This window comes from Pristiophorus japonicus, chromosome 13 (assembly GCF_044704955.1).
Source record: "Pristiophorus japonicus isolate sPriJap1 chromosome 13, sPriJap1.hap1, whole genome shotgun sequence".
NCBI lineage: Eukaryota > Metazoa > Chordata > Chondrichthyes > Pristiophoridae > Pristiophorus > Pristiophorus japonicus.
Window position 1 is genome coordinate 185,112,537 of NC_091989.1, and position 144,179 is coordinate 185,256,715.

The 144,179-nt window shown below is 49.6% G+C and overlaps 1 non-coding gene across 1 annotated transcript; it reads right to left on the reverse strand.

Annotated features, from left to right (window-relative positions):
* Positions 1-20,236: 20,236 nt before the first annotated feature.
* On the reverse strand, positions 20,237-20,309 carry trnat-ugu (transfer RNA threonine (anticodon UGU)). The gene has a single exon. It is a non-coding gene; the product is annotated as a tRNA-Thr (tRNA).
* Positions 20,310-144,179: the final 123,870 nt, after the last annotated feature.

The following is a 144,179-nucleotide window of genomic DNA, read 5'->3' on the forward strand; positions in this document are numbered from 1 at the left end:
CAGGTGTGGCCTCACCAATGCCCTGTACAACTGTAGCAACACCTCCCTGCCCCTGTACTCAAATCCCCTTGCTATGAAGGCCAACATGCCATTTGCTTTCTTAACCGCCTGCTGCACCTGCATGCCAACCTTCAATGACTGATGTACCATGACACCCAGGTCTCTTTGCACCTCCCCTTTTCCTAATCTGTCACCATTCAGATAATAGTCTGTCTCTCTGTTTTTACCACCAAAGTGGATAACCTCACATTTATCCACATTATACTTCATCTGCCATGCATTTGCCCACTCACCTAACCTATCCAAGTCGCTCTGCAGCCTCACAGCATCCTCCTTGCAGCTCACACTGCCACCCAACTTAGTGTCATCCGCAAATTTGGAGATACTACATTTAATCCCCTCATCTAAATCATTAATGTACAGTGTAAACAGCTGGGGCCCCAGCACAGAACCTTGCGGTACCCCACTAGTCACTGCCTGCCATTCTGAAAAGTACCCATTTACTCCTACTCTTTGCTTCCTGTCTGACAACCAGTTCTCAATCCATGTCAGTACACTACCCCCAATCCCATGTGCTCTAACTTTGCACATCAATCTCTTGTGTGGGACCTTGTCGAACGCCTTCTGAAAGTCCAAATATACCACATCAACTGGTTCTCCCTTGTCCACTCTACTGGAAACATCCTCAAAAAATTCCAGAAGATTTGTCAAGCATGATTTCCCTTTCACAAATCCATGCTGACTTGGACCTATCATGTCACCTCTTTCCAAATGCACTGCTATGACATCCTTAATAATTGATTCCATCATTTTACCCACTACCGATGTCAGGCTGACCGGTCTATAATTCCCTGTTTTCTCTTTCCCTCCTTTTTTAAAAAGTGGGGTTACATTGGCTACCCTCCACTCTATAGGAACTGATCCAGAGTCAATGGAATGTTGGAAAATGACTGTCAATGCATCCACTATTTCCAAGGCCACCTCCTTAAGTACTCTGGGATGCAGTCCATCAGGCCCTCGGGATTTATCGGCCTTCAATCCCATCAATTTCCCCAACACAATTTCCCGACTAATAAGGATTTCCCTCAGTTCCTCCTCCTTACTAGACCCCCTGACCCCTTTTATAACCGGAAGGTTGTTTGTGTCCTCCTTCGTGAATACCGAACCAAAGTACTTGTTCAATTGGTCCGCCATTTCTTTGTTCCCCGTTATGACTTCCCCTGATTCTGACTGCAGGGGACCTACGTTTGTCTTTACTAACCTTTTTCTCTTTACATATCTATAGAAAGTTTTGCAATCCGTCTTAATGTTCCCTGCAAGCTTCTTCTCATACTCCATTTTCCCTGCCCTAATCAAACCCTTTGTCCTCCTCTGCTGAGTTCTAAATTTCTCCCAGTCCCCAGGTTCGCTGCTATTTCTGGCCAATTTGTATGCCACTTCCTTGGCTTTAATACTATCCCTGATTTCCCTTGATAGCCACGGTTGAGCCACCTTCCCTTTTTTATTTTTATGCCAGACAGGAATGTACAATTGTTGTACTTCATCCATGCGGTCTCTAAATGTCTGCCATTGCCCATCCACAGTCAACCCCTTAAGTATCATTCGCCAATCCATCCCAGCCAATTCACGCCTCATACCTTCAAAGTTAGCCTTCTTTAAGTTCTGGACCATGGTCTCTGAATTAACTGTTTCATTCTCCATCCTAATGCAGAATTCCACCATATTATGGTCACTCTTCCCCAAGGGGCCTCGCACAACGAGATTGCTAATTAATCCTCTCTCATTACACAACACCCAGTCTAAGATGGCCTCCCCCCTAGTTGGTTCCTCGACATATTGGTCTAAAAAACCATCCCTTATACACTCCAGGAAATCCTCCTCCACCGTATTGCATCCAGTTTGGTTAGCCCAATCTATGTGCATATTAAAGTCACCTATTATAACTGCTGCACCTTTATTGCATGCACCCCTAATTCCTGTTTGATGCCCTCCCGAACATCACTACTCATTCCCTCTCATTCTTCTAAACTCCAATGAGTACAGGCCCAACCTGCTCAACCTTTCTTCATAAGACAACCCCTTCACCTCAAGAATCAACCGAGTGAACCTTCTCTGAACTGCCTCCAATGCAAGTATATCCCTCATTAATGAAGGAGACCAAACTGTACGCAGTTCCATGAAAGGGATCCGACGGAACAAGAGTCACCAACTATGATTGGGCATATTCCCGGAGGTTTCATCACATGACCTCCAACCGCATCACCCGGTCAAACAGCCCCTTTTTCCCCGTCTCCGATATTTTTATAACTGAAGCGTTCGAAGAAAATGTTTTTTTAAATCACGCTGATTTTTCTCTCCTGGATTAATTTGCTCCCAACAGTGTCCTGGAGGTTAATCTTTAATTGTTGGAGACTCCAGGACAATCCTGTTGGGTTGGTAACACTTAAATGGAATGCAACAACAACAACTTGTATTGATGTAGCACCTTTGCCATAGTGAAACGTCCCAAGGCACTTCACAGGAGTATTATGAAGTAATAAATTTGACCCCGAGCCACACAAGTAGAAATTAGTGCATAGCCACCAATGGTTGAGCGATTATAATCAGGGATGCTCAAGAGAGCAAAATGGGATCAATGTAGACATCTCGGGGGGTTGTGGGGCTGGAAGAGATTACAGAGATAGGGAGAGGCGAGGGCCATGGAGGGATTTGAAAACAAGGATGAGAATTTTGAATTCGAGGCGTTGTTTAACCGGAAGCCAATAGAGGGCAGCGAGCACAGGGGCGATGGGTGAGTGGAACTTGGTGTAAGTTATGACACAGAGCAGCGAGTACAGGGGGTGATGGGTGAGCGGGACTTGCTTCGAGTTAGGACACAGGGCAGCAAGCACAGGGGGTGATGGGTGAGCGGGACTTGGTGCGAGTTAGTTCAGCGAGCACAGGGAGCGATGGGTGAGCAGAACTTGCTGCGAGTTAGGACACAGGGCAGCGAGCACAGGGGGTGATGGGTGAGCGGGACTTGCTGCGAGTTAGGACACAGGGCAGCAAGCACAGGGGGTGATGGGTGAGCGGGACTTGCTGCGAGTTAGGACACAGGGCAGCGAGCACTGGGGGTGATGGGTGAGCAGGACTTGCTGCAAGTTAGGACACAGGGCAGCGAGCACAGGAGGTGATTGGTGAGTGGGACTTGGTGCGAGTTAGTTCAGCGAGCACAGGGGGCGATGGGTGAGCGGGACTTGCTGCGAGTTAGGACACAGGGCAGCAAGCACAGGGGGTGATGGGTGAGCGGGACTTGCTGCGAGTTAGGACACAGGGCAGCGAGCACAGGGGGTGATGGGTGAGCGGGACTTGCTGCGAGTTAGGACACAGGGCAGCAAGCACAGGGGGTGATGGGTGAGCGGGACTTGGTGCGAGTTAGTTCAGCGAGCACAGGGAGCGATGGGTGAGCAGAACTTGCTGCGAGTTAGGACACAGGGCAGCGAGCACTGGGGGTGATGGGTGAGCAGGACTTGCTGCAAGTTAGGGCACAGGGCAGCGAGCACAGGGGGTGATTGGTGAGTGGGACTTGGTGCGAGTTAGTTCAGCGAGCACAGGGGGCGATGGGTGAGCGGGACTTGGTGCGAGTTAGGACACAGGTTGCCGAAATCAAAGCCAACTTGAATGAGCTTTATTTTGGCATTTTCAGTACGGGCTGAAGGTAATGCTCACTCTGCATCAGTTGGTGCAGCGAGTATGTTGGGTGCCCTGGTTTGCAATGGCACAAGGACAGAAAATACAGTGTGAATCGTTGCCCCTGACCCCGGAGAGTCGCTCCTGGCCTTGACTAGGTGTGGGATCAGCCGACAGGACTCCCAGCTCAGTCACCTTCGGGAGCGAAACTGCAACAGCAGCGTTCGTGCTGTGCTTTCCCTTCGCAACGGCACTGGAGGTCTGCTGTAAACTCACCCTGAACATGACTGAACACCAAGAGCGAGGACAAATGAGGTTTCTCAACCAACATCACGAACAAAAACAGATGATCTGGTCATTTTCACATTGCTGTTCGTGGGACCTTGCAGTGTACAAAGTGGCTCCCATGTTTCCTGCATTTTAAGAGTGACTATACTTCAAAAAGTGCTTCATTCGTTGTAAAGCGCTTTGCGACATCTTGAGGTCATGAAAGGCACTGTATAAATGCAAGCTTTTTTCTATCTTTCACTCACTCTTTCATTCTTTCTCTGATATTTTTTCTTTCTTTCTTTCTGTTAAATTGGCTGAGAAATTGACCTTTGGCGCCGTTTTCTACCAAACAAAATGCAATTTAGGTCACAATTCCAAAAGTGGATGGGAACATCGAGACTTGGGACAATACAGGAGCCTGATGTTTAAAATGTACGATTTAATAACAAGATCGACGTAGAAATGTTAAATCAGGTAAGGTCGTGTGGAGGAAAAAAAAAGCGAAGGTAAAGTAACAGAGAGAGATTGGGAAAGGTAGAATGGGACACACACGGTAAGAGCCAAAGCCAAAAGATTAATACTCATATTTAGAAGTGTTTATTAGCTGAAAAATAGGTTTATTATTCAAGTAATAAAGCTATTCCCGATGATTGATTTGATTTATTACTGTAATATTAGTATCTGTTTCAGTGTCACATGCAGGAGTGACATACCAAATGGTTCAGGCTTTTCTCTGGAGGTCCTGAGAGTCAATGAATAATGAGTAAGCATCATGTAAGATTTTAAAAACCTTTTACCTCTCTCTATTTATCTATATATTTAGCGTTAATTTAATTCTCTTGTCCATTTACAGACACAAAATCTAATTTTAATTAAAAATTGCAATACATCACTGAATACATTCATTCTCTCTCCAACAAATCCCAATCGGTCACCACTTTCCAGCAACTCCTTAATTGTCTTTTTTTTTAATTTCTTTATGATGGATTGCTAGTGCGTTTACTGAATGGCCTGATGCATTTCCATTTCGGACGCGCTGCTTTAATTTATCTGCTCCCGCTTCACATTTCATTTAGGAACCTTTCCCAGCCAGCTTTAGGTGAAAGCTTAAAGGAACTGACTCGATGGCCCTCAGTTATAATCAACGTGCGATTTAAGCTGCGTGGCCGTGCGGGGCTGTGCAGGTCCCGTGCAGTCAGTGAGCCAGCTTTCAAATAGAAAAAACGCACATGTGCGGAATTTCGAACGGCCTGAGCAGCCCATTAAAGGGACCACGCAGCCCAAAAGAACATTAGAGGGAACATTGGCTGTAACACTCCCTCTGTGTTGCACATCACACCCTCAGTATAAGGCTCTCAGTTATCACACGCTCTCTCTCTATCACACACTTTCCCTTCAGTTTCCACCTATCTATGGGCCCACATTTCCCCAGGAGTTGCACCGTTTTTTTTGGTGCAACTTGATTTTTCTGGTGTATCTTTTTAGTTGCAAATATGGCCATTTAATTTGCGCCAGTGTAAGTGAGTTAGTTAGGTTTTTTGTTTGGTCAGTTTTTATTTTCAAAAGGGGGCGTTCCCAGCCACTTACACCATTTATGACAATTTGGCCAGAAAAAAGTTGTACTGAACTAACTTATGGCAGCGTATGTGTCCACTTTTGGCCGCACAGAAAGACCTTACTTACAGTTAAGGAATTGCCGCAAGTAACTACATTTAAAGCAGCACCAAGCACCAAATAAAGCACAAAAAGTAATAAACAATTAATTAACAAATAAAATAGAAGGGACCCTGCCCTTAAAGCACCAAGACCAAAGTAATAAGCAATCAATAAATAACAAATAAAAAAGTAGAAGGAACCCTGCACCTAAAGCACCAAAATCAATCAGTAAATAACAAATAAAAGATAGAAGTCCTACCTTAGGGAACGCAGTGGGCCGCCGATGAGGGAGCCCATTCGGCCAGGGCTCGGGACGGCGTGCTTCGGGCCCCTCCCACACAGCCTGCAACACGCGTTTGCCGAAACGGCCTGCCAGGAGTTACTGCACATGCGCGCAGACTCTAGCGTGCATATGCAGGGGTCACGGCACTGTTTTCAACGCCGGGACCTAGCTCCACCCTCCCCCTCGCTTTCTCCTGCACCAGGTCAGCTCCACCGACAGCCATGATCGCACGGGTTTTTTCGGGCGCTGCTTCTGAGGTAAAATGTTGGCGGGGAGCTCGGAGGTGCGCCGAATAAACCGGAGGGCCAAATTTGGGCCCAATATCTTATGAATAAATCTTGGAATTGTAATATATGCACCTGTGAGTATGCTCACAGGTTTGTAGCACTGTTGCCAATATTTGAAGGGGCTGCTCCTCAAATTCTGGTTGCACTTCAGTCCCACGCTCCTGATCTTTGGGCACCCTGTGCGGAGGGGAGCGGGTCGGTCCGAGGGCCTCCTCATAGGACTGCTCCTGGGCACGGCCAAGGGGGCCATCAGCCAGTCCAGCCAGCAGGCGGTCGAGGGGGTCGTTCAGCCCGACTGCCTGCCTCTCTTCCGCAGTTACATCCGAGCCAGGGTGTCCGTGGAGATGGAGCACGCGGTGTCCACAGGTACGCTCGCGGCTTTCCGCAAGAGGTGGGCGCCGGAGGGACTGGAGTGCATTGTCACCCCCGGCAACCAAATTTTGATTTGATCTGTTAGTGTCTAAAAGTTTAATTTGTCTATGTTTGTCGGTTTTAGTGCCCCCCCCGCCCTTTAGCCAGGGGGTACTTGTATAATTTGTGTTTTTGTGTCCTCAAAAAAAACAATGGGGCACTTGAAAAGTTTTTGGAGTGTGCCCTCCCCTTTAATTAGGGGGCACTTGATTAAAGAGCACAACTAAAATAGTTGTAGAGCTGTTGCTGTCTGGAGGAGGCGGGGCTTCTCAATCGTATGCTGACCTTAGGAAGTGAAAATCTAGTTTTGCCACAAATTTTCATGAAATTAACTTTTATTTTAGTTACTAATTCTAATTATTTTGTGAATTATTAGATGTGGACCTTGATCTCTAATGAGTAGATGAAATTGCGTATCAGTGTGGTAGCAGCAATAGGGAACCAGCGGTGTTTCAGTCCTTTGTTTATCCAGCAACTCGGTAACTGACCCCATTGTAAATTCCTGGCCCCGACTTCCACATGTGAACGCAAGAAACGCGCTTTGAGATAAAACTTCTGTAATTCTTTTCTATTCAAAGAAAAGTTTAACTGGGAGAAAAACACTGAATGGGAAATGTTATGTATGTAAACCTGTAATTACCATGTCTGACCACCAGAGGGCTTATTCCCCTGGAGTCCCAAGGGATCTCACAATCCCTTGGGAGCACCTGTATATAAGGAGGCCTCACAGGTTGGAGAGGCACTCTGAGATCTGCAATAAAAGGCTAAGGTCACACTTTGAGCTTGCAGTACCCAGTCTGACTCTTTATCCAAGACATAACAGGAAACAAATGCAAACATGCAGGCTGCTGGAACCAGCTCAGGGTTGGAAACACATCATTTAACTAACAGTTGATCAGAGTTTTCTGAGCCCGAGGTTGACACCTGTCACTCAAATGTTGATTCCAGAGGCTTATGAGGAAATGTTGAGTAGGTTGGGCCTCTACTCATTGGAATTCAGAAGAATGAACATAAGAACATAAGAATTAGGAACAGGAGTAGCCATCTAGCCCCTCGAGCCTGCTCCACCATTCAACAAGATCATGGCTGATCTGGCCATGGACTCAGCTCCACTTACCTGCCCGCTCCCCATAACCCTTAATTCCCTTATTGGTTAAAATCTATCTATCTGTGATTTGAATACATTCAATGAGCTAGCCTCAACTGCTTCCTTGGGCAGAGAATTCCACAGATTCACAACTCTCTGGGAGAAGAAATTCCTTCTCAACTCGGTTTTAAATTGGCTCCCCCGTATTTTGAGGCTGTGCCCCCTAGTTCTAGTCTCCAGTGGAAACAACCTCTCTGCCTCTATCTTGTCTATCCCTTTCATTATTTTAAATGTTTCTATAAGATCACCCCTCATCCTTCTGAACTCCAACGAGTAAAGACCCAGTCTACTCAATCTATCATCATAAGGTAACCCCCTCATCTCCGGAATCAGCCTAGTGAATCGTTTCTGTACCCCCTCCAAAGCAAGTATATCCTTCCTTAAGTAAGGTGACCAAAACTGCATGCAGTACTCCAGGTGCGGCCTCACCAATACCCTGTACAATTGCAGCAGGACCTCCCTGCTTTTGTACTCCATCCCTCTCGCAATGAAGGCCAACATTCCATTCGCCTTCCTGATTACCTGCTGCACCTGCAAACTAACTTTTTTGGATTCATGCACAAGGACCCCCAGGTCCCTCTGCATCGCAGCATGAGAGGTGATTTTATCGAAACCTATAAGATTATGAGGGGGCTTGACAAGGTGGATGCAGAGAGGATGTTTCCACTGACGGGGGAGACTAGAACTAGGGGCATAATCTTAGAATAAAGGGCGACTGAGAAGAGGAGGAATTAAAACTGAGATGAGGAGGAATTTCTTCTCTCAGAGAGTTGTACATCTGTGGAATTCGCTGCCTCAGAGAAGCTGGGACATTGAATAAATTTAAGACAGAGATAGACAGTTTCTTAACCGATAAGGGGTTAAGGGGTTATGTGGAGCGGGCAGGGGAGTGGACTTGAGTCCGTGATTGGATCAGCCATGATTGTATTAAATGGCCAAGCAGGCTCGAGGGGCCGTAAGGCCTACTCCTGCTCTTATTTGTTCTGTTCTTATGTTCTTATATAAATGTGCTTGTTCCAGTTAGAATTTTAAAATTCTCATCCTTGTTTTCAAATCTGTCATCTCCCCCGCCCTCTCTCTGTGATCTTCTCCAAACCTCCGAGATCTCTGCGCTCCTCCAATTCTGACCTCTTGCACACCCCTGATTGTAATCGCTCCACCATCGGCGGCCGTGCCTTCAGCTACCTGGGCCCTAAGCTCTAGAATTCCCTTCTTAAACCTCCTGCCTCTCTAACTATCTCTCCTCCTTTAAAACTCTCCTCAAAACCTACTTCTTTGACCAAGTTCCTGACCTAATTATCTCCTTATATGGCTCGGTGTCAAATTTTGTTTGATAACGCTCCCGTGACGCACCTTGGGATATTTTACTGCATTAAAGGCACTATATAAATGCAGCTTGCAGTTGCTGATCAAATTCTTCATTCAGATCCAGTTTGTCAGAGTTTGTTTTCAAGAGCAGAGTGTGGGGGTGGGTGAATAACTTGCACAGGGTAATTTTCCCCTCCTATCCCCTTCATTCCCCCACCCAACCCACAAAGGGACTGACTCACATGCTAGTATAGTTCCATTGGCACCAGTAGTCCTCGGGTATCTCATCAAATATCTGGTCGTCTCTCACCGGGCTCCACCAGGAAGCTCGGACATGCCACGGGACAATGCTGGTATTTTGGGTCGATCAAGGTTGAGGAATTTGGCCGATGAAACAATTCCAGCTGTGTCCTGCTAACCAATCATCACTTCTAGAATGTTCTAACAAGTGAGCGGGCATAAGTGGCAGCTGTGGTTCAGTGGGTAGCACATGCGCCTCCGAGTCAGAAGGTTGTGGGTTCAAGTCCCACTCCAAAGACTTGAGCACAAAAATCTAGGCTGACACTCCCAGTGCAGTGCTGAGGGAGTGCTGCACTGTTGGAGGTGCCATCTTTCAGATGAGACGTTAAACCAAGGTCCCGTCTGCCCTCTCAGGTGAATGTAAAAGATCCCATGGCATTATTTCAAAGAAGAACAGGAAAGTTATCCCCGGTGTCCTGGTCAATATTTATCCCTCAACCAACATAGTTGAAAAAGCAGATTATAGCAAATAGGTGCAGGAGTAGGCCATTCGGCCCTTCGAGCCTGCACTACCATTCAATATGATCATAGCTGATCATGCAACTTCAGTACCCCATTCCTGCTTTCTCTCCATACCCCTCAATCCCTTTAGCCGTAAGGGCCACATCTAACTCCCTTTTGAATGTATCTAACGAACTGGCCTCAACAACTTTCTGTGGTAGAGAATTCCACAGGTTCACAATTCTCCGAGCGAAGAAGTTTCTCCTCACCTCAGTCCTAAATGGCTTACCCCTTATCGTTAGTCAGTGACCCTGGTTCTGGACTTCCCCAACATCGGGAACATTCTTCCTGCATCTAACCTGTCCAATCCCGTCAGAATTTTATATGTTTCTATGAGATCCCCTCTCATTCGTCGATATGCGGGAGTGTGCTGTGCGCAAATTGGCCGCCGCGTTTAGCTATTTTGCGACCACGACTACCCTTCAAAAGGACTTCATTGGCTGCAAGGCACTTTGCGACGTGCTGAGGTGGTTATAGATATACAAAACCTTTCTCTGCACAGGTGATTGACATGAATAATGCTTTAGTCGGGCGTTCCTCTGGCATGTTAATTGATGCTTTGTTTTGGATTGATTCTGAACTTTTATTGAACGTAGTTTCATTGGGACAAGTTTCCACATGATTCGCCCCTGATTTTTAGGAGCAACTGGTGGAGAACGGACTATCTTAGAAATCGCAATTCTCCACATTTTTTTTTCTGCAGTTCTAGTCAGGCAGAACAGTTCTACTTTGGAACAGAATTTTTTCTTCAAAAGGGGGCGTGTCCGGCCACTGACGCCTGATTTCAAAGTTTCCACAGTGAAAACGTACTCCAAACTAAGTTAGAATGGAGCAAGTGAAGATTTTTGTAGAACTGAAAAAAACCTGTTCTACACATTAAAAAATCAGACGCAGGTTACAAATTAGATGTCCAGAACGAGGTGGGGGGTAGGGGGGGGGGGAAGGGAAGTCATTAAATTCTACAATAAATCCTTATTTATACTTCTACAAATATTATACAAATAAATCCAACCTGAATAAACATTTATAAGCAAAGAAAAGATTAAATAAACCATCTTCCTACCTGTGTGAAAGTGCTTCAGGCAGGGAGAATGCTGCAGTCAGCCTGAGGCGCCCGTTCTTCCCGCGGGGGGGAAGGAGACGCCCGTTCTTCCCACGGGGGGGGGGAAGGAGGCACCCGTTCTTCCCGCGGTGTGGGGTGGGGGGAGGCACCCGTTCTTCCCGCGGGGGGGGGGGGGGGGGGAGGAGACAGTGAGAAGGCTGCAGTGAGATGTGCTGATGGCAATGTGCTTTTATTAAAAAAATGTTCAAAAATTAAACAGCTACAAAGAACTACAAAAATGGCCGAGTGCCAATGTTTTTTTTTCACACTGAGCATGCGCGAACGCTCCAACGCGCACGCACAGCGTTGCCGGCAGGAAAAAAACTAATTTAAATGACACCCGCCCCCTCCCACTTATAAAATCGGTGCGAGTGTAGGCTCCGCCCCCCTGGGCACCGCGCCAGGCAGACAAGGAGCTGCAGAACGCTCCAGAATCGCAAGTTTTTTTTTAGGCGCGAAAAACGGGCGCCCAGCTCGGAGGGGCGCCCGTTTTTTATCGTGTGGAAACTTGGGCCCATTGTGTCTGCCCACAAAAGAATCAGTGATTGAATCTAACAGATGCCTGTAAACTGTCAGGACACATCCTGCTTAACTCTGTTATTATATGTCACAGATTCCATCCTGCTGAGTAAACTTGAGTCACGTTAAACAAGTGTGGATGTCAAAGGTTGTAAATTGTTCAGCTAACAACAGATCCAATTTTAATGTTCATGTACCACGCACGGCAGGCCAATGTGGGTTGAGCCAAGTGTCAGAGATTTTACACTTCGCGCCCTCCCTTTCTCTGTAACCTTCCCCAGTCAGATAAATGTGAGGGATTCTATTTTGTTGCGAAGACTAGGGAGGTCACTTATTACATGGACAGTGCGAGTCTAGGTGAGGTCGAGGAACAAAGGGATCTCGGAGTACAAATACTCAAATCACTAAAAGTTGCGACACAGGTTAGCAAGGCCATAAAAAAAGCAAACCAAGAACTAGGGTTTATTTGTAGAGGTAAAGAATTGAAAAGTAGGGAAGTTTTGCAAAACCTGTATCGAACCTTGGTTAGACCACACTTACATAAGAATTAGGAACAGGAATAGGCCATCTAGCCCCTCGAGCCTGCTCCGCCATTCAATAAGATCATGGCTGATCTGGCCGTGGACTCAGCTCCACTTACCCACCCGCTCCCCATAACCCTTAATTCCCTTATTGGTTAAAAATCTATCTATCTGTGATTTGAATACATTCAATGAGCTAGCCTCAACCGCTTCCTTGGGCAGAGAATTCCACAGATTCACAACCCTCTGGGAGAAGAAATTCCTTCTCAACTCGGTTTTAAATTGTCTCCCCCGTATTTTGAGGCTGTGCCCCCTAGTTCTAGTCTCCCCGACCAGTGGAAACAACCTCTCTGTCTCTATCTTGTCTATCCCTTTCATTATTTTAAATGTTTCTATAAGCTCACCCCTCATCCTTCTGAACTCCAATGAGTAAAGACCCAGTCTACTCAATCTATCATCATAAGGTAACCCCCTCATCTCCGGAATCAGCCTAGTGAATCGTCTCTGTACCCCCTCCAAAGCTAGTATATCCTTCCTTAAGTAAGGTGACCAAAACTGCACGCAGTACTCCAGGTGCGGCCTCACCAATACCCTATACAGTTGCAGCAGGACCTCCCTGCTTTTGTACTCCATCCCTCTCGCAATGAAGGCCAACATTCCATTCGCCTTCCTGATTAGCTGCTGCACCTGGGCCAATTGTGGAGCAGTGGAGGCGTGGCCTAAACAGTTGGAGCTGTGAGCAGTGAGAGAAGGAGCTGCTGCTTTTGCTCCTGGCTGGGCCTGTGAATCAGCCCAGGAAGAGAAGGAAGGAAGGAAGGGGCTTCACCACCAACTTTCACCCAGAGGGAAAGGAGGAAAAAGCAGAAAACTTGAACAACTTCACCATTTCTACAAAGAGTTGGAGAGAGGGGGAAAGACCAACAACAACATCCAGTGTGGAAGGAGGGAGACTCTACCATTCTACAGGTGGGTGTATTGGTGCAGTCCCTAAAAGACTTTGCTGTATCGGTGGGGGGAGGAAAGAAGACCAGTCGGGGGCCGGAACATCGCGGGGGGTGTGTGTGTGTGTGGAAGTGTGTGTGGGGGCCTTGCTTACAACTAGGCCCCACACACCTTTGAAGCACCCCTCCCCCATTGCCTAGCCTGGGCTAGCTGGAGCTACCAGGCTGAAGAAACAATTAATCCACCCTAATTAACATCGTTGGGAGTGTGTGCCTGTATGGCTCCAGCTGCACCAGGTGAAGACATCTTCTCCCCTCACCCGAAGACCACCCCAAAGACTATTTTTGTTTGCCATCTGGGGATTGCACCCACCCACAGCTGCGAGGGGAGACCTGCCCTCGCAGTTTCCCCCCTTTACACCCCCCTCCCCACCCCCCTCTCTCTTTCTCTCTTACTCTCTGTCTCTCCCCTCTCTCTCTCTGAGAGCCCTTTTCCTCCCAAATTGATTGGAAAAATATAAAACAATTAAGACAACTGAGCAGAGGGAGCAAGGCCCCTCCCCAATTGTCAACTAGAGGAGAGGTGTGCCTCGTTAAGAGCTCCTCTGCTCAGTCTATTAAACGAGGCCATTTAAAGACCATTAAGGCCTGTGACTTTGGGGTGGGTGTAGCCCTTAAAGGGACCCCGTGATGGCGACCCCATCTACGCCGGTGGCAGGGCCAGCTAGGACTTATGCGCAGGCGGCATCCACATCCACGGCACCTCCTGCGCCACCCGCTGCCCTGCCACCATTCAGACTTATAACTACGAAACATGGGGTCAAGAGCTACACTCACCCCACAATGAGCATTGAGGAGTGCGTGCGGGCGATGGCTGGGGTAGTCAGCCCCTCGGCCATTGTCGCAGCCTCCAAGATGTCTGGGAAGGCCGTGTTCTTCCTGGGGTCGGAGCGGGCGGTGTCCCTGGCCCTTGAAAAGGGGCTCACGGTGGGCGGGACGTTCCTGCCGGTGGACCCTCTCGAGGCCACCGCGCAGAGGGTCATTCTATCAAACGTCCCGCCCTTTGTTCCCGCTGAGCTCCTCCTCCCTCACCTACACCAACTGGGGGAGATAAGGTCGGGGATCAACCCCATATCGCTTGGCCTCAGGGAGAACAGCCTGCGCCACGTGTTCTCCTTCCGCCGCCAGCTCTTTGTCCGGCTGGCGCGGGAGGACACGACGGAGGGATCATTTAATGTGGTGCACGAGGGGACTGCCTACCGCGTCTTCTGGACGTCGGACGGCGTGCGGTGCCATGCCTGCAGAGAGGTGGGGCACGTTCGCAAGAACTGCCCCGCCTCCAAAGCCGCCAAACCACCGAGGGCGGACAAGGCTGGCGCCGCCGCCACCCCTCCCCCTAGTTGCGTCCGCGTGCCGGGAGCTGTGGGTGCGCGGGCATCGTCGGGGGCCTTTGTTTTCATGGCCTCCAGCGGGGGGGAGGGAGAGCGTCCGACCGGAAAGAAGGCACAGAAGAAGGCGAAACACCTAGAGGCGGGTCCCCTCAGTGCGCCAGACAAGCTGTTCACCGCGCTCGGCCCAACCCCGTCACCGGCGAGCGCGGGGTGCCCTGAGCCCGTGCCCGAGCCCTTGACTAATACCGCAGAGGGGTTCGGGCGTGGGCAAGATAAGAAAAAGGGGGGAGTGGAGCGGGAGGCCTCGGCAGACATGGAGGTCTCCCTGCCTCCGCGCACCCCCAGGAAAAAAAGGAGGCGCCGCTCCAATGAGGCGGGGGGGGAACAACATCCCTCCGCGGAGGAGTCGGTGCCCGCCGCTTGTCCCGCGTCCCCCACCAGCGCCCCCAAACTGCGCCATAGGCACGAGGAATCTGTCCCCGGGGAGGGTGAGGCAGTCGAGGCTGCCCAGCCGCTGCCTCCCGGGGATGGCGTGAAAGACCTGCCTGTCGTGGGGGGCGTGGGGCCAGCGGAAGAATGCGTAGCCGCCGGGTCGAGCGTCCCGGGGACTGAGGCGGGCGGGGCCGAAAAGGCCGAACCTGAGCCCGCCCAGCCAATACCCAACTTCCCCCGGGAGTCGCTCGACTCGGCAGAAATACAAAGTATTAGCACTTTTAATGAATCTGTACACGCTGGGCCGGGGGGTGGCGGCGGGGAGGGGGAGGAACACCCACCCTCGCCCCCTACTTTGGAGCTGGAGCGCTTGGAGGGCCTGGGGATTTTCTATGGCCGGGTCTCTCCTTGTTCCCCGGTTCCTGGGGTGGAGGAGGAACCTCTTCCGCTGTCGCTTCCCGACCCAGCACCAATTCTAAAAGAGCCCAGTGGGGACTCCTCTGCCGACGATCCTGGGGGTGGGATCGGGGCAGAGCCAGGGTCGGATGGAGCGGCCGGGCCATTTGCCATACCTCGTGCGGTCGACGGGCCAGCTGCTAGCAGCGACCTCCCGGAGGAGGACGGGGACTCGGTGGAGGACGCGGGTGAAGATCTCGAGTCCATCGCCAGTGAGGCGGTGGATCTCCTCGTGCCCGCCGCTGAGTTCCCCCTCATTCCTGCAAAGGAACTCCGGGACTTTTTGGCCCAGAGCCAGGGTCGCCGCAACCGAGCCCATCTGGCCCGGGAAAGATGGTCCGAGCCGGGGCTGCTCATCGCGTCCGTCCGCGCCGCCGCTAAAACCATGGCCGCGGGCGGACCCTTATCAAGGGCGCAAGGCCTTGAGCTGCGCCGGCTCAAAAAGTTCCTCGCTGGGCTGCTGAAGGAGTGGAGGTCAACAAACGACTCCACTCCTCCCCCACAATAGGTTAGGTAGAGATTGCACTATGCTTTTGCCATGAAGATAACCATAGCCAGCCTCAACATCAACGGCGGCAGAGAGGCACGTCGTAGATTTGACAATTTTTCACTCCTGCGGGAGGGGAAATATGTGGTGTGCTTCCTGCAAGAAACCCACACCATTCCGGGAGACGAAGCCACGTGGCTCCTGGAATGGCAAGGAGAGGTCCACATGAGCCACCTCACCGCCACTTCTAGTGGGGTGGCCAGCTTGCTGGGCCCGCATTTTCAGCCGAAGATCTTGGGGGAGGAGCCCGTGCCAGGCCGCTTGCTGCACGTAATGGTTCACCTGGGGGACGTGCCGCTCCATCTCGTGAACGTGTACGCCCCTCAGCCCGGCCCGCAGCAGGCGCGTTTCTTCGAAGAAGTGTCCGCTCTTCTTGGCTCCATCGACGTCGGCGACTGCATTGTCCTCGGGGGGGATTTTAACTGCACCCTCGAGGCGAGGGACCGCTCCGGTGCCCCGCAGAGCATGACGGCGATGGAGAAGTTGAGGGACCTGGTCGGGTCCTTCGACTTGGTGGACGTCTGGCGAAATCTCCACCCCGACTCCAGCGCCTTTACTTGGGTGAGGCCTGGAGTAGGATGGTCCAGAGTCGACCGCCTTTACGTGTCTCGGGCGTACGTTTCCTGCGTCCCGGCGGCCTCCATGCGGCCGGTGCCGTGTTCGGACCACCACCTGGTGTGGGCGGAGCTCGCTTCGCTCCGCGCGAGGACGGGGTCCGGGTACTGGCACTTTAACAACCGGCTGCTGGAGGACGTGCGGTTCCAGGACTCGTTCCGTCGATTCTGGTCCGACTGGAGAAGGAAGCAGGGGGGCTTCCCCTCCTTGAGGCTATGGTGGGACGTGGGCAAGGCTCACGTCCGCGTCTTCTGTCAAGAGTACGCGAGGGGGTCGACCAAGAGGCGGGCAGCCGGAGTCGGGCGCCTAGAAAAAGAGGTGCTCGACCTGGAATCCCGTCTCGGTCAAGTCGTCCAGGACCCGGCCCTGCGGACGGTGTACGAAGCGAAGAAGGCCGCGCTGAAGGACCTGCAGCTCATCGGGTCCCGAGGCGCGTTCGTGAGGTCGCGGATCCGGTTCCTGCGGGATCTGGACCGCGGCTCCCCCTTCTTCTACTTGCTGGAAAAAAGGCAGAGTGTCCGTAAGCAGCTCTTGACGCTGCTGGCCGACGACGGCTCTCTCGTCTCGGATCCGGAGGGCGTCAACAGGGCCCGTGAATATTACGGGGCTCTGTTCTCTCCGGATCCGTCCAGCGAGGAAGCGCATAGAGTTTTGTGGGAGGACCTGCCGAAAGTCAGCCCGGAGGGCGGTGAAAATCTGGAAGCTCCGCTAAGCCTGGCGGAGCTGACCGGTGCCCTCGACCGGCTCTCGAGGGGAAAATCCCCGGGGCTGGACGGGCTGACCGTGGAGTTCCACAGGGCATTCTGGGACGTCCTGGGGGCCGACTACGCGCGGATCCTGGGGGAAAGTCTGGCGACCGGGGAGATGCCCCTCTCTTGGCGCAGGGCAGTCATCGTCCTGCTGCCTAAGAAGGGCGATCTCTGCCTCCTTAAGAACTGGCGCCCGGTCTCCCTCCTCAGCACGGACTACAAAATCTTCGCCAGAGCGATGTCTGCTCGCCTTGGTGCCGTGCTGGACCACATGATCCACCCCGACCAGTCCTACACGGTCCCGGGCCGGACAATCCACGACAACATCCATCTGGTCCGGGACCTCATCCATCATTCCCAGGAGGCTGGTCTGTCGGTGGATCACGACTATCTGCTCGGAACTCTGCGCGCTTTCGGGTTCGGGACGCACTTCGTCGCCCGGATCCGACTTTTGTACGCCGCCGCGGAGTGTCTGATTAAGGTTAACGGGTCCTTGACGGCGCCCCTTCGCTTTAGGAGAGGGGTGCGCCAGGGATGCCCCATGTCCGGCCAGTTATATGCCATCTGCGTGGAGCCTTTCCTGCGCCTCCTGCGGACGAGGTTGACGGGACTGGCTCTGCAAGGGCCGGGCATGGAGGTCGTCCTCTCGGCTTACGCCGATGACGTGCTCCTCACGGTAGAGGATCCCGCTGACCTGCGGAGGATGCGTGAGTGCCAGAAGATTTACTCGGCCGTATCCTCCGCCAGGATCAACTGGGAGAAATGTTCCGGACTCCTGGTGGGTCAGTGGCAGGTGGACTCCCTGCCGGAGGAGCTCAGGCCTTTTGCCTGGAGCACGACCCATCTCCTCTATCTGGGAGTCTACCTTAGCCCCGACGAGGGAGCCTGGCCGGCGAACTGGCAGGAGCTGGAGGCCAAGGTCGCCGCTCGCCTAGGGCACTGGACAGGACTGCTCCAAGTGCTGTCCTACAGGGGTCGAGCGCTCGTCATAAACCAGCTGGTGGCCGCAATGTTGTGGTACCGGCTGGTCACTTTGACCACTCCCCCTGCGTTTGTCGCCAAGATACAGAAGAAGCTGGTGGACTTCTTCTGGAACAACAGGAAGCACTGGGTCTCTGCCGCGGTCTTGAGTCTCCCGCTTGAGGAAGGCGGTCAGTCGTTGGTGTGCGTCAGCGCCCAGCTCGCGACTTTCCGTCTTCAGACCCTGCAGAGATACCTTTACGTCGAGCCCCCTCCTAGGTGGTGTGCTCTGGCGACGTATTTCTTCCGCCAGCAGCGCGACCTCAATTACGACACGCAGCTCCTGTTTGTGAACTTGGAGGGTGTCAGGACTGCCCTCCAGGAGCTGCCTGTCTTTTACAAGGAACTCATCAGGGTCTGGAACAAAGTCTCCACCAAGCGCAGCTCTCCGCCGGCTGGAGTGGCGGCTGTCCTGCAGGAGCCGCTGCTCGGGAATCCGTACCTCCACGACCGAGGTTTTATGTGGCGGTCGGAAGAGAGGGCTGTGGCTGGTGAGGTGACCAGGGTCAGGGACCTGCTCGATGGCGGAGGAGCGGGCTGGATGGCGCCAGGCACGCTGGCGCGGCGCCTAAATTCAGCCAACGTCCGCCGCGCGGCCGAAGCCATCGAGTCGCTAAAAACAGCTTTGGGCCCTGACTCTGTTAGGTGCATCGAGGAGGCTCAAGCATGTGGGGAGATCCCGTCCGAACTGACCCCCGTCCGGACGGAATTCCTCATCGGCGCCAAACCCCGGAACCTCCCTCGGGAGCCAGCGCCTCACAACTTGAGCCGCCTCGGGGAAATCCCCTCCGTGCCTTTCAGTTCCGCGCGGAGGGGTTTCCTGTACGGGCTGCTCCTGCACACTCTCAACTTTGCCATCCTCGCCGGCCGTCCGGACACGCCATGGCGTACCATCTTGCCGTCCGGAGGAGGCGGGGGTCCCCGATGGAGGGCACTCTATGCGGGAGTCCTCCCATTATTCATCAGGGACTTGGCCTGGAGGATGGTGCACGGAGCAGTGCCGTGCAACAAATTTTTAAGCCGGTTCACGGACTCCCAGGCCGCCTGCAATTTCTGCGGTCTGGAAGAGTCCGTGTTCCATGTTTTTATGGAATGCACGAGGTTGCAGCCCCTGTTTTATTATTTAAAGGGGCTGCTCCTGAAATTCTGGCTGCACTTCAGTCCCACTCTCCTGATCTTTGGGCACCCTGTGCGGAAGGGAGCGGGTAGGTCCGAGGGCCTCCTCGTAGGACTGCTCCTGGGCATGGCCAAGGGTGCCATCAGCCGGTCCAGGCAGCGGGCGGTCGAGGGGGTCGTTCAACCTGACTGCCTGCCTCTCTTCCGCGCGTACATCTGCGCCAGGGTGTCCTTGGAGATGGAGCACGCGGTGTCCACCGGTACGCTCGCGGCCTTCCGCGAGAGGTGGGCACCGGAGGGACTGGAGTGCATCATCACGCCCGGCAACCAAATTTTAATTTGATTTTATGTTTTAAAGTTTAATTTGTTTTAATTGCCGGTGTTTTTAGTGTCCCCCTCCCCTTTTATAAAGGGCACTGGAGGAAAAAATTTGATTTTAGTGCCCAAAAAAAAAACAAAAGAAAAAAGAAAAACACAAAAAAAAAAACCACAAAAAAAAAAATGGCCTTGTAAATGTCTGGTGTGTCATGGTTTAATGTTTATGTTTTTTCAGGTAAACTCCAAAAGAGTTTCATGCACAAGGACCCCCAGGTCTGTCTGTACCTCAGCATGTTGTAATTTCTCCCCATTCAAATAATATTCCCTTTTTCTGTTTTTTTTCCCCAAGGTGGATAACCTCACACTTTCCGACATTGTATTCCATCTGCCAAACCTTAGCCCAAACCTTAACCTATCCAAATCTCTTTGCAGCCTCTCTGTGTCCTCTGCACAACCCGCTTTTACACTAATCTTAGTGTCATCTGCAAATTTTGCAGACACTCTGTCCCTCTTCCAGGTCATCTATGTATATTGTAAACAGTTGTGGTCCCAGCACCGATCCCTGTGGCACACACTAACCACCGATTTCCACCCCGAAAAGGACCCATTTATCCTGACTCTCTGCTTTCTGTTCGCCAGCCAATTCTCTATCCAAATATACAGAGCTAATTTTGAGTAGGCCCCAGTGAGATTTGAACTCACGAGCTCTGGTTTACAAGACGAGTGCTCTACCCCCTGAGCTATGGAGCCACCTGCATTTGAAGTACTGCGTACAGTTCTGGTCACCATATTATAAAAAGGCACTGGAGAAGGTGCAGAGAGGATTTACAAGGATGATACCAGAAATGCGAGGGTATACATATCAGGAAAGGATGAACAGGCTGGGTCTCTTTTCTCTTGAAAAAAAAAGGCTGAGGGATGACCTGGTAGAGGTCTTTAAAATTATAAAAAGGTTTTGAGAGAGTAGGTACAGAGAGAGTGTTTCCTCTTGTGAGGAAGAGCATAACTAGAGGCCATCAATATAAAATAGTCATCAAGAAATCATATAAGGAATTCAGAAGAAACCTTTTTACCTGGAGAGTGGTGAGAATGTGGAACTTGCTGACACAGGGAGTGATTGAAGCGAATAGTATCGATGCATTTAAGGGGAGGCTAGACAAATATATGAGGGAGAAGGGAATAGAGGGTTATGCTGATAGAGTTAGATAAGGAAAGAGGGGAGGAGGCTCGAGTGGAGCATAAACGCCTGGTTGGGCCGAATGGCCTGTTTCTGTGCTGCATATCCTGTGTAATCCTCCTCCAACTCTGGCCTCTTGTATGTCCCCCACTCCCTTCACCCCACCATCGGTGTCCACGCCTTCAGCCACCTGGGCCCTAAGCTCTGGGAATCCCTCCCTGAACCTCTCTGCCACTCTCTCCTCCTTCAACACGCTTCTCAAAACCCCCATCTTTGCCCAAGTGTTTGGCCACCTGTCCCAATGTCTCCTTCTTTGGCTGGGTGTCAAATTATTATAGCAACCATTAAAGGCGCTATATAAATGCAAGATGTTGCTGTTGTGCCTATTGTAACAGGCTGGGCCACTGTCTGTGTGTGAATAGGATGGACCGAAGTCAGCACTATTGATACATCGTCGGCAAAGGCTTCAGTTTCTTCACATTATATTAGCCTTTCTCCAATTCCATGACACAACACGTGTATTCGGTGATTCGTTTACAGAGATCTACACATAATGGGGGAGAAATTCGGTGGGATACCACTCCTCGCGAGGGCGGGAGCAGGGACGAGCACCGCCATTCGTGCCACTCGGCAAATTCAGTGTGCCGGTACAGGCGGCGCTGAGGAGTATTGCCCGGGAGCGTGCCGTTATCGACACGGAGGCAATATTCGGTTTGCGCTGTACCCGTAGCGCCCCCTAGTGACACCACCAGAGAAAGCTGGTCTGCAGAGCTGTCCCGGGGAGTTGCAGGAGGGAAAGACTGCAGGAGGGAAGTGTGAGCGATATTTCTTTTTGTTTTGCGATTTAACTTTATTTGGGGTGAGTAATGTATCCGGAATGTTTTTTGTGTTTTTTGTTCCGATTCTTTTTTTTGCAGCGAGGCCTCTCTCAGGGCGCTAAGAAGCCGGCTCTTTAGCACGGGATATTCGGTTACTCACCCGGCCTAGCGCTCCGGGAGAGGTGAACACCTCTCTCTTAGCGCTCCGCCCCACTGTCAGGGCGCAAACACTGAATTTTGTGGCTCCCGTCGCTAAACATTTTCGGCGCTAAATTTAGCGCTCGCCCTACATTAGCGCCTCAGGAACCCGCCGACCGAATTTCCAGCTCAAAGTGCCTGATGCAACTTGTCATCTTTTTGAATAATCTATGTCGTCTTTTAAATTGAAGAAACCAGAAATCAAAAGCTGGAGGTGGGTAATGGACTGATATGTATGCGTGGGTCATGGAAAGAGTTTCCTTCAACTTCTTGTTCCATCATTTCTTTGTGGTTAATTTCTATATCAATTTTTGTTTCTATCGACTTTTATAGCATCAGCTGTGGTTCACTGGGCAGCACTCTCGCCTCTCAGTCAGAAGGTTGTGGGTTCAAATACCACTCCAGGGACTTGAGCACAAAAATCTAAACTGACACTCCCAGTGCAGTACTGAGGGAGTGCCGCACTGTCGGAGGGGCAGTACTGAGGGAGCGCCGCACTGCCGGAGGGGCGGTACTGAGGGAGTCCTGTACTGTCGGAGGGGCGGTACTGAGGGAGCGCTGTACTGTCGGAGGGGCGGTACTGAAGGAGTGCTGCACTGTCGGAGGGGCAGTACTGAGGGAGTGCTGCACTGTCGGAGGGGCAGTACTGAGGGGGTGCTGCACTGTCGGAGGGGCAGTACTGAGGGAGTCCTGTACTGTCGGAGGGGCGGTACTGAGGGAGTGCTGTACTGTCGGAGGGGCAGTACTGAGGGAGCGCTGTACTGTCGGAGGGGCGGTACTGAAGGAGTGCTGCACTGTCGGAGGGGCAGTACTGAGGGAGTGTCGGAGGGGCAGTACTGAGGGAGTGCTGCACTGTCGGAGGGGCAGTACTGAGGGGGTGCTGCACTGTCGGAGGGGCAGTACTGAGGGAGTCCTGTACTGTCGGGAGAGCGCTGTACTGTCGGAGGGGCAGTACTGAGGGAGTGCTGCAATGTCGGAGGGGCAGTACTGAGGGCCATAAAAGGAGCGGCGTGCAGGCCACTGCAAGATATAGCGCGAGCTGGTGCAGGAGGGTGATGGCTGTGAAGAGGGACATCATCAAGTTGCAGGTCGGTGATTGGAGCGTGGGCAGATACAGCAGGAGCGGCAAGGTCAGGGCGAAGAATCGTCGAGAGACTGTACAGGGATGTGATTGGGGTCCAGGAGATATGTGTGCACTAGGTCCATGCAGCAGAGCTGGTCTCCAGTCGTCTTGGATAACCCTTGCCACTGGATCAAGACCTGGCTCTGTCAACCTGAGTGGTGGCTGGGTGTAACGGCCACCACATGTTAAAAAAATCCACGCGCAGGCATCTTCCACCCTTCAGGATGTAGTTCGGGTCCTTCATTAAAACACCTGTGAACTCATCCTTTTTTTGGCGTGGAAACAAGTCATCCTTGTTTCGAGGGACCGCCTAAGATGACTGAGGGAGTGCTGCACTGTTGGAGGGGCAATACTGAGGGAGTGCTGCACTGTCGGAGGGGCAGTACTGAGGGAGCGCCGCACTGTCGGAGGGGCAGTGCTGAGGGAGTGCCGCACTGTCGGAGGGTCAGTACTCAGGGAGTGCTGCATTGTCGGAGGGGCAGTACTGAGGGAGTGCTGCACTGTCGGAGGGGCAGTGCTGAGGGAGCGCCGCACTGTCGGAGGGGCAGTAGTGAGGGAGCGCCTCACTGTCGGAGGGGCAGTATTGAGGGAGTGCCGCACTGTCGGAGGGGCAGTACTGAGGGAGTGCCGCACTGTCGGAGGGGCAGTACTGAGGGAGCGCCGCACTGTCGGAGGTGCAGTACTGAGGGAGTGCCGCACTGTCGGAGGTGCAGTACTGAGGGAATGCCGCACTGTCGGAGGTGCAGTACTGAGGGAGTGCCGCACTGTCGGAGGGGCAGTGCTGAGGGAGCGCCGCACTGTCGGAGGTGCAGTGCTGAGGGAATGCCGCACTGTCGGAGGTGCAGTACTGAGGGAGTGCCGCACTGTCGGAGGTGCAGTACTGAGGGAGTGCCGCACTGTCGGAGGGGCAGTGCTGAGGGAGCGCCGCACTGTCGGAGGGGCAGTACTGAGGGAGTGCCGCACTGTCGGAGGTGCTGTTTTTCAGATGAGACGTTATACCGATGCCCCCTCTGATCTCTCTGGTGGATGTAAATGATCTCCTGACACCATTTAAATCAGAACAAGGGAGTTATCCACGGTGTCCTCGCCAATATTTATACCTCAATCAACATAACCAAAACAGATTATTTGGTCATTATCAGATTACTGTTTGTGGGAGCTTGCTGTGCTCAAAGTGGCTGTGGTGTTTCCCACATCACAACAGTGACTACACTCCATAAGTACTTTGTTGCCTTGAGGTATAGTGGCTTGAGACGCCTGGTGGTCATGGAAGGCGCTATATAAATGCAAGTCAGTCTCTTTACACTCTAACCCTGTGCAGGTCGGGCCGTTCTCATTTATAAACACATTGCAAAGCAACCATTAACGGTCCAACTAACCTTTGGCCTTTGATGCCATGTTCTCAGATTCCTTCGGGGCTCCAGCAGTTTCCTTTGTAACGTTCTCTCCGTATTATACAGAGGATATAGAGGCACTGGAGAAGTTGCAATAACGATTAGCAAGGATGATATCAAAACTTAGCGACTTGGGAAAGGGTTTCCAGACTGCGGCTCATTGCTCTAGAAAAGAGAAGGTTGAGGGATGACCTCATAGAACCCTTTAAAATTATCAAGGAGTTCAACTATTTCAGTTGTGAACTTTAAACAAATGCCCCCTGCATGGGGGGTCACACTCCAAAATAATTCTTTTTCCAGTGCCCCTTTTTTTTGAGGGCACCAATACACAAATTATACAAGTGCCCCCTCGTTAAAAGTGGGGTGGGGGGGGGGGGGGCACTAAAATCAGCAAATTAAACAAATTAAACTTTGAACTTAAATGATCAAATTCAAATTTGGTTGCCGGGGGTGATGATGCACTCCAGTCCCTCCGGCGCCCACTTCTCGCGGAAGGCCGCGAGCGTACCGGTGGACACCGCGTGCTCCATCTCCAGGGACACCCTGGCTCGGATGTCGGCGCGGAAGAGAGGCAGGCAGTCGGGCTGAACGACCCCCTCGACCGCCCGCTGCCTGGACCGGCTGATGGCCCCCCTTGGCCGTGCCCAGGAGCAGTCCTACGAAGAGGCCCTCGGACCTGCCCGCTCCCCTCCGCACAGGGTGCCCAAAGACCAGGAGTGTGGGACTGAAGTGCAGCCAGAATTTAAGGAGCAGCCCCTTCCAATAATGGAACAGGGGCTGCAGCCTCACGCATTCGATAAAAACATGGAACATGGACTCTTCCGGACCGCAGAAATTGCAGGCGGCCTGGGAGCCCGTGAACTGACTTAAAAACTTAGTGCATCAAGGGGTTCAATAGGGTAGACATAGAGCAGATGTTTCCACTTGTGGGGGCTCCAAAACTAGGGGTCACTAATAAATCCATTAAGGAATTCAGGGGAAACTTCTTTACCCAGAGAGTGGCGAGAATGCGGAACTCGCTGCCACAGGGAGTGGTTGAAGCAAACAGCATAGATGCATTTTAAGGGAAGCTAGATAAACACATGACGGAGAAGGGAATAGAAGGTTATTTGATGTGCTTGGATGAAATCGCGTGGGAAGAGGCTGTTGTGGAACAGAATCACTGGCAATAAGATCACGGCCGATCTGTATCTTAACTCCTTCTACCAGCCTTGAATCCGTAACCCTGAATACCCTTGCCTAACAAAAAGATATCAATCTCAGCATTGAACCCCGGCCTCAACAGCTTTCTGGTGGAGAGAGTTCCAGATTGTCACTACCCTTTGTGTGAACAAGTGTCCTCCCTGAAGGCTTAGCTCTAATGTTAAGGTTACGCCCACTTGTTCTGGATTCCCCCAGCAGAGGAAACCGTTTCTCTTCATCCACCCTATCAACCCCTTTAGTCCAAGCCCAGTCTGCTGAAGCTTTCAAACTCTCTATTCCAGAGGACTGTGGATGCTCAGTTGATGAATATATTCAAGACTGAGATCGATAGATTTTTGGGGTGAGAAATTGGGTGCATTTTCACCTCCTGGTAACCCCCCCCGCACCAGCCCTTCGGGCTCTAACCCGGGGGTCTTTGTGACCAGGCCAGGCGTTGACGTCTCCTGCCATTTTGGGCGGGAGTTTAGCCCCGGAGTTACGGCGTTGCGCCCTGATCTCCTGCGCCCGGCGATCGTGACATCATCGCCGCGCGCATCGCCCCGTTAGCGTCCCAGACACGAAATTGACTTCCGCCTCCTGCAGCAGTGCCGGGCGGAACCACCAGCAGGTCACTACTGGGGGGTGATGGTTACAGGCCAGGTGCCCGAGGTAAGTAAAAAAAAACTTACCTTATTTGTTGGTTTTTTATTTCCGTGGGTTCCTGTCCGCAATCGGTCAGCCCGGCACTCTGCTTGGTGGTCCAGGCTGATCGTGTGCATTCACCGCTCCCTCGGTGGTCCCGGCAGGTTCCTGTCATATTGCAGAGCCTGATTTAGCGCTCCACTTGCTTCTTGGAGCGCAAACGGTGAATGTTTTTAAAGTTTGAAATAGTTAGCACCTGGCAGTAACTTTTCAAACTTTCAAAAGTGAGAACCCCAAACTTTCAAAAGTACTTCATTGGCTGTAAAGCATGGTGAGGCATCCTGAGGTTGTGAAAGTCGCTATATAAATGCAATAGGGGGTACGGTAGCATAGTGGTTATGTTACTAGACCAATAATCCAGAGGCCTGGACTGATGATCTGGAGACATGTGTTCAAATCCAACCATGGCACTTATTTAATTCAATTCATTAAATAAATCTGGAATAAAAAGCTAGTATCAATAATGGTGACCATTATTACCGGATTATTGTAAAAACCCAACTGGTTCACTAACATCCTTTCGGGAAGGAAATCTGCCGTCCTTACCCGACCTGGGCCTATATGTGACTCCAGACCCACAGCAATGTGGTTGACTCTTAACTGCCCTCTGAAATGGCCCAGCGAGACACTCAGTTGTAGAACGTGACTCACCACCACCTTCTCAGGGGCAATTATTGATGGGCAATAAATGCTGGCCATGTCATCGACCCAGTTGATGTGGTATATTTGGACTTTCAGAAGGCTTTCGACAAGGTCCCGCACAAGAGATTAATGTGCTGACGTGGATTGAGAACTGGTTGTCAGACAGGAAGCAAAGAGTAGGAGTAAATGGGTACTTTTCAGAATGGCAGGCAGTGACTAGTGGGGTACCGCAAGGTTCTGTGCTGGGGCCCCAGCTGCTTACATTGTACATTAATGATTTGGACGAGGGGATTAAATGTAGTATCTCCAAATTTGCGGATGACACTAAGTTGGGTGGCAGTGTGAGCTGCGAGGAGGATGCTATGAGGCTGCAGAGTGACTTGGATAGGTTAGGTGAGTGGGCAAATGCATGGCAGATGAAGTATAATGTGGATAAATGTGAGGTTATCCACTTTGGTGGTAAAAACAGAGAGACAGACTATTATCTGAATGATGACAGATGAGGAAAAGGGGAGGTGCAACGAGATCTGGGTGTCATGGTACATCAGTCATTGAAGGTTGGCATGCAGGTACAGCAGGCGGTTAAGAAAGCAAATGGCATGTTGGCCTTCATAGCGAGTGGATTTGAGTACAGGGGCAGGGAGGTGTTACTACAGTTGTACAGGACCTTGGTGAGGCCACACCTGGAGTATTGTGTACAGTTTTGGTCTCCTAACTTGAGGAAGGACATTCTTGCTATTGAGGGAGTGCAGCGAAGGTTCACCAGACTGATTCCCGGGATGGCGGGACTGACAAATCAAGAACGATTGGATCAACTGGGCTTGTATTCACTGGAGTTCAGAAGAATGAGAGGGGATCTCATAGAAACGTTTAAAATTCTGACGGGTTTAGACAGGATAGATGCAGGAAGAATGTTCCCAATGTTGGGGAAGTCCAGAACCAAGGGTCACAGTCTAAGGATAAGGGATAAGCCATTTAGGACCGAGATGAGGAGAAACTTCTTCACCCAGAGAGTGGTGAACCTGTGGAATTCTCTACCACAGAAAGTAGTTGAGGCCAATTCACTAAATATATTCAAAAAGGAGTTAGATATAGTCCTTACTACTAGGGGAATCAAGGGTTATGGTGAGAAAGCAGGAATGGGGTACTGAAGTTGCATGTTCAGCCATGAACTCATTGAATGGCGGTGCAGGCTAGAAGGGCCGAATGGCCTACTCCTGCACCTATTTTCTATGTTTCTATGTTTCTATGACCCCCACATCCCGTGAATGAATAAATAAAAAGATAAAGTAATTTCTGTCAAGCCTTTCTCTTAAGTGCTAATTTAATACTGTAACTTAAGTAACTGGATCGATCCAGTCGGCATCAGTTGGTCAGTCTTTTTGTCATATTGTCAACTGTTGTTAATCGCTACTGTGAGAGCCTTGGGATGTTAAAGGTACTATATAAACACAAGTTGTTATCTGCAGGTACAATTGGTAAGCTCACAGGCATGCTGCTTTATTGTAGAATTATATTCAACCTCAATAAATCGATTCCTTTATTATTCAGACTTGTATTTCAATGGATCTTGAAACAAGTTCGACATAAGAATAATGTGGGTCTAATGTACTCATTAACAGCTGAGTCGTGCTTTGCACTCTAGGCTTATTCTCTACAATTATTTTTCCAGAATTATTTTTTTAAAAGGTTGGAGAAAAGCAATGTCAGAACGAGATGTTTGCGTCAACCCTCGCGTGGGTTAGTTTATTATTCAGATTCATGCTCTAACTGTCCCTCAATCACAAGTAGCTGAGAGATCATATTACTCGCAAAAATTGTTGCGGAAAAACTGTTCTTGTGCAACCGTGGTCTTACTCGCGTTCGCTCGACAACAAAGTAGAGGGGAGTCGAGGGTGACCAAGTAGACTGGCCACTAATTATGGAAAATCTGCATCGTACAAAATCCTGTAAAAGGAAACAAAAAAAACGATGAACAAACATCAAATGCAAGATTCGGATGAACAATACTCCTCAATCCGGTTCTGGCCATAACCCAAACCCTCGGCACAACAACAACTGGTTCAGGAAGAGCTTTCGGAACCCTGACTAGAATTCGAGCACCTGAGAACTTGTCCCACCAGACTGCCACGAGATGGCACTAAAACGCTGTTGGGAGCTCTAGCGCCAGCTGGTGGCAGTCCCAGCACAGCACGCCATATCCGTCTTGCCGGTAGCGCCGCCGCTAAAGCCGATCACCGGGGAAATCGCAATCACCGAGATCATGGCATCAGTGAGTGTGCGCCGCTCACTTGACGCCCTTCATTTTGGCCATTGAACTTACTGGAGAAAACAACAACAGGCTGAGCTGGCACGCAGCAGCAGGAAGCCGGCTCCAGCAACGTTATTTAAAGGGAGCATCACCAATCACTCGCACCTGACAGGGTTTTGAAGTTTGAATGGCCGTGTGCTACTTCCTGCAAATGCAAGAGTTTTCTTTAGTTATTTAAAGGATCTTTAATATCAGTGAGTGTTCTGGAAAGTACAAAACTCCATAATTATTTTTGAAATGCTCCAACCATACAACACTTGCTGAAGGTCTTGGGGGCTGTACTGGCAGACGAACTCACTCTCCAGGATCTACGGCGGAGGGGACGGAGAGCATGGGGGCAGTAGGAGAGTCCCCCTTACCCCCAGGATTTATGGCGGAGGGAGCAGAGGCAGTGAGAAAGACGGGAACATGTGTGCAGAGGGAGGAGGAAGGCAATCAGGGCGAGGTCTGGAGATTGGGACCGGCGAGGTTCAGAGATCTGGACCGGTGGGGTCGGGAGGTCGGAAGCAGAGAGGAGAGGATGGACGAGGCATGGAGGAGCAGAGAGGCTGGAGCCCAGAGGTGAAACAGCGTGGACAAGACCAAGGAAGGCACAGCACGGGCTCATAGCGAGGCTGTGAGGTCGTGAGGTTAACATTGCGGACTATGAATTCCCCATAAGAGAGAGGTCCTGTGGGAAAGAGGACAGTAGGAGTATGTTGGAGTTTGTGTGTTTGTATTGGCACATGCGGCGAAGCCTGGTCTCCAGTCCTCTTGAATCCCCTTGCCACTGGACTAAGACCTTGCTCCGTCAAGCCCGTGTGGTGGCTGGTGTGCAACGGCCACCCACGTTAAAATAATTTATGAACAGGCATCTTCCACCATTTAAAATGAGTTCATCAGTCACCTGAGTATAAATTTTTAGTGTGGAAACAAGTCATCCTCAACCCCGAGGGACTGCCTATGATGGTGATTATGCTCCTAGGGCCTTCCGTCATCACTTCTCCCACCTCCAATTAAGCGAGGAGCAGTGTCTTACAAGGCTTTGGTTCATCGAGGAGGTGGTCACAGAAGGTGCCGAGGGACCTGGGGGTCCTTGTGCATGAATCCCAAAAAGTTAGTTTGCAGGTGCAGCAGGTAATCAGGAAGGCGAATGGAATGTTGGCCTTCATTGCGAGAGGGATGGAGTACAAAAGCAGGGAGGTCCTGCTGCAACTGTACAGGTTATTGGTGAGGCCGCACCTGGAGTACTGCGATTAGTTTTGGTCACCTTACTTAAGGAAGGATATACTAGCTTTGGAGGGGGTACAGAGACGATTCACTCAGCTGATTCCGGAGTTGAGGGGGTTACCTTATGATGATAGATTGAGTAGACTGGGTCTTTACTCGTTGGAGTTCAGACGGGTGAGGGGTGATCTTATAGAAATATTTAAAATAATGACGGAAAGACAAGATAGAGGCAGAGAAGTGGTTTACATTGGTCGGTGTGGAAAGTATTTTTATCTAAGCTGATACCATACGGTATTTGTGTGCCTTTTGATTAAAATGGAGTCCTGGCCCTTCCAGAACTTTCTGCATTTTAGCAGTCAGCTTGCATAAACAGCTAAACCTGCTGTTAGATGGCTGATGGCCATCAGACAAGTCATGCTGAGACAAGTAACCCCCCATGGTGCTCTCCTATTGTCTACACTACAGGAGTTCCATGTCACCCCACCCTTATCTTCTAGCCATTATCTCTTTCCGAGACCTCATCCATTTGATGCAAACAGATAAACTGACCAGGAAATTGGAACAATCCTGACACAATACAAGACAGGTGATAGCCCATTACCTATGACTCATGGAGTAATGGCCGTTTGGCTTCCTGATTACCCTGACAAAAGGAAATATCTGTAAACCATGTCAGGACCAGGATATAGTAATTAACTCTTTATCTGTATTCACTGACTGTGAGACAGAGCAATACACAGGGAGAGGCCAGAACTTTGGTTTTACTGTATAAATCTTGTTAAACTGAACCATTTCGGAGGTGTTCACTTAGACCTTGACTGAGTGTGACCTACCCCTTGCGAGCAAGTAAATTAAAAAGGAAACTTCTACCGGAGCTGTAAGTGTCGGAGTCATTCTTTTCGGAGGTCGAGATTTCGACAGTTATTGGAGGTTCCACCGAGATGCATACTCTCTGTTCTGTGAGTGAAACAGATACAGGCATAGTGCCTCTCCAGTGAAAGGCTTCGGTGGCCAAACAAGGTGAGCCTTTGCTCACAAGAGGTTTCTTCACTGTTGAATCGCATATGTAATCTGTTGTCCACAGCGGAGGTACTGCATCTACAAGACTCGGCATTTAAAAGTTAAAGTTATTTTTTATAACCATTCCTTTCTCAGCTCGCCAGCAGAAGAGAACAGGTTCTGGAAAAAACCTCGAGACAGCCCGGGGAAGGTTTCAGTAGGTAAGGGAGCGCTAGTCGATCGAAAAGGGTTCCAGGTTCTTATGTGATAAGATTTTTATTGTTTTTAATTCGGAAGGGGTTCTTATGTGATAAGACTATTAAAAAAAAGAAAAAAGAAAGCGCTAATCGATCGAAGGTTCTTATGTGATAAGATTTTTATTGTTTTTAATTCTGAAGGGGTTCTTATGTGATAAGACTATAAAAAAAAAGGAGCGCAATCGATCAAAGAGTTTGGGTACGGAACCTTAAGTTTTGTCAGTTTTTATTAGGATAAGTTAAGGACTCGGTCTGTAGTGGCGTACAACGCAGACTGAGAATTTGTTTAGAGGTTATGATTTGTGTACTCATGGGAATATTGTTTGTTGTCCTTGTATTACTGTTGGGTGCAATACCTTTGTGAGTCATTGCCATTAGAGAAACGGGTAGAGTCACTAGGGAAAGTTGTGATTCGAAAAAAAAATACACAAGGATTGATTAGGAAAAGAAACAGTAACTGATTGATCAACTACGATTGGTTCGTACCAACATATCTCACACACCCAGACTGAGCCCGAATTAAGAGCCTTTTCAGGCCACGTAACGGCCAGGAGAAGTGGGCGTAGAGAACTCGGTTGGCCGAAAGGATTGTGAGATCAGAAACTGTGGAAAAATCTTAAATCATCCAGAATGGGGGCTGGAGCAAGTAAACCACCCCAAAAGGCACACCAGCCCATTTTATGCTCCAGAATTGTGGTCAGTCTTCAATTGACCACCTAAGAGAATGGGTAAAATGGACTAAGGGTGAAAACAGGCCATTTCCACCCGATGGTTCATTCAATTTAGAGAGAATAACCTGTCTAGAAGAATGCCTTATAGACAGAGACCCAGGTAGAAGAGGGAAAAAAAAAGTGAATTGGTCAGCGTTTGGAGATTCGAAAAGGGAAGCTGAGGAACGACACGAGAAGAGCCTAAGAGTTAGCAAGCAGTGTACTAGAGGGAGAAAGCAGGGGGATGAACGGGTAGAGCAGGTGAATCGCCCTCGACATAACAAACACCCATCCGTTATGGTTGCTAAAGAGACAAAGGCACACTCACCAAGTGCCCCTAAGGGTTGGGATAAGGATGAGGATGAGGACTGGGATGAGGATTGGACTCCCTACAGCCATCGACCACCGCAGTATGTTCCATCCCCGGGGGGTGCTCCAGGCCAAGGAGGAGACGATCCTCAGGCTGGAGTACAGGGAAACGGGGTAACACCCGCTCCCAACAATACAGGTGCGGCTGCAGGAAATATAAGTCAGTCACAAGGGAATCAATACCGTGACGGCCCTGCAGGGGGCACACGAAGTCATACCCGTGGACCAGAGCCCGTTGCCCTGGAGCCATCATCATCTGCATACCCAGTAAGACTTTTTCCCAGTCCACTCTCTGGGGGGGCTCCGGTCCCTATTTATCGACCATGGTCACCAAGTGAGTTAAGAATAATTGTGGAAGGATTGGCAGACCCCAAAACCAATATTGAAAAGGCCATAGACCAGTTAAAAGTAATCATCTTGTGCCACGAACCCAGTATATTAGATGGTCAAATCTTACTGAAAGCCTGGTTAAAGGACACAAAATTTGCCGAACTTGAGATAAAATTCAAAGATTTTAAAACCCATCGAGAGGCTCTGGATGCAGATCCCAGCACGAAGCCAGGAGAGGGGTTCTGGGGAAGATGTTGGGAAGCCTTACATTCGGTGTTCCCGAGGAAAACGAATTGGTCCAAAATTATGGAAACTACACAAAGAAAGGAGGAGGATGTTAAGGATTATGTAGAAAGAGTGCGAGAGATCATGAACCAATGTTCAGGCATGAAAATGGAGGAGGTAGAAGCTCCTATGATCAGCGCCGTGGTAAACGGGCTACAACCCGAACTCAGAGATCCCTTTAAACTAGTTTGTCTTGGATGGCGACAGGAATCGCTATCCAAGGTTGTATCTATGTTAAAGGACATACAAGAGCGAAATAGAGAATCTAGAAGCAAGGTCACCATGTTTGTAGGACAAGCAGCTCCAATAACACCCACCCCGGTGACACCGTCCTACGCCCCCCCCACAGGGTAGAGGAAGAGGGCAAGCCAGAGGAGGATATTACAGGGGAAGAGGGAGAGGAGGTGCAGGGCAGGAACAATATGATACCTGTCACAATTGTGGACAGATTGGACACTGGGCTAGAACTTGCCAGGCAAAACAGCAACAACCAAATCATGATTGGACTCAACAGGCAGGTAATAGAGCACACCCTCCCCCTTCAGAACCCAATCCGTATGCGACCCAAGTCCAGGTACATGCTAGACCTCAGACTAATTTCTCTGTGCAAGATCCATTTGGATCACAGAATCAAAAGCAATTCGGCCAACCACCAAATTGCCCGTATAATGATCAATGACGCCCAATCCCAGACCCGAGTGCGGCGAACAAACAGCTACCCATCATTTCGTTAAATGCCATAGGAGAACCTGAAGTAAAAATACGAATACAAGGAAAGGATGTCCCATTCCTAGTGGATACTGGTGCCACCTATTCGGTCCTTTCAAGGGAGGATACGAGGGGAATTCCCACTTCCACTAATCAAACCTCAGTGATTGGACTATCTGGACACGCACAGCAAATGTTTTTCTCCAACCCTATCAATGTACAATTAGAGGATTACGAAGATAGTCATTCATTCCTATTGTCTAAGGAGGTTCCAGTGAATCTGTGTGGACGTGACCTGTTATGTAAAATGAATGCCACGATCCTCTGTTCCCCAGCTGGTCTGGAGGTTCGAGTCCCCAAAGATAAATGTGGCGCATATCCACTACTTCAACCCACAACTCCCATATTGTATGCCTGGGAAAATTTGGACCCCACACTAAGCAAAACCCTATCCTATTTGGTTGGTTCATATTGGTGTGTAACAAGGTTAATCACAGACTACCTCAAATCTCAAACCTTGGGCAAGTGGTACGAAACATTACACTGCACAGCATACTGTGACAAAACGGGATCAGACGCAACAGCACAAATCTTTTATCAACCATTCCTGCACCAGAAACATCAATTGATGATCGAAAAAATCTTTATCGGACCCGAAGGGATAGCGGCAGGGGTTGAATTATCCTCCCACAGTCAGAGCTTGTTTAGGGTTAAAGGGAGCGTTCCACACTGCACCCTTGCGGTTGCAGGCACACATAAACCCCAGGATTTAGGACGAATGGTTAAAAGAATGCAAGGATCCCCAGTACAAGAGGAATGGCACACACGTAATGGAACTTTGGGGCAACATGAAAGGGGGGGAGGCTATTCTGTCAAGTTGAATGGGAAAATATACTTCGATGCTGTCTTAGAAGAAAGGATGCTCTCAGCCACTAGCTTCCCAGTACGACAAAGCACAGCAGAGCTTCTTGCTAAAGTTCCAGAACAACTATGGTCTACACACGCTAATGAAGTAGGAAGGATGCTCACCGCACAACCCTATAAGGTAGCGATCAATTCAACCGCCCCGCTCCCCAAGAAGCCTCAATACCCCTTGTCCCCAGCCGCAGAACAAGGTATTGAGCCAGTCATTAAGTCCCTGCTGGCCCAGGGAGTAATCGTTCCAACTAGAAGTCCATGTAACACACCGATCTTTCCGGTGCAGAAGCCCAATAGTGACAAATGGAGATTTGTCCAAGACCTACGAGCCGTGAATCATTCGGTATTCCCAACTTATCCAGTGGTACCCAACCCTGCAATTATACTTGCCAGTATTCCGGCATCATCAACATATTACACAGTAGTTGATCTGTGTTCAGCATTTTTCTCAATACCCATTCACCCAGAGTCCCAATTCCTGTTTGCCTTCACGTATAAAGGACGCCAATATACGTGGACAAGACTCCCGCAGGGATTTACCGAGAGCCCTACCATATTCTCACAATGCCTAAAGAGGGACCTGGAAGGTGTAATTTTACCAGCAGGTTCTACACTTGTGCAGTATGTTGACGACTTATTGCTAGCCTCACCCTCCAAATTGGCCTGCGAAACGGACTCCCTTGTGTTATTAAAAGCTCTGGCCTCGAAAGGACACAAGGTGTCAAAGGCAAAGTTACAATTTGTCTCAGAAAAGGTTCGGTATCTAGGGCACGAATTGGTCAGAGATACGAGACAATTGACACAAGACCGAGTAAAAGCAATCTGCTCTGCCCCACTACCAGTAACCAAGAGAGAAATGAAACACCTCCTCGGCATGACAGGATACTGCCGGCAATGGGTTATGAGTTATTCCGAGATTGTTAGACCACTGTTAGACATGTCCATGCCCGCACTACCAGAGAAGTTGATTTGGAATGAGGTATCCCGGAATGCTTTTCAGAACCTTAAACAGTCCCTCACTTCAGCACCCGCCTTGGGATTACCAGATTACACTAAGCTATTCAACTTATTTGTGCATCACAAGTCGGGTTTTGCACAATCTGTTTTGACTCAGTTACATGGGGACAGACAGCGACCGGTAGCGTATTTCAGTACCCAACTAGACCCAGTGGCACGCGGACTACCAGGATGTCTTCCTTCGTTGGCAGCAGCTTATTATGCTATGCAACAGGCTCAGACAATAACTCTAAATCATCAGACCATTTTGTATATCCCACACTCTGTCGAGATTTTACTTACTAAATGTGCCACCCAACACCTAACCTCCGCAAGAACCACTAAATACGAGGTCGAACTGTTATCAAATCCGAACCTTATCATCAAAAGATGTACTACCTTAAATCCAGCCACTCTACTCCCCACGGAAGACGACGGCGAACCCCATTCATGTGAAATGGTAACCGAATTAGTGACTAAACCACGTATCAATTTAACGGATGTACCAATGTGTAACCCTGATCTAGTGTACTATGTTGACGGATCAGCCTTACGAAATGATAGGGGCCAACCTAGAGCGGCTTATGCAATTGTAACTCAGTTTAATGTTGTTGAAACAGCCTCTCTTCCAGACTCCTTTTCAGCCCAACAAGCCGAATTGTTTGCGTTAACTCGAGCCTGTATTCTCGCTGAAGGACACACAGTTAATATCTACACTGACTCCAGGTATGCTTTTGGGGTATCACATGACTATGGACAAATTTGGAAGATTCGCGGGTACCTGACTTCTTCAGGAACCCCTATCAAAAATGCAGAACAAGTGGAAAATCTCCTGCGAGCCATTCAATGCCCTTTGAAACTTGCCATTATCAAATGCCAAGCACACACAGGCCAGTCGAATGAGGTGGCACTTGGGAATGCCAGAGCTGATAATGCAGCTAAGTCAGCAGCTCTGTCGAAAGGGGGGATGCAGGTGTCATTGTTCCCACTAAGGAAAAATAATTGCTCAGACCCGCCACCCACTATTAATGACGTGCTGGCCTTTCAGACACAGGCCAGTACGGAGGAGGTGGTGACCTGGACGAAGGATCAACGTTATAAAAATCCAGAAGGAATATGGGTTCACCATGACGGCCGCGTGGTGGCCCCTAGATCCTTACTTCCATGGATTGCCCGATGTGTTCATACATTCACACATGCAGGCAAAGGGGGATTGGCAGATTATATTTTGGCAACTTGGTATGCACCAGGTATTTCGGCAATTGCAAAACAAATCTGTGAAAATTGTGTTACCTGTCAGACAATGAATCCGGGTAAGACGGAAAAAGTAGAATCTGCCTCCCACCCAAATCCAGTCGGGCCTTTTGTACATTTACAAATGGATTTTATTGAATTACCTATGTGTATGGGATTCAAGTATGTATTAGTTATTGTAGATGTGTTCTCTCGATGGATTGAAGCCTTTCCATGTAAAAAGGCCGATGCCACTACTGTTGCTAAATGTTTGTTAAAATAAATTGTACCGCGCTTCGGAATCCCTGCTAAGCTTTCCAGTGATAACGGGTCACATTTCACGGGAACTGTTATAAGAGAAATGTGTAAAGCTTTACAGATTAATCAACGTTTTCATTGCAGTTATCATCCACAATCAGCTGGACTTGTTGAAAGATATAATGGAATGCTTAAAAATAAGCTGGCAAAACTATGCAATGACACTGGACTGAAATGGACAGAACTGCTGCCCTTAGCTTTGATGGTAATGCGATCTGCAACCAACAGAACAACAGGCCTGTCACCGCATGAGATAGTTATGGGACGTCCCCAACGACTACCTTTTACAGCACCATTTACTGCAAAACAGATGGACATCCACAAAATGGAGGAAAATATGTTGAATTATTGTATTGCACTAACCAAATGTATTTCCAGCTTTCATTCACAGGTAAAGGAAGCCCAAGTCAAGCCAGCGGAAGGGAAGTGTCATAACCTGGAGCCAGGGGAATTCGTTTACATCAAGATTTTTAAAAGGAAAAGCAGTCTACAGCCAAGATTCGAAGGACCATACCAGGTCTTGCTGGCGACCAATACTGCAATCAAGGTAAAGGAAAGACCAACATGGATCCACGCATCCCATTGCAAACGGGCACCCGACCAGGAGGAAGGGACGAAGGAATCAGAGGAACAGAAAAAGGAAGACTGAATAAGGAACTGTATGGACTATGGGGACTGATGGTGCTGGGCTTGACAGGGTTTTACTTCACATTATTGATTACACCAGGGGTACAGACCCGCCACCGAAGGGAATTGCACGTAAACGTATTTATGGCACTGAGTCATAGGTATGCTCAAGAAAGAAACTTGTCGAGTTGTTGGATATGTTCCCATGTACCTGTCCACTCCAGGGGGGGTATTCCCCTGAGATCTGTCCCCTTTAACGAATCAGAAATGGTAGAATGGTTGACAGTGCAAAACAGGACAAAACTAACTAAGGGGCCAGAAACGAAGGAGCAAACAGAATGGAGGTCGGCAGAGTATAAACTTACAGCCTTCCAGGGATGGTACCAGCCCAATTATGATAATAACCATCAGCCTCCCTTCCTAAGCATTACTCCCAGAATAGGAAATCCTGAAGGTATAATATGCCTAGTGAGTAATGAGACTAAAGGACCAGAAATGGGACGCAGCAAGTGTTCCCAAATGATTAAATGGCAAGCCACAACTAATCCCACTGAGAGAAAGATAGCAACCGTTGGCTGGACAACGGTCCATAACAAAGCCCCAGGTAAAGGGTGGGAAGGTGAGACCACTCGAGTAGGGACAGTGCGAAAGGACCAGGAGCTGACGTCCTATAATTGCACCTACTTTATTTGTGGCCATAAAGCCTACCCATGGTTACCAGCCAACTGGACTGTTACTTAGGATATGTGGTACCCCTTATCAGATCAGTAAGGACTCTAAGGGAGGCCTATGGAAGCCACAGATTTAAATGGGATTTGACGTGGCTAAACGGAATATTCAAGGTAATGGTGCCACCCTATGGAATAGCATCGACCGAATGGCAGTTACGGGAACTGGCTAACTTAGTAGAATCAGTAGCCAACGCAACTTCCCAAGCCTTTGAAGGGATAAATGACGAAATGGTAGCTATTCGAACAGTGGCTCTCCAAAATCGTATGGCCTTAGATTATCTCCTAGCCAAGGAGGGAGGAACATGCGCATTAATAGGTGAAGAATGCTGTACGTATATCCCAGATAAATCAGAAGATATCGGCAGTCTAGCTGAAAACATCAGGAAAAAGGTAATAGAGTATAAACAGACAGTTGGCCAGGACGGTATCACCTTGTGGGGTTGGGCATCAGGATGGTTGGGAGCCCTGGGGAAATCTGTGGTACAGGGTTTGATCATATTCCTGCTGATAGTCTTCACCCTGTATCTATTATTTGTCGTCATTAAGTGTTGCTGTGCCAGGGTGGGAGAAACTATGTTACCTACCGAGACCACGGCTAGAGTTATGGTAGCAACAACTGCTGAAGGCTCTTGTGTGGAAATGGAAATGGAGAGACTGTACAAGATCAGAATGAATTGAGTTGTCCTTGTGAAGGACAAAATGGGGGAATGTGGAAAGTATTTTTATCTAAGCTGATACCATACGGTATTTGTGTGCCTTTTGATTAAAATGGAGTCCTGGCCCTTCCAGAACTTTCTGCATTTTAGCAGTCAGCTTGCATAAACAGCTAAACCTGCTGTTAGATGGCTGATGGCCATCAGACAGCTAGGAGACAAGTCATGCTGAGACAAGTAACCCCCCATGGTGCTCTCCTATTGTCTACACTACAGGAGTTCCATGTCACCTCACCCTTATCTTCTAGCCATTATCTCTTTCCAAGACCTCATCCATTTGATGCAAACAGATAAACTGACCAGGAAATTGAAACAATCCTGACACAATACAAGACAGGTGATAGCCCATTACCTATGACTCATGGAGTAATGGCCGTTTGGCTTTCTGATAACCCTGACAAAAGGAAATATCTGGATACCATGTCAGGACCAGGATATAGTAATTAACTCTTTATCTGTATTCACTGACTGTGAGACAGAGCAATACACAGGGAGAGGCCAGAACTTTGGTTTTACTGTATAAATATCTTGTTAAACTGAACCATTTCGGAGGTGTTCACTTAGCCCTTGACTGAGTGTGACCTACCCCTTGCGAGCAAGTAAATTAAAAAGGAAACTTCTACCGGAGCTGTAAGTGTCGGAGTCATTCTTTTCGGAGGTCGAGATTTCGACATCAGGGAGACTAGAACTAGGGGGCACAGCATCAAAATACGGGGGAGCCAATTTAAAACTGAGTTGAGAAGGAATTTCTTCTCCCAGAGGGTTGTGAATCTTTGGAATTCTCTGCCCAAGGAAGCAGTTGAGGCTAGTTCATTGAACGTATTCAAGTCACAGATAGATAGATTTTTAACCAATAAGGGAATTAAGGGTTACGGGGAGCGGGCGGGTAAGTGGAGCTGAGTCCACGGCCAGATCAGCCATGATCTTGTTGAATGGCGGAGCAGGCTCGAGGGGCTAGATGGCCTACTCCTGTTCCTAATTCTTATGTTCTTATGTCTCGGAGTGGTTGCAGGGCATTCTGAAAAGGGAGGATGAACAGCCAGTGTCGTTGTGCATATAGGTACCAACAATATAGCTAAAAAACAGGATGAGGACCTACAATACCAATTTAGGGAGCTAGGTGTTAAATTAAAAAGTAGGACCTCAAAAGTAATAATCTCAGGATTGCTACCAGTGCCACGTGTTAGTCAGAGTAGGAATTGCAGGATAGCTCAGATGAATTGAGGAGTAGTGCAGAGGGGAGGGATTCAAATTCCTGGGACATTGGAACCGGTTCTGGGGGGAGGTGGGACCAGTACAAACCGGACGGTCTGCACCTCTTGCAGGACCGGAACCAATGTCCTAGGGGGAGTGTTTGCTCGTGCTGTTGGGGAGGAGTTAAACTAATATGGCAGGGGGATGGGAACCCTTGCAGGGAGATAGAGGGAAGTAGAATGGGGGCAGAAGCAAAAGATAGAAAGAAGAAAAGTAAAAGTGGAGGGCAGCAAAAAGCAAAAAGGGCCACATTACAGCAAAATTCTAAAGGGGCAAAGTGTGTAAAAAGACAAGCCTGCAGGCTCTGTGCCTCAATGCGAGGAGTATTCGGAATAAGGTGGACGAATTAACTGCGCAGATCGCAGTTAACGGGTATGATAGGATTGGCATCACGGAGACATGGCTCCAGGGTGACCAAGGCTGGGAACTCAACATCCAGGGGTATTCAACATTTAGGAAGGATAGACAGAAAGGAAAAGGAGGCGGGGTGGCATTGCTGGTTAAAGAGGAAATTAATGCAACAGTAAGGAAGGACATTAGCTTGGATGATGTGGAATCGGTATGGGTGGAACTACGGAATACCAAGGGGCAGAAAATGCTAGTGGGAGTTGTGTACATACCACCAAACAGTAGTAATAAGGTTGGGGACAGCATCAAACAAGAAATTAGGGATGCATGTAATAAAGGTACAGCAGTTATCATGGGTGACTTTAATCTACATGTTGATTGGGCTAACCAAACTGGTAGCAATGCGGTGGAGGAGGATTTCCTGGAGTGTTTTCGGGATGGTTTTCTTGACCAATATGTCGAGGAACCAACTAAGGAGCTGGCCACCCTAGGCTGGGTGATGTGTAATGAGAAAGGACGAATTAGCAATCTTGTTGTGCAGACCCCTTGGGGAAGAGTGACCACAACATGGTAGAATTCTTTATTCAGATGGAGAGTGACACAGTTAATTCAGAAACTAGGGTCCTGAACTTAAGGAAAGGTAACTCCGATGGTTTAAGGCGTGAATTGGCTAGGATAGACTTGCAAATGATACTTAAAGGCTTGACAGTGGATAGGCAATGGCAAACAATTAAAGATCACATGGATGAACTTCGGCAATTGTACATCCCTATCTGGAGTAAAAATAAAATGGGGAAGGTGGCTCAACTGTGGCTAACAAGGGAAATTAAGGATAGTGTTAAATCCAAGGAAAAGGCATATAAATTGGCCAGAAAAAGCAGCAAACCTGAGGACAGGGGGAAATTTAGAATTCAGCAGAGGAGGACAAGGTGTTTAATTAAGAGGGGGAAAATAGAGTACGAGAAGAAGCTAGCAGGGAACATAAAAACTGACTGCAAAAGCTTCTATAGATATGTGAAGAGAAAAAGATTAGTGATGACAAACGTAGGTCCCTTGCAGTCGGATTCAGGTGAATTTATAATGGGGAACAAAGAAATGGCAGACCAATTGAACAAATACTTTGGTTCTGTCTTCACGAAGGAAGACATAAATAACCTTCCGGAAGTACTAGGGGACTGAGGGTCTAGTGAGAAGGAGGAACTGAAGGATATCTTTATTCGGTGGGAAATTGTGTTAGCGAAATTGATGAGATTGAAGGCCGATAAATCCCCGGGGCCTGATAGTCTGCATCCCAGAGTACTTAAGGAAGTGGCCCTAGAAATAATGGATGCATTCATGATCATTTTCCAACAGTCTATCGACTCTGGATCAGTTCCTATGGACTGGAGGGTAGCTAATATAACACCACTTTTTAAAAAGGGAGGGAGAGAGAAATCGGTAATTGTAGACTGGTTCGCCTGACATCAGTAATGGGGAAAATATTGGAATCAATTATTAAGGATGAAATAGCAGCGCATTTGGAAAGCAGTGACAGGATCGGTCCAAGTCAGCATGGATTTATGAAGGGGAAATCATGCTTGACAAATCTTCTGGAATTTTTTGAGGATGTAACTAGTCGTGGACAAGGGAGAACCAGTGGATGTGGTGTATTTGAACTTTCAAAAGGCTTTTGCCAAGATCGCACACAAGAGATTAGTGTGCAAAATCAAAGCACATGTTATTGGGGGTAATGTACTGACGCGGATAGTACGCCATGATCTTATTGAATTGTGGTGCAGGCTCGAAGGGCCTACTCCAGCACCTATTTTCTATGTTTCTATCTCGCCATCTATCGCTGCATCCGGGAGGTTCCTGAAGCTCTCTACAGCAGGAGAAGCAATGTCACTGACTTCGCGATCACCAGAGAGCACGTGGCTTTGCCAGGAAAGCGGGATTCCCCACGGTGCAGGGCACCATTGACTGCACCCACATGGCTTTGCGGGCACCGCATCACACTCCTGAGGTCTTCTGTAACCGCAAAGTCTACCGCTCACTGAATGTGCATTTGGTGTGCGACCGCACACCGCGAATCCTCGATGGCAATGCTGGCTATCCGAGCAGCAGCCATGATGCCAGCAGTCGTCCAGCCACCATGTCAAGCTCGATGGTGGCTGCTCAGAGGCAAGGCCTATCGGCTCTCCACCTGTCTCATGACCCATCTCCACAACCCCAGCATTCGTGCTCAGCGCCCATATAATCAGAGCCACGCTGCCACCAGGAAGATCATCGAGCAGACCATTGGCCTGCTGAAACAACGGTTCCGCTGGCTTGGCCACTCGGGAGGAGCCCGCCAGGACTCGGCTGAGCGGGTGTCCCGTTTCATAGTGGGCTGCTGCCTGCTCCACAACTTGGCCATCATAAGGGCATGGCCCTTGCCACCAGGGACTGCCCATCCACTTCAGGAGGACGACGAGGGAGAGGTAGATGAAAAAAGAAAGACTTGCATTTATATAGCACCTTTCACGACCACCAGATGTCTCAAAGCCCTTTTCAGCCAATGAAGTACTTTTGGAGTGCAGTCACTGTTGTAATGTGGGAAACGCGGCAGCCAATTTAAGCACAGCAAGCTCCCACAAACGGCAACGTGATAATGACCAGATAATCTGTATTTGTTATGGTGAGTGAGGATATATATTGGCCCCAGGACACTGGGGATAACTCCCCTTGCTCTTCTTGGAAATGGTGCCATGGGACCTTTTACATCCACCTGAGAGAGCAGACGGGGCCTCGGTTTAACATCTCATCTGAAAAACAGCACCTCCGGCAGTGCAGCACTCCCTTGGTACTGCACTGGAACATCAGCCTAAATGTATGTGCTCAAGCCCCTCGAGTGGTTTCTGAACCCACAACCTTTTGACTCAGAGACGAGGGTGCTGCCCACTGAGCCACAGCTGACATCGATGAGGAGGACGAGGAGGAGGAGGAGGAACAGGAGGGAGGGCGGAGGCAGCACGAAGGCTGTCTGTGACCGGCCCAGGCGACTCGGATCCGCAGGAATGAAAGCCCAGATCCTCGCAGCTGACTGCCTGAGAGCAGTCTGAGCTCCCGTGCAGCAGTAAGACGTTGGGAAGCCGGGACATCGCTCACCATATACGCCATCACGTTTGGGTCACCACGGTCTGTCTGGGAGTCGAGCACCAGTTCCAGACTTACACCCCCATAATACCATCGCTGCCTCACACCGTATCACAGCGTCCTCCTGGGTGCAAAGCTGGAATGAGAGAGACCGCAAACTATTCCAAACACAATGACTAAATGTATTTATCCACATACCACACATATCGCACGGATTCTATTCACTAATCACCCTTGTGCAATCTCTGAGCGGGTGAAATTCTGTGGGTTGGTGCCACTCGTTAGTGCCCCAGACGGGTGCTAAGCGGGCACTAAGCACCTCCCGCCCTCCCGCCGGGCTCTCAGTGCCCGCCGCCAAATTCAGCGAAGGTTTAGCGGCGGCGCTGACAGTTTGCGCTGCGTTGGCTCGCCACGCCCCCCCTCAGTGATGTCACCGAGTGTGCAACGCCCCCCCCCCCCCGTATCGCCGCGGCCGTGAACGTCGCTCTTTCGCCTGCCGCAGGGTCCGGGACTGAGGCCAGCGGGGGAAGCAGTCCGTCCAGCGACGGTCCCGGGGCCGATACCGTCCGCAGTGCACGGTCAATGCTGACATTTAATGTTTAAAACTTCCGTTTATTTGTGGCAGCAGTGGGGGAGTGTAGCTGCAGGTGACTGACATTTTCCACAAGATTGTTTTTTTTTTCCATCTTTGGGCCAAAGAATTGAGCCGGCCTCCTGCGCTGTCGCTCCGTCAGGACCCGAAGAGGGGTGCGGAACACTTCCCTTCGTGCTCCTCTCCCCTCGGGGCAATATAACTGAATGTCCTACGTTGAGGTGGTAGACATCGGCCAGTGCTAAAGTTAGGGACCAGGCAGGGTCACCGCCTCAATGACATATGAAGAAAGACTGGATCGACTAGGCTTATATTCACTGGAATTTAGAAGGATGAGAGGGGATCTCATAGAAACATATAAAATTGTGACGGGACTGGACAGGTTAGATGCAGGAAGAATGTTCCCGATGTTGGGGAAGTCCAGAACCAGGGGACACAGTCTAAGGATAAGGGGCAAGCCATTTAGGACCGAGATGAGGAAAGACTTCTTCACCCAGAGAATTGTGAACCTGTGGAATTCTCTACCACAGAAAGTTGTTGAGGCCAGTTCACTAAATATATTCAAAAGAGAGTTAGATGTGGCCCTTTCGGCTAAAGGGATCAGGGGGTATGGAGAGAAAGCAGGAATGGGGTACTGAAGTTGAATCATCAGCCATGATCGTATTGAATGGTGGTGCAGGCTCGAAGGGCCGAATGGCCTGTTCCTGCACCTACTTTCTATGTTTCTATGTTTCGAAGTCCTTTAGGTGTTTTGCGACCCGGCTTTCTCCGTGTTTTGACACTCCGCGGCGCACCATGGGGGTGCCCAGCTGATTATCGCCGGGTCGGTGATCCTGGGCTCGGTCTTTGCGACGGCGCTCGAGGCTGCGCTGGGGTGTAACGGCTCACACTGCGTTACTGTCCGAGGTTGGCGACTCACCCGACCCGCACGCCGCGGCCCCGATCACCGGCAACGGTGAGCCAGAAAAGCTGAACGAAAGGGAAGTTCAAGTTTTTATATTTCCATATCAGTTTGTCAGGTTAGGGTGTTGGCAATGTTTTTTGAATGTTTCCCCACCCCCCCCCCCCCCCGGCCTCCCAAGGCCTCTCTCACAGCGCACACGGCCCCGCACTAAAGTTGGTGAGGATCCCGAATTTGCGCCGCAAAAATAGCGCAACGCCTCCCGCTGCACTGCACCCCTTCACAGGACCCAAATACTGAAAGTTCGGCAATGAATCGCTAACGCTAATTTTCCTGCATCGCCTCCGTTTGCACCCCAAAAACGGAGAAGCCAAAAATCCAGCCCAAACGGGGGAAACCAGCGAATGTAAAGAAAGAAAGACTTACATTTATATAGCGCCTTTCACAACCACCAGATGTCTCATAGCGTTTTACAGCCAACGAAGTACTTTTTGAGTGCAGTCACTGTTGTAATGTGGGAGCCAACTTGCGCACAGCAAGCTCCCACAAACAGCAATGTGTTAATGACCAGACAATCTGTTTTTGTTATGTTGATTGAGGGATAAATATTAGCCTCAGGACACCGGGGATAACTCCCCTTGCTCTTCTTTGAAATAGTGCAGTGGGATCTTTCACGCCCACCTGAGAGAGCAGACGGGGCCTCGATTTCACATCTAATACAAAGGACGGCACCTCCGACAATGCAGCGCTCCCTCAGTACTACACTGGGAGTGTCAACCTAGATTTATTATGTGCTCAAAATTCCTGGAGTGGGACTTGAACCCACAACCTTCTGATTCTGAGGCAATTGTGCTGCCCACTGAGCCACAGCTGACAATGTAGTGTATTTGGATTTTCAAAAAGCTTTCGATAAGGTGCCACACAAGAGGTTATTGCACTAAATTAAGACTTATGGGATTGGGGGTAATATATTGGCATGGATTGATAAATGATTAATGGACAGAAAACAGATAGTAGGAATAAACAGGACTTTTTTGGGTTGGCAGGCTGTAACTAGTGAGGTACCGCAAGGAACAGTGTTGGGGCCTCAGCTATTTACAATCTATATTAATCACTTAGATGAAGAGACCGAGTGTAACGTATCCAAGTTTGCTGATATAAAGTTAGGTGGGAAAGTGAGCTGTGGGGAGGATGCAAAGAGGCTGCAGAGAGATATAGGCAGGTTGGCTGAGTGGGCAAGAACACGGCAAATGGAATACAATGTGGGGGAAGTGTGAAGTTATCCACTTTGGTGGAAAAAACAAAAAAGCAGAATATTTTTTGAATGATGAGAGACTGGGAAATGTTTGCACTCAGAGGGACCTGGATGTCCTTGTACATGGATCACTGAAAGTTAACACGCAGGTACAGCAAGCAATTAGGAAAGCAAATGGTGTGTTAGCTTTTGTTACAAAGGGATTAGAGTGTAAGAGTGAAGAGGTCTAACTGCAATTATACAGGGCATTGGTGAGGCCACACCTGGAGCACTGTGCACAATTCTGGTCACTTTCCGTATGGAAAGACATACTTGCCTTAGAGGGAGTGCAACAAAGGTTCAACAGACTGGTTCCTGGGATGAGGGGATTGTCCTATGAGGAGAGATTGAGTAGACTGGGCCTATATTCCCTAAAACTTAGACGAATGAGAGGTGATCTAATTGAAGCATATAAAATTCTTAAGGGGCTTGAGAGGGTAAATGCCGAAAAAAATGATTCCCCCTGGCTGGGGCATCTAGAACACGGGGTCACAGTCTCAGAATAAGGGGTCAGCCATTTAGGACTGAGATGAGGAGAAATTTCTTCACTCAGAGGCTGGTGAATCTTTGGAATTTTCTGCCCCAGAGGGCTGTGGATGCTCAACCGTTGTATATATTCAAGAAAGATGATACGTCCTTACTAGACAGTATAAATGCACACGAGGCCCATGCTTGAGAGACGATCAGTCTGTGACCTGTCCTTTATTCCATAGCACTCAAGTGATGGAAGTGGGTGTAGCTTCCCCTTTTATATCTGAAGGTCCAGGTTAGGAGTGTCTCCCACAAGTTCACCACCTAGTGGTCATTGTTCTCACAGTGTACAACTTAGGTCAGATTATACATGGGTTACAATGCTGGTTGAATACATGACATCACCTCCCCCCCCAAATTGTTATTGGGATCACAGATTGAGTCTCTCTGGTAGTTTACGCTCCCTTGTAGAGCGCCTGAGTTGGTGCTCTGGTTGTTGGGCGCTGGCCTGAGTGTCTGCTGTTTGCGGTGCCTCAGGCCTGTCCGGACTGCCCGCAGTGACTGGGCTCTCCTCCCTTTGGTTCCTGTGTTCGGTCACCTGTGGTGGAGAGAACTCTACATCGTGTTCTTCCTCTGCTTCTTCTATGGGGTTGCTGAACCTCCTTTTAGTTTGATCCACATGTTTGCGGCAGATTTGTCCATTGGTAAGTTTAACTACCAGAATCCTATTTCCCTCTTTGGCAACCACTGTGCCTGTGTGCCATTTGGGCCCTGCAGCGTAGTTGAGGACAAAAACAGGGTCATTTACATCAATACATCGCGCCCTCGCATTCCTGTCATGGTAGTCACATTGTGACTGACACCTGCTCTCAACAATTTCTTTCATGGTGGGGTGTATAAGGGATAACCGGGTTTTGAGCGTCCTTTTCATTAGCAGCTCTGCGGGTGGAACCCCTGTGAGCGAGTGTGGTTGGGATCTGTAGGCTAACAGGAGGCGTGATAAGCGGGTTTGTAGGGAACCCCCTTGGATTCTGAGCATTCTCTGTTTGATTATCTGCACTGCTCGTTCTGCCTGGCCGTTTGAGGCCGGCTTGAACGGTGCCGTTCTGACATGGTTAATTCCATTGCCATGAAATCCTGGAATTCAGTGCTTGTGAAGCACGGACCATTGTTGCTGACCAAGATGTCCGGTAGACCGTGGGCGGCGAACATTGCCTGTAGACTTTCTACCGTGGCAGAGGATGTGCTTGAATTTAAAATGTCACACTCGATCCATTTGGAGTAGGCGTCTACGACAACATTTTTCCTATGAAAGGACCTGCGTAGTCCACATGGATTCATGACCATGGCATGGCGGGCCATGGCCAGGGGCTAAGGAGGTCTTTCCTGGGCGTATTGCCCAGCTGGGCACACGTGTTGCACCTGCAAAGTTCCAGATCTGCGTCTATCCCTGGCCACCAAACGTGTGACCTGGCAATTGCCTTCATCGTGACAATGCCCAGGTGCTCCTTGTGGAGTTCTCTGATGAACACCTCTCTGCCCATCTGGGGCATGACTACGCGGTTTCCTCACAGTAGGCAATCAGCCTGAATCGAGAGTTCATCCCTGCACCTGTGAAATGGTTTAAATTCCTCAGGGCATGCCCTATACGTGGCTGCCCAGTGCCCATTTAGGACACATTTCTTGACTAGAGACAATAGCGGGTCTCTATTTGTCCAGACTTTAATCTGACGGGCTGTCACGGGTGAGCCTTCGCTTCCGAAAGCTTCAACAGCCATGACCATCTCAGCAGCATGCTCGGTTGCCCCCTCGGTGGTGGCTAGTGGGAGCCTGCTGAGTGCATCGGCGCAGTTTTCGGTGCCCGGTCTGTGCCGAATAGTGTAGTCATAGGCTGCTAACGTGAGTGCCCATCTCTGTATGCGGGCCAATGCTTTTGCATTTATGGCCTTGCTGCTGGCCAAAAGGGACGTTAGGGGTTTGTGATCTGTCTCCAGCTCAAATTTCCTGCCAAACAGGTACTGGTGCATTTTCTTTACCGCATATACACATGCGAGCGCCTCCTTTTCTACCATCCCATAGCCCCTTTCTGCCTGGGACAGACTTCTGGAGACATAAGCTACCGGCTGTAACTGACCCTTGGCATTAACATGCTGCAACACACACCCGACACCATAGGACGACGCATCGCACGTTAACACAAGTTTCTTACATGGGTCAAATAGTGTTAACAGATTGTTGGAACATAACAAATTGCATGCTCTATTAAAAGCCCTTTCCTGGCTGTCCCCCCAGACCCATTCGCGACCTTTGCGTAGGAGCACGTGTAGCGGCTCTAGCAGCGTGCTCAATTTGGGAAGAAAGTTACCAAAATAATTCAGAAGCCCCAGGAATGAACGCAGCTCCGTCGTGTTACGGGGTCTGGGTGCTCTTTGGATCGCTTCCGTCTTGGACGCAGTAGGGTTGATCCCATCTGCTGCTACCCTCATCCCCAGGAATTCTACCTCTGGAGCTAGGAAGATGCACTTCGCCTTTTTCAGTCGCAGCTCTACCCGATCCAGTCTGCGTAGCACCTCCTCCAGGTTGTGGAGGTGTTCTTCAGTATCATAACCCGTGATGAGGATGTCGTCCTGAAAAACCACCGTCCCTGGAATCGACTTGAGGAGGCTTTCCATATTTCGTTGGAAGATCGCGGCGGCCGAGCGAATCCCGAACGGACATCTGTTATACTCAAACAACCCCTTGTGTGTCGTGATGGTGGTCAGCTTCTTCGACTCACTCGCCGCTCCTGGGTCATGTAAGCTGAGGTCAGATCCAATTTTGAAAAAAGTTTGCCACCAGATAGCGTCGCAAAGAGGTCCTCCGCTCTCGGTAGCGGTACTGGTCTTGGAGTGACACCTGATTGATGGTGGCCTTGTAATCGCCACATATCCTGACCGACTCATCCGCCTTGAGCATCGGCACAATCGGGCTCGCCCAGTCACTGAATTTGACTGGCGAGATGATGCCTTCCCTCAGCAGGCGGTCCAATTCGCCTTCTATCTTTTCCCACATCACGTACGGCACCGCTCTGGCCTTGTGGTGTACTGACCTGGCGTCCGGGTTTATGTGAATCACTACCTTGGCCCCCATGAAAGTGCCAATGCCGGGTTGAAATAATGAGTCAAATTTGTCCAGGATCTGTGAGCATGATACTTGCTCCACAGAGGAAATTGCATTGACATCGCCCCATTTCCAGTTCATGACAGCAAGCCAACTCCTCTCCAGTAGTGCGGGACCGTCCCCCGGAACAACCCAGAGTGGCAACCTGTTCTCCGAATCTTTGTGGGTCATGACTACCGTGGCGCTGCCTAGCACTGGAATGATCTGCTTTGTGTAAGTCCGTAGCTGTGCGTCAATCGGCGATAATTTTGGCCTCCTGGCCTTGGACGCCCACAACTTTTCAAACTGTTTGATACCCATCAGGGACTGGCTGGCACCCGTGTCTAGCTCCATTGATACTGGGATGCCATTGAGGAGCACTTTCATCATTATCGGTGGCGTCCTGGTGTATGAACTGTATACGTGCTCCACATGAACTCGCTGAACTTCAGCTTCCAGCGATTTCCCCCAGCGTTCATTTCTGCAATTTCTGCAGGTATTTTGCTTATCTCTGCAAACTCCGGCTGAGTGTGTGCCTCCACGCCTCCCAGCATGAGTTGCGGTTTGAAACAAAAGGTCCCTTGCCAGCCGATCGTCCCTGACTGCCCCTGTTATTGTCCTTGAGTGCACCATTAACAGGTGTTGATGGCCCCATTATTGGCTGCATTGTCCCTTGTAATGGCATGAATCGCCATTCAGCTTGCCATTGTCTCTGTCGAACTCCCCCTCTGGGTTCGACTACATGTTGGGGCATGCCCGACTGCCCTTGTCTGCCTGGAGAACTGTGTGCTGCTTTAACAATGTTGAATCTCTGTCCCAACCATTCCTTAACACAGTACCTCTCGTCTGTTCTGCTCGTGGCCATGCTCGCGTGGTTTAAATCCCAGTTTCTCGTCGCCATTGATACGTCCTTACTACACAGTATAAATGCACACGAGGCCCATGCTTGAGAGAAGGTCAGTCTGTGACCTGTCCTTTATTCCATAGTGCTCAAGTGATGAAGGTGGGTGGAGCTTCCCCTTTTATACCTGAAGGTCCAGGTTAGGAGTGTCTCCCACCTAGTGGTCATTGTTCTCACAGTGTACAACTTAGGTCAGATTATACATGGGTTACAATGCTGGTTGAATACATGACAAAAGAGGTCGATAATTTTTTAGGAACTAAGGAAATTGACAGATATGGGGAATGTGCAGGAAAGTGGAGTTGAGGTAGAACATCAGCCATGGCCTTATTGAATGGCGGGGCAGGCTCGAAGAGCCAAATGGTCGACTCCTGCTCTTAATTCTTATGTTCTTATCTATAGAGTGCAAGTAGGGTAGTCAACTCTGGTTAGACATATTCCTGGAGCTTTCAACACCTGACGTCCAGCCTCCAATTACCCCGCCCCCACGCTCCCGCCATTGGTTGCACAACATGTCAATCATCGTGGCGCCCTGCCTTTCCGCAGTCAAACAGAAAGCGAACAGATTTTCACCACCCGATTGGATGAATCATGACCATCAGTCAATCTGCCTTTTTCCCATCTCAGATATTTTTATAACTAATAAACAGAAGCTTTCGAAGAAAATTTTAAAAAAAATCTTTTTTGTTCATGCCCCTCTGATTTTTCTCCACGTTGGCTCGATGCAGTGTCCCGAAGATTAATCTTCAATTAATGGACACTTGAGGGAAATCCCAGAAGATTGGCAACCTTAACTTCAAGCAGAATGAAAGGCAGAGATACACAAAGTAATCCTACAGTTCTCAGGTCCCGAGGTAAGACGGATACACAATCAGTGAAGATGCGATGAGTCATAGGCCTAGAGTTAGAGCTAAAGCCAGAATTGTGGCTCATCCAAATGGGAATGAAAATCCAGTGGCCAATACAGAAATACAGTCCTACTCCCTGGTGCCAAGATTGATATCAGCATCTTTTTTAATAACGGGTGAGACCAATTGAGTCCAATTCTGGGCCCCACACTTTAGGAAGGAATCAAGGTTCCAATCATAAATAAAGGCGTATAGTTCAAACGCAAGGAAGTTATGATGAACCTCTATAAGACATTGGTTCGGCCTCAACTGGCTCAGTGTCAGCTATGGCTCAGTGGGTAGCACTCTCGCCTCTGAGTTGCAAGGTTGTAGGAATAGGTCCCACTCCAGTGACTTCCAGCACAAAAAATGATCTGGGCTGACACTCCAGTGTGGTGCTGAGAGAGTGCTGCACTGTCAGAGGTGCCGTCTTTCGGATAAGACGTTAAACCGAGGCCCGTCTGCTCTCTCAAGTGGACGTAAAAGATCCCATGGCACTATTTTGAAGACGAGCAGGGGAGTTATCCCCGGTGTTCTGGCCAATATTTATCCATCAATCAAAATAACAAAAAAAAGATTATCTGGTCATTATCACATTGGTGTGTGTGGGAGCTTGCTGTGTGCAAATTGGCTGCCGCGATTCCTGTATTACAACAGTGACTGCACTCGAAAAGTATTTCATTGGCTGTAAAGCGCTTTGAGACATACGGTAGTTGTGAAAGGTGCTATATAAATCCAAGTCTTTCTTTTTTCTATTTAATTCTGGGCACCACACTACAGGAAGGATGTGAAGGCCTTAGAGAGGGGACAGAAGAGATTTATCAGAATGGTTCCACGGTTGAGGGACTTCAGTTAATTGGAGAGAATGGAGAGCTGGGGTTGTTCTTCTTAGAGCAGAGAAGTTTAAGGGAGAATGGATTAAATTATGAAAGGTTTTGATTGAGCAAATAAGGAGAATCTGTTTGTACTGGCAAGAGGATTGGTTACCAGAAGACACAGATTTTAAGATATCTGGCAAAAGAACCAGTGTGGGGATGAGGAGTAATGTGTTTACGCAGCGAGTTGTTATGATCTGGGATGCGCTGCCTGAAACGGCGCTGGAAGCAGATTCAATAATAACTTTCAAAAGAGGATTAGATACAAAGGAAAAATTGTAGGGCAGTGGAGAGAGAGCAGGGGGGAGTGGGACTAATTGGATCGCTCTTTCAAAGCACCGGCACAGACATGATGGGCCGAATGGCCTCCTTCTGTGCTGTAAGATTCTTTGATTGATCTCAGCACAGTGGCAATGAAGGAACATGTGGGTCAGCACATTGACATTTTAGAGGGACAAAAGAATAAAGCGGAAAGGTCGAAAGGCCACAGCAGTACAGATAAAATCGCAAGAGAGACAAGCAAGCTTTCAACAGAGAGACAGATCGGAGGCGAGAGATGAAAGGAGGCTCAGAAGAATACTTCAGGAACAAATAGCTGATAAAATAGAAACTGTGCAACATCTTCAGACACACCTGTGAATAACGCTCATGTATGCAATGTACGTTTTAAGGAAGCAAAGCCTTTCAATCAGTATCTGCTTCTTCTTCTATCGGAGTCGAGGATGACTTGCTTCCTCACTAAAATGAGTTCCCAGGTGACTGATGAGACCATTGCGGGATCTAGAGTCTCTGACAGAGGTGGGGCAGACGGCGGTTGGAGGGACGGGTGGGTGGGGGGGCTTGGGTTGTCGTGCGCTCCTTCCGCTGTTTGTACTCGGCTTCAGCATGCTCCCGGCGAAGAGGCTCGAGGCGTCCGGCACCTTCCCGGATGCTTCTCCTCCACTTTGAGCGGTCTTGGGCCAGGGCGGGAATCTCACATTTTTTCAAGAAGGCTTTGAGGATGTCCCTGAAGCATTTTCTCTGCCCTCCTGTGCTGCGTCGGAGCTCCGAGTAGAGCGCTTGTTTTGTGAGTCTAGTATCGGGCATGCGGACAATGTGGCCCGTCCATCGGAGCTGGTCGGGCGTGTTCAATGCCTCGATGCTGGGGATGTCGGCCTGAGCGAGAACATTGACATTGGATTTGCAGGATTGTGCGGAGGCAGCGCTGGTGGTACTTTTACAGACAGTATGTCATACTGGTAACACACACAGGTCATCACCTACAATCTCTCATGCATTGATTCAACAATTTACTCGGTTGTGAACTTGGGAGGGGATTAAGCGAGGGCCCTGCTGTCTCTCTCAAATCTGAGGGGAGACCATCAGAGGCTTTGCTGCAAGTCTCCTAGCAACCAATTTCAGAACACCATGGGGAGAGGCCTGAAGAAGAGTGGGCTAATTCAGCCATGGCACAGGATGTGAAGAGATGGAAGAATGGGGAAACAGAGCAGTTACCCTCAAAAAATATATACTCTCGTCCTCAAAAAGCCAGACCATAAATGTTAGAAATGCACGTTCCCCAGGCAAGATGGCCAGGATTTTGTACCCATTAACGGAGCTTGCCTGCACTATCCCAATTCTCAAGAGGGTGTTCACCTCTCAAGTGCCTATATCCTAAAATTTACCTTATTTGGTACCCTTACCGAGATTGTCCGATTGGATCTGGTCATTGTCGCGTCGAATGGTTCCATGAGTAACACCGCAACAAGGTTTGACCAGCACAAAGTCACTCAAAGACTCTGTTGAGAAATAAAAATAAACTCTTGCATTCCTACAGCATCTTTCAAAACTTCAAGATGTCCCAAAGCACTTTACAGCCAATGATGTGCTTTTGGAGTGTAGTCATTGTATTAATGTGGGAAATGTGGCAGTCAATTTGCGCACAGCAAGCTCCCAGAGACAGTAATGTGATAATGAGCAACTCATCTGTCCTTTAGTGATAGAAACATAGAAACATAGAAAATAGGTGCAAGAGTAGGCCATTCGGCCCTTCGAGCCTGCACCGCCATTCAATGAGTTCATGGCTGAACATGCAACTTCAGTACCCCACTCCTGCTTTCTCGCCATACCCCTTGATCCCCCTAGTAGTAAGGACTACATCTAACTCCTTTTTGAATATATTTAGTGAATTGGCCTCAACAACTTTCTGTGGTGGAGAATTCCACAGGTTCACCATTCTCTGGGTGAAGAAGTTTCTCCTCATCTCGGTCCTAAATGGCTTACCCCTTATCCTTAGACTGTGACCCCTGGTTCTGGACTTCCCCAACATTGGGAACATCCTTCCTGCATCTAACCTGTCTAAACCCGTCAGAATTTTAAATGTTTCCATGAGATCCCCTCTCATTCTTCTGAACGCCAGTGAATACAAGCCCAGTTGATCCAGTCTTTCTTGATATGTCAGTCTCGCCATCCCGGGAATCAGTCTGGTGAACCTTCGCTGCACTCCCTCAATAGCAAGAATGTCCTTCCTCAAGTTAGGAGACCAAAATTGTACACAATACTCCAGGTGTGGCCTCACCAAGGCCCTGTATAACTGTAGTAACACCTCCCTGCCCCTGTACTCAAATCCCCTCGCTATGAAGGCCAACATGCCATTTGCTTTCTTAACCGCCTGCTGTACCTGCATGCCAACCTTCAATGACTGATGTACCATGACACCCAGGTCTCGTTGCACCTCCCCTCTTCCTAATCTGTCACTATTCAGATAATAGTCTGTCTCTCTGTTTTTGCCACCAAAGTGGATAACCTCACATTTATCCACATTATACTTCATCTGCCATGCATTTGCCCACTCACCTAACCTATCCAAGTCACTCTGCAGCCTCATAGCATCCTCCTCGCAGCTCACACTGCCACCCAACTTAGTGTCATCTGCAAATTTGGAGATACTACATTTAATCTCCTCGTCTAAATCATTAATGTACAGTGTAAACAGCTGGGGCCCCAGCACAGAACCTTGCGGTACCCCACTAGTCACTGCCTGCCATTCTGAAAAGTACCCATTTACTCCTACTCTTTGCTTCCTGTCTGCCAACCAGTTCTCAATCCATGTCAGCACACTACCCCCAATCCCATGTGCTTTAACTTTGCACATTAATCTCTTGTGTGGGACCTTGTCGAAAGCCTTCTGAAAGTCCAAGTACACCACATCAACTGGTTCTCCCTTGTCCACTCTACTGGAAACATCCTCAAAAAATTCCAGAAGATTTATCAAGCATGATTTCCCTTTCACAAATCCATGCTGACTTGGACCTATCATGTCACCTCTTTCCAAAAGCGCTGATATGACATCCTTAATAATTGATTCCATCATTTTACCCACTACTGATGTCAGGCTGACCGGTCTATAATTACCTGTTTTCTCTCTTCCTCCTTTTTTAAAAAGTGGGGTTACATTGGCTACCCTCCACTCCATAGGAACTGATCCAGAGTCTATGGAATGTTGGAAAATGACTGTCAATGCATCCGCTATTTCCAAGGCCACCTCCGTAAGTACTGTGGGATGCAGTCCATCAGGCCCTGGGGATTTATCGGCCTTCAATCCCATCAATTTCCACAACACAATTTCCCGACTAATAAGGATTTCCCTCAGTTCCTCCTTCTTACGAGACCCTCTGACCCCTTTTATATCCGGAAGGTTGTTTGTGTCCTCCTTAGCGAATACCGAACCAAAGTACTTGTTCAATTGGTCTACCATTTCTGTGTTCCCAGTTATGACTTCCCCTGATTCTGACTGCAGTGGACCTACGTTTGACTTTACTAACCTTTTTCTCTTTACATATCTCTCGAAGCTTTTGCAGTCCATTTTAATGTTCCCTGTAAGCTTCCTCTCGTACTCTATTTTCCCTGCCCTAATAAAATCCTTTGTCTTCCTTTGCTGAGTTCTAAATTTCTCCCAGCCCCCGGGTTCACTGCTATTTCTGGTTAATTTGTATGCCACTTCCTTGGCTTTAATACTATCCCTGATTTCCCTTGATCGCCACGGTTGAACCGCCTTCCCTTTTTTATTTTTAATCCAGACAGGGATGTACAATTGTTGTAGTTCATCCATGCGGTCTCTAAATGTCTGCCATTGCCCATCCACTGTCAACCCTTTAAGTATCATTCACCAATCTATCCTAGCCAATTCACGCCTCATACCTTCAAAGTTACCCTTCTTTAAGTTCTGGACCTTGGTCTCTGAATTAACTGTTTCATTCTCCATCCTAATATAGAATTCTACCATATTATGGTCACTGTTACCCAAGGGGCCTCGCACAACGAGATTGCTAATTAATCCTCTCTCATTACACAACACCCAGTCTAAGATGGCCTCCCCCCTAGTTGGTTCCTCGACATATTGGTCTAGAAAACCATCCCTTATGCACTCCAGGAAATCCTCCTCCACCGTATTGCTTCCAGTTTGGTATTCACCCCTAATTTCCTGTTTGATGCCCTCCCCAACATCACTACTACTGTTTGGAGGTCTGTACACAACTCCCACTAATGTTTTTTGCCCTTTGGTTTTCTGCAGCTCTACCCATATAGATTCCACATCATCCAAGCTAATGTCCTTCCTAACTATTGCATTAATCTCTTCTTTAACCAGCAATGCTACCCCACCTCCTTTTCCTTTTATTCTATCCTTCCTGAATGTTGAATACCCTTGGATGTTGAGTTCCCAGCCCTGATCATCCTGGAGCCATGTCTCTGTAATCCCAATCACATCATATCTGTTAACATCTATTTGCACAGTTAATTCATCCACCTTATTACAGATACTCCTTGCATTAAGACACAAAGCCTTCAGGCTTGTTTTTTTTAACACCCTTTGTCCTTTTAGAATTATGACATAGTGTGGCCCTTTTTATTTCTTGCCTTTGTTTACTCGGCCTTCCACTATTGCTTTTTACCTTTCTACCATCTGTTTCTGACTCCATATTACTTCACCGTATCTCACTGTGTAGGTTCCCATCCCCCTGCCATATTAGTTTTAACACTCCCGAACTGCATTAGCAAATGTTACCCCTAGGACATCAGTTCCAGTCCTGCCCAAGTGCAGACTGTCCCTTTTGTACAGATCCCACTTCCCCCAGAACTGGTTCCAATGTCCCAGGAATTTGAATCCCTCCCTCTTGCACCACTGTTCAATGTGATGTGTTGGTGGAGAGATAAACATTGGCCAGGACTCCCCTGCTCTACTTTGAAATAGTGCCATGGGATCTTTTACATCCACCTGAGAGGGCAGACAGGACGTCGGTTTAATGTCTCACCCGAAAGGCGGCACCGCCAACAGTGCAACGCTCCCTCAGCACTGCACTGGAGTGTCAGCCTAGGTTTTGTGCTCAGGTCTCTGAAGTGGGACTTGAACCCACAAACTCAGAGGCGAGAGTGCGACCAACTGAACCCATGGACATCGAGAGATGGACAAGGAGTTGAAACTGTTATTTCCTCTTGAAGCCCCAGTGCTGACATTTGGCAAAGTCAGTGAGTTGTCAGTTTAATTAAATATATCTTACACAAAATCAATGATTGGTGATTAGTGAGATGAATGAGGATTTTGGGGTCACCTTGGGTCACGGAGAGATCAGCATTTACTCAGTACAAGAAACTCATTGCATAAATTATTGAGCAAGCGCTCCATCCTGAGAAATGGCACAGCTGCTTAAAACTCACGGTGATTCATGGTAAACAAATGAGTTTTAGCTCGGTCGCAATCAGCATAACTCCGCCGATGTCTACTCACTGGAGATTGACTTCTTCATCAATATTTTTACACAGTACTTACAGCACAGAAACAGGCCATTCGGCCCCACGGGTCCATGCTCCACACGAGCCTCCTCCCACCTCCCTTCATCTCACCCCATCAACACATCCTTACATAAGAACATAAGAATTAGGAACAGGAGTAGACCATCTAGCCCCTCGAGCCTGCTCCGCCATTCAACAAGATCATGGCTGATCTGGCCGTGGACTCAGCTCCTCTTACCCGCCCTCTCCCCGTAACCCTTAATTCCCTTATTGGTTAAAAATCTATCCACCTGTGATTTGAATACATTCAATGAGCTAGCCTCAACAGCTTCCTTGGGCAGAGAATTCCACAGATTCACAACCCTCTGGGAGAAGAAATTCCTTCTCAACTCAGTTTTAAATGGGCTCCCCCGTATTTTGAGGCTGTGCCCCCTAGTTCTAGTCTTCCCAACCAGTGGAAACAACCTCTCTGCCTCTATCTTGTCTATCCCTTTCATTATTTTAAATGTTTCTATAAGATCACCCCTCATCCTTCTGAACTCCAACGAGTAAAGACCCAGTCTACTCAATCTATCATCATAAGTTAACCCTTTCATCTCCGGAATCAGCCTAGTGAATCGTCTCTGTACCCCCTCCAAAGCTAGTATATCCTTCCTTAAGAAAGGTGACCAAAACTGCATGCAGTACTCCAGGTGCAGCCTCACCAATACCCTGTACAGTTGCAGCAGGACCTCCCTGCTTTTGTACTCCATCCCTCTCGCAATGAAGGCCAACATTCCATTCGCCTTCCTGATTACCTGCTGCATCTGCAAACTAACTTTTTGGGATTCATGCACAAGGACCCCCAGGTCCCTCTGCACCGCAGCATGTTGTAATTTCTCCCCATTCAAATAATATTCCCTTTCACTGTTTTTTTTCCCAAGGTGGATGACCTCACACTTTCCGACATTATATTCCATCTGCCAAACCTTAGCCCATTCGCTTAACCTATCTAAATCTCTTTGCAGCCTCTCTGTGTCCTCTACACAACCCGCTACCCCACTAATCTTTGTGTGGATACACTGTCACTTCTTCAGACTGATCCAGAGATCTGATCGATTTGTTTTAAAATTTTTGATGCCAGCGAAAAGCGTACAAGCCCTGATCCGTCTTCACTGTGGTTTCCTGACCTTCACCGTGATTGGCAGCAAGGATACTGATCCGTAGCTATCAGTGTCTGACTTTGATCACTTGTGTGCAGGCAGGGCAGCACTAGCTGACAAGCACAGTTGTCGTAGATAAGCCAAGGGACAGCTAGTTCCTCACAGAATGGTCTAACAATCCGTGCTGAGAAGCCTCCTTTGTCACTAAACTTTCCACGATAAAGTTTTCCGATGGAGATACTTGTCTTTCTTGTGCTAACTGGGTGGCTGCAGATAGAATGGAGGGCAGACATGCTAGCTCGTACTGTGTTAATCACATTTAGACCACTCACTTATTTCAGTGAATTTTGTTTAGAAAAGGAATCAAAGGATAGAGATCATGGGCTGAATCTCAAAAACTGCTTTTCCGTCGTCCCCTCTGTTGAAGTACTTCATATTCACACCAATATTAGTTTAGGGACCACTTGTCACAAAAATCAATGTTCTCATCTTCAAAAAGTGAGCATTTTGCAGAAATTTTCATTTGAAAATAGGCAGAAACCTTGTCAAAACCCAAAGTAATGACGTAATTACGAGTTACTTAAATGACCAATCACAACTGCTGTATTTGTCAGCACCGCAAAATCAGCCAATCACGGTCTCTGTACTAGATCGATTAGTGTCAGTGACTGCATGCACTGGGACAATGGTGTGCTGCATGCACCGAATGGTGTGCTGCATGCACTGGGGCAATGGCATGCTGCATGCACCGAATTGCGTGCTGCATGCACCGGGGTAATGGCGTGCTGCATGCACTAGGACAATGGTGTGCTGCATGCACTGCGGCAATGGTGTGCTGCATGCACCGAATGACGTGCTGCATGCACCGGGGCAATGGTGTGTTGCATGCACCGAATGGTGTGATGCATGCACTGGGGCAATGGCGTGCTGCATGCACCAGGACAATGGCGTGCTGCATGCACCGAATGGTGTGCTGCATGCACTGGGGCAATGGCGTGCTGCATGCACCGAATGGTGTGCTGCATGCACTAGGACAATGGCGTGCTGCATGCACGTAGTTGCCGGAGCCAAATGCAACATCGTTTATTTTTTGGACTCTAGCTGGATAAAATTTTTGACGAGTGTTCATCAGTGCGAATTTACTGGAACTAGAGAAGCTAAAATTGCAGAGAATGCCATCGAAAGTTTAGATCTGGAGCTGGTTATTGCACCAGAAAGGCTCGCAACAATCCTACATCTGATTGGATATCATCGGCAGTGCTACATGCGTTTTACTGATAAATCCAAGATCGACAGAGCCAAGAAGAAGCAAGAAAGTGAAAATCAGAACTAAGGACATGAGTACATGTGGTTTTACAGTATTTCCTATGAAACTTTGTCAGCCAACAAACATTTATATCCAACTTTTGTTCCTTAGTTCGATGGTTATGCCGTTTGACACATTCCATTCCGTGGGCCTGCTTCAGCCCCATATACTTATTTCTGTGTAGACTGACTGACGCTAAACTTCTCACTCTGGTCATGACACGCACAAACAGCAAAAAACAAGTTTTTTGACCAAGAGTCAGTGGGGCAAATTATTATATCCATTTTATCGTTCCTTGGCAGCCATGGCAGAACTTGTACAGAAAGAAAGGAGAGGAGTGAAGCCGCCACCAAGGTTCGACTGCTTTGCTCAAAGGCGGCAGACCCTGAGGTTATACCTGCGAGGGGTTACCACCTTCTGCCAGTGCTGTGCCTTCTCTGTAAGCAGGACATAGAAAACAAGAGCAGTAGTAGGCCATTCGGTCCTTCGAGCCTGCAACGCCATTCAATATGATCGTGGCTGATCCACTATCTCAACACCATATTCCCGCTTTTTCCCCATACCCCTTGTTGCCTTTTGTGTCTGTAAACCTATCTATCTCCCTCTTAAATATATTCAGTGACTCGGCCTCCACAGCCTTCTGTGGACAAGAATATTATGGAGAGACACAGCTGAAAGAGACAAAGAGAGAGGCTGGTGCAATGTGAGCCTAAAACTTGCAGGTAAGCTGCTCCCTACAGCAGAAACCCGCAAAGATGAGGCAATCCTGTTGCATATGTGTGGACAAGATCTTGTTGTCCTTGAAGCAATGTATCATCTTAGCTGCTACCAGAGCTACACCAGATTTCTGACCAGTAAGGAGCAGGAAGACCTCCCGAAGACAAGTTCTACCAAAGGGGATATAGGCACTTCTGTGATACCCCAATCATCGGCAGTCCCTCGAAATCGAGGAAGACTTGCTCCCACTCTTAGCATGAGTTCTTAGGTGACTGAACAGTCCAGTACGAGAACCACAGTCTCTGTTACAGGTGGGACAGACAGCGGTTGAGGGAAAGGACGGGTGGGGAGTCTGGTTTGCCGCACGCTCCTTCCGCTGCCTGCGCTTGGTTTCTGCATGCTCTCGGCGACGAGACTCGAGGTGCTCAGCGCCCTCCCGGATGCACTTCCTCCACTTAGGGCGGTCTTTGGCCAGGGACTCCCAGGTGTCGGTGGGGATGTTGCACTTTATCAGGGAGGCTTTGAGGGTGTCCTTGTAACGTTTCCTCTGCCCACCTTTGGCTCGTTTGCCGTGAAGGAGTTCCGAGCAGAGCGCTTGCTTTGAGAGTCTCGTGTCTGGTATGCGAACAATGTGTCTCACTCCTGTGAAGTTCTTAGAATGACAAAGCTGAACAGTTTGTTTAAGAAATAAATTTTTTTGAGAAAGAGGGTATCAATGCCTCTTCTTCTAAAACATATAATCTGAAACGTAGAAGGCAGAAATCTTATCCTTTCCTGAAATTTGGCAGATCATCACACAGTAAGGAGCGTGATCTTGTTTGTTTAGAAGATCTTGCAACAGAAGAATTTGTTGAGGAAGCAGTCAGAGATTTGCTTTCAGAAACAAACACAAGTGAAACCGACACAGACATGGATACCAGCACGGATCCTCGAGCCAAAGTTCCAGTCAGAGGAATGGATAAGGAAACAGATACCCTGGATTCTGATGATGATTCACAGATATAAATTCCTTTTCCACCTCTGACTTTTTTTCAAATCTATTGTTTTTTCAGTACTTCTGTCTTTAAAAAAAAATCAATACTGTTACTTTTATTATTATAATTATAATTATATGGTTGACAAATGAGTGCGTGTGTCCGTCTGAAATGTCAATAAGTATGTATGAAATAAATGGTTGCCATGGTATATTTCTTCCTTAGCAACGGATATGAAAACAAAACTTAGATTTATGTATAACTGCACTATATGATGCATCCAGACGTCAGATGTCCTCAGTGATATTTCTTTTTACCAATTCTTACACCAACCATGCTTAAAATTTAGCAGAGCACTGATATGTCACCGTTGCTCGGAAAGAGAAAGTCCACAGCAACCATTTTTATGCTTTTGTTTTTGGGACATTTCTCAGTAACACTCAATTTTCAGACTTGGGAACATTTGTTTTTTGCTTCAGCTAGATATGTTTAACATATTTAGCATGGTTCCAGGTACTTCCCACACGGAGACCACACAACTAGAAATCTAGGCGAAAAAACAGGCTTCGGCCCGAATATGGGACAACGGGTAAGTAGAGTTGAGGTCGAGATCAGCTATGATCTCACTGAATGACGGGACACGCACGAGGGGTTGAATGGCAAACCAATTGGATGAGCAATTTGGCAAGCACAAAGGAGTATGCTGCATTGGCCTAGGTAGTCTATGCCATCCCTTCTCAGCCAATCAATTGCATTGCATTGGAGGCAGTTCAGAGAAGGTTCACGAGGTTGATTCCTGAGATGAAGGGGTTGTCTTATGAAGAAAGGTTGTGCAGGTTGGGTCTATACTCATTGTTTAGAAGAATGAGAGGTGATCTTATTGAAACGTGTAAGATTCTGAGGGGGCTCGACAAGGTAGATGCAGAGAGGATGTTTCCCTTCGCGGGGGAATCTAAAACTAGGGAGCATATTTTCAGAATAAGGAGTTGCTCCTTTTAAAATGGAAATAAGGAAGAATTTCTTCTCTCAGAGGTTTGTAAATCTGTGGAATTCTCTGCCCCAGAGAGCTGTGGAGGCTGGGTCATTGACTATATTTAAGGTGGAGATAGACAGAGTTTTGAACGATAAGCGGGTCAAGGGTTATGGAGAGCGGGCGGGGAAGTGGAGCTAAGGCCAAGATCAGATCAGCCGTGATCTTATTAAATGGCGAATCTTCCATGCACAAAGACCCGCCAGGTCCCTCTACACCGCAGCACTTTGCAATTTTTCTCCATTTAAATTATAATTTGCTTTTCTATTTTTTCTGTCAAAGTGGATAACCTCACATTTTTCCACATTATACTCCATCTGCCAAATGTTTGCCCACTCACTTAGCCTGTCTATGTCCCTTTGCAGATTTTTTGTGCCCTCCTCACAATTTGCTTTCCCGCCCATCTTTATATCATCAGCAAACTTGGCTACATTACACTCAGTCCCTTCATCCAAGTCATTAATATAGATTGTAAATAGTTGAGGCCCCAGCACCGATCCCTGCGGCACTCCACTAGTTACTGTTTGCCAACCAGAAAATTACCCATTTATCCCGACTCTGTTTTTTGTTAGTTAGCCAATCCTCTATCCATGCTTATATATTACCCCTAACCCCTTGAACTTTTATCTTGTGCAGTAACCTTTTATGTGGCACCTTATCGAATGCCTTCTGGAAATCCAAATACACCACATCCAATGTTTCTCCCTTATCCATCCTGCTTGTTGCATCCTCCAGAAGAAAAAGAAAGACTTGTATTTTTATAGTGCCTTTCATGACCACTGGATGTATCAAAGCCCTTTACAGCCAATTAAGTACTTTTTGAAGTGCAGTCACTGTTGTAATGTGGGAAACGCAGCAGCCAGTTTGCACACAGAAGGTCCCCACAAATAGCAACGTGTTAATGACCATGTAATCTGTTTTAGTGATGTTGATTGAGGGAGAAATATTGACCAGGATTCCAGGGATAACTCCCCTGCTCTTCTTTGAAATAGTGCCATGGGATCTTTTACCTCCACTTGAGAACGCGGATGGGGCCTCGGTTTAACGTCTCATCCAAAAGACAACACCTCCATCAGTGCAGCGCTCCCTCAGTACTGCACTCAGGGTGTTAGCCTGGACATTTGTGCTCAAGTCTGAATGCAAGGATTAAATGCATATTCTAGCACAAAGGTTACATTCTCTACTCCACTACAAATACTTTCCTAATGACCTACCTCAGTGGTTACATGGCATGCCTCTAAGCCACACAAACTGTGCAAGTCCCACATTCAGAGGCCAGTCTGCATTGAGTCAGCAGATCTTGGTCAGAAGTAGACGTTGGACAGGATGCGCTAGTCTTCACTGGATCGCAACGTCACTGAGATGTGATCACAAACAGGACCGCTGGCTGATGTTTAGCCCTCCCTAGCCCAGGGGGCGCTGTGACCATTTAGATTGTTAGAATCAATAACCGACTGAGATCAGCCAAGTGAGAGCTGCACTTGTTTCTAGCTGGGGTAGAGATCACCTTGGACAAAATCTGCACAGAATGATAAGGGCGAGAGATTAGGTTCTACCACCATGGAGGGTCGGAGAAGAATTTACAGAATTATTTGCCTTCCAAATTGGCCTGGGATTTTTATCTGTTTTTACACCTCTCCCAGGAGATTGCGTGATTTCAGCTGGCGAGTACATATATTGTGGATACATTTGGTCTCAGAATTGTGCGCGACAGGCTGGATGGACTATAAGGTCTTTTACAGTCTGTCATCTGCCTCTGTACTTGCTACAGAGGGAGCAGAGTGCAGCGGTCCGGCCCGGAAATCAGCGTGGTTCCGGCCTGCAAGACCATCAGCAGGCCGGGGCCATCGGAGGGAGCAGCGCGAGCTACTGCAGGAGGGCGACGGCTACGAAGCCAGGTCGCTGATTGCAGTGCGGGCAGGAGGGACGAAAGAGCGGCGAGAGTTTGTAGATGGAAGTGACCGGAGCCCAGGAGAGGCGTGAATCTGGGGCCCAGAAGAGGGGAGGGCCCAGGGGCAGCACGGGGCCAGCCCACACTGCGATATGCGCGCGCACTAGGTCCGTGCAGCAGAGCTGGTCTCCAGTTAGTCTTGGGTAATCCTTGCCACTGGACCAAGACCTAGCTCTGTCGAGCCCATGTGGTGGCTGGTGTGCAACGGCCACCACACGTTAAAAAAATCCACCCACAGGCATCTTCCACCCTTCACGATGTAGTTCGGGATCTGGAATATTAGGTCCTTCATTGAAACACGAGTGAACTCATCCCTTTTTGGCGTGGAAGCAAGTCATCCTCGCTTCGAGGGACTGCCTATGATGATGATGATGGTACGTAACTCATCACAGTCTGAAGATTAGGAGGATAGGACAGGAGGAAAGATAATTTCTGGTCCATCCAGCTAGTCCGCGATGGGACCTTTCTAAAATCCAGAATTCAAGGTCAGCTTAACCCCCACAGAACAATAACTGGACCTGAATCATACTGGTCTGTCTGGCTTAGTAAAGAAAGAAAAACTTGCATATCTACAATGTCTTTCACCGTATCTGTTTCTCCCCATCTTAGAAAGTTTCACTATATTAAAATAAACTATATAAGTAAAACAAATAAAGTGAGATTGCAATTTATATAATGCCTTTCACAACCTCACAAAGCGTTTTACAGCCAATGAAATACCTTTTGAAGGGCAGTCACTGTTGTAATGTATGAAACATGGCAGCTAATTTGAATGCATCAAGGTTCTACAAACAGCAATATGCTAATAACCAAACAAGCTTTATTTAGTGATGTTGATTGAGGGATAAATATTGCCCAGGACATCAGGGATAACTCCCTTGCTCTTTGAAATAGTGAATAGTGCCGTGGGATCTTTTATGTCCACCTGAGACAGCAGACTTCTCGGTTTAATGTCTCATCAAAGACGGCACCTCCGACAGTGCAGCACTCCCTCAGTACTGGCACTGGGAGTGTCAGCCTAGATTCTGTTGCTCAGGTCTCTGGAGTGGCACTCGAACCCACAACCTCTGACTCAGTGAGTGCCCGTACCAACCAAGCCCAGTCTTCAGCTTCTTGTTCCCATTCAGTGTTTTCTTTAATAACTTTTCATGTTACAACTGCTGATCACTGTCATTTGTTCGACATTGCCTTGTTAATGGGGTCATTTATCTTTCTTACTCCCTGATCATTTACTTGATTAAAGTTCCAGTAGTTCAATTCTCCTGTATCTCTTATATTGAAACCTCATATTTGAAAAAAACACAGTTATAATTGCTTCTGTTTAATATTCCCTGGAATTTATGTATTAATTTATTCTGCTCGGTTTTCTTTAGAAAGTTATTAAATTTATATTGCAGCGATATATTTCATGTCACCGTTCATTGTGTTTTAGCCCAACACTCGGAGATTATTTTAATTCAACTGAAATTGAAAAGTAAAACATGGTAAGTGGGAAGTGAAGCAGTAATAGAAGGGTGAGTGTAGCTCCAAGGAAGCACTCGGTGGCATAGTGATTATGTTACTGGTTTAGTAATCCACATCAGGCCTGGATTAATGATCCCGAGACATGAGTTAAAATCCCACCATGGCAGCTGGGGAATTTAAATTCAGTTTGTTAAATAAATCTAGAATAAAAAGCCAGTGCCAGTAACGGTGACCATGAAACTACCGGATTTTCGTAAAAACCCAACTGGTTCATGAATGTTCTTTACAGAAAGAAAGACAAACATAGAAACATAGAAAATAGATGCAGGAGTAGGCCATTCGGCCCTTCGAGCCTGCACCACCATTCAATAAGATCATGGCTGATCATTCCCTCAGTACCCCTTTCCTGCTTTCTCTCCATACCCCTTGATCCCTTTAGCCGTAAGGGCCATATCTAACTCCCTCTTGAATATATCCAATGAACTGGCATCAACAACTCTCTGCAGTAGGGAATTCCACAGGTTAACAACTCTCTGAGTGAAAAGTTTCTCCTCATCTCAGTCCTAAATGGCTTACCCCTTATCCTTAGACTGTGACCCCTGGTTCTGGACCTCCCCAACATCGGAAACATTCTTCCTGCACCTAAACGGTCCGGTCCCGTCAGTATTTTATATGTTTCTATGAGATCCCCTCTCATCCTTTATATAGTACCTTTCATGACCACTGGACATCTCAAAGTGCTTTACAGCCAATGAAGTACTTTTGGAGTGTAGTCACAGTTGAAATGTGGGAAACGCGGCAGCCAATTTGCACACAGCCAGCTCCCACAAATAGCAATGTGATAATGACCAGATACGTTACGTTGATTGAGGGATAAATATTGGTTGGGACACCGGGGAGAACACCCCTGCTCTTTTTCAAAATAGTGCCGTGGGATCTTTTATGTCCACCTGAGAGGCAGACGGGAGCTTGGTTTAACGTCTCATCCGAAAGACAGCACCTCCGACAGTGCAGCACTCCCTCACTACTGCACTGGGAGTGGCAGCCTAGATTGTTGTGGTCAAGTCCCTGGATTGGGACTCCAACCCACAATCTTCTGACTCAGAGGCAAGTGTGCTACCCACTGACACTGTCCAGTTTTGATCTCCCATGAGGCTCTGGAAAGGGTGTTGAGGAGGGCTACAGGATTAATTCCCAGTATAAAGCATCATTAGTCACCCAGATAGGCTCGAAGAGCTGGGCCTCTGCATTCTAGAGAAGCGTAGACTCAGGGGTGACTTAATTGAGATTTACAAAATGATGAAGGAACTAGATTGTGTTTGATTGGACTAATTGTTTTAGCTGCCGTGGTGGGATTTGAACTCACGTTAGCGAGGACCAGGAGACATGCTTACGAGTTATGTAAGGGCAGAACTAGCTTCAATGTTGGGCGGTTCCTCTTTACCCAGTGTGATATATTCTTTACCACATCACTGAAGCACACACACTCAAGATGGCTCCAATCCTTTATTGCATAAACAGCAGTAGTTGCATTGCCACAGTAGTCCCCTAGGTGGAGCAGGAGGATGCATTATATAAATCTCTCACTTCTTTTTAATTCAGCGCACCCCTTACGTATTGGGAACTTGCTTTCCAATCCAATTGTCTGGCAACAGGAATTAATGTTCATTCAACCGTTTACGAATGCCGAATATCCTAAGATAATTTATGTTAGAGCTCCAAGCAGAGATATAATTAAAGGACAAGGCTGCCATGCCTGTTGGGAGTTTTCTTCCACTTACAAAGAATATATCATTTGCAATTGCCGACTCTCAGCGGAGCAATCCTAACCATTTTAGAGAGCCTTCAATTTCTCTCTCCGTCCCAGTTTCATATCTTTTCACCGCGAGAAAGGAAAATTGTCTCTTTATTTTTAATGAAGTGTTTCCCAACTACGCTGGGAATAAGAAGCAAGAGGCAGTGACATGCCGATGATTTTTATGGGATACATTGTGATTCTCCCTGTTTATCTCCTGCCCTCCAGCTGTACTGATGCATCCTACTTCAAAACGCAATTCATTGACTGTGAAGCACTTTGGGGTGTCCAGGGGATGTTACAGTTGCTATGCAAATGCAAGTTCTTTCCTCTTGCTCGTTCTGCCTCCTCTGCTCGCTCGCCTCACCCGCAGAGCCTAACTCATTCTGGAGTGCAGTCTTGTCTGGTCTCCGCCCCTGCCTCAGCTCATCCGCTGCTGAAGCCCTCATCCATGCCTTTGTTACCTCGAGACTTGACTATTCCAACGCGCTCCTGGATGGCCTCCCATTTTCTACCCTACCTAAACTAGACGTGATCCAAAACCCGGCTGCGAAGTGTCCTAGCCTGCACCAAGTTCCGCTCACCCATCACCCCCTGTGCTCGCTGACCTACACTGGCTCCTGGTTAAGCAACGCCTCGATTTCAAAATTCTCATCCTTGTTTACAAATCCCTCCATGGCCTCGCCCCTCCCTATCTCTGTAATCTCCTCCAGTCTCACAACCCACCCGAGATATCGGCATTCCTCTAATTCTGCCCTCTTGAGCATCCCCGATTATAATCGCTCCAACATTGGCGGACGTGCCGACTGTTTCCTGGGCCCGAAGCTCTGGAACTCCCTCCCTAAACCTCTCCACCTCTCTACCTCTCTTTCCTCCTTCAAGGTGCTTCTTAAAACCTACCTCTTTGAACAAGCTTTTGGTCACCTAATTGCTTCTTGTGTGGCTCGGTGTCAAATTTTTTTTTTTGCCTTACAACACTCCTGTGAAGCGCCTTGGTATGTTTTTACGTTAAAGGCGCTATATAAATACAAGTTGTTGTTGTTGTGCTGTCAACCATGGCTCAGTGGTTGCACTGTTGCCCCTGAGTCAGAAGGTTGTGGGCTGACATCCCCCTCGAGAGCTTTGTGCACATAATCCAGGTGCACTCTTCCGTGCAGTACTGAGGGAGTGCTGCACTGTCGGAGGGGCAGTACTGAGGGAGTGCCACACTGTCGGAGGGGCAGTACTGAGGGAGTGCTGCACTGTCGGAGGGGCAGTACTGAGGGAGTGCCGCACTGTCAGAGGGGCAGTACTGAGGGAGTGCTGCACTGTCGGAGGGGCAGTACTGAGGGAGCACTGCACTGTCAGAGGGGCAGTACTGAGGGAGCGCTGCACTGTCAGAGGGGCAGTACTGCACTGTCGGAGGGGCAGTACTGAGGGAGCACTGCACTGTCGGAGGGGCAGTGCTGCACTGTCGGAGGGGCAGTACTGAGGGAGTGCTGCACTGTCAGAGGGGCAGTACTGAGGGAGCACTGCACTGTCGGAGGGGCAGTACTGAGGGAGCACTGCATTGTCGGAGGGGCAGTACTGCACTGTCGGAGGGGCAGTACTGAGGGAGCACTGCACTGTCAGAGGGGCAGTACTGAGGGAGCGCTGCACTGTCAGAGGGGCAGTACTGAGGGAGCACTGCACTGTCGGAGGGGCAGTACTGAGGGAGCGCTACACTGTTGGAGGGGCAGTACTGAGGGAGCGCTACACTGTCGGAGGGGCAGTACTGAGGGAGCGCTACACTGTTGGAGGGGCAGTACTGAGGGAGCGCTACACTGTCGAAGGGGCAGTACTGAGGGAGCACTGCACTGTCGAAGGGGCAGTACTGAGGGAGCACTGCACTATCAGAGGGGCAGTACTGAGGGAATGCCGCACTGTCGGAGGGGCAGTACTGAGGGAGTGCTGCACTGTCGGAGGGGCAGTACTGAGGGAGTGCCGCACTGTCAGAGGGGCAGTACTGAGGGAGTGCTGCACTGTCGGAGGGGCAGTACTGAGGGAGCACTGCACTGTCGGAGGGGCAGTACTGCACTGTCGGAGGGGCAGTACTGAGGGAGTGCTGCACTGTCAGAGGGGCAGTACTGAGGGAGCACTGCACTGTCGGAGGGGCAGTACTGAGGGAGCACTGCATTGTCGGAGGGGCAGTACTGCACTGTTGGAGGGGCAGTACTGAGGGAGCACTGCACTGTCAGAGGGGCAGTACTGAGGGAGTGCTGCACTGTCAGAGGGGCAGTACTGAGGGAGCACTGCACTGTCGGAGGGGCAGTACTGAGGGAGCGCTACACTGTCGGAGGGGCAATACTGAGAGAGCACTGCACTGTCGGAGGGGCAGTACTGAGGGAGTGCTGCACTGTTGGAGGGACAGTACTGAGGGAGTGCTACACTGTCGGAGGAGAATTACTGAGGGAGCGATGCACTGTTGGAGGGACAGTACTGAGGGAGTGCTACACTGTCGGAGGAGAATTACTGAGGGAGTGCCACACTGTCAGAGGGGCAGTACTGAGGGAGTGCCGCACTGTCGGAGGGGCAGTACTGAGGGAGTGCCGCACTGTCGGAGGGGCAGTATTGAGGGAATGCTGCACTGTTGGAGGTGAGGTCTTTGGGATGAGATGTTGAACGGAGAAACCATCTGTCATCTCAGGTGGATGTAAAGGATTCCGAGGAACTATTCAAATATCAATGCACATCAGTTCTCCTCAGTGTACTGGCCAATATATTATCTCACTCAATGTCTCTTAAACAGATCATCCGGGGCATTATCTCATTGCTGTTTGTAGGAGCTTGCTGTGCACAAATTGGCTGCTGCATTTCCCATGTTACAACAGTGACTACAAGTATTTAATTGGCTGTAAAGTGCTTTGGGACATCCTGCGGCCATGAAAGGTGCTATATAAATGCAAGTTCCTACTTTTCTGTTTCACTCGCTGACACTCCAATTTTGCACAAGACTTTAAACCAAGATCCTGTGCGAGGGATTGATCGACGCAAACCTGTAACAGAAGCAGAGTGCTCATGTTCTGGACGTGTAATCCAGCGACATGGTCTGATAAACCAGAGATCATGGCCTCAAATTTAACTATCCACCCCTCACACTGTCCCTCCCACCCTCCTGTCCATGGGCAGGATCAAAATGAGCGACCTGACCCCAGTCCTGCCTCTTTAAGATTTAACATACTGTAATCAGGCTACTGATGAGTGTCAGCAGCGGCTCAGTGGGCAGCACTTTTGCCTCTGAGTCAGAGGGTCATGGGTTCAAGACCCACTCCACGAACTTTAGCACAAAAATCTAGGCTGACACTCCAGTGCAGTGCTGAGGGAATGCTGCACTGTTGGAGGTGCTGTCTTTCAGATAAGCCGTTAAACTGAAGCCTCGTCTGCTGTCTCAAGTGGATGTAAAAGATCCCAAGGAACTATATTGAAAAAGAGCAGGGAAGTTATTCCTGGAGCCAATATTTATCCCTCAATCAACATAGCCTTCACCCTCCTTCTCCATGTTAGCAACATAGAAACATAGAAAATAGGTGCAGGAGTAGGCCATTCGGCCCTTCGAGCCTGCACCACCATTCAATGAGTTCATGGCTGAACATGCAACTTCAGTACCTCATTCCTGCTTTCTGAAGCTATCACTCGATTGGTTTGACATTTTTCATCCTCTCGACTTATTTCAGCTTCCTTCTCTCTCTCCCTCTCTTTTAGTCTTCTCAGCATGCGCAGATGACTCCTGAACTCCCGAATCGCGGGAAAAGTTCTTTGCTTTAAAAAAAACGCGCATGCGCAGAACGACCGTTGCTATGGATGCCAGTCTTGCATGACTGAATACATCGCTAAGGCCCATTTCACATCGCTAAGGCTATCGCCCAATTGATAAAGGTGAAACTAACGTTTTTTTAACAATGGGCGATATTCCCGCGATAAAAAAAGTACCGAGGCCGGAAATATGGCCTAAAATCATAGCAGAAAGTCTAGCCCATAGGATTCTATGAAAAGGCAGGCAGGGGACTAATTAAAATTTGTGTCCTGGTGACATCATCGTTGCCGCGATTTAATTTAACAGTAATTAGGGGGAGGTCCGGGGTGTCAACTGCCAAAAGTAAATGTCTAAGATCTGCTCTTACAGCATTCCTCGTGGCCCAGCAGGGGCAGGGGCGCTCCTCCCAGGCCCTCCAAGGAAACCTTCAGCTTTCCCAGCCCTCATCCCGTCCCTGGCCCCAATTTCCAATTTGTCTGGGAATATGTGTATCTTTGTCTGTTTGTATGTGTGTGAGAGTTTGTGAGTGTGTGTTTGTGAGTCTGAGTGTGTGAGTGTGCGTGAGTGTGAGAGTGTGTGTGTGTGTGTGTGTGTGACTGTGCGTGAGTGTGTGAGTAAGAGTGTGTGTGAGTGCATGTAAGAGTGTGTGTGTGTGATTGTGTGTGTGAGTGTGTGTTTGTGTGTGTGTGTGAGAGTGTGTGTGTGAACGTGAGTGAGTGTATGTGTGATTGTGTGACTATATGTGAGAGTGTGTGAGTGTGTGAGTGTGAGAGTGTGTGTGTGAGTGTGTGAGTGTGAGTGTGAGTCTGTGTTTATGAGTCTGAGTGTGTGCATGAGTGTGTGTATGTGTGTGTGTGAGAGTATGTGTGTGAGAGTGTGTGTTTGTGTGTGTGTGAGTGTGTGTGTGTATGTGTGAGTGTGTGTGTGTTTGAGTGTGTGTGTGTGAGTGTGTGTGTGAGTGTGTGTGATTGTGTGTGTGTGGGTGAGTGTGTGAGTAAGTGTGTGTTTGAGTGTATGTATGTGAGTAAGAGTGTGTGTGTGTGAGTGTGTGTGTGAGTGTGAATCTGTGTTTGTGAGTCTGAGTGTGTGAGTGTGATAGTGTGTGTGTGAGAGTGTGTGTGTGTGAGAGTGTGTGCATGTGTGAGCGTGTGTGTGAGTGTGCGTGAGTGTGTGAGTAAGAGTGTGCGTGAGTGTGTATAAGAGTGTGTGAGTGTGTCTATGTGTGTGTGTGAGTGTATGTGTGTGAGTGTGAGTGTGTATGAGTGTGTGTGTGTGTGTGTGTGTGAGTTTGTGAGTGTGTGTGTGTGAGTGTGTGTGTGTGAGAGTGTGAGTCTGTGTTTGTGAGTCTGAGTGTGAGAGTGTATGTGAGTGTGAGTGTGTGTGTGAGTGTACACACACAAAGCTTGGGACAGCAATCCAGTTGATTGATTAATCTGGGTCGCCTCATAAATAGACGTTGGGTAAAATAGCAAGAAAATTGATGCGGTGATATTTAAGTTAATTGTAATATTTCTTCCTCTCTCTTTTGGTACAAATGCCTAAGGCTTCAAAGCTGAACCTTGCTTCCATGTCAGATAGTTGACTCCAATTAGCTGAGCAAATTGAGACTGAATATCCAGTTCCTGTCTGAATTTTTAAAATCTGATTTACCTCCTATAAACTAAATCATTCCACCCTCCCCAAGAGAGACTGCGATGTGTGAGATGGAGTTATACGAACCAGGGAGGTCTTTGGATCGTAAGAGGAGGAGGCCATTCAGCCCCTCGAGCCTGTTCCACCATTCAATGAGATTGTGGCTGGTCTGTACCTAAACTCCACCTACCCGCCTGAACTCCATATCAAACAGCTGCTTGATTGGCATCCTTAAACATTCACTCCCTCCACCACCGGCACACCGTGGCTGCAGTGTGTACCATCTACAAGATGCACTGCAGCAACTCGCCAAGGCTTCTTCGGCAGCACCTCCCAAGCCCACGACCTCCAACGCCTAGAAGGACCAGGGCAGCAGGCGCATGGGAACACCACCACCTCCACGTTCCCCTCCAAGTCACACACCATCCCGACTTGGAAATATATCGGCCCTTTCTTTATGGGTCAAAATCCCGGAACCTCCCTAACAGCACTGTGGGAGCACCTTCACCACATGGACTGCAGCGGTTCAAGAAGGCGGCTCACCACCACCTTCTCAATTAGGGATGGGCAATAAATGCCGGCCTTGACAGCGACGCCCACATCTCATGAGCGAATAATTTTAAAAATCTCTGGATACACTTGCCGAACAAACATCTATCGATCCCTGGTCTTGAAATCTCCAGTTGCTCCCCTAGAATCCGCAGCCTTTTGGGGAAAGAATTCTAGATTTCCACCAACCTTTGTGTGAGAGAAGTGTTTCCTGATTTTTGTCAGCAGCGGCCGAGTTCTACATTTAAGGTTAGGCTCCCTCGTTCTTGATTCCCCCACCAGAGGAAAAAGTTTCCCTGCATCTACCCTATTGAAGGCCTTTATCATTTAAACACCTCGATCAGATCAACCTCAACCCTTTATACTCACGGGAACACAGCCCAACTTCAGACAACTTGTCCACATAATTTAACCCTCCGAGATATTCGGGCCGAGAAATTCTGCTGCGTCCCTGTGAGGGGCGGTAACATCCTCGCCGGGAAGTCCCGCCCCCGCTCTCGAATTTGGGGTTATCGCTCCCGAGAGGTAGTGGGGCACAACATAAATCATGCTCCACTTCCTCCCTGGGGCAGTAACGGGTGTGTGTGTGTGTCCTGTTCTTGTGTTCCTGCGAGGATGTTGAGAAGGCCTTGCTGACAGAGGGGCTAAAACCTTTGAGAGGAGGTCTCATAGAAAGATATAAAATTCTGACGGGACTGGACAGGTTAGATGCAGGAAAAATGTTCCCGATGTTGGGGAAGTCCAGAACCAGGGGACACGGTCTAAGGATAAGGGGTAAGCCATTTAGGACCGAGATGAGGAGAAACTTCTTCACTCAGAGAGTTGTTAACCTGTGGAATTCTCTACCGCAGAGAGTTGTTGATGCCAGTTTGTTAGATATATTCAAGAGGGAGTTAGATATGGCCCTTACGGCTAAAGGGATCAAGGGGTATGGAGAGAAAGCGGGAAAGGGGTACTGAGGTGAATGATCAGCCATGATCGTATTGAATGGTGGTGCAGGCTCGAAGGGCCGAATGGCCTACTCCTGCACCTGTTTTCTATGTTTCTATGTTTCTATCTCGTAGCCTTGCCCGGGTTCTCCCATCATGAGGGCACTCCAGGGACTTGAGCACATAACTCTAGGCTGAGGGAGTGCCGCACTGTCGGAGGTGCAGTCATTCAGACGAGACGTTAAACCGAGGCCCTGTCTGCTCTCTCAGGTGGACGCAAAAGATCCCATGGCACTATTTCCGGTGTCCTGGGGCCAATATTTATCCCTCAATCAACATCAAAAAAACAGATTATCTGGTCATTATCACATTGCTGTTTGTAGGAGCTTGCTGTGCGCAAATTGGCTGCCGTATTTCCCACATTACAACAGTGACTACACTCCAAAAGGTGCTTCATTGGCTGTAAAGTGCTTTAAGATGTCCGGTAGTCATGAAGGGCGCTATATAAATGCAAGTCTTTCTTGTAACTGGAACATGAAATGCTAATGATGGCACGGTTCTGGAACTGGTATTCTGCATCGCAAATATTGATTCTCATTTCCCTCTTCTTTTATTCGTGTTAAAGCTGTTTAAATTATTTATTGCCTCCATTATTTCATTCGCATCTTTCCTTCACAAAGGTTAAAATCTGTAGCGTTGGTTGCTTCAAATATAACACGTTTTTTATATTTTGCACATCATAAATGTCATTCCTGGCATCCGTGAGTTTAATTTAGCATGTGTGAAAAATCCCATTTGCATCTGAATGGTGCATTGTGATCTTTGTTGTTGCCTGTCTATCCTGAGCATAACTCCAACCTTTCCTTCTGGTGCAGGGCTTGAAAGGACAACAATCACTTTGGACGCCAGTGTTTATCAAGAGGAGCAGTTTAATAAATATCGATAATCCAATGTTAGATCTGTTTCACAGATCATTTCAGTCTCCATGCAATGCATGACACTGATATATGTTCGCAGAGTGGTTATTTGCACTAGTTTTCTGAGCATCCTGCTGTGCCTGCACCCTCTGGAAACCGCCCCCAATGCCTACGCATGTGCACCGCCCCCTGGACTCCGCCTCCATCCTCCCACACATGCGCAGACTCCTCGGACCCGACACGGGAAGTCGGGCCAGTATCGTGAGCTGGGGTTGTGCCGTGTGTGTCTAGCTTTTGGATTATCTTCAGGACTTTTGCCCAGAATATCGCTGCGATTATCGACACAAACATATTCGCGGCCTTCTGTGGGAGAGGAAACATCAGAGGTGGGAGAGACTGGGGGAGAGTGAGACTGCGGAGGGAGGGAGAGAAAGAAAGCGAGAGAGACTGGGGAGGGGGTAGAGAAAGAGTGGGGGGGGGGGAGAGTGAGACTGGGGGGGAGAGAGAGAGACTGACGGGGAGAGTGAGACTGGGGAGGGAGGGAGAGAGAGAGAGAGAGAGCAAGAGAGATTGGGGAGGGGGTAGAGAGAGAGTGGGGAGGGGGAAGAGAGAGAGTGGGGGGGGGGGAGAGTGAAACTGGGGAGGGAGGGCGAGAGAGAGAGAGAGCGAGAGAGAGTGGGGAGGGGGTAGAGAGAGAGTGGGGGGAGAGTGAGACTGGGGAGGGAAAGAGAGAAAGAGAGACTGGGGAGGGGGTAGAGAGAGAGTGGGGGCGGAGAGTGAGACTGGGGAGGGAGGGAGAGAGACTGACGGGGAGAGTGAGACTGGGGAGGGAGGGAGAGAGAGAGAGAGAGAGCAAGAGAGATTGGGGAGGGGGTAGAGAGAGAGTGGGGAGGGGGTAGAGAGAGAGTGGGGGGGGGAGAGTGAAACTGGGGAGGGAGGGCGAGAGAGAGAGAGAGAGCGAGAGAGAGTGGGGAGGGGGTAGAGAGAGAGTGGGGGGAGAGTGAGACTGGGGAGGGAAAGAGAGAAAGAGAGACTGGGGAGGGGGTAGAGAGAGAGTGGGGGCGGAGAGTGAGACTGGGGAGGGAGGGAGAAAGAGAGAGAGAGACTGGGGAGGGGGTAGAGAGAGAGTTGGGGGGTGAGACTGGGGAGGGAGAGAGACTGGTGGAAAGAGCGAGAGACTGGGGGAGAAAGTCAGATTGGGGTGGGAGAGAGAGAGACTGGGGGAGAGATAGAGAGACTGGGGTGGGAGAGAGAGAGAGAGAGAGACTGGGGGGGAGAGTGAGACTGGGGTGGGAGAGAGAGAGAGAGAGAGAGACTGGGGGAGAGAGAGAGACTGGGGGAGAGAGAGAGAGAGACTGGGTTGGGAGAGAGAGAGAGAGAGAGACTGGGGAGAGAGAGAGAGACTGGGGGGGGAGAGTGAGACTGGGGTGGGAGAGAGAGAGAGAGAGAGAGTGACTGGGGGAGAGAGAGCGACTGGGGGGGGGGCGAGTGAGACTGGGGTGGGAGAAAGAGAGAGAGAGAGACTGGGGGAGAGAGAGAGACTGGGGGAGAGAGAGAAAGAGATTGGGGCAGAGAGAGAAAGAGAGAGAGAGAGAGAGACTGGGGTGGCAGAGAGAGACTGGGGAGAGAGTAGAGAGAGAGACTGCGGGGGGAGAGAAAGAGAGACTGCGGGGGCGGGGGCGGGGGGGTAGAGAGAGACTGGGGGGAGAGAGAGACTGGGGTGGGAGAGAGAGAGAGAGAGACTGGGGGAGAGAGAGAGACTGGGGTGGGAGAGAGAGAGAGACTGGAGAGGAGCTAGAGAGAGACTGGGGAGGGAGAGTGAGACTGGGATTGGAGAGAGAGAGAGACTGGGGAGCGGGTAGACAGAGACTTCGGGGCGGGTGGCGGGTAGAGAGAGACTGGGGGGAGAGAGAGACTGGGGGGGTAGAGAGAGACTGAGTGGGGGGAAAGAGAGACTGGAGAGAGAGAGAGAGAGACTGGGGGATGGGAGAGTGAGACTGGGGGGGAGAGTGAGACTAGGTTGGGAGAGAGAGAGAGTCTGGGCGGGGGAGAGAGAGAGACTGGGGGAGAGAGAAGGGACGCGGGAGAGGGAATCGGAGGGGAGAGAGGAAAGTCAGGGAAGACAGATCACGTTCTTCCAACCCCGCCCCCTTTACACTCACGCCCGATTTCTCAGAAAGCTCGATACTTGCGTCACTATTCACTTCATACCCAATAAACCTGTTCAGAATCTGTGACCCACTCACAATGCCCCATCTATGGCACGGAGGGGAGGAGCGGTGGGGGAAGGTGGGTGTCAGGTCAGCAACATGGACTAGGATGGGGCAGGAACCTGGGCTGGGAGGGGGGGGGCAATAACTTTGGCTGGGATAGAGGGTGCTTTATCATGCCTGGAGTAAGCAGTCAGAATGGCTCGAATTACACTTTGCAAAGTCACTGAGAACTTGGGCTGGGCGGTTCCAATTACACATTCCAGAGAGACTGGTGGATGTGACTTATCCTCCAAGGGGATCAATCAGCAATCCGATCATGTGGTCATGGAGAGCCAATCAGAGCAATTTGTGGTGCAAATAAGCGCATCCATATTAATGACCTGGACTTGGGTATACAGGGCATAATTTCAATGTTCGCAGGTGACACGAAACTCAGAAATATAGTTGAGAGTGAGGAGCAAAGTAACAGGGTTCAGGTGACAGACCGATGAAATGGGCAGGCACAGGGCAGATTAAATTTAACACAGAGAAGTGTGAATTGATTCATTTTTGGAGGAAGAATGAAGAGAGGAAATTTAAAGGGGATGCAGGAACAGAGAGACCTGGGGGGTGCAGGTACACATATATTTGAAGGTGGCGGGATAAGTTCAGAAGGCTGTTAAAAAAAACCAGCAGGATCCTTGGCTTCATTAGTAGTGGCATAGAGTACAGAAGCAAGGAAGTTACACAAAATCTTTATAAACACTAGTTTGGCCTCAGCTGGATAATTGTCTCCAATTCTGGGCACCATACTTTAGGAAGGATATGAAGACCTTGGAGAGGGTGCAGAGGTGATCTACCAGAATTGTTTCAGGGATGAGGGACTTCAGTGACGTGGAGATTGGAGAAACTGGGGTTGTTCTCCATTGAGCAGAGAAGGTTAAGAGGAGATTTGATAGAGGTGTTCAAAATCATAAATGTTTTTTAGAGAATAAAGATGGATAAACTGTTTCCATTGGCAGAAGGGTCAGTAACCAGAGGACACAGATTTAAGTTGATTGGACAAAGAACCAAGGGCGACATGAGGGAACATGATTTAACACAGTGAATTGTTGTGATCTGGAATGCACTGCCTGAATGGGGAAAGAGCAGGGTGGTGGGGCTAACTTTCATAGAGACAGCACAGGAACAACATGCCGAACGTCCTCCTCTGTGCTGTATCGGTCTATGGTTCCAAGATTACAGCCGCAGGCACTAAGACTGGCAGCTTGGTGTGTTGTCTGATCTCCAGAGCGTGAGTGCTGTGTGTTGTGTGAACACAGGAGTGTGAGCGCTGTGTGTTCTCTGAACTCGGGAGTGTGAGCGCTGTGTGTTCTCTGAACCCGGGAGTGTGAGCGCTGTGTGTTCTCTGAACCCGGGAGGATGAGCGCTGTGTGAACTCGGGAGTGTGAGCGCCGTGTGTTGTGTGAATCCGGAAGTGTGAGCGCTGTGTGTTCTCTGAACCCGGGAGTCTGAGCACCGTGTGTTGTGTGAACCTGGGAGTGTGAGCGCTGTGTGTTGTGTGAACCCGGGAGTGTGAGCGCTGTGTGTTGTGTGAACCCGGGAGTGTGAGCGCTGTGTGTTGTGTGAACCTGGGAGTGTGAGCGCTGTGTGTTGTGTGAACCCGGGAGTGTGAGCGCTGTGTGTTGTGTGAACCTGGGAGTGTGAGCGTTGTGTGTTCTCTGACCTCGGGAGTGTGAGCGCTGTGTGTTGCGTGAACCCGGGAGTGTGAGCGCTGTGTGTTGTGTGAACCCGGGAGTGTGAACGCTGTGTTCCCTGAACGCAGGAGTGTGAGCGCTGTATGTTCTCTGAACCCGGGAGTGTGAGCGCTGTGTGTTGTGTGAACCCGGGAGTGTGAGCGCTGTGTGTTGTGTGAACCCGGGAGTGTGAGCGCTGTGTGTTGTGTGAACTCAGGAGTGTGAGCGCTGTGTGTTCTCTGAACCCGTGAGTGTGAGCGCTGTGTGTTGTGTGAACCCGGGAGCGTGAGCACTGTGTGATCCTGAACCCGGGAGTGTGAGCGCAGTGTGTTGTGTGAACCCGGGAGTGTGAGCGCTGTGTGTTGTGTGAACTCAGGAGTGTGAGCGCTGTGTGTTCTCTGAACCCGGGAGTGTGAGCGCTGTGTGTTATGTGAACCCGGGAGTGTGAGCGCTGTGTGTTGTGTGAACCCGGGAGTGTGAGCGCTGTGTGTTATGTGAACCCGGGAGTGTGAGCGCTGTGTGTTGTGTGAACCCGGGAGTGTGAGCGCTGTGTGTTATGTGAACCCGGGAGTGTGAGCGCTGTGTGTTGTGTGAACCCGGGAGTGTGAGCGCTGTGTGTTATGTGAACCCGGGAGTGTGAGCGCTGTGTGTTATGTGAACCCGGGAGTGTGAGCGCTGTGTGTTGTGTGAACTCGTGAGTGTGAGCGCTGTGTGTTCTCTTAACCCAGGAGTGTGAGCGCTGTGTGTTATGTGAACCCGGGAGTGTGAGCGCTGTGTGTTATGTGAACCCGGGAGTGTGAGCGCTGTGTGTTGTGTGAACCAGGGAGTGTGAGCGCTGTGTGTTGTGTGAACCCGGGAGTGTGAGCGCTGTGTGTTATGTGAACCCGGGAGTGTGAGCGCTGTGTGTTATGTGAACCCGGGAATGTGAGCGCTGTGTGGTCTCTGAACCCCGGAGTGTGAGCGCTGTGTGTTGTGTGAACCCGGGAGTGTGAGCGCTGTGTGTTATGTGAACTCGGGAGTGTGAGCGCTGTGTGTTGTGTGAACCCGGGAGTGTGAGCGCTGTGTGTTCTCTGAACCCGGGAGTGTGAGCGCTGTGTGTTGTTGGACGGTGTTAACTCTTGCTCAGGCCAGAATTCCATTGCGATGTGCCTCCCACTCTTCCCCACAAAGTGGTCAATCCTTATATACCAGTTCGGACCAGGTATGGCGAGAGGCTGTTCCACCATAAAGGGATGGCCATCTCCTTATCCTGAACTGAGGGTAAAAATCCAGAGCAGAAACCCTGTTGGATGTGCTCGTGGTCCGATGGTTAACTGTGGCCCGTCTAACTGTACCTTCAGCTCAGAGTCACACAGGCTCAAGGATGATAAGCACAAAGTCCTGCTGATCAATATGGCATTGTCCAACACCAGGCAGAAGGTCTGGCTCTAACTAGCCGAATCTCAGCGAACGATCGGGCAGGTGCAGCATTCCACATTCCATGTGTTGGCTTTGAGCGCGCAGATAATCCCGCTGACTTTTACAAGGCAAAAATTATTCAGTCTCTGAATATAATAATGAGCCAAAGACTGGCAATGGTATTTATTGTGGATTAAAACAGTTTGCAATGAAATTTGCTTAACAAAGCTGAACTAAATCATTGGCCGTTGGAGCGCTAACCTTCTCGATATCCCCGCGCCCCCCCCCCAACCCACACCCCAGCCCCCGCTACCTCGCGTCGCCTCAGCTGTTGAAGACCAAGGCTCCATTGCCAATTTTAACAAATAGTGAAGTTCATTTCAGAATATAGGTCAGAGTTTTAAATTCAGGCAGCTGTTTGTTCAGAAGGCGACTGGCGATGTGAGTGATAATTCATAATTAATAAGAGCATTTTGGATTTGTTATTTAAAGAGCAAGTAAGACTCCAGATAGATCCTGCAGAAAGAATGTGGTCTCACCGGCTGCTTTCTCTGTGAATATGGAGTTAGCCATATTGTGCATCAGTGGTAGTGCTCTCAGTCACAGGTCATGTGTTCAATCCCAGCCCCACAGACCGAGGGGCGAATTTGCCCCTTTTAAGAGATGGTTGGATGGGCACTTAAAGTGCCATAACCTCCAGGGTTACGGACCTAGAGCTGGTAATTGGGATTAGACTGGATAACCTTTTGTTGGCCGGCACAGATACGATGATAAGTACTGCAGGGAATCGAATATGGCCAGGGTGATCTCCTGGACTAGTTTTGATCGCCTGGATGGGTCGGAGAGGAATTTTCACAGATTTTTTCCCCGAAATTGGCCTGGGTTTTTATCTGGTTTTTGCCTCTCCCAGGAGATCCCATGACTCCGGTTAGGGTGGAGTGTAGAATGTTTCAGTATAAGGGGTGTCGCAGTTGTGTGAGGCAGACTGGTTGGGCCGGGTGCTCTTTGCCTTTCCGTCATTGTTCATAGGTTTATATATAACCTTCAGGGTTGCTGACCAAGGGCCGTGCGGCTCTTTGTCGGCCGGCGTGGACACGATGGGCCGGAATGGCCTCCTTCTGCGCTGTAAATTTCTATGTTTCTATTTCTATGTTTATATAGCCGGGGTAGGGCCTGCGGGGCTTGCTCGCGGGGCACAGGACAGTTTCCGCACGGGGCAGAGGGGAAATTGCCCCGAGAGTTTTCAGCGACACCGTCACGGTTAGCGTCACCTCCATGCACGCTGACCCCTCAACGCCCAGCGGGGGGAACTTGCCTCACGGGCGAGGTCAGTGTGACCGGACGTCAATGCCAGCTTCACAGGTCAGGATTTTGTGCCGTTGTGGGGGCGAAATAATGGTCAAAGGGGAGGGCAGCAGCACCCCGGGACTCCATCTTTTCTTGTTGGCCGACTCTCGGGTCGGCTCAATGATAGCGACCCTGGTGTGGTCCAGGCCGCCATCGTGCTCTCCCGGCCCTCAGAGCACAGTGGCCTACCCCTTTAAGCGAAGAGGAGGGGCATTGAAGCGGGTCATCCTTCCTGCGTAGCGACCCCCTCAGCACCCCAGTGCCGCACCCCCCCTCCCCCCACCACCGCAGTACCGCCCTGGGACTCGCCCCCCACAGGAAGTGGAGCGTGGGAGATTGCACTCTGCCTCCTGGGAGGGCGGTAAGGGCAATCCCGTGGCAGGGGGTGGGTGGGTGCACTTCCGCACAGGGCGCAGAATGTCCCGGCCCCAGAAGTTTACCCCCCAATCGGGGCGCAGGGCAAATTCGCCCCCACAGGCACACAATCCAGGCTGACACTCCCAGTGCAATGCTGAGGGAGTGCTGCACTGCCGGAGGTGCCGGGCCCGAAATTTAACACCGCTGGAAAGCTGGTGCTCCCCCACCTTTTTGTGGCCATGAGCGCCGACATTTTTTTGTGGCTGGGCCCACCCCATATTCAGCTCCAAAAGTGAACAAATGGGTTCCAGCGCTAATGAAGCCTTCCAAAGTGGATTCTTCAGCGGTGTGCCTGTCTTAATTTGAGCGTTATCACCACGGAGAAATTCAGCATGCAGCTAAGGGTTTCTCATGAGTCAGCTGCTCCCTGGCCTTTTTAAAGACCAGAGTTTGGGTTTGCAGCAAGGCCCTGAGGGGTGGGGGGGAAGGAGGTTGGAAGCATGGCTGGTGTCAGAGGTGCAAGGACAGCCAACAGGTTCACTGATAGGGAGCTGGAGACACTGATGGACGATGTGGAGGACAGAAGAAGAATACTGTTTCCTGACGTGGGGAGACCTGGCCGACCCCCAGTACATAATGCATGGAGGGAGATTGCAGGGGAGGTGTCAGGCACCTCCATATATGTGAGGACGCACCTCCCAGGAGGGTGCTGGCCAGTCTGCACCCGGCCCTTCCAGGGTGGTGATGGATCGACATCTCCTAGCTCTGGGGCGACGGAGGTCCTCCTCCTTCTTCTGCGCCTCCTCCTCCACTTCCTGCACCTCCTTCTCCTCCTCCTCCTCCTCTTCCTCCTCCTCCTCAGGTGTTACTGCTTACTTGACCTCCAGCAGCTGTCCCCTCATGATGGCCAGGTTGTGCAGCATGCAGCAGACCACAACAATTATGGAGACCCGTTGAGGAGAGTACTACAAGGTGCCACCAGAGCAGTGCAGGCACCGGAACCTCTGCTTAAAGATGCCTGTGCACTGCTCGATGATGCACCTGGTAGCACAATGAGCGTCATTGTATGCATGCTCTGGCGCTGTCCTGGGGTTCCACATTGGAGTGAGCAGCCAAGTGGACGGGGGATATCCCTTGTCCCCAAGCAGCCAACCGCAATCCTGATTCGGGCCGCTGAAGATGGCGGGCACACTGGTCTGGTGCAGAATGAACGAATCATGGCTGCTGCCTCCATTGCCCGCTGCCTGCCTGCACGGTGCTGACGGAGATGCCTTCTCCTGCGTGCTGCCCTGCTTCTGACCAGGTGCACCAGGTGTCACGCTCCCAACACTCCTCCCATCCTCAGGATGAACCCTGCCAAGCAGGTCTCGGCAGCCCACAGGCCTCCACTAAAGAGTCAGACCTGAAAGTTGTACAAAAATACAGGAGTATGTGCAAACCTCTGTGCAGCACTCACCATGTTTAATGAAACTAAAACAATTAATAAAACTATATGAACAGATAAATACTGGCTATGCTGGAAAATGAAATAAAAACACTAATCAGTAATAAAACTTTTTACCGACCAAAGTGGCCCAGCGTGTCACGTTCGAGCACCGCATCGAAAACCTCGCGGGGGCACTGCCGGGAAAAGTCCTACCTTTTCCTCGGTGAATGTCGCTCGGGGAGGGAAAAGTACCCGACCGCGACGGCTTATCGGTTTTTTTGATTGACCGCCCAAACTCCGCGATAGCCGTCCCTTCGGTGACAGTGAATTTCGGATGAGTCATTAAACCGAGGACCCGAGGCTCACAGGTGGACATAAAATGTTCCATGGCACTATTCGAAGAGCACATGAGTTCACCCTGGTGCCCTGGCCAATATTTATCCCTCAATTAGCCTCATTGGAACAGATTATCTGATTATTTATCATAGCTCATGGTCTACAGGGCTGTAGTAATACCCGCCCTCCTGTATGGCTCAGAGACATGGACCGTGTACTCAAGTCACTGGAGAAATACCACCAACGATGTCTCCGCAAGATGTTACAAATCCCCTGGGAGGACAGGCGCACCAACATCAGCGACCTCATCCAGGCCAACATCCCCAGCATTGAAGCACTGACCACACTCGATCAGCTCCGCTGGTCAGGCCACATTGTCCGCATGCCAGACATGAGACTCCCAAAGCAAGCGTTCTACTTGCAACTCCTTCACGGCAAACGAGTCAAAGAAGGGCAGCGGAAACGTTTCAAGGACACCCTCAAAGCCTCCCTGATAAAGTGCAACATCCCCACCGACACCTGGGAATCCCTGGCCAAAGACCGACCTAAGTGGAGGAAGTGCATCCGGGAGGGCGCTGAGCACCTCGAGTCTCATCGCCGAGAGCGTGCAGAAACCAAGCGCAGACAACGGAAAGAGCGTGCGGCAAACCAGTCCCACCCACTCCATCCCTCAACGACTATTTGTCCCACCTGTGACAGAGACTGTGGTTCTTGTATTGGACTGTTCAGCCACCTAAGAACTCATGCTAAGAGTGGAAGCAAGTCTTCCTCGATTCCGAGGGACTGCCTATGATGATGATATTTGCGGAGCTTGTTGTATCCAATTTGGCTGCCATGTTTCCTACATTACAAGCGACTACATTTCAAAAGTACTTCATTGATTATAAAGCGCTTTGGGATGTTGTGAGATCACAAGCTGTTTCTAGTTGAATGTTGCTAGATAAATATGTTACTGTCGATTGAATGTTCAGTAACTGTGCATTCCTGAGTGGGTCTGGATGCTGAAACTATCATGTTTATACTGCAGGGTGGATTTGGGCTGCTGTAGGATCACTGAGCACAGAAGTGCGTGTATTTACTCCTAAGCCAGTGCAGAAACACATTCTTCAGTTCTGGCTTGACACACCTCCAAGACTCATAAAATCAGAGAATGGTTACAGCACAGGAGGAGGCCATTCGGCCCGTCGAGCCCGTGCCCGGCTCTCTGCAACAGCACTTCAGCCAGTCCCACTCCCCCTCCCTTTCCCCTTGGCCCTGCAATGTTTTTCCTTCAGGTATTTATCCAACTCCTTTTTGAAAGCAGTGATTGAGTCTGCCTCCACCACCCTCTCAGGCCGTGCATTCCAGATCCTAACCACTCGCTGCGTGAAGAGGTTTTTCCCCTCATGTCGCCTTTGGTTCTTTCGCCTTAAATCTGAGCCCTCTGGTTCTCGACATTTCCGCCAATGGGAACAGTTTCTCTCTCTCTCTACTCTGTCCAGACCCCTCATGATTTTGAACACCTCGATCAAATCTCCTCTCAACCTTCTCTGCTCCAAGAAAAACAATTCCATCTTCTCCAGTCTATCCACGTAACTGACGTCCCTCATTCCTGGAGCCATTCTCGTAAATCATTTCTGCACCCTCTTCAAGGCCTTCACACCCTTCCTAAAGTACGGTGCCCAGAATTGGACACAATACTCCAGTTAAGGACAAACCAGTGTTTTATACAGGTTCATCATAACTTGCTTTTGTACTCAATACCTCTATTTATGAAGCCCAGAATCCAGTATGCTTTTTTAACTGCTTCCTTAACCTGCCCTGCCACCTCCAAAGATTTGTGCACACATACCCCCAGGTCTCTCTGTTCGTGTACCCGCTGTAGAATTGTACCCTTTAAATGGATGGTCCACACAGACTAGCAACGCTAAAAGTACATTTCAAGCCCTCTTTGGTTGGGCTGAGAGGGTGACCCGTAACGACTGACCAGGAACCAGGGGTTGCCAGTGGCAGCTGTATAACTTTACACACATGACAATTCCCAGGTAAGGCTTAAAACCCCCAAAACACTGGTATCACTCTCTGCCTTGGTATACTTGATTATGCTGATTCCTTCCAATTATCTTTGACTCTGTATTTGTGATTTTATCCTGTGCTGGTAAATAATTTCTGCACTGTTTATTAATGATTTAAGAATATAAGAACATAAGAAATAGGAACAGGAGTCGGCCATACGGCCCCTCGAGCCTGCTCCGCCATTTAATACAATCATGGCTGATCCGATCATGGACTCAGGTCTACTTCCCTGCCCGCTGCCCATAACCCCTTATCCCCTTATCGTTTAAGAAACTGTATCTCTGTCTTAAATTATTCAATGTCCCAGCTTCCACAGCTCTCTGAGGCTACGAATTCCACAAATTTACAACCCTCTGAGAGAAGAAATTCCTCCTCAATCAGTTTTAAACGGGCGGCCACTTATTCTAAGATTATGCCCCTAGTTCTAGTCTCCCCTATCAGTGGAAACATCCTCTCTGCATTCACCTTGTCAAGCCCTCTCGTAATCTTAGACATTTCGATACGATCACCTCTCATTCTTCTGAATTCCAATGAATAAAGGCCCAACCTCCTCAAGCTTTCCTCATAAGTCAACCTCCTCATCCCCAGAATCAACCGAATGAACCTTCTCTGAACTGCCTCTAAAGCAAGTATATTCTTTCGTAAATATGGAAACCAAAACTGCACGCAGTATTCCAGGTGTGGACTCACCAATACCCTGTATAACTGTAGCAAGACTTCCCTGCTTTTATACTCCATCCCCTTTACAATAAAGGCCAAGATACCATTGGCCTTCCTGATCACTTGTTGTATCTCTGCTGTGTTTCATTAGTGTCAGCGGTGTATCAGTGGGTAGCACACTTACCTCTGATATCAGAAGCTTGTAGGTTCAAGTCCCACTCCAGGGAGTTGAGCACAGAAATCCAGGCCTATACTCCCAGTGCAGTGCTGAGGGACTGCCACACTGTCTGAGGTGCCGTCTTTTGGATGAGATGCCAAACCGAGGCCTCGTCTGCTCTCTCAGGTGGATGCAGAGTATCCCGTGGTACTATTTCGAAGAAGAGCAGGGGAGTTATCCCTGATGTCCTGGGGCCAATATTTCTCCCTCAACAATGTCACTAAAGCTGAGGATCTGATCATTATCACGTTGCTATGTGTGGGAGCTTGCTGTGCACAAATTGGCTGCAATGTTTCCTACATTCCAACAGTGACTAGACTCCAACAAGGTAATTCATTGGCTGTCATGGGGTCATGGTAGGCACTATATAAAGGCAACTCTTTCTTTTTATATCAGGCTGTAGTTTAATCACCTTTAGCCACACCATCTGTTAACATTGCTCCAGTGTTGTTACATGTCGATATTATGATATAACCACCTCACCTGACTATTAGTGACCTTTGGTGGCTGAGTAGAGAGCTTTGACAGGTCATTAGTGTAAGAGGGGATGAGGCAGATAGCTCTGAGGAACACAGATATCAAACAAGTGTGTGTGAACGATCACCCACCAGGAAGCAGTTCTCTGATATCTCGCGACACGGTGACAGCGAAGCTGATTTCTTTGCATTGTTTCTTTAGCCGACTTCACAGGAGATGAAATTGCCCCGTTTTATTGCCCGGTGGGGGCGCCCCCGCCTCCCGGGAAACTGCCTGGTGTTTGCGGAGTCACTGCCCGGTGTTCAGCGCCCAGGGCCGCTGCTCGACCGGCGATGATGTCATCGGCGCGCGCGGTGACCCATCCCCGCTCCGCGCTGAGCCCCTAACGCCCCCGCAGGGGAACTAGCCCCGCCCTCGGGGCGCTCCTTAAAGGGCAGGGTGCCAGCGCCCCGGGCCGTCGTCTCTTCTTGTCTGCCGACTCTCGGGTCGGCTCAATGATAGCCCCCCTGGCGTTGTCCGGGCGGCCAGCGCGCAGCCCGGCGCCCCGGCTTGAGTCCCACGCTGCCCTGGTGGCCCAATGCAGGCCACCAGCGACCATGCAGAGTGCACAGCGGCCCTCCCCTTTAATCGAAGGGGAGCGGCGTTGAAGCACGTCGGCACGAGGCAGGGGCGTCCGCGTAGCGTTCCCTCAGCGGCCCTGTACCGCCCCGGGACCCGCCCCCAATAAGTGCAGCGTGCCAGATTGTGCACCGCTTCCTTTCAGGGGCAGTAAGGGCAATTCCGCCGGGGGGCGGGGGGCACTTCTCCGCCGGGTGCAGAAAGTCCAGGCCCCAGAAGCTTGCCACCCCCCCAATTCCAGCACAGGGCAACTTCACTCCCATAAAATGGACAGAATATAGAGTCAGTTACATATAACATGCCGAGAGCATGCAGAAAACACGCGTAGACAGCGGAAGGAGCGTGCGGCAAACCTGTCCCGCCCACCCTTTCCTCCAACCACTGTCTGTCCCACCTGCGACAGAGACTGCAATTCTCGTATTGGACTGTTCAATCACCTGAGAACTCACTTTTAGAGTGGAATCAAGTCTTCCTCGATTTCGAGGGACTGCCTATGATGATCATGATGATGACAATACAAAATTGCATTTATATAGCGTTTTAACACAGTGAAACTTCCCAAAGTGCTTCACAGGAGCGATTACCAAACAAAAATTTGACATCGAGCCACACAAGGAGATATCAGCGCAGATGACCAAAAGCTTGGTCAAGGAGGTAGGTTTTAAGGAGCGTCTTAAAGCAGGAGAGAGAGTTAGAGAGGTTCGAGAAGGACCTCCGGAACTTTGGGCCCAGGTAGCTGAACACACGGCTGCCAACGGTGGAGCGATGGAAATCAGGGATGCACAAGAGGTCAGAGTTTGAGGAGCACAGAGGTCTCAGTGGGCATCAGGGCTGGAGGAGGTTACAGGGATAGGGAGGGGTGAGGTCACGGAGGGATTTGAAAACTCGTTGTATAGCTGCAAGTCTTCCTTTCTTCCTTGCAGACCTATAACACGACCTTACCCCCGGCGCGGAGTGGAAGTGGGCAAGTGTGAGGCCCTCCTCCTGGGACTGATTGCGGGCCCTGGCCAAGGTGGCCATCTGCAGGTCGCGACGGCGCGCAGGAGGGGCATCGTTCGGCCCGACTGCCTGCCTCTCTTCTGTGGCCATGTCCGCGGCCAGGTGTCCCTGGAGAGGAAGCACGCGGTGTCCACTGTTAATCTTGTGGCCTTCCGCGACCGGTGAGTACCCGAGGGAGTGGAGAGCTCCGACACGGCCAACCACATTATACTTTGTCAGCTTTTTTTGACTTATAATTTGCAATTTATTGTTGGTGCCCCTTTATAAAGGAGACACTCGTTCACTCTTATTGTTGATCGCAGTTGTGTCATCTTAATTGGTATTTATATATGAACATAAGAATTAGGAGCAGGAGTAGGCCATATGGCCCCTCGAGCCTGCTCCACCATTCAATAAGATTATGGCTGATCTTCGACCTTAAATCTACTTTCCAACCCGACCTTATATCCCTTGATTCCCCTAGACTCCAAAAATCTATCTATCTCAGCCTTGAATGTACTCAGAGACTCAGCATCCACAGCCCTCTGGGGCAGAGAATTCCAAAGATTCATAACCCTCTGAGTGAAGCAATTCCCTTCATCTTAGTCTTAAATGGCCGACCCCTTATGCTGAGACTGTGACCCTGAGATCTAGACTTTCCAGCCAGGGGGAAACAACCTCTCAGCATCTACCCTGTTGATCCCCCGCTCAGAATCTTGTATCTTTCAATGAGATCGCCTCTCATTCTTCTAAACTCCAGAGAGTATCGGCCCATTCCACACAATCTCTCATCATAAGACAGCCCTCCCATCCCAAGAATCAATCTGGTGATCAATCTATAAAAGAGTTAATTGACCTTATTTCACGAGCAAACTGCTGTCCAAGCCCATTTGCTTTTTTTCGATGAGCTGCCCCTTTAAGCTGCTGCAGCCCTTTAAAAGCCTGCGGCGGCAGCGAACTTTCTGCCCTCCTCGAACGGTGAGCTGCCAACCGAATGGCGTCCCTGACGGCGGGAGATCACCGCTGGTCCTGGGAATTCCGATGGGGATCAGCCCATTTTTGGCCGGGTGGTGGTCTGTCATTTTTCCGTTTGGGCTTTTCTCGGATGCGGAGGATTGAGACCTCGGTGTGCGGGCTCGCGGATTGAGAGCAGCGGTTCGGCAGAGGTACTAGAGAGTGACCGTCAGTCATGGAGCTGGACCACAGCTTTGCCTTCAGGAGAGATGGGGGTGAGACAAGTGGCGGGTAGGCGAGTGTCAAAAAAAGTTTTCAAAGAATGACATGGTGGCCAGTTACTTCGCCCACAGTCGTTCCTTCCCTGCACAAGATCCTGCAAATCAATCGACAGGACAGACGCACCAACGTCAGTGTTCTCGCTCAGGCCAACATCCCCAGCATTAAAGCACTGACCATGCTCGACCAGCTCCGTTGGGCAGGTCACATCGTCCGCTTGCCCGATACTAGACTCCCAAAGCAAGCGCTCGACTCAGAGAACCCCAGGTGGGCAGAGGAAACACTTCAAGGACACCCTCAAAGAACATAAGAACATAAGAATTAGGAACAGGAGTAGGCCATCTAGCCCCTCGAGCCTGCTCCGCCATTCAACAAGATCATGGCTGATCTGGCCGTGGACTCAGCTCCACTTACCCGCCCTCTCCCCGTAACCCTTAATTCCCTTATTGGTTAAAAATCTATCTATCTGTGACTTGAATACATTCAATGAGCTAGCCTCAACTGCTTCCTTGGGCAGAGAATTCCACAGATTCAACCCTCTGGGAGAAGAAATTCCTTCTCAACTCGGTTTTAAATTGGCTCCGCCGTATTTTGAGGCTGTGCCCCCTAGTTCTAGTCTCCCCGACCACTGGAAACAACCTCTCTGCCTCTATCTTGTCTATCCCTTTCATTATTTTAAATGTTTCTATAAGATCACCCCTCATCCTTCTGAACTCCAACGAGTAAAGACCCAGTCTACTCAATCTATCATCAGAAGGTAACCCCCTCATCTCCGGAATCAACCTAGTGAATCGTCTCTGTACCCCCTCCAAGGCTAGTATATCCTTCCTTAAGTAAGGTGACCAAAACTGCACGCAGTACTCCAGGTGCGGCCTCACCAGTACCCTATACAGTTGCAGCAGGACCTCCCTGCTTTTGTACTCCATCCCTCTCGCAATGAAGGCCAACATTCCATTCTCCTTCCTGATTACCTGCTGCACCTGCAAACTAACTTTTTGGGATTCATGCACAAGGACCCCCAGGTCCCTCTGCACCGCAGCATGTTGTAATTTCTCCTCATTCAAATAATATTCCCAACCTCCCTGAATAAGTGCAACATCCCCACCGACACCTGGGAGTCCCTGGTCCAAGACCGCCCAAAGTGGAGGAAGAGCATCCGAGACCTCGAGTCTCTTCGTCGGGAGCACGCGGAAGCCGAGCGCAAATAGCGGAAGGAGCGCACGACAACCCAAGCCCCCCCACCCACCCGTCCCTCCAACCACCGTCTGCCCCACGTGTGACAGAGACTGTAGGTCCCGCATTGGTCTCATCAGCCACCTGAGAACTCATGGGAGTGTGGAAGCAAGTCATCCTCGACTCCGAGGGACTGCCTAATAAGAAGAATAGTTCAGGGCCACGAACCGATGCAGGATCCCGGCTAATTTGGATTGACATGGACGGCGGGTTGTTTACGGTGTGGATCGCTAACTCGGTGAACTCGCACAGGCTCGGCGGATCCAGCTCTCGGGAACGCTCGGCAAGATGTTAATCAGCTCTCCGCGCCCCAGTGCTGTGTGAAACACTCAGTGCAACTCTCATTGTCAGCATAGCTAATACCTCCCCAACCATTCTCTCACGGCTGGAGAGAGGCAGGGGACTGAGATTCCCACCGACCTCCGAGAGTCGAGAACACCCTGAGACAGACTTTGTAGAAATCCCTCAAGAGCAGTGACCAATACTTGTATAAATTCCTCTTTACTGCAATATGTAAATAAGGTGCTGACAGCTCAGTATACAGTAACATTATTAGCGGTGAATGTACAGTGTGACGTGATAAGCATACTCTTCATCATACATCATCATCATCATCATAGGCAGTCCCTCGGAATCGAGGAAGACTTGCTTCCACTCTTAAAATGAGTCCTTAGGTGGCTGAACAGTCCAATATGAGAGCCACAGACCCTGTCCCAGGTGGGACAGATAGTCGTTGAGGGAAAGGGTGGGTGGGACTGGTTTGCCGCATGTTCCTTCCGCTGCCTGCGCTTGGTTTCTGCATGTTCTCGGCGATGAGACTCGAGGTGCTCAGCGCCCTCCCAGATGCACTTGCTCCACTTAGGTCAGTCTTTGGCCAGGGACTCCCGTGTGTCGATGGGGATGTTGCACTTTATCAGGGAGGCTTTGAGGGTGTCCCTGTAACGTTTCCTCTACCCATCCGTAAGACAAAGGTCCTCCACCAGCCTGTCCTCGCCGCACAGCACTGCCCCCGAGTCATCAAGATCCACGGCGCACCCTGGACACCGTGGACTATTTCCCATACCTCAGGAGCCCCTTATCAACAAGAGCAGACATTGATGACGAGGTTCAACACCGCCTCCAGTGCACCAGTGCAGCATACTCTTAAATCTCCATTAATTAGCAATTAGGACTCCCGTTTATTTTGTGCGCATGTACTGAAAGGGTAAACTGATTGTCACACACCAGGCACAAAAACAAACCAGAAATTCAGGCACGTACCACTCGCAAATTTTCTGTGAATTCTCGGGGCCCTGCTCCGCTCTGAGTCAGAAGGTTGTGGGTTCAAGTCCCAATCCAGAGACTTGAGCACAAAATCTAGGCTGACCCTCCAGTGCAGTACTGAGGGAGTGCTGCACTGTCGGAGGTGCCGTCTTTCGAATGAGAATTTAAACCGAGTCTGCTCTCTCAGGTGGATGTAAAAGATCCCACAGTACTATTTGGAAGAAGAGCGGGGGAGTTCTCCCTGGTGTCCTGGGGCCAATATTTATCCCTCAATCAACATCACTAGAAAAGATGATCTGGTCATTATCACATTGCTGTTTGTGGGAGCTTGCTGTGCGCAGATTGGCTGCCATGTTTCCCACATTTCCACAGGAGCTACACCTCCAAAAGTGCTTCATTGGCTGTAAAGTGCTGAGAACCATCCTGAGGTCAAGAAATGCGCTATAGAAATGCAAGTTCTTTCTAAATTAAATCCGGCCGGGGTCAGTGTCCTGCAGAAATATGGAAGCGACCAATTTCAGACTTAGGCCGGGAATCTCCCGGGACCCGTTCCTTCTGCCACCATAACTTTCCCTGGAAGCGCGGTGGAATCCCGATTTATGGGCCAAACGGGATTTGGACCAAACCTCTGGTGAACTTACAGCGGCGAAGGGAACAGTTCCCACTGAAATACCTGATGTGAATTGTGTCCGTAATACGCAGTTACACTGGCACCGGGAGTTCGCTGGAGGATTCTCCCGATTGGCCCTTCGATTGCCGATCTTCCACCAATCGCTGCCCTGCTAAAATGCATTTACTGTGCGCAAGAAGGAGCGGCGAGAGATTGTGGAGAGACGTGATCAGGGCCCAGGAGAGGTGAAGTTTCGGGGCCCAGAAGAGCCGAGGGCCCAGGGGCAGCACGGCCCAGCCCACACTGCGATATGTGCGCGCACTAGGTCCGTGCAGCAGAGCTGGTCTCCAGTCGTCTTGGTTAACCCTTGCCACTGGACCAAGACCTCGCTCTGTCAAGCCCATGTGGTGGCTGGTGTGCACGTTAAAAATATCCACACACAGGCATCTTCCACCCTTCAGGATGTAGTTCAGCACTTGGAATATTAAGTCCTTCATTGAAAAACCTGTGAACTCATCCCTTTTTGGCATGGAAGCAAGTCATCCTCGCTTCAAGGGACTGCCTATGATGATGATACTTCATGGGTTCTTTGTTTAAGAATTCATAGCAACACATTGCTATTAAGAACGAGTTGGTTTATTAGCAAAGGTTCAACAATCACACTACACATTAGCAGATCATCCACCAGGCTCACAACTGCATACCTCATCGTGGATCCCCCGAACACAACTGGCTGGGGTTTTATTGAGTCTTGCGAACATCACCTGACTGGCTAAGCCACTCCCAACTCAACAGCTCTACACAGTTGCTGTGGAGAACTAGCTGGTTTATTAGCAAAGGTTTAACCCGACCAGTTCATCCACCAGGTTCACAACAACTATTTTTGTAGAAAACAAATAATCAAGTGCCCCCGATTAAAGGGGAGGGGGGGGTGCACACTCCAAAAGCTTTTCAAGTGCCCCCCTTTTTTTTTGTTGTTTTTTTTCTTTTTTTTCAAGGCACTAGAACACAAATTATACAAGTGCCCGCTGGCTAAAAGGGTGGGGTGGGGCACTAAAACCGACAACTTAAACAAATGAAACTTTAGACATTAAAATCAAATTAAAATTTGGTTGCCGGGGGTGACGATGCACTCCACTCCCTCCGGCGCCCACCTCTCGCGGAAGGCCGCGAGCGTACCGGTGGACACCGCGTGCTCCATCTCCAGGGACACCCTGGCTCGGATGTAACCGCAGAAGAGAGGCAGGCAGTCGGGACTGAACGACCCCCTCGACCGCCCGCTGCCTGGACCGGCTGGTGGCTCCCCCCTTGGCCGTGCCCCCAGGCTCACAACAAGCTGCCTCACCGTGGAAAACCTGAACTCAATTAGCTGGAGTTTTATTGAGTCTTGTGAACATCACGGGACTGGCTAATCCACTCACAGTGCAACAGCTCCACAACTATCCCGTGCGAATACTCACAGGTGCATACGTTACACCTGTAGCCTCGACCCCCCCAGCCACCCGCCCCGCCCACGAGGAATTTCAACCCGCGTGACCTGAACCGAAAGTGTTGCATTCCCAGCACTAAACATCTCGCACCAAATGCACAAGTGCGAAAACGAAAGAGTTACAAAGGCGAATAAAACAGCGGGTGAGAAGTTATCTGTGTGCAATTCGGCAAATTGAAACAGATTACTGTCATAAAACTGCACGCAGCTGAGGTAAGGGAGGCAGAAGAGCAGATGTCGGTTCATCAGCTTCAAAGCCGCCTTGAAACCACACCTCGGGACCTCGCTCGCCACAGAAAGCCTTCACCATCTGGACGGCAGAGAGGGAGAGGAACTGAGAAAAGCATAAAAGCCTGGAGTGGCACTCTGGGGCACGTCAATGCTCAGGACCAGACAGACACCTGCCAAAAATGGCCACAACTCCTCATCTCATCTGTGCACTTTCCTTTAAATACACTCCAGCAACATTTCTTCTTATTTTGCTGGGGATGATTTTTCCGTCACAGGAGCAGATGATGTGGGAGTTCCGCGACAGTCTGTTGTATAAATGTTGCCCACCCCGCTCCCCCCGTGCCCTCCTAGATCCAGGATACTGAGAGAATTGTGGCTCCGCCAGAGTGTGGGGTCTGCGGAGGTGGGGGTCGCTTTATGGACAGTAAGCAGACGGGAACTGGTCTCACCATACCCGCCCCCCCCCCCACACACACACACTCCCTCTCCCCCTCTCCCCCTCCCCACACACTCCCACTCCCCCTCTCCCCCCTCCCCACGCACTCCCACTCCCCCTCTCCACACACTCCCACTCCCCTCCCCCTCTCCCCTATCCCCACACTCCCCCCCTCCCCCTCTCCCCCCTCCCCACACACTCCTCCTACCCCTCTTCCCCCTTCCCACACACTCCCCCTCCCCCTCCCCACACACTCCCTCTCCCCCTCTCCCCGCTCCCCACACACTCCCACTCCCCCTCTCCCCCCCTCCCCACACCCCCCTCCCCCACTCCCCCTTCCCCACACACTCCCCCTCCCCCTCTCCACACACTGCCCCTCTCCCCCTCCCCACACATCCCCCTCCCACTCCCCCTCTTCCCCCCTCCCCACACAACACCCCTCCCCTTCATCCCTCCCCCTCCCCACACCCCCCCGTCCCATACAACCCCCCTTCCCCTTCCCCCCCTCCACACACAAACCCCCTCCCCCTCTCCGCCCTCCCCACACACCCCCTCTCCCCACATACACCCTCCCCCTCTCCCCTCCCCCTTTCCCCCCTCCACCCACACACTCCCCTCTCTCCCACATACTCCCCCTCCCTCATGTTTTCTACAGTAACTGGGTGCCTCGGCAGAACCTAATGCAACTGAAGATCTAACTCTTCTCACTGAATCCACCCATTTCTTCCTCAGCTTTGACATCCAGCAGTGTTTGCTCTGGGTTGTTTCTGTAAAAAAGATTTTTTATGAGGTATAGTGTGACTCAAAACTTTCGGTAAACTTCAACTCATCCAAAACTCTGCTGCCTATATCCAAGTCCAGCTCACCCATCACCCCCTGTGCCCCGTGTCCTAACTCGCATCGAGTCCCGCTCACCCATCACCCCCTGTGCTCGCTGCCCCGTGTCCTAACTCGCATCGAGCCCCGCTCACCCATCACCCCCTGTGCCCCGTGTCCTAACTCGCATCGAGTCCCGCTCACCCATCACCCCCTGTGCTCGCTGCCCCGTGTCCTAACTCGCATCGAGCCCCGCTCACCCATCACCCCCTGTGCTCGCTGCCCCGTGTCCTAACTCGCATCGAGTCCTGCTCACCCATCACCCCCTGTGCTCGCTGCCCTGTGTCCTAACTCGAACCGAGTCCCGCTCACCCATCACCCCCTGTGCTCGCTGCCCTGTGTCCTAACTCGAACCGAGTCCCACTCACCCATCACCCCCTGTGCTCGCTGCCCTGTGTCCTAACTCGAACCGAGTCCCGCTCACCCATCACCCCCTGTGCTCTCTGCCCCATGTCCTAACTCGCACCGAGTCCCGCTCACCCATCACCCCCTGTGCTCGCTGCCCCGTGTCCTAACTCGCATCGAGTCCCGCTCACCCATCACCCCCTGTGCTCGCTGCCCTGTGTCCTAACTCGCACCGAGTCCTGCTCACCCATCACCCCCTGTGCTCGCTGCCCTGTGTCCTAACTCGCACCGAGTCCTGCTCACCCATCACCCCCTGTGCTCGCTGCCCCGTGTCCTAACTCGCAGCGAGTCCCGCTCACCCATCACCCCCTGTGCTCGCTGATCTCCATTGGCTCCCGGTCCGGCAAAGACTCACTTTTAAAATTCTCATCCTTGTTTTCAAATCCCTCGATGGCCTCGCCCCTCCCTATCTATGTAATCTCCGACAGCTCAACAACCCTTTGAGATATCTGCGCTCCACCAATTCTGGTCTCTTCCACATCCACAAATTTAATTGCTCCACCATTGACTGCCATGCCCTCAGCTAGGTCCCTCCCTAAACCTCTCCGCCTCTCTGCCTCTCCACCTCTCTCTGCTCCTTAAGACATAATTCTTTGACCAAGCTTCTGGCCACCTATCTGTCTGTGGCTCGGTGTCACATTTTGTCTGATAACGCTCTGTGACGCGCCTTGGGACGTTTTACCAGGTTAAAGGCGCTATATAAATGCAAGACTAGCTCACCAATCCACTCCCATCTGGGGCGAGGGTACAGGAGATGCCAACCCAGAATGCAGAGGCCAGTGGTCTGATCGTAGGGGCTATGATGGTGAAAGGACCATTCTGCTCCCAGCAGACCCGAGGAGCCCACTGCGGCGTCAGTCCTGCATTCAGAGACCAGAAGTCAGTTTTGCACTCATTAGTTATGTGGGCACCAGGTCTCGAACCTCGAACCCTTATTGTTCATAGGTGAGGGTGCTGCCGCGAGGGTGGCGCTCACTCCCCTGTACACGGGGGGGGGCTAAATATCAGACTGATGTTGGTCTCTCCAGACAGGTGATTGACAACTGCTCAATATAACAGCACCAAATGCCATGGGGAGCGGGATGGGAGGGAAGGTAATGAATGTGTGTCTTAGGGTTAGTTATACTCAGGATACGGTACATAGTGGTTATGTTACTGGACCAGTAATCCAGAGGCCTGGGCTAATGATCCGAAGACATGAGTTCAAATCCCACCACGGCAGCTGGGGAATTTAAATTCAGTTAAATAAATCTGGTATTACAAAGGTGGTGACAGTGAAACTACCGCATTGTTGTAAAGACCCATCTGGTTCACTAACGTCCTTTAGGGAAGGAAATCTGCTGCCCTTTCCCGGTCTGGCCAATATGTGACTCCAGACCCACAACAATGCGATTGACTCTGAAATTACCCAGCGAGATGCTCAGTTGTCTTTCACCACATGGACTGCAGCGGTTCAAGAAGGTGGCTTACCACCACCTTGCCAAGGGCAACGAGGGACGGCCAATCAATGCCTGCCTTTCCAGTGGCACCCATCACAACAATAACTTGTATTGATATAGCACTTTTAACGTAGGAAAACATCCCTCGGCCCGTCACAGAGAATTTAACACCGAGCCACATAAGGGGAACTTAATGCAGATGACCAAAAGCTGGGTCAGAGCGGAAGGCTTGAAGGAGGAAAGAAGTGGAGAGGTTTAGGGAGGGAGATCCAGAGCTTGGGGCCCAGGCAACTGAAGGCACGGCCACCAATGGTGGAGCGATTATAATCAGGGATGCTCAAGAGGGCAGAATTAGAGGAGCGCAGACATCTCGTCCTGGAAAACAAATTAATAAAAACGAAGAGTTGCCACCAATGTTCCCGATGAGCTGCACGCATGCAGCTGTCTGTCTGCTCATAAACTCGCAAACAACGGCCACGCAGAACATGAAATGGTCCTGCGTGCAACACACAACGATCCCGCGCACTGACAGACCTGGCCACGCACCACAAGCAGCAGGGGTTGCCAACCCTCCAGGATTGAACTGGAGTCTCCAGGAATTGAAGATTAACAGCGAGGCCCGGCTTTGAGCAATCACCGGAGAAAAACCATCGTGGCATTAACAACATTGTGGATTGTATTTTATTTTCTTTGAACATTTTAATTTCTTAATTATAATGGTGCTGGAATTACAATGTCCCGGGTCCGTACCAAGTTTCTACGGACCCGGGAAGGCATCGGAAAAGCCGGTTTTCGGCGGGCAATACGCATGTGGTGAAAACCGGCTTTTCCGATCTGTCAAGTTTCTGGCTTGACAGATCCTCCTCATCTCGGGAGCGAGGACACTTGCAGGGCAAGATTATCTTGCCTTGCAAATGTCCTTTAAAATCTTGTCTATCCAGGCCCCTCATAATTTTATACACCTGAAACAGGTCTCCCCTCAGCCTCCTCTGTTCCAAAGAAAACAGACCCAGCATCTCCAATCTTTCCTCATAGCCAGAATTCTCCAGTCCAGGCAACATTCTTGTAAATCTCCTCTGCACCCTTTCCAGTGCAATCGCATCTTTCCTGTAATGTGGTGACCAGAACTGCACGCAGTACTCCAGCTGCGGCCTAACCAGTGTTTTATACAGTTCAAACATAACCTCCTTGCTCTTGTATTCCATGCCTTGACTAATAAAGGCAAGTATTCCATATGCCTTCTTAACCACCTTATCTATCTGGCCTGCTACCTTCAGGAATCTGTGGACCTGCACTCCCAGGTCCCTTTGTTCCTCTACACTTTTTTAGTGTGTATTCCCTTGCCTTGTTAGATCTCCCAAATGCATTACCTCACACTTTAACAACCACTGGATGTCCCAAAGCACTTTACAGCCAATGAAGTCCTTTTTTAACTGTAGTTACTGTTGTAAATATAGCTAACGGGACAGCCCATATGCGCACAGCAAGCTCCCATAAACAGCAATATGATAATGACCAGATAATCTGTTTTAGTGATATTGATTAAGGGCTCGCACACCAGGGATAACACCCCTGCTCTTCTTTGAAATCATGCCTTGGGATTTTAGTATACGCAAGCACTCTAATAATGATTCCACCAGGTAAGGGTATTGCACTTGAACTGTAGTGACCTTAGTCTGTTTATTGCAGCTCCTTGACTGAGGACACAATGAGGTGAGCTTCCTTTTATACCTGGTTACCTGCAGTGTACAGGTGACCCTTAGGTCTCCAGCAGCAGCACCCTCTGGTGGTACAGGTATAGTGTATACAGTGTGAAGGTACATTCAGTGGTCTAATGTTACAGTACATACATTATACATACACAACAACACTCTCCCTTAAGTCTTGTGCCAAGGCTTTTGCATTGTGTGCTCTGGCCCTCGACTTGAGTGCCCAAAGCCCTTGCACTTTGTCTTTGCTAGGGAATGGCTCTCTCCCTGTAGACCCCCAAGTCCTTATTGCCACGCCTTTGGGAAGTGGTCAGCAGTGGACGGTTGGAGGTTATAGTGAGGGCTGTGTGGGTTCTGAGTGTGATCCATGTGTCCATGGCTACATGCATCCATTTCCCCCCAACCCCCCCCTGCTCCCCCATACATAGAACATGTGTGTGTGGCTCAACACCCGCACTGGCATACATGTACAGAGAATAAAGAATCAGATTGGTTATGTCATTGTTTTTTAGAGTTCAGCAGTGGTGGGGCAGGTACATGTTATAGGTAAGGTACATTCGTGGTATTGCGGTCTGGCCCCTGGGGTGTGGGTGCAGGTGGGTGAGGACGTCTAGTGTTGGGCAGAGCCACAGGAGTGTGTGGCCACCGCTGCCCTTCAGAGCTGGTGGAAGTCTGGTCATCCCAGGTCCCGGCGGGAGGGCTGCATGGTGCTGCCCTCTTGCTCCCGGTGCTGGACCTGGTGGCCAGGGGGGGGGGTAGGGCCAATCTACGGCAGGGTGCCAGTGGTGGTGCCTATGCCGTCCATTGATCGCTGGTCCTACAGTGGGTATGTTCCCACTGGGTGTGTGTGGCCACCCTCCCTGGGGCATCACATTGGTCCCGGAGGCACAGGCTACATGATCAGGTAGCCCACTGGACCTGGGTGTTTCCCACGGGAGGTTGCCCTTCATTTTGTCGGCGCGCATGTAGAACCCGGCATCATATCTCATTTCATCATTAGCATTCATGATACATTGGCTCCAACCGCAATCAGCCGACATTGTTATTTGTCTTTTTACACTTTCGCATTTGTCAATTACATCACTTTCCTGTGTACTATCAGCATCAGTTTTGGTCACCTTACTTAAGGAAGGATATACTAGCTTTGGAGAGGGTACAGAGATGATTCACTAGGCTGATTCCGGAGATGAGGGGGTTACCTTCTGATGAAAGATTGAGTAGACTGAGTCTTTACTTGTTGGAGTTCAGAAGGATCTTATAGAAACATTTAAAATAATGAAAGGGATAGACAAGATAGAGGCAGAGAGGTTGTTTCCACTGGTCGGGGAGACTAGAACTAGGGGGCACTGCCTCAAAATACGGGGGAGCCAATTTAAAACTGAGTTGAGAAGGAATTTCTTCTCCTAAAGAGTTGTGAATCTGTGGAATTCTCTGCCCAAGGAAGCAGTTGAGGCTAGCTCATTGAATGTATTCAAGTCACAGATAGATAGATTTTTAACCAATAAGGGAATTAAGGGTTATGGGGAGCGGGCGGGTAAGTGGAGCTGAGTCCACGGCCAGATCAGCCATGATCTTGTTGAATGGCGGAGCAGGCTCGAGGGGCTAGATGGCCTACTCCTGTTCCTAATTCTTATATTCTTATGTTCTCTGTTCAAGGTTATATTTAGATACCTGCATTTGTTAGTTACATTTGTCTCATTAGCATTACCAGCATCACTGTTCAACAGTACATTTATATACTTGCATTCGTTAATTACACCTTTATCATTAGTGTCACCAGCATCGCTGTACCAAGAGAGGAACTGTCCCTTTAATTGTTCTGGGTTGCCGGTCTCCTTTAAAAGGGCCTTGCAATCTTTACCCCAATCCGGTTCGCTGCTCGGCATCACGTGATGCTCCCTCAACGCTGCCCCTCGTGGTCTGGTCGTGGCCATCTTGATTTCAGGTGCTTCACCTCATGATGCGGGCGCCATCTTCTCTCTCTCCACGAGGTAGGCTGCGGTGATCCTTTTCTCCCCAGGCTCTGCCACGGACGCCGGGAATCGACCTTCTGCGCCGATCTTCTTCCCTCGGAGTCCTGCCTCTGGAGCCCGGAAGCTGAGGTCTGGTGGTTCAGGTTGGATCATCTCACCATTGAGTTGTGCGGTCTGTGTCGTCGCCATGCAATCGAGTTGGATTTCCAGGTGCTGTGATGGATCCAAGTTCGGGGCCGCATAGGACGTCGATCGCCGGGACCTGGTGGCTTTCCCAGCTTCAACAGATTTGGATTTGCTTCATCCATCTTCTTCCCAGTAGCGTTGGGCCATCACCAGCAACGATCCACAAGGGGAGCTTGTGCATCGTGACGCCATGGGACACCTGGATCCATGCCACCAACGACTGGGATGGTGTCGTTTGTGTAAGTGAGCAGCTTCACCTGGATTGGGGGCATTTTGGGTCGTTTGACGGGATTGTCCCAGAGTTTCTCAAAGGCCGGTCTGATTCATCAGCAATTGGCTCGCCCCTGTGCCGATCTCCATCGAGACTGGAACACCATTGATTTCTAATTCCATTTTCCACGGGGAACTCTTGGTGGAGCAGGTAAACACTCCGTACACCTCTTCCAGGGGCTGAGACGCTTCATAGACTCTCTCTTCGTCTTCATCAGCGCTGGAGTCCGACTCTTCAGCGGCTCGGTGAGTAAAATTTCTTCTACACATTCGCTGGAGATGACCTTTAGTGTTACAGCCTTTGCAAGTATAGTCTCTGTATCGGCACTGGTGGGCCCTGTGATTCCCTCCACAGCACCAGCACAGAGCTAGCCCCATGTTGGCCCCATGTGGCGGACTCAGGGTTGTGGGACTCGGGACAGCAATCCTGCCTCTGAAAGGCGCCATTCTGTTCACGGTACTCGTCGGGTTAGAGTCCTGGGGGTGAGTCATCATCCGTTTGGAATCGCAGGCCGAAATCATGAATGCCTGGCTCACTTTAATTGCCTTCTGCAGGGTGACCCTAGTGCCCGCAGAGAGCACCTTGTGGAGGAGGCCCTCGTGGCCGATTCCAATAACAAAGATGTTCCTTAGTGCTTCGGTGAGGTAGTCGCCAAAATCACACGGTGCAGCCAATCGTCTCAGGCCTGCAGCATATTTTGCGATTTCTTAGCCTTCGGGCCGCCGGTGGGAGTAGAACCGGTGTCTGGCTGTGAGGATGCTCTCTTTAGGTTTGGGCTGTTTCTGTATTATTTTTACGAGCTCCGCGTACGTTTTGGTTGTCGTCTTCTCTGGGGCAAGCAGGTCCCTGACGAGGCCATGGACAGTGGGCCCACAACTGCTGAGCAGGATAGCTTTGCGCTTATCAACGAGCGAGGTCAGGTCGTCTCCTGCTCGGTCATTTGCAATGAAAAATTGTTCGAGCCTTTCCACAAAGGCATCCCAATCAGTGAATTGTTGAAAGTTGCTTAGGTTAGACATGTTGCACATGGAAATTCGTAACCTCGTCGCCAGTAGTAATATATGCAAGCACTCCAATAATGACTCCACGAGGTAAGGGTATTGTATTTGAACTGTAGTGACCTTAGTCTGTTTATTGCAGCTCCTAGAGTGAGGACAAAATAAGGTGAGCTCCCTTTTATACTTGGTTACCTGCAGTGTGCAAGTGACCATTAGGTCTCCACCAGTAGCACCCTCTGGTGGTACAGGTATGGTGTATACAGTGTGAAGATACATTCAGTGGTCTAGTGTTACAGTACATACATTATACATACACAACAGGGATCTTTTATGTCCACTTGAGAGAACAAACAGGGCCTCGGCTTAATGTCGCATCCGAAAGACAGCACCTCCGGCAGTGCGGCACACCCTCCGCACTGCACTGGAGTGTCGGCCTGTAATTTTTGTGCTTAAGTCTCTGGAGAGGGACCTGAACCCACAACCTTCTGACTCAGAGGCGAGGGTGCTGCCCACTGAGCCACGGCTGAGTCACGAGGGAAAAAGGAATCGAAGGATATGGGGCGATGGGGTTGGGCGGACGACGTCTCATGTGGAGCACAAACACCGGTTTCATAGCTCGCTGTAGTTTGTCCGCAATTATCTGTAATTCTCCCCCTGTTTGTGCTGTGACCACAGTAAAGCCAGTCTGCTTATTTGTGCTGTGACAAACATACCCAGCTCAAGCTCGCTGCTGTGCACATTCAGAAAAATCGCTGCCGCACATCTGTCCCTCTTTGCTGAAGCAAGCCCCTGTGTCACAGCACTCAGTCAGTCCCAGCTCAACATCACCTGCAGCTTCCCCCCTGGGTCCTAAAGCTCTCCCTGCTGCAGCCATTGGCATAAAGTTAAACACAAAATCAACCAATTTAACTTTCCTTCACAGAATCATGGAAATGTAGATTAATGGAGGACAGAAGGAGGCCATTCAGCCAACGGTGCCCATGCTGGCTCTGTGAAAGAGCTATCCAATTAGTCCCACCCCTCCCCACCCCCGCTCTTTCCCCACAGCCATGGAATTATTCCCCTTTAAGTATTTATCCAGTTCCCTTTTGAAAGTTACTATTGAATCTGTTCCCACCGCCCTTTCAGGCAGCGCGTTCCCGACACTTTATCCTTCCAACCCTGTCCCCTGCTCTCCCCGCTCTCGCTCCATGTGTAAGTAGGGTCGCCAACCCTCCAGCATTGCCCTGGAGCCTCCAAGAACAGAACATCCAGAGGCCAAATTCGGGTGGTTAGTGCCTCCCGTTAACGCCCCCGACGTTCCGCCTGGGCGCGGCACCGCGACCGACAGCGGGGAAATTGCGCAGGAGTTTATCGCCGGCGCTAACTGGCAGCGCCCCGCTCCTAACGACAGCGCCCTCGGACCACGCTATCACTGTACGGATCGACCCGGTTTCGCCCCGGGGCAGTTGTCGTCGGACAGAGAGACGTTTCGAGAGAATGGGGCCACGATGTGGTCAACCTCGGCGGGTCCCGGGCTCGCTGCTGTCTCTGTCCCGCTCTGGGAAATGGAGTTCCATTGGCTGGGCTTGTTCAGCCCCGCCCAATGCCTTTCCCAGCCAATTAGAGGACGCATGTCTGGTGATGACATAATATGAGGCGTCATCAGCCGGTTCCCTTAAAGGGACCGCGCCCACATTGATGTTGACAGTTGTGCTGTCAGTGTCTACAGCATGGAGGTGCTGCAATCACTGACAATCGCTGCACAGAGGGGCAGGGCTGTACCCAGGCTCTCCCATCCCTCCCTACATATTCTTGTGGCGGGATTCACAGCATGCAGGGAGGTTCTCTTCCCTTCCAATGGACGGAAGAGATCTCCCCAGGAGACCAACGCAGCCTGGTTGCACATTGCACAGGAGGGCACAAGCAGGGATGTGGTCAGGAGGACCAGGCTGCAGTGGCACAAGCCTTTCAATGATCTCAGTAGATCACGAAGCGATACTGCAAAGTCACACTCAACCTCATCCTGCTGTGCCTCTCATCACATCCCCATCACTCTGCCTTCCCTACCCTACCCCTGCACATCCTTCCTCACACCAACTCACCTTGCACCTCCACCCATCCCTCTCTCTCTATCTACATTATCACATCCCCATCTCACTTGCCACACCTCACCCTCACCCTCACCCTTGTCCAATCATAGCAACTAACAACACACAAGGGTAGCTGCTATCGCCAATGTTCATGTAGAGTTTCTGCTATTGTGTTGTCAAACATAGAAATCTTTATTTTCAACACATTTCCTTCTTGGACAGACTTGTGTGCACCTTTGTCAGTTGCTTAGAGAGTTATAGTGGTTGGTGAGACATAAGGGTAACCCCCCCCCCCCCCACCTCAAAACTCGCCCTCTGGGCGCTGGCAAATTCCAGCCCAATGATTTTGTTCCTTTCCCAATTGGCCGTGGGAATGCAGTGAGGCCTGGAGGATGGGTGTAAGGGGTTTTCACAGGGTTGTTGTTGTGCCTTGGGTGTCTCTCTCTGGGCTTCTGCCCTCACAGCTTATGCCTGGCCTGTGAGGTACCCTGAGTGCTGCAAGAGCACCCCTGGAGAGACTGTGTCCACAGCTTATGAAGGGGGTTTTGAGACACGTGCGTCCCCACAGCTTATGCCTAGCCTGTGAGGCACCTGTGAGTGTCAAACACTCCTAACCCCTTCTTCCCTAGCCTGTGACACACAGTTGAGCGTTTTCGAGGCGCTCCTAGCTTCCCTTACACGGTTCTGACATAAGACTCACGATCAGGAGATGTAATACAATAGAACTGAGACAAGGTGATTCCAAGAGGAACTTTAGGCTTCCAATTTATTTGACAAGGTGTAACTCAACAAACAGCAATACACCAACAAAACAATCCCCCTAAATCCCACTAAAACGGACCCAATGAAAATCTTTACACAAATATAACAGTACAATGCCCAACCTCCCACCTTTCCTGGCCTAACCGAGTTGGGAGTTCTGGGGACCAGAGGTTATACTCACTACTGTGCCTTCCGCAGTCTGGTGGTTTGTTTCTTCTATCTTCAGTGTCTTCGGACACTGGTTTACCTTCAGTGTCGAGAGGCTTGCTGGTTGTGGTTGTTGGATGACGAGGGCAGGGAAAATCATCGCTCCTTTTCACTATGTCAGAAACCCCTTTTTTATAGCCAGTTTATCCAGTCCGCCTCTCCTGCTGAAGTCGATTCTTCTCATTGGTGGACTTTTGCTTTTGAAAAATGCAGCAGTTTTAGATTATTGGGGGTTTTTTCCACTGATGTTAACCTACTCAAGGTTTGAGTGGGTGTTGATTGCATTGGCCTCCTGTAGCCATTGTGCTAGTCTAGCCTGAGCCAGATATTTCTATGCCTGTTAAAAAAGGTGTTGGAATATGTATGTGGCATTGTTTAAATGCTAATGTTTTCAAGGGGCAAGTTTCGAGGGTATACAGGTCCCAGACAATTTGATTAGTTCCAATGTCCAAACTGGCCCTTTAGATATTGACCCCACCCCTTTTCTTGCAGACCCAACATACACCTTTTAAAAATCCCAAATTTGATTAAAGTTCGTAGTTTCTTCCATGTGCACTTTAGGATTTCAAACTTTCTGGTAGATAGTTCCAAATTAAATTCCCTTTCCTATGAGTCCAAACACTGGGGGGGGGTCTCCATGAATGCACCCCCTTTTATCCCCTGCAGGCCTCGTCTGCCCTTTTAAAATTCATTTGTGTCCCAAAGTTTTCCTTCCATCGGTTTCAATTCACAGCACAGACTGATCCCACAGCCCTTTTCCTTCTGGGTAAAATGAGGGGGTTTTCGTCCTCCCCTACATAATGGGCCAATGGCGGGAGTGCAGGGGTGGTACAGTTCGAGGCAGGAGGTCATGTGATGGAGCCTCTAGGAATAGGCCCAATCTGAGTTGGTGACCCCAGGTGTCAGCCTAGGCAGCTTTCTTGGGGGGGGAACAGGGCAATACCAGGGGAGGCTCGTGGACTGTCAGTGGCGGGGTTACCAACCCTCCAGCTTTGCCCAGGAGCCTCCAGCAATTGACCATTAATCTCCAGCACACTGCTGCGAGCAAGACCAAGGAGAAAAGTCAACGGGCTAATAAAAAACTTCGGTTTTTTGTAAATTTAACTCTGTGAACGCTTGGGTTTATTTGTAATAAAAAAATATCTGAGATGGGAAACAAGGCTGTTTGACTGACCGTCTAAAATCATCCAATCGGATAACTGAAGAGTCAGTTTGCTTTCCGATTGGTCATGGGAAGGTGGGGCCCCGCAAAGATGGACATGTCGAGCGACCAATGGCGGGAGAGTGTGGGTGCGTGGCCCTGCGAAGATGGACGTGTTGAGCGACCAATGGCGGGAGAGTAGGGGTGTGGCCTCTCGAAGATGAACATGTTGGTCGACCAATGACGGGAGAGTGTGGGGGGGCAGGCCAGTTGGAGGTCATGTGATGAAACTCCCAGGAATATGTCCAACCAGAGTTGGCAATGCTACCGCTGAGAATGCACGTCGAATATTTGGGTGTGCGTGACCCAGACTACAGACTGTAGTTAGTCCCACCGCCATGGGGGGGGGGGTGCATGCCAGATACATTGGTCGACTGGTGAGGCTTCACATTGGCACCTCAAACTCAGAAATTCAGTCCCTGACGCGCTGCAGGAGATCTGATGTGAGGTCAGGAGCACAGCAACATCCCAAGCTGACTTGTGGTCAGGGCACAGCGCAACAAGATTCCAACACCTTTCTGAGTGGTGACAATGTTGTGATCAGAAGGGGCTCCTCCGGCTGACAGGTTGGGGGGGCCCAACCTGAGACCTTGCTGGTCCACACTTGGTCCGTCTTTCAGGTGAGGCGGTAAAACGAGACCCCCGTCTGCCCTCTCAGGTGGGCGCAAAAGATGCCACGGCAATATTCCGAAAAAGAGCTGGGGAGTTCTCACTGTTGTCCTGGGGCCAAGATTTGTCCCTCGACCAACATCTCGTCATTATCACATTGCTGTTTGTGGGAGCTTGCTGTGCGCAAATTGGATTTTTAAAACATTTGTTCACGGGATGTGGGCGTCGCTGGCAAGGCCGGCATTTATTGCCCATCCCTAATTGCCCCTTGAGAAGGTGGTGGTGAGCCGCCTTCTTGAACCGCTGCAGTCCGTGTGGTGAAGGTGCTCCCACAGTGCTGTCAGGGAGGGAGTTCCAGGATTTTGACCCAGTGACGATGAAAGAACGTCCGATATATTTCCAAGCCAGGATGGTGTGAGACTTGGAGGGGAACGTGGAGATGGTGGTGTTCCCATGCGCCTGCTGCCCTTGTCCTTTTAGGCGGTGGAGGTCGCGGGTTTGGGAGGTGCTGCCGAAGAAGCCTTGGCGAGTTGCTGCAGTGCATCTTGTGGATGGTGCACACTGCAGCCACGGTGCGCCGGTGGTGGAGGGAGTGAATGTTGAAGGTGGTGGATTGGGTGCCAATCAAGCGGGCTGCTTTGTCCTGGATGGTGTCGAGCTTCTTGAGTGTTGTTGGAGCTGCACTCATCCAGGCAAGCGGAGAGTATTCCATCACACTCCTGACTTGTGCCTTGTAGATGGTGGAAAGGCTTTGGGGAGTCAGGAGGTGAGACACTCACCGCAGAATACCCAGCCTCTGACCTGCTCTTGTAGCGACAGTATTTATGTAGCTGGTCCAGTTAAGTTTCTGGTCAATGGTGTTGATGGCTGCTGCATTTTGTAGATTAGAACAGCGACTTCACTTCAAAAAGTACTTCGTTGGCTGTAAAGTGCTTTGGGACATGAGGTCTTGATCGGCGCTATATAAATGCAAGTCTTTCTTTCCTTTCGTTCACACGATACAGAATGACACGAGCAAAGGATCCCAGCATGGAGTCTCCGTGTCAGGAATGGAGGCGTCGCTCTCAGTAAATCCCTTGTACGCAAATACTCCGCTGCCAACAAGTCTTGCTCGAGCCAGACATTAGCTATAAGCTCGATAATCAGATCATCTAATGATTCATGTCTTGTTCAGCTGTGACATAATGGTTTGTACTTACTCTGTGTAAATATTTGGATACTCCAAGAGATACAAGCATGCATGCAATAATGCAATGTGGTAAATTAACAATTAATGCCTTATTAACATGATATTAAAAGGTGACACTGCTGTGATATTTAATGATTCTGGCCCACATTTTCCTCATCTGTGAATTGTTTATGATAGAAATGCAGACGTAAACCCCATGAGAGAATTGGATTTTTTTCTGTGCAGCGTACTTTGATCACCTCAGTGTGTGCGAACTATTACAATTAAAATAATGAAGGACAAAAAGGATGCTAAGGGCTTGTAAAGGTTGCTAAATTGCTCAGCTCTTGGTGAGAAGGTCGTGGGTTCAAGTCCCATGATAAATTTGAGCCCCATAATGGAGGCTGACACTCGCGGTGGGCTATTGAGCGAGTGCTGCACTGTCGGAGCTGCCGTCTTTCAGAAACGTTTAAAATTCTGACGGGGTTAGACAGGTTAGATGCAGGAAGAATGTTCCCAATGTTGGGGAAGTCCAGAACCAGGGGACACAGTCTAAGGATAAGAGGGAAGCCATTTAGGACCGAGATGAGGAGGAATTTCTTCACCCAGAGAGTGGTGAACCTGTGGAATTCTCTACCACAGAAAGTTGTTGAGGCCAATTCACTAAATATATTCAAAAAGGAGTTAGATGAAGTCCTTACTACTAGGGGAATCAAGGGGTATGGTGAGAAAGCAGGAATGGGGTACTGAAGTTGCATGTTCAGCCATGAACTCATTGAATGGCGGTGCAGGCTAGAAGGGCCGAATGGCCTACTCCTGCACCTATTTTCTATGTTTCTATGTTTCTAAAACCGAGGCCCCGTCTTGCCCTCTCAGTTGAATGTAAAAGATCCCCAAGGCACGATTGGAAGAGTTGGACGGAAGGATCCTCTTCTGGTTCCTCCACAATATTTAGCCCCCAACCAGGCCTGATTTTAACACTGCCGCTGCCCCTTCCTCCCCGGCTGAAACTGGACGGTTGGCCAATTAAAATCGCCGCAGACATACCCCCACCAAATTTCTGTGTTGAGTTCCAATGAAGTCCTTGAAGGCCCTGGTGAGACCGCACCTGCAGTACTGTGCACAGTTTTGATCTCCTTACCTAAGGAAGGATATACTGGCCATTGAGGGAATGCAACAAAGGTTCACCAGACTGATTCCTGGGATTCTTCATTGCGAGAGGGATGGAGTACAAAAGCAGGGAGGTCCTTCTGCAACTGTATAGGGTATTGGTGAGGCCGCACCTGGAGTACTGCGTGCAGTTTTGGTCACCTTACTTAAGGAAGGGTATACTAGCTTTGGAGTGGGTACAGAGACGATTCACGAGGCTGATTCCGGAGATGAGGGGGTTACCTTATGATGATAGATTGAGTAGACTGGGTCTTTACTCATTGGAGTTCAGAAGGATGAGGGGGGATCTTATAGAAATATTTAAAATAATGAAAGGTATAGACAAGATAGAGGCAGAGAGGTTGTTTCCACTGGTCGGGGAGACTAGAACTAGGGGGATCAACCTCAAAATACGGGGGAGCCAATTTAAAACCGAGTTGAGAAGGAATTTCTTCTCCCAGAGGGTTGTGAATCTGTGGAATTCTCTGCCCAAGGAAGCAGTTGAGGCTAGCTCATTGAATGTATTCAAATCACAGATAGATAGATTTTTAACCAATAAGGGAATTAAGGGTTACGGGGAGCGGGCGGGTAAGTGGAGCTGAGTCCACGGCCAGATCAGCCATGATCTTGTTGAATGGCGGAGCAGGCTCGAGGGGCTAGATGGCCTACTCCTGTTCCTAATTCTTATGTTCTTATGGGGGGATTGTCCTATGAGGAGACATTGAGTAGACTAGGCCTATATTCGCTAGATTTTAGAAGAATGAGAGGTGATCTCATTGAAACATACAACATTCTTACAGGGCGTGACAGGGTAGATGCAGGGAGGATGTTTTCCCAGGCTGGGGAGTCTAGAACCAGGGGTCACAGTCTCAGGATAAGAGGTCGGCCATTTAGGACTGAGATGAGGAGGAATTTCTTCACTCAGAGGGTGGTGAATCTTTGAAATTCTCTACCCCAGAGGGCAGTGGGGGCTCAATCGTTGAGTATTGTCAAGGCTGAGATCGATAGATTTTCCTTATTGACGGATTGTTCCTGTCAGGATTGTCCCCGCTGAAGGTTTTGTTGAACTGTGAGTTACTTTTTGCACCGTGACAGCAATTTGAAGAGTAAGATCTTGTGCCCTTTGACCTTTGTGAACGGATGGTCAAGCACAATGTGTCAGCGGCCACAGCCCCTGCTGCGACAGACGTCACTGATAGCCTTCAGCTAACACTCAGGAGCATCTGACAATTGGCCCTCGCGCTCAGCCCTTCACTCACCCCCCGATAGCAGCCTCCGCCCCATCTCATCTGACTCCCACTGGCCGTCTTCAGCACATCCCGGGCACAGCAGTTGCCCCTCCAAAGGGTGGTAAAAGTTTGGAACTCTCTTCCGCAAACAGCAATTGATGCTGGGTCAATTGTTCGTTTGAATCAGAGATTGATAGCTGTCTGTTAACCAAAGGTATTAAGGGATATGAGCCAAAGGCGGGTGTATGGAGTTAGGCCACAGATCAGCCACAATCTCATTGAATGGCGGAACAGGCTGGAGCGGCTCAATGGCCTACTCTTGTTCCTACACTCCTATGTATGTCCACCTCACTCTCCTCCTTTAAGACGCTCCTTAAAACCCACCACTTTGACCAAGCTTTTGACACGTCCTGCTATGTCCTTATGAGACTCGGTTGTCTTATAATGCTCCTGCGAAGGGCCTGGGGACGTTTTTGTGTATTTAAGGCGCTGTATAAATGCAAGTTGCTGTTGTTGCGGTGTATATTTAACGAGATATGTCCGAGGGCAGTTTAGGGCAGCCAATTGGTATCGATAGTTTCAGCTGGCTTAGTACTTTTCCTCGATTAATATATCATGGTTCCTGCAGTTTCGCCCTGCTGTCTTTACTGTTTTAAAACCAGCCCATTAATCTTGTTGTTATGTGTGTATAATTGCAAGGGTTGGAATAATTCCTGGCCTATTTAACAAGTGCTGCCTCCGTGCCTAGTCACTCGAACATTGACAGGCTGTATAGCGGTGCTCACCTCGCGGTGGCTGGGACTGTTGGGGTGGGCAACCATCATTATTCTTCCCGCACCAATTAGGTGTTCATCTAAAAATCATTAGGAAAAAATATAGTCAGTGAGCGGTGAATGAAGGACAGTCATACAATGAGCAACTCGCAGTCCTAACCCGCCCTTCCTTTCACCTAATAAGGTGACTCGAAGTTTGCCATGCAATTTAGGCTGGCTTTTCGGTTGCCTACCGCCTCAGTTGGCGGCCAGAGGGGGCGTTAATGGGAGCGTAAGAGGGTACCGACCGGGAGCGCAGCGTTTAGCGCCCCGACCGAAAATTCATTAGAGGCTCACCGGGGGCGCAAACCGTTAGCGCCCGGCTGCGGACGATCGCTCCGATCCTGACGTATTCCCGGTCGGTAAATTCGGTGCGTGCGCCTGATTGGGCGCCCGCCAATAACGTCTGGAGAAACAGCGGGTCCAGGCTTGCAGAGTCGTTAACTGGCGGCTACTTAAAGGGATGAGGAAGCGCTTCCCCCGGAGGTCGCAGTCAGCGCAACGTTTACACGCAGCACGGTGCGCGAGCCTCCCAGCTTGCAGCGGCAGGCAGACATAACGGTACAGCTTGAAAACAAGTGATTTTGAAATCTTTAACGGGTGCATTACTATGCCGCGCCTTTAAGACTCAGCTTTTAGAGACATAGAAACATAGAAAATAGGTGCAGGAGTAGGCCATTCGGCCCTTCGAGCCTGCACCGCCATTCAATGAGTTCATGGCTGAACACGCAACTTCAGTACCCCATTCCTGCTTTATCGCCATACCCCTTGATCCCCCTAGTAGTAAGGACCTCATCTAACTCCTTTTTGAATATATTTAGTGATCTTTTTCCCGGGATCTGACTCGCAGTTCCACACGTGCGCGATGGGTCCACAGAATGTACCGACCAAACGTTCATTATCGCCAACCCCCCGCCGACTCCCCCCCCCTCCCCCCCCCACCCCCCCTCCCCTCTCCGCCCCCCCCCCCGTCTCCTCAGCTCGGGTGACTTACCGCCCCTGTCAGCTCTTCGAGCGATTCTGACAAATTTCTGGGCAGGAGGTGCAAAATACTGCCCCGCCTGGATTAACACCGCAAAAGAGACGCGGACAAATTTCTCCGCCAAAGAATATTATCACTGCTGGATTGGAAGCCAATGGCCCAGATTTTGCAGTCAGTGACGATTGAACGGTACTCACCATTTTATCATATTTACAGCTGCCCACAGACGTTCCAGGGCTTTTACACTGTGACTTGCGATCATCTTCGGCAGCACCTCCCAAACCCGCGACCTCTACCACCTGGAAGGACAAGGGCAGCTGGCGCATGGGAACACCATCACCTCCACATGCCCCTCCAAGTCACACACCATCCTGGCTTGGAAATATATCGGCCGTTCCTTCATCGTCGCTGGGTCAAAATCCTGGAACTCCCTCCCCAACAGCACTGTGGGAGCACCTTCACCACACGGACTGCAGCGGCTCAAGAAGGCGGCTCACCCCCACCTTCTCAAGGGGCAATTAGGGACGGGCAATAAATGCCGGCCTTGTCAGCGACACCCACATCACATTAACCAATTTTTAAAAAGACAGTCGACAGGGGATCTGGGATTTGTGTGAACAGGCAAAGCAACAGCCTGTCTCTTCAAACAATCAGATTGAAAAATCCTTCATGAGCCAGGCAGAGTGTAAACCAGGAAGTATAGATTAGAATATTTATTTCGATGTAATATCAAGTACAGAAATCAAAATAGAGGGAAAGAAAGAAGGGATTAGATAGAGAGAGAGAGAGAGAGAGAGAGAGAGAGAGAGAGAGAGAGAGAGAGAGAGAGATAACAGAGACAGAAAGAAAAAGTTTAAACAAACATTTTCATCTTTTTTAATTTTTTTCAAATCTCCAACAACAATTAATATCTAAAGGAATGAGATTGCAGACTTACAAAAGTCTGGGTGTCCTGCATTGGCCACTTGCCGGCTTTATACTTGAAAATCTGCGCGTGCGCGGAAATTTGAATGAGCAATTAAAGGGTCCACGCATCCCCCCCCCCCCCCACCAAAAAAAAATGAGAGGGAACATTGCTTATCACGCTGTTAAAATTCACTTACGCTTGAATGGGCATGTCCTAAGTGTTTCTGGCATGTTTAGTGGGTATCCAGTGAGCAAGTACCCCAACTTCACAAAATGACATGTGTGTGAGTGCTGAGTCTACTGGGAACTCGACCGATACTGAGTTCGGTAAAGTTGTAAAGGCGCAGACACAGGACTGGAACACTCTGGGCAGCTCCACCCATTGTTTGGAGGTGGCAGAGACAAGTCCGCCCCTATCTTCACCCAATGCCCACATGCTTGCATTTCCAGCACAATCCACTAGATGGCAGGAGCTCTGACCGAGCTATATATTTATATATATTTTCAATAAATGTAACAAGGCCACGCCTCCATTTCAATACTGTCTCCAGTTGTTGCCAAAATAGCTTCTGAAGGTAATGGGTTTAAGTCCCACTCCAGAGACCTGAGCACAGAAATCCAGGCTGATCTCCCAGTGCAGTGCTGAGGGAGTGCCGCACTGTCAGAGGTGCCGTCTTTCAGATGAGACGTTAAACTGAGGTTCCATCTGCTCTCTCAGGTGGACGTAAAAGATTCCATGGCACTGTTTCGAAGAAGCGCCGGTGTCCTGGGGCCAATATTTATCCCTCAATCAACATAACAAAAACAGATTATGTGGTCATTATCACGTTGCTGTTTGTGGGAGCTTTATGCGCACAAACTGGCTACCGTGGTTCCTACATTACAACAGCGACTACGTTTCAAAAGTATGTCATTGGCTGTAAAACATATTGGGACATCCTGAGGTTGTGAAAGGAACTATATAAATGCAAATTTTCGTTCTGGTGTGTGCGTGTGTGTGTGTGAGTGTGTGTGTGAGTGAGAGAGAGTGTGTGTGTGAGTAAGTGTGTGAGTGTTTGTTTGTGAGTGTGTGTGAGTGTTTGTTTGTGTGTGTATGCGTGTGTATGTGTGCGCGTGTAAGTGTGTGTGAGTGTGTGTGAGTGAGAGAGAGTGTGTGTGTGTGAGTGTTTGTTTTTGTGTGTGTGTGTGTGTGTGTGTGTGAGTATGTGAGTGTTTGTTTGTGTGCGTGTGTATGTGTGCACATGTAAGTGTGTGTGTGTGTGAGCATGTGAGTGTGTGAGTGTGTATCTGTGTGTGAGAGTGAGTGTGTGAGTGGGTGGGTGTGTGAATGTGTGTGTGAGCATGTGTGTGAGTGTGTGAGCATGTATGAGTGTCTGAGAGTGTGTGAGAGTGTGTGCGTGTTTGTATATGTGAGCGTGTGTGTGACTGTGTGTGAGCGTGTGTGTGTGTGTGAGTGTGTGAATGTGTGAGTGTGTGAGTGGGGTGGGTGCGTGAATGTGTGATAAATGTCTGCATTTGTGGCACAAAATTACTGGAAATGTGTGTAAAGTTCCCCATTTGACACAGCTCCAGAGTTGAAAGTGAATCTAGAAGGCCAAGGTGGTTAGTTACCTCACTGGGTGCTCCGACACGGAAGGGGTCAGTGTTGATATATCCAGACACAAGTCCTTCACACCGCTGTTCACACTGATTTTTGCACCTCACACAGACACCTGGTGATGTCATGTCCAACCATCGGTACATCTGGCACAGCTGCTTATCTCACATTAACCAACTCCCCTCCTGCCCCACGCTAACCCATTGCGGGCTAGTACTTGTGATATAACAGCACGGACAGGAACACGTGGAGTTCAAGCGCAATCCGCGCAACAGCGCCGATCAGGCAACATACCCCCCTTCGCATCGACCTACAGACTGACAATCGTGGACACAGCAAGAAAGACTTGCATTTAGATAGCACCTTTCCTGACCACCGGACGTCCCAGAGCACTTTACAGCCACTGAAGTACTCTTTGACATGTAGTCACTGTTGTGATGTAGGAAACGCGGTGGAGCATGGCAGCGAGGAAGATCGAGAAGAGGGGCGGTGCGATGATGCAGCCCTGCTTGACCCCGGCCCGGACGTGGATTGGGTCTGTGGCGGATCCGTTGGTCAGGATCACGGCCTGCATGTCGTCGTGGAGCAGGCGGAGGATGGCGAGAAACTTTGGCGGGGGGCAGCCGAAATCGGAGGAGGACGCTCCATAGTCCCTCGCGGTTGACCGTGTCAAAGGCCTTTGTAAGTTCAAAGAAGTAAAAGGGTTGGTGCTGTTCCCTGCATTTCTCTTGTGGTGGTCCTGCGGTGAAGATCATGTCCGTTGTACCCCTTACTGGATGGAATCCGCGCAGTGGCTCCAGGAGGAGCTCCTCAGCCACAGGGAGAAGACCTTCTTCACCGAGGCATACGAAAGCATGGGCCTTACACTAAACATCCGTAAGACAAAGGTTCTCCACCAACCTGACCCCACCACACAGCACTGCCATCAAGATCCACGGCGCGGCCCTGGACAATGTGGACCACTTTCCATACCTCGGGAGCCTATTACCAGCAAGGGCAGACATCGATGACGAGATCCAACACCGCCTCCAGTGCGCCAGTGCAGCCTTCGGCCGCCTGAGGAAGAGAGTGTTCGAAGATCAGGCCCTCAAATCTGGCACGAGACTTATGGTCTACACGGCTTATGGTAGTGATACCCGCCCTCCTGTATGGCTCAGAGACGTGGACCATATACAGTAGACACCTCAAGTCGCTGGAGAAATACCACCAACGCTGTCTCCGCAAGATCCTGCAAATCCCCTAGGAGGGCAGACGCACAAACATCAGTGTCCTCGATCAGGCCAACATCCCCAGCATCGAAGCACTGACAACATTCCACCAACTCCATTGGACGGGCCACATTGTTCGCATGCCTGACACAAGACCCCCAAAGCAAGCACTCGACTCGGAACTCCTACACGGCAAGCGAGCCCCAGGTGGGCAGAGGAAACGTTACAAGGACACCATCAAAGCCTCTTTGATAAAATGCAACAGCCCCACTGACACCTGGGAGTCCCTGGCCAAAGACCACCCTAAGTGGAGGAAGAGTATCCGGGAGGGCACTGAGCACCTCGAGTCTCATCGCTGAGAGCATGCAGAAACCAAGCGCAGGCAGCGGAAGGAGCGTGCAGCAAACCAGTCCCACCCACCCTTTCCCTCAACGACTATCTGTCCCACCTGTGACAGAGACTGTAATTCTCGTATTGGACTGTTCAGCCTCCTGAGAACTCATTTTAGATTGGAAGCAAATCTTCCTCGATTCTGAGGGACTGCTATGAATAGGAAACGCAGGAGCCAATTTGCACAAAGCAAAAATGTACCCTTAGTGTCAGAATATCTCAAAGTCCTTCATATAATTTAATATAAAGCAAGGAAGGAAGAATGAAAGGAGTGAGCGTGTGTGAGTGAGGAAGGAGGGAAGGAAGGAAGGAGGGAAGGAAGAATTTACATTGCCTTTCACATCCTCAAAATGCTCCAAAGCCCTTTACAACATTACTTTGAAAGGTGGATGTTATGTAGGCAAATATGGCAAATATTTCAGCCAATTGGTAGACAGCAAGATCCCACATACAGAAGAGAGTTAAATGACCAGTTAACCTGTTTTGTTGCGGGGGGTGGGGGGGGTCAAATGAAGGATAAATGTTGGCTAGGGCAGTGGGGGATGGTTCCTGTGTAATGTATGCACCTGTGTGTATGTTCACAGGTTTGTGGAGCCAGTCACGTGTATTGTGTTCCTAACACAGATGAGGCTGCACACAGGGTGGTTAAAGTAACAGTGGCCTCAGTCTTTAATAAGACATTCCAGAGTGAGGAACAGGCCTTAGGGGCCGGATAATATACAGTGCTCCCAAGGTTAGGCGGTCGGGAGCCTTTCGTTCCCTGGTGGACCGCCTTGGTACAAATGTCTGTTCTGGTGTGTTGGCTGTGCCCTCGCTGGGCTGGCGTGTTGTTGGCCCTGCAGGGCTGCTGGGTGAGCCTGGCCTTGCTGGGCTGTTGGGCGTGATGGGTTCGACTTCCTGGTCCGGCGTGGTGTTGTTGATCCTTTGGGTGTGTGTTGTGGGCTCAAAAAAGGTGATGTCTGCTGTGGGTTGTTCAGGGCAGTCCGTGAACCGCAGCTTTGTTTGTTCCAGGTGCTTTCTGCAAATTTGTCCATTGTCTAGTTTGACTACAAACACCCTATTCCCTTCTTTAGCTATCACCGTGCCCGCGATCCACTTGGGACCATGTCCATAGTTTAGCACAGACACAGGGTCATTCAGATCAATTTCCCGTGACACAGTGGCGCGACCATCGTTTACATTTTGTTGCTGCCGCCTGCTCTCTACCTGATCATGCAGGTTGGGGTGAACCAGCGAGAGTCTGGTTTTAAGTGTCCTTTTCATGAGTAGCTCAGCCGGGGGCACCCCTGTGAGCGAGTGGGGTCTCGTGCGGTAGCTGAGCAGTACTTGGGACAGGTGGGTTTGGAGTGAGCCTTCTGTGACTCGTTTAAGGCTCTGTTTGATGGTTTGTACTGCCCGCTCTGCCTGCCCATTGGAGGCTGGTTTAAATGGGGCCGAGGTGATATGTTTGATCCCATTGCGGGTTATGAATTCTTTAAATTCATCAATCATGAAGCATGGCCCGTTGTCACTGACCAGTATGTCAGGCAGGCCGTGGGTGGCAAATATGGCCCTTAGGCTTTCAATGGTGGTGGTGGCGGTGCTTCCCGACATTAATTCAAATTCAATCCATTTTGAAAAAGCATCCACCACCACCAGGAACATTTTACTGAGAAATGGGCCCTTATAGTCGACATGGATCCTTGACCATGGTCTTGAGGGCCAGGACCACAAACTTAGTGGTGCCTCTCTGGGCGTGTTGCTCAACTGAGCACATACGCTGCATTGCCGTACACAGGACTCTAAGTCAGAATCGATACCAGGCCACCACACGTGGGATCTGGCTATCGCTTTCATCATTACTATACCCGGGTGTATGCTGTGGAGATTCGAGATGAACGTCTCCCTGCCATTTTTTGGGTAGCACTACGCGGTTACCCCACAACAGGCAGTCTGCCTGAATGGACAGCTCGTCCTTTCGCTGCTGGAATGGCTTGATTAGCTCTCGCATTTCAACGGGGATGCTGGCCCAGCTTCCATGCAGTACACAGTTTTTTACGAGGGACAGCAGAGGACCTTGGCTGGTCCAAGTCCTAATCTGGTGGGCTGTGACAGGTGATTTATCATTTTCAAATGCTTCCATGACCATCAACAAGTCTGTGGGCTGCGCCACCATCAACAAGTTTGCAGGCTGCGCCATTTCCACCCCCGTGGTGGGCAATGGTAGCCGACTGAGAGCATCCGCACAGTTCTCGGTGCCTGGCCTGTGGCGGATGGTATAGTTATACGCTGATAGCGCGAGTGCCCACCTTTGTATGCGGGCTGAGGCATTAGTATATATCCCCTTGTTTTAAGCGAACAGGGATATGAGGGGCTTGTGATCGGTTTCAAGCTCAAATTTGAGACCAAACAGGTACTGATGCATTTTCTTTACTCTGAATACTCACGCTAATGCCTCTTTCTCAATCATGCTGTAGACCCTCTCGGCCTTAGACAAGCTCCTGGAAGCATAGGCGACAGGTTGCAACTTCCCCGCAACGTTAGCTTGTTGTAATACACACCCGACTCCGTACGACGACGCATCACATGGTAGCACAAGTCTTTTACACGGGTTGTACAATACAAGCAGCTTGTTGGAGCATAAAATGTTTCTGGCTTTATCAAAAGCAATTACTTGGTTTTTTCCCCATACCCAGTTCTCATCTTTGCGCAATAACACATGTAGGGGCTTTAAAAGGGTGCTTAACCCCGGTAGGAAGTTACTAAAATAGTTCAGGAGTCCCAGGAATGACCGCAGCTCCGTGATGTTCTGTGGCCTGGGCGCGTTCCTGATAGCCTCTGTTTTGGCGTCTGTGGGCCGAATGCCGTCCGCCGCGATCTTTCTCGCCAAAAACTGCACTTCTGTTGCCATGAAGACGCATTTTGACCTCTTCAGCCGCAGCCCTACGTGATCCAGTCACTGGAGGACCTCCTCCAGGTTTTGTAGGTGCTCGGCGGTGTCCCAACCCATGACCAATATGTCGTCCTGAAAGACCACCGTGTGTGGTAACGACTTGTGTAGGCTCTCCATGTTTCTCTGGAAGATCGCTGCAGCCGACCGAATTCCAAACGGGCATCTGTTGTAGATGAACAGTCCTTTGTGCGTGTTGATGCAGGTGAGGCCCTTCGAAGACTCCTCCAGCTCCTGCGTCATGTAGGTCGAAGTCAAGTTGAGCTTGGTGAACGTCTTGCCTCCTGCCAGCGTCGCAAATAGGTCGTCTGCCTTAGGTAGCGGGTATTGGTCCTGTAGCGAGAAATAATTAATAGTTACTTTATAATCGCTGTAGATCCTGACCGTGCCATCACTTTTCAGTACTGGAACAATCGGGCTGGCCCACTCGCTGAATTCCACTGGGGAGATGATGCCCTCGCGTTGCAGCCTGTCCAGCTCGATTTCTACTCTCTCCCTCATCATGTGAGGTACTGCTTGCGCCTTGTGGTGAATGGGTCGTGCCTCTGGGACCAAGTGGACCCGCACCTTCGCCCCGGAAAAGTTTCCAATGCCTGGCTCAAAAAGGGAAGGAAATTTGTTCAGAACCTGGGTACATGAGGCCTCATCGACATGTGATAGCGCTCGGATGTCATCCCATTTCCAGCGGATTTTGTCCAGCCAGCTCCTTCCAAGCAGTGTAGGGCCATCGCCCGGGACAATCCAGAGTGGCAGTTCGTGCACCGTGCCCTCGTAGGTGACCTTGACCATGGCGCTGCCCAGGACAGTGATAAGCTCTTTGGTGTACGTTCTCAGTTTCGTGTGGATGGGGCTCAGGACTGGTCTGAGTGCCTTGTTGCACCACAGTCTCTCAAACATCTTTTTACTCATGATGGATTGGCTAGCGCAGTGTCCAGTTCCATGGCTATGGGTAAGCAATTCAATTTTACGTTTAGCATTATAGGTGGACATTTCATCGAAAATGTGTGCACCCCGTGTACTTCAGCATCTGCCTCCTCTTTCTGAGGCTCGAAATTGCTTTGATCCACCATGAACCAATCTTCCTGTGCCACGTGGTGGTTAGCAGGTTTTGCAGAGCTGGAGGTGCCCCATTATTCCACAGCTCTTGCAAACATACCCTTTGAAGCAGCATGAATAGGCTGAATGGAAGCCTCCACAACGCCAACAATGTGTGAATTGCCTTGCATTCATCCTTTGTTGGGGACTCTGAGTCATCTGGGTCACCTGAGGCCTGCTGGCAGTTGCAGACTCGTGGATTCTGCCCTGTACATTTCTGCTCGCAAACACAGTTCTAGTTAATTTATGAACATTGCTAGCACTTGTGTGCTGAGAGATTTGTTTGGTGTTATCACTGGTGGACATAAACGCCTGTGCTATCGCAATGGCCTTACTGAGGGTCGGTGTCTCTACAGTCAAAAGTTTTCATAGGGTGGTCTCGTGGCCAATGCCCAGTACAAAAAAGTCTCTGAGCATCTGCTCCAGGTAGCCATCAAACTCACATTGTCCTGCAAGTTGCCTTAGCTCGGCGACGTAGCTCGCCACTTCCTGACCTTCAATCGCTGGCACGTGTAGAACCGATATCTCGCCATCAGCACGCGCTCCCTCGGGTTAAGATGCTCCCGAACCAGTGTACACAGTTCCTCATATGACTTAGCTGTGGATTTCACCATAGCCAGAAGATTCTTCATGAGGCTGTAGGTCGGTGCCCCGCAGACTGTGAGGAGGACCGCTCTCCTTTTTGCAGCGCTTCCTTCTCCGTCCAGCTCATTGGCTACAAAGTATTGGTCTAGCCATTCGACATAGGCTTCCCAGTCCTCACCTTCCGAGAACTTCTCCAGGATGCCCACAGTTTGCTGCATCTTTGCATTGGATTCGTATTCTCGTCGCCAGTTATTGTGTTCCTAACACAGATGAGGCTGCACACAGGGAGGTTAAAGTAACAGTGACCTCAGTCTTTAATAAGACACTCCAGAGTGAGGAACAGGCCTTAGGGGCCGGTTTATAAACAGTGCTCCCAAGGGATGCTGGGATCTCTTGGGACTTCAGGGGATGAGCTCCCTGGTGGCGGAACATGGGAGTGCATGCTTTACAGAAACACAACAACGTGATCTTCACAAGGCTCAATAAAACCCCAACCAGTTGGGTTCGGGGGATCCACGATGAGGTAGGTGGTGGTGAGCCGGGTGGATGAACTGGTAATGTGTAGTGTGATTGTTAAACCTTTGCTAATAAACCCACGAGTTCTTAATCGCAATATGTTGCTATGAACTCTTACGCAATGAGCCGATGAACAAAACGTTACACCCTGCTCTTCATCGAATTGCGCCCGAAAGATTTCATAGCTTTCTTTCTCTGTTTTCTGCACCTAGCACATTCGTATTTCAATTTTTCTTCCTCCTTGTAAGTCAAACATTGCAGCAGTTCGATTTTACAGCAGGGTGAGAGAGGATTATGTGTGAAACTTTGGCGATATGATTTATCGGTCTTTTTCCCAGCGTACTTCTAACCCAAGTCTCAAACATCAGCAATCTTGCCTCCCTTAAGCTTCAAAGCGAACAAATAAATAAAGTGCTTGATCAGAAAAAAAATTTGTGCAGCAATCTGCAATTTTCCTGATAAGTCGCTTGTCGTTTATGACTTTCCTGTTTGATTTAGTCATTCACAACCATGTTACAAAGCTTCTCACCTTCAGAACAAAGCGTTACCCACTTAGAAAGGATGCAAAATAAATATCGAGACAGCATCAGGAACTGCGGCACCCTTTAGCCTTGTATTATATTCATCAGAGGAATGTGACATTTAATTCGAAACGTTTGTGCAACGACCGGATATTAAACCTGGAGGAGTGGAGGGTTAGAAAATGACTCCGTTGGGTTCAATTCATCTTCGAAAGGATAATTTCACCGCAGTTGGCCTAAAGGATAAACTTCGAAGAACCGTGTCTTCACCAAAGATTATCAGAATAGTAAAAAAAAAACCATTATAAAGGGAGAATGAATCAGGAAAGATTATTTCCTGCGGTCGGGGAATCAGTGACGAACGCGAATCACGATTTTAAGGTCTATCACCAAGCGGAGATCCAGTTACACAGAGGGTTTTGGAGCCGGGAAGGTTTAGCCAAGGGAACGGTTGAGCCAGAGACCATTTCTTCTTTAAAAGGAAAAATTGGACACATACCCGAAGCAGAGGAAGACACGGAGCGGTGGGGCAGTGCGGTTAGTTTTTGGATTGGTACCTTAGGGCTGACACAGACAGGATGGGCCGAGTGGCATTTTCCTCTGCTGTAGACTTCATAGAATCATAGGGCTAGACTTTCCACTTTGTTCGCTCGCGCCCAAAAAATGAGCAATATTCCAGCCTTAGCGATGTTTCAGCCTTCATGATCGCTGGACCATCGCACATTTTTTGGATAGCGATTTTCGGCTCGGCGATAGCCCAGCGATGTGAAGTGGAAAGTCTAGCCCTTACTGCATGGAATAAGGCTATTCGGCCCATCGTGTCCGTGCCGGCCCACATAAAGCTATCCAGCCTAATCCCACTTTCCAGCTCTTGGTCCGTAGCCCTGCAAACACTTCAGATGCACATCCAAGTTAAATGTGGTGAGGGTTTCTGCCTTTACCACCCTTTCAGGCAGTGAGTTCCAGACCCCCACCACCTCTGCTTTTGTGTGTGTCAGTGTCTCTGTGTGGTGTGTGTGTGTGTGTGTGTGTGAGCACGGGCCAGCCCACACTGCGATATGTGTGCGCACTAGGTCCATGCAGCAGAGCAGGTCTCCAGTCGTCCTGGTTAACCCTTGCCACTGGACCAAGACCTAGCTCTGTCAAGCCCGTGTGGTGGCTGGTGTGCAACGGTCACCCCACGTTAAAAAAATCCACGCACAGGCATCTTCCACCCTTCAAGATTTAGTTCGGACCTGGGATTTTAGTTCCATCATTGAAACACCTGTGAACTTTTTGACGTGGAAGCAAGTCATCCTCGATTCGAGGGACTGCCTATGATGATGATGATGTGAGTGTGTGAGAGTGTGAATGTGTGCTGTGTGTGTGTGTGTGTGTGAGTGTGTGTGTGTGAGAGTGTGTGTGCGTGAGTGAGTGAGTGTGTGAATGCGTGTGTGAATGTGAGTGTGTGAGATTGTGTGTCTGTGTGAGAGTGTGAGAGTGTGTAGGTGTGAGTGAGTATGTGAATGCGTGTGTGAGAGTGTGTGTGAGAGTGTGTAGGTGTGAGTGAGTATGTGAATGTGTGTGTGAGAGTGTGTGTGAGAGTGAGAATGTGTGAGTGAGTGTGTGAATGTGTGTGTGAGAGTGTGTGTGAGAGTGAGAATGTGTGAGTGTGTGTGTGTGAGTGTGTGTGAGTTTATGTGTGAGAGTGTGTGTGTAATGTGAGAGTGTGTGTGAGAGTGAGAGTGTGTGTGTGAGTGTGTGTGTGAGTGTGTGAATGTGTGTGTGTGTGTGTGTGAGTGTGTGAATGTGTGTGTGTGTGTGTGTGAGTGTGTGAATGTGTGTGTGTGTGTGTGAGTGAGCGTGTGTGTGTGTAAATGTGTAGTGTGTGTGTGTGTGTGTAAATGTGTAGTGTGTGTGTGTGTGTGTGTGTGTTTGTGCGTATGTGTGCTTCGTTTAACTTGGCTGCAGAGGTGCTAAATTCAAGCAGAAATGAAAGATCAGCCACTAATCAATGCAACATGCTTCTCACTCCCGGTTATATGTACAGTGAGCAGCTGACAGGACGTTGAACCTTGGACCCGCTCTTACTGGATTGTGTTGCTGTTCTTTAGCTCTCCAACTTTTCCAGTCCATTTGCTCAGTCCATGTGCATTACTTGCAGATGGGCAGATCACCAGCAGGTCTCCTTAGATTGCTCGTTAATTAATTTCCATCTCCGAAATGGGGCAGAACCTAAAGTGGTAATTTTTCATCTTTAGCAGTCCCAGTGCACACACCACACATTCACACACACACCATACACTCACACCACACACACATTCACACACTCACACCACATACACATACACACCACACAAAAAACCACATACACACACGGCACACACATACACACATTCACACACACCACTCACATTCACACACACCACACGCACACACATACCACACAAACACATTCACACACACCACACACATACACACATTCACACACACACACCACACACACACACACACACACACATTCACATACACCACACACACACACATACCACACACCACACACACACACACACCACACACATACCACACACACACACACACACGTATACACACACACCCCACACACACCACACACATACATGCATACACACACACCCCCCACACACACACCACACACACACACGTACCACACACCACCCACACACACACACACACATTCACCCACACCACACACATACCACACACACACACACACACACACGCATACACACACACCCCACACACACACACCACACACATACATGCATTCACACACACCACACACACCACACACATACCACACACCACACACACACACCACACACCACACACACACCACACACACACACACCACACACCACACATACACACACATTCACACGCACACACATCACACACTCACACACTCACGCACGCACACACACACTCACACACGCACACACACACACATCACACAATCACACACACTCACACACTCACACACTCACACACACACCACACATTCACACACACACCACACATTCACACACACACCACACAAACACTCACACACACCACATATTCATACACTAACACACACACTCACACACACACACCACATATTCATACACTCACACACACATTCACACACACACACCACACATTCACACATACACACATTCACACACTCACACTCATCACACATTCACAGACTCACACACACACACACATTCACACATTCACACACACACACACACTCACACACCACATACTCACACACACACACCACACATTCACACACACTCACACACACACACACACCACACATTCACACACACACACACATTCACACACTCACACACACCACACATTCACACATTCACACACACCAGACATTCACACACTCACACACACACACCACACATTCATGCACTCACACACTCACACACACCACACATTCACACACTTACACACACCACACATTCACACACTCACACACACACACACACTCACACACCACACACTCACACACACACACACCACACATTCACACACTCACACACACCAGACATTCACACACTCACACACACACATACCACACATTCATGCACTCACATACTCACACACACCACACATTCACACACACACACACACACACCAGACATTCACACACTCACACGCACACACTCACACTCACACACCACATACTCACACACACACACACCAGACATTCACACACTCACACACACACACACACACACACTCACACACCACATACTCACACACACACACCACACATTCACACACACACACACATTACACTTTCACACTCTCTCACACACACAAACACACTGCACATGCACACACTCTCTCACACACACACACATCACACATTCACACACTCACACACACACGTGCTGGGTTGGCATGTTAGATAATCGGGCACGTGAAGTTCAGCTCTGGGAGCATGAGAGGGAAAAATTTACCCTGAGAATTTGTGGGACCAGGAACAAGTAATTGGCCCTGCAATTACAGGGGGGTTCTCCTAGGTCCTGTTTGTCAGGGAGTTCGGTCAAGATCACGATGAGTTATTGGGAGAACCCCCTGCAGCGTTATGGGACCATTAGGCCCAGTGGTAGATCTCCAACCCACCTATCCTCCTTCCCCCCATCGCTCAATCCCTTCTTTCTCCAGGAGCACATCGAGTTGTCTCTTCAACTTATTGGCCCCGTCTGTCTCACTGGCTAACTCCAGACCCTTGTTTGGTCAAAGAGGTGGTTTTTGAGGATGATTCTGAAGGAGGCAAGAAAGAATTGGAGAGATTTTGGGAGGCAGTTCCAGAGCCTGAGGCCTCGGCAGCTGAAAATATGGTCACCAATGGTGGGGCAAAGACAAGAAAGTTGCACAAGGCTGTGGGGAGGGGTAATAGGGCTGGAGGAGGTTAAAGTAATAGGGAGGGAGGTGAAAATCATGGAGGGATTTAAATACAAAGCTCAAAATGCCACAGTGTCAGCTGTGGCTCAGTGGGGAGCACCCGTGTCCTCTCAGTCAGAAGGTTGTGGATTCAATTTGCACTCCAGGTTCTTGAGCATAAAAATCTAGGCTGACACTACAGTACTATACTGAGGGAATGTAGCATTGTCAGAGGTGCCGTCTTTTGCATGAGATGTTAAACCGAGGCCCCGTCTGCTCTCTCAGATGGATGTAAAAGATCCCACGGCACTATTTCAAAGAAGAGCAGGGGATTATCCCTGGTGTTCTGGCCAATATTTGGCCCTCAATCAGCATAACAATAGCAGATCATTATAACATTGCTGTGTGTGGGAACTTGTGCGCAAATTGCCTGCCGCGTTTCCCACATTATAACAGTGCCTACACTCCAAAAGTACTTCATTGGCTGTAAGACGTTGCTTTGGGACGTCCGGTGGTCATGAAAGGCGCTAGATAAATGTAACTCTTTGTTTCTTCTTTCAGAAGGTGGCATGGTTATCTATATATCAGTTAACTGTAAATCTAGTCACCCTATCTCTGTCTTGCCACTGAAATTTGGCATATTGTTCAAGTTGATCAGTCGGTCCCAGCATTCATCTTCCTCGTGCTAATAAATTCGAATCATAGAATCTACGAATAATGCAGCAAAAGAGGCCATTCAGCCCATCGTCCTGTGCCGGCTCTTGGGAAAGAGCTGTCCAATCAGTCCCAGACCTCTTTCCCCAATACCGGCAACTGTTGCTCCTTCAAGTATTTATCCAACTCCATTTTGAAAGTTGCTATTGAATCTATAAATTAAAAAGAGAATGATAACCACAGTATCTTGGAATATCTGCTCCCTAATGAATAGTCAGTCGTCTTTTGACTATCCAGAGAGATGGACGGACAAGTGGCAGACAGCTTACTGTATATTGTCATTGCTGCCTTCAGCAAAGCCAGCATGGTGAATGACACTCATCAAGGTAGGCAGGAGAGAGTCCTTCTTGTGAAAGGAGGTGTGCATCTGACTTTGACTTTGTTATTTGCTCCAGACTTGTGACAAGATTGAAAATCTTCTCTAAAGGTATCAGCAACAATCTCTTGGATGGTTGAATGGGCAAATCTCTTTCTTTCCTTCTTTCTTTCTTTCTTTCTTTCTTTCTTTCTTTCTTTCTTTCTTTCTTTCTTTCAATCTCTCTTTCTTGCTTTCTCTCTTCCTTTCTCTCTTTCTTTCTCTCTTTCTCTCTTTCTCACTTTCTTTCTTTCTCTCTATCTTTCTTTTTTTCCTTCTCTCTATCTTTCTCTCTTTCTCTCTTTCTTTGTTCCTTTCTTCTTGCCTCTGATATCCATTATTTGAACCTACATACCTTCCATGATTAACAATGGGGAGACCAAGGAGAAATCTGATGAAGTCCTGTATCTGACCCCCTCCTTTACTCCAAAGAACACGAGCTCGTCCTCCGTGGAGACTTTGATGTCCGTGTAGTCCAGGACCGCAGATGGAGAAGAGCGTCATTGGCCAGCACAGACTTGGATCGTGTAACATCAATTTGTTCCATTTGCTGAAATGTTGATCATCACCTGGTGTTCATCAACATCACATTTCACCGAGCTAATATTTACAGAATCTCCTGGCTTCATCCTTGCTGCTGGCTTCTCCCTGTCCATACTCATGTTAAACAACGTGACATCCAAGATGTGCACAGCACTTGTCCTATCCATGGGCAGGCTGTTGGACAGACCTTTGCCTGATCCATTGTAAGCTGCCGTTTGTTACCAACTCTCATCATCGGTGAAAGACTCCCAAGGCTGTGAAAAAGCTGTCCGTGAGTCAGTTGAAATCCGAGCATCTTTTGAGGAAGGGCAGCTCTGATTTTGGCCATCCCGGGATATGGAATGAATGTGGTCTGAAGGTTAAACAAGCTTAAAGTATGTAATGCATTGATACCATTGTCTCCTTCCCAATCCCGCAGGGTCTGATAATCCACACTGGGTTTGGCGCAAATAGGTGCTGAATGGCACCATGACAACACTTTGCGGGGTCGGGTTTTGGGCAGGACCAGGGTTAAGCCACTTTTCTTCATACCACAACTTCTGGTCCAAGTGGGAGGGCCTATCTCCTGTGACCACCTCCATCGCCCACACCATCTTTCTCATTCACCAAGGCTTGAAAAACCCACCCCGAAAATGCTTAAAATGGCAACGGCAATTGTGGGAAACAGTGGCCAATATTCACGCAGCGGCCAATATTCTCAACCCTCTATCCAAAGGGATGGAATCGTGGGACGCAGGCAACAAAAAGAATCAATGCCTCATCGCTGACCCGACAGCAGAGGTCCCCGGCGTCGACCTCCCTCGGAGACAGTGGGCAGCGAGCGCTCAGCCCAATCAGCACAGGGCACGGACGCTGTGACCACCTGCCCCACACGTGGAAGGTGAGGGACGGTCCGAAGTGCAACTGTGGCCCTGAGTCCCAGACCCTGGGACACCTCACATCAACCGGCCCACTGAGATCTGTGGGTCCCAGACCCTGGGACACCTCACATCGACCGGCCCACTGAGATCTGTGGGTCCCAGACCCTGGAATACCTCACATCGACCGGCCCACTGAGATCTGTGGGTCCTAGACCCTGGAACACCTCACATCGACCGGCTCACTGAGATCTGTGGGTCCTAAACCCTGGAACACCTCACATTGACCGGCCCACTGAGATCTGTGGGTCCCAGACCCTGGAACACCTCACATTGACCTGCCCACTGAGATCTGTGGGTCCCAGACCCTGGAACACCTCACATTGACCTGCCCACTGAGATCTGTGGGTCCCAGACCCTGGAACACCTCACATCGACCCTCCCACTGAGATCTGTGGGTCCCAGACACTGGAACACCTCACATTGACCTGCCCACTGAGATCTGTGGGTCCCAGACCCTGGAACACCTCACATCGACCCTCCCACTGAGATCTGTGGGTCCCAGACCCTGGAATACCTCACATCGACCGGCCCACTGAGATCTGTGTGTCCCAGACCCTGGAACACCTCACATCGACCCTCCCACTGAGATCTGTGGGTCACAGACCCTGGAACACCTCACATCATCCCGCCCACTGAGATCTCAGTCTTCCCTAAGGACCCCTTTACTCCAAAGTTATTAATTAACCCTCTCTCATTGCACAATATAAGATTTAAAACAGCCTGTTCCCTAGTTGGTTCCTCAACATACTGATCTAGAAAACTATTGTGTATACATTCCATTAATTCGTTGTCCACTCTGTTACTGCAAATTTGGTTTGCCCAGTCTTTATGTAGGTTAAAGTCACGCATGATTACTGTATTACCCTTGTGACATGCATCTCTAATTTCCTGATGTATACTGTGCCTGACATTACAACCACTGTTTGGGGGCCTATAAACAACTCTCACCAATGTTTTCTGTCCTCGCTGTTTCTTAGCTCCACCCAAACTGATTTACGTCTTGATTTTCGGAGCTAAGATCCTTTCTCTCTGCTGTCTTTATCCCATCCTTTCTTATCACGGATACTCCTCATCCTTTTCCATTTTGCCCATCTCTTCTGAAAGTTAGGTACCTGGAATATTTAGTTCCCAATCCACTTTGCAACCACGTCTCCGAAATGGCTATTAGATCAAACCTATTAATTTCTATCTGCGTTATTAATTCATCTATTTTGTTGCAAATGCTTCGCGCATGGAGATATAGTAGTGCCTTTAGCTCTGATTTTTTTTCTATTTTCCCCTGATGTTACCTTAGTCAGTGATGCCCTATGAACTTTGGTACTCTCTCTGTCCCTTCCTGACACACTCTGCTAATTTTCACCCAGAACTCTGCTCTGCTCCAGAGCCTTGACATCTCTCTTGCTGCTTTCAAATTTACTCTTTCCAGAATTGACAGCCTATGACTTACTGCTCAAGTGTAGCCACTGTTGTTATTGCAGGCAAATGCAGCAGCCACTTTGTGTACAGCACGCTCCCACAAACAAATCTGCTGCTGCTTGAGGAATAATGTGCATTTCCAGGACAATAATTTGCATTTCTTCAGAGTGTGCTGCGGGATGGATGGGTCTTTGATCTGAAAGGCAGCACCTCCACCAGATGGGGAGAACTTGCATTTATATAGCACCTCAGGACGTCCCAAAGTGCTTCACAGCCAATGAAATCCCAATGTAGCCCTCCCTCAGCACTGAACTAAAGTGTTAGCCTGGATGATGTGATTAAATCCTGGAGTGGGGCTTGAACCTACAACCTTCTGAGTCAATGGTAAACGTGCTACCAGTGAGTCACAGCTGATGCTTATTGAGAACATGAACCTTCACTGTAATACATCCATTAATCATTCCACAGCTCCCTTGAAGGCCTTTCGGCAAAGACCTTGAGCTTGAAAGCTCAATAATGTGAAACCATTGTGCCAGGGTATCCGTGCACTGCATTCTTCCCCTGTGATGGTCCATCCAGCTGGGCCACCGAGACCAGGGGACACATTTAATGGTGGGTTGTCGAGGGGCCAGCACTGTGACATTTACTGCAAAAGGAACAGCTGTTCTTTTGGCTCAAGGTTCAGGAATAAAGAGGTCCTGGGTGTTATGTCTTTAATACTCTTATGACTGACTCCATGAGGTCTAGTATTGTTACTTGAGCTGTTGTGACCTTAGTCCCATTTATTGTAACTCCAGAGTGAGGCACAAGCATGGTGGGCAGCCTTTTATACTGGGCCCTGCACACCTCTGCAGGTGATCCTCAGGTCTCCCACCGCAGTGCCCTCTGGTGGCACACCTTATGTGACTATACAGTTAGTATAAATGGTCTACATACATGACACTGGGACCTGTGGGAGTTCCTTGTCAGAGCTTTGACACCACATCCTCAAATAACTGCTCCATAATTGCAGGGAAGAGGTGAATAGTGAACATTGAGACATGGGCTTGCATTCAGGTGAGGTTTGTAGAGCAAGAGCTGCAGAATGTCTACACATATAGGCCCCAAGTTTCCACATGATTTGCTCCTGATTTTTAGGAGCAACTGGTGGAGAACGGAGTATCGTAGAAATCGCAATTCTCCACATTTAAGTTTTCTGCAGTTCTAGTCAGGTAGAACAGTTTCACTTTGGAACAGAATTTTTTTTTCAAAAGGGGGCGTGTCCAGCCACTGACGCCTGATTTGAAAGTTTCCACAGTGAAAACGTACTCCAAACTAACTTAGAATGGAGCAAGTGAAGATTTTTGTCGGCCTGAAAAAACCTTGTCTACACATTAAAAAATCAGGCGCAGGTTACAAATTAGGCGTCCGGAACGAGGTGGGGGAGGGGCGGGGGGGGAAGGGAAGTCATTACATTCTACAATAAATCCTTAGTTATACTTATACAAATATTATACAAATAATTCCAACCTGAATAAAAATTTATAAGCAAAGAAAAGATTAAATAAACCATCTTGCAACCTGTGTGAATGTGCTTCAGGCAGGGAGAAGGCTACAGGAAGTCTCACAAGTTGAGGCAACCGTTCCCGAATGCAGGGGGGGGAGGAGGCAGTGAGGAGGCAGCTGTTCCCGATGGAAGGGGGGGGGGGAGGAGGCAGTGAGAAGGCTGCAGGAAGCCTCACAAGTTGAGGCAGCCATTCCCGAATGCAGGGGGGGGAGGAGGCAGTGAGGAGGCAGCCGTTCCCGATGGAAGGGGGGGGGGGAGGAGGCAGTGAGAAGGCTGCAGGAAGCCTCACAAGTTGAGGCAGCCGTTCCCGACGGCAGTGGGGGGGGTGGGGGGGAGGCCCCCTGCCGTCGGTCGGGCCCGTCGGGAAACGGCTGCCTCAACTTCCGAGGCTTCCTGCAGCCTTCTCCCTGCTGCAAGAAGCCTCAGTGCTGAACATGGAAGGGCAACGTGGTTTTATAAAAAAATATTAAAAATTGAACAGCTGCAAAGAACTACAAAAATGGCCGAGTGCCAATGTTTCCTTCACACTGCGCGTGAGCGAACGCTCCAACGCGCACGCGCTGGGTTGCCGGCACGAAAAAACTCATTTAAATGGTACCCGCCCCCTCCTGGTAGGCTCCGCCCCCTGGGCGCCGCGCCAAGCTGATATCGAGCTGCCAAGTGCTCGAGAATAGCGCGTTTTTTTTCAGGCGCCGTTTTCGGCGCGAAAAACGGGCGCCCAGCTCGGAGGGGCGCCTGTTGTGCGCGTGTGGAAACTTGGGGCCATAATATGGGCCAGAAATTAATTATGGCCCGCTTTGAGGCGGTGATGGTGCCGGGGCACTAGTTTAGTGCCGGGCGATGACTACCGCCTCAAAGAGCAATATTCAGTTGTATTGCCTCAAGAGGAGAGTGGAGTGTTAAATGAAGCGTTTCACACTCCTCCTCGGGCACTAACGGAGCGACAGCGCAGGAGGCCGACTCAATTTGTTAGCGCTCGGAGGCCGGCATCCAGAAGATGAAAAAAAAATCCTGGTAAAAATGTCAATAAACCTCACCCACACTTCTCCACTACTGGAACAAATAAATAGAGGTTTAAACATTGAAATTTCAGCCCTTACCCAGCACTCCGGACAATATTACTCCGAGATCGTCGGCAGACCAACTGTTTTCCCCTCCGGTCTCAGTGTCAGGAACATGAACTCATCATCATCACAGGTCCCTCAAAATTGAGGAAGACTTGCTTCCACTCGAAAATGAGTTCTCGGGTGACTGAACAGTCCAATATGGGAATTACAGTCTCTGTCACAGGTGGGACAGTGGTTGAGGGAAAGGGTGGGTGGGACTGGTTTGCCGCACGCTCTTTCCGCTGTCTGCGCTTGATTTCTGCATGCTCTCGGCGACGAGACTCGAAGTGCTCAGCGCCCTCCCGGATGCACTTCCTCCACTTAGAGCGGTCTTTGGCCAGGGACTCCCAGGTGTCAGTGGGGATGTTGCACTTTATCAAGGAGGCTTTGAGGGTGTTCTTGAAATGTTTCCTCTGCTCACCTGGGGCTCGCTTGCCGTGTGGGAGTTCCGAGTAGAGCACATGCTTTGGGAGCCTTGTGTCCGGCATGTGAACAATGTGACCCGCCCAACGGAGCTGGTCCAGTGTGGTCAGTGCTTCGATGCTGGGGATATTGAGAACACTGACATTGGTGCATGTGTCCTCCCAGGGGATTTGCAGGGTAGAAACATAGAAAATAGGTGCAGGACTAGGCCATTCGGCCCTTCAAGCCTGCACCACCATTTAATAAGATCATGGCTGATCATTCACCTCAGTATCCCTATTCTAGTTTCTCTCCATACCCCTTGATCCCTTTAGCCATAAGGGCCATATCTAACTCCCTCTTGAATATATCGAATAAACCGGCCTCAACAACTTTCTGTGGTAGAGAATTCCACAGGTTCACAATTTTTTGAGTGAAGAAGTTTTTCCTCATCTCGGTCCTAAATGGCTTACCCCTTATCCTTAGACTGTGACCCCTGGTTCTGGACTTCCTCAACATTGGGAACATTCTTCCTGTATCTAACCTGTCCAGTCCCATCTCTCCTCATATGTCAGTCCTGCCATCCCCGGGAATCAGTCTGGTGAACCTTCACTGCACTCCCTCAATAGCAAGAACGTCCTTCCTCAGATTAGGAGACCAAAACTGAACACAATATTCCAGGTGAGGCCTCACTTAGGCCCTGTACAACTGCAGTAAGACCTCCCTGCTCCTATACTCAAATCCCCTCGCTATGAAGGCCAACATGCCATTTGCCTTCCTCACCTCCTGCTGTACCTGCATGCCAACTTTCAATGACTGATGTACCATGACACCCAGGTCTCGTTGCACCTCCCCTTTTCCTAATCTGCTGCCATTCAGATAATATTCTGCCTTCATGTTTTTCCACCAAAGTGGATAACCTCACATTTATCCACATTATACTGCATCTGCCATGCGTTTGCCCACTCACCTAACCTGTCCAAGTCATGCTGCAGCTTTTAGCGTCCTCTTCACAGCTCACACCACCACCCAGCTTAGTGTCATCTGCAAACTTGGAGATATTACACTCAATTCCTTCATCTAAATCATTGATGTATATTGTAAAGAGCTGGGGTCCCAGCACTGAACCCTGCGGCACTCCACTAGTCCCTGCCTGCCATTCTGAAAAGGACCCGTTTATCCCGACTCCCTGCTTCCTGTCTGCCAACCAGTTCTCTATCCACGTTAATACATTAACCCCAGTACCATGTGCTTTGATTTTGCACACCAATCTCTTGTGTGGGACCTTGTCAAAAACCTTTTGAAAGTCCAAATACACCACATCCACTGGTTCTCCCTTGTCCACTCTGCGAGTTACATCCTCAAAAAATTCTAGAAGATTTGTCAAGCAGGATTTCCCTTTCATAAATCCATGCTGACTTGGACCGATCCTGTCACTGCTTTCCAAATGCGCTGCTATTTCATCTTTAATAATTGATTCCAACATTTTCCCCACATCTGATGTCAGGCTGACCAATCTATAATTCCCTGTTTTCTCTCTCCCTCCTTTTTTAAAAAGTGGTGTTACATTAGCTACCCTCCAGTCCATAGGAATTGATCCAGAGTTGATAGACTGTTGGAAACTGATCACCAATTCATCCACTATTTCTAGGGCCACTTCCTTAAGTACTCTGGGATGCAGACTATCAGGCCCCGGGGATTTATCGGCCTTCAATCCCATCAATTTCCCTAAAAAAATTTCCTGACTAATAAGGATTTCCTTCAGTTCCTCCTTCTGACTAGATCCTCAGTCCCCTAGTATTTTCGGAAGATTATTTGTGCCTTCCTTCGTGAAGGCGGAACCAAAGTATTTGTTCATTTGGTCTGCCATTTCTTTGTTCCCCATTATAAATTCACCTGATTCTGACTGCAAGGGACCTACGCTTATCTTCACTAATCTTTTCCTCTTCACATATCTTCCCACAGAATCTTGCAGAGACATCGTTGGTGGTATTTCTCCAGTGACTTGAGGTGTCTACTTTATATGGTTCATGTCTCTGAGCCATACAGGTGGGCGGGTATCACTACATGACCATGAGCTTGGTGCCTGATTTGAGGGCCTGATCTTCAAACACTCTCTTCTTCAGCGGCCGAAGGCTGCGTTGGTGCACTGGAGGCGGTGTTGAACCTTGTCGTCAATGTCTGCCCTTGCTGATAATAGGCTCCCGAGGTATGGAAAGTGGTCCACGTTGTCCAGGGCCACGCCGTGGATCTTGATGACTGGGGACCAGTGCTGTGTGGTGGGGTCAGGTTGCTGGAGGACCTTTGTCTTACAGATGTTTAGTGTAAAGCCCGTGCTTTCGTACGCCTCGGTGAAGATGTTGACGATGGCTTGGAGTTCAGCCTCTGAATGTGCGCAGACGCAAGCATCGTCCGTGTACTGTAGCTCGACGACAGAGGTTGGGACGTTCTTGGGTCTGACCTGGAGGTGATGAAGCTTGAACAGGTTCCCACTGGTTCTGTAGTTTAGTTCCACTCCAGCGGGGAGCTTGTTGAGTGTGAGGTGGAGCATTGCAGCGAGGAAGATCGAGAAGAGCGTTGGTGCGATGATGCAGCCCTGCTTGACCCCGGTCCGGATGTGGATTGGGTCTGTGGTGGATCCATTGGTCAGGATCACGGCCTGCATGTCGTCGTGGAGCAGGCGGAGGATGGCGACAAACTTTTGAGGGCAGCCGAAACGGAGGAGGACGCTCCATAGTCCCTCGCGGTTAACATTGTCAAAGGTCTTTTTAAATTCAATGAAGGTCATGTACAAGAGTTGGTGCTGGACCCTGCATTTCTCTTGCAGTTGTCGTGCCATGATCTAGGCTGACACTCCCAGTGCAGTGTTGAGGAAGCACTCCACTTTCGGAGATGGCGTCTTTCGGATGAGACGTTAAACCGAGGCCCCATCTGCCCTCTTAGGTGGACCTAAAAGATCCCATGGCCACGATTTAGAAGAAGAGCAGGGGAGTTATCCCTGGTGTTCTGGCCAATATTTATTCCTCAATCAACTTAACAAAAAAACAGATTTTCTGGACATTATCACATTGCTGTTTGTGGGAGTTTGCTGTGTGTAAGTGAGCTGCCGTGTTTCCCATATTACAACAGTGACTACAGTCCAAAAGTATTTCATTGGCTGTAAAGGTCTCTGGTGCTCATGAAAGGCGCTATATAAATGCAAGCCTTTCATTTTTAAAGGACATTAGTGAAGGAGATGGGTTTTTAACAACTACCCGGTAGTCACATGGTCACTAGCACTCTGGGTTACTCGTCCCGGAATATAATCACTGTGCTCCCGTTCGCTTATTCTGCTCCACTTGCCAACGTGAGCGGGGAAAGTAGATATAAGTCGAAAGCAAGAGAATCTGACCAAAGGAAAATGTACCCGAGAGAGAAGTAAGTGTTTGCTATTCCATTAATAATGATTTTAAACTGAGTTAAAAAAGATAGCATCTGCCCTGGGCATTCAGTGAGCTAACACCTCTGTAATACAGTATCATTCATGGAGCTCAGTAATGGACAATTTGGTGAGAAAGGAATATTTGGTTTAAGATTGATTTGTGAGCAGGCAATAGATTTGTGGAGCGAGTTGGATCGATGCTTCACAGAGGAGCATTTATCGAGGAGACGTGTGAGTGATTATTAAATGCACTGCACCGGGCTGAGATTGATGCGAAAGACATGGGAATTATTCAGAGATGTGACGGCAGCAAAGGGAACGGGAGCAGCCGAAAATGAGTTAACAAAAGGGAGCAAGGTCGGAAGGGGCGGGAGACAAGGAATGTTATTCCGGTCGGAGATCTTATTGTATGGTGGAGCAGGGTCGAAGGGTCAAAAGGCCTGCTCCTGCTCCCATGCCTGCCATCAGCGGCAGGTCGGGGCCATAAAAGGAGCGGCGAGAGGCGGCCTGGGGCAGCGTGGAGGCGTACGACGGCAAGGTACAGCGCGAGCTGGTGCAGGAGGGCGACGGCAGCGAAGAGTGACATCATCAAGATCCAGGTCGGTGAGCAGGTACAGCAGGAGCGGCGAGGTCGGGGCGAAGGAGAGGCCGAGAGATTGTAGAGCGATGTGATTGGGACTCGGGAGAGGCGCGAGTTCAGGGCCAAAAAGAGCCAAGGGCCCAGGGGCAGCACGGGGCCAGCCCACACTGCGATATGTGCACGCACTAGGTCCGTGCAGCAGAGCTGGTCTCCAGTCGTCTTGGGTAATCCTTGCCACTGGACCGAGACCGAGCTCCGTCAAGCCCGTGTGGTGGCTGGTGTGCAACGGCCACCACACGTTTAAAAAATCCACGCACAGGCATCTTCCACCCTTCAAGATGTAGTTCTGGATCTGGAATATCAGGCCCCTCTTTGAAACACCTGTGAACTCATCCCTTTTTGGCGTGGAGGCAAGTCATCCTCGATACGAGGGACCGCCTATGATGATGATCTCAGTCGATCGTTTAGTATGCACTCCAAGTCATTCAGGCAAACAGTCCGGTTGACTGAGGAGCCCGGGTGCTCCACATTGAGGCTGAGTTGCTCCCGGCTACATCGCCGTCACTCAGTCGGGAGTGAGGCCGAACTCCCGGATATGGGAGTCAACGTGGGGTTTCTGCCATGCTTCCAGCAAAGATCTGGCAGCGGGAGCAGCTCCAGGAAAAATTCCCGGCCAAATGGAAATTTGATAAGCAACCCGAGGAATGTCGCCGATACAGCACTGATTGCAGACATAATAGAGGATATACTTGAGGAGGTAACTCAGTCTGCACAGAACATAAGAACATAAGAAATAGGAGCAGGAGTAGGTCATTTGGCCCCTCGAGCCTGCTCCGCCATTCAATAAGATCATTGCTGATCTGATCATGGACTCAGCTCCCCATAATCCTTCACTCCCTTATCGTTCAAAAATCTGTCTATCTCCACCTGAAATATATTCAATAACTCAGCCTCCACAGTTCTCTGGGGCAGAGAATTCCACAGATTTACAACCCTCTGAGAGAAGAAATTCTTCCTCATCTCAGTTCCAAATGGGTGACTCTTTATTCTGAAACTATGCCCCCTAGTTCTAGATTCCACCACGAGGGGAAACATCCTCTCTGCATCTACCCTGTCAAACCCTCTCAGAATCTTATACTTTTCGATAAGATCCCCTCTCATTCTTCTAAACTCCAATGAGTACAGGCCCAACCTGCTCAACCTTTCCTCATAAGTCAACCCCTTCATCTCAGGAATCAACCCAGTGAACCTTCCCTGAACTGTCTCCAATGCAAGTATATTCTTTCGTAAATATGGAAACCAAAACAGTGCGCAGTACTCCAGGTCTCACCAATGCCTTCCCTCAGCCAATCAGAATGTGAACAAGCTACCCGATTGGATGATTCTTAACTGTCGGACAATCAGCCTTTATTCCAACCTATGATATTTTTACAACTAACAAACAAACACAACAAACCTGCAAAAGGACAGACAGGCTAAGTGAGTGGGCAAAACTTTGGCAGATGGAGTATAATGTTGGAAAGTGTGAGGTCATGCACTTTGGCAGAAAAAAATCAAAGAGCAAGTTATTATTTAAATGGAGAAAGATTGCAAAGTGCCGCAGTACAGCGGGACTTGGGAGTACTTGTGCATGAAACACAAAAGGATAGTATGCAGGTACAGCAAGTGATCAGGAAGACCAATGGTATCTTGGCCTTTATTGCAAAGGGGATGGAATATAAAAGCAGGGAAATCTTGCTACAGCTATATAAGATATTGGTGACGCCACACCTGGAATACTGCATGCAGTTTTGGTTTCCATATTTACGAAAGGATATACTTGCTTTGGAGGCAGTTCAGAGAAGGTTCACTCGGTTGATTCCAAGGATGAAGGGGTTGACTTATGAGGAAAGGTTGAGCAGGTTGGGCCTCTACTCATTGGAATTCAGAAGAATGAGAGGTGATCTTATCGAAAGTATAAGATTATGAGGGGGCTTGACAAGGTGGATGTAGAGAGGATGTTTCCACCGATAGGGGAGACAAGAACTAGAGGGCATGATCTTAGAATAAGAGGTTGCCCATTTAAAATTGAGATGAGGAGAAATTTCTTCTCTCAGAGGGTTGTGAATCTGGGAATTCACTGCCTCAGAGAGATGTGGAAGCCGGGACATTGAATAAATTTAAGACAGAGATAGACAGTGTCTTAATCGATAAGGGGATAAGCGGGGGAGCGGACAGGGAAGTGGAGCTGAGTCCATGATGAAATTAGCCATGATTTTATTAAATGGCGGAGCAGGCTTGAGGGCCGTATGGCCTACTCCTGTTCCTATTTCTTATGTTCTTATGTTGTTATTAAAAGTATTTACATTTAACAATAAAACTATTTTTCTGCCCCTATGATTTTTCTCCCAGGGTTTGCGCGCAGCAATGTCCCTGGAGATTAATCTTTCATTCCTGGAGACTCCTGGGCAATTCTGGAGAGTTGGCAACCCTACTTCCAACACAATCCCTCGGCGTTTGGTTAACGAGGCCGGGCTTTAAAATCGGGCCCACTCATCGGGCAGGTGACCAAAAGCTCGGTCAAAGAGGTAGGTTTTAAGGAGCAGCTTGAAGGAGGAAAGAGAGGTAGAGAGGCGGAGAGGTTTAGGCAGGGAGTTCCAGAGCAGAAGGCACGGCCACCAATGATTGGTCAGGGATGCTCAGGAGGGCAGAATTAGAGGAGCGCAGACATCTCGAGGGGTTGTGGGGCTGGAGGAGATTACAAAGATAGGGAGGGGCGAGGGCCATGGAGGGATTTGTAAACAAGGATGAGAATTTTGAAATCGAGGCATTGCTTAATCGGAAGCCAATGTAGGGCAGCGAGCACAGAGGGTGATGGGTGAGCGGGACTGGGTGCGAGTTAGGACACGGGGTCAGTGAGCACAGGGGGTGATGGGTGAGCGGGACTCGGTGCGAGTTAGGACACGGGTCAGTGAGCACAGGGGGTGATGGGTGAGCGGGACTCGGTGCGAGTTAGGACACGGGTCAGCGAGCGCAGGGGGTGATGGGTGAGCGGGACTCGGTGCGAGTTAGGACACGGGTCAGCGAGCGCAGGGGGTGATGGGTGAGCGGGACTCGGTGCGAGTTAGGACACGGGTCAGCGAGCTCAGGGGGTGATGGGTGAGCGGGACTCGGTGCGAGTTAGGACACGGGTCAGTGAGCACTGGGGGTGATGGATGAGCGGGACTCGGTGCGAGTTAGGACAGGGGTCAGTGAGCGCAGGGGGTGATGGGTGAGCGGGACTCGGTGCGAGTTAGGACACGGGTCAGTGAGCGCAGGGGGTGATGGGTGAGCGGGACTCGGTGCGAGTTAGGACACGGGTCAGTGAGCGCAGGGGGTGATGGGTGAGCGGGACTCGGTGCGAGTTAGGACACAGGTCAGTGAGCGCAGGGGGTGATGGGTGAGCGGGACTCGGTGCGAGTTAGGACAC